The 144,179-nt window shown below is 42.3% G+C and overlaps 1 protein-coding gene across 2 annotated transcripts; it reads right to left on the bottom strand.

Moving 5' to 3' along the window:
• Positions 1 to 38,904: 38,904 nt before the first annotated feature.
• On the bottom strand, positions 38,905 to 137,222 carry cfap46 (cilia and flagella associated protein 46). Of its 2 annotated transcripts, none has more exons than XM_021580249.3 (60): positions 136,912 to 137,222; positions 136,717 to 136,820; positions 128,135 to 128,266; positions 118,908 to 118,972; positions 117,730 to 117,894; positions 117,418 to 117,541; positions 117,131 to 117,225; positions 115,970 to 116,131; positions 115,770 to 115,869; positions 115,139 to 115,240; positions 114,625 to 114,815; positions 114,299 to 114,527; positions 113,796 to 113,916; positions 112,460 to 112,589; positions 111,842 to 111,966; positions 104,970 to 105,109; positions 102,097 to 102,209; positions 101,055 to 101,267; positions 98,482 to 98,707; positions 95,389 to 95,538; positions 94,023 to 94,133; positions 93,506 to 93,687; positions 92,890 to 93,021; positions 92,520 to 92,685; positions 92,236 to 92,305; positions 91,560 to 91,707; positions 90,564 to 90,747; positions 89,790 to 89,943; positions 89,626 to 89,688; positions 87,918 to 88,141; positions 87,527 to 87,664; positions 87,107 to 87,271; positions 86,155 to 86,303; positions 85,396 to 85,494; positions 85,190 to 85,265; positions 84,453 to 84,605; positions 84,060 to 84,260; positions 83,843 to 83,949; positions 83,403 to 83,585; positions 83,138 to 83,270; positions 80,929 to 81,126; positions 78,122 to 78,310; positions 77,824 to 77,946; positions 76,336 to 76,518; positions 74,288 to 74,461; positions 73,867 to 73,964; positions 73,421 to 73,497; positions 71,123 to 71,292; positions 69,713 to 69,819; positions 66,326 to 66,411; positions 63,095 to 63,262; positions 50,867 to 50,946; positions 50,431 to 50,491; positions 49,994 to 50,026; positions 46,437 to 46,539; positions 46,163 to 46,275; positions 41,685 to 41,766; positions 41,237 to 41,373; positions 40,972 to 41,073; positions 38,905 to 39,266 (listed from the first exon to the last, which is right to left on the bottom strand). In XM_021580249.3, exons 1-60 carry the CDS (start codon positions 136,958 to 136,960, stop codon positions 39,139 to 39,141), a joined length of 7,986 nt encoding a protein of 2,661 aa, XP_021435924.2. In that variant the 5' UTR covers positions 136,961 to 137,222; the 3' UTR covers positions 38,905 to 39,138. The 2 variants fall into 2 exon arrangements, with proteins under 2 accessions (XP_021435924.2, XP_021435925.2); XM_021580250.3 differs by having other exon boundaries at positions 46,437 to 46,536.
• Positions 137,223 to 144,179: the final 6,957 nt, after the last annotated feature.

Genomic DNA, 144,179 nt, shown 5'->3' with positions numbered 1-144,179 from the left:
AAATACTACTTGAGTAAAAGTCTAAAATGATTTGGCTCTAAATATACTTAAGTATAAAAACGAAATGTAATTGCTAACATATACTTAGGTATCAATAGTACAAGTAAAAGTATAAATCCTTATATTATGCAAAGCAGAGAGCACCATTTTCTTGTTTTTTAAATTTACGGATAGCCAGAGGTACACTCCAACATTCAGACATAATTTACAAACGATGCATTAGCGAGTCTGCCAGATCAAATACTTTAAAGTATTTTCACTTAAGTACTTTGCACCACTGCATGGCATCATGTCCTTGGTTGTTCTGAACAGAACAAGCTTTTGTTTGTCTATTGTGAAGAAAATAGTACAGTAAATGTAAAATTCACATAAAATCAACAGTGTAATATTTGGATTCAGTCTTGTGTCAGGTAAACTGTTGTGTCCTCACCTTTGGTCTAATAATTTCTCATAATCTCAAATATTCTCTCTCTCTCTCTCTCTCTCTCTCTCTCTCTCTCTCTCACACATTGTCATACGAACACAATGAATTACATCTAAGCAATGTCTTTCATATAATATTAGGATATATGTATCTAATATTTGTCTGGTAAATATATGTTTATCAAAATAGATTTTACAATTTAAATTGTTCCTAACCATAATCTCCATTGCTATAGATTTTTTTTTAAGGAGGTATGTTTCATCTTGAAAATTATGAATTTGGAGACCATGGTGATTCATGTGCAGAAATTAATGAACATTTTCATTCGTTTTTTTTCTGTCCAGGTCCTGATGATTGGATGTGCATACAGTACATGTTTCCGTTTTCTACTGATTCATGTTGAGAACCCATCCTCGCGCTTCCTGCGGTGTGATATCACAGGAAGAGTCATCTACATCTTGGCCCCGCCCTCTTACCTCTGTATCTATAACAGACACCAAAGAAGAAGACATCTCATAGACAACCTGGTTTTGAAGTAACTAAGGTTCAATCATGGCCTGTGACTGTCAGGTTTCCAGGTGTTCAGCAGCACATCTTAAGCTAGCTTTTGTTCATTTGTTCTACTTCAGTGATAAAAACCATGTGAGTAATATTTAGAGAAAGTTGCAGATCAGCTTTGGAGTGAAAAGGATCAACAAACGAGAAGGGAAGTATGGGAAACCCCGACCGGGATGCAAATGACCTCATTTTGTTGAGTCAGAGATGGCCGCGACCCAAGTGAACATGTGAATGATTTGTCAGCCTGGGTACTCTTTACAGGTCCAATCTATTTGCACAGTGTATAAATATTCCACAACATCAGTCTTTTTTTTGCCGTATGAAAGAGGACATTACACGTTCTATTTCCCCTGCACTTTGAAGCACATCATTAATTGATAAGATGGCATCATTTTGTCAGGCCTTCAGGTTTAATATTTAATTTTGCTTCAATGGCTGTGGGAATTTGCTGGACATTGGCTGGAACTGGAACACGCTGTCATACATGTTGATCCAGAGCATCCCAAACATGCTCAACGGGTGACATGTCTGGTGAGTATGCAGGCCCTGGAAGAACTGGGACATTTTCAGCTTCCAGGAATTGTGTACAGATCCTTGCGACATGGGGATGTGCATTATTATGCTGAAACATGAGGTGATTTGCAGCAGATGAATGGCACGACAATGGGCCTCAGGATCTCGTCATGATGTCTTTGTGCATTCAAATTGTCGTTGATAAAATGCAATTGTGTTTGTTGTCCGTAGCTTATGCCTGCCCATACAATAACCCCACAGCCATGATGGGGCACTCTGTTCACAACGTTGAAATCAGCAAATTGGTTCGCCCACACAACGTCGTACTGCCTGGCACAGTTGAAACCATGATTCATCTTTGAAGTGCACACTTCTCCAGCATGCTAGTGGCCATTGAAGGTGAGCATTTGCACACTGAAGTTGGTTACGACGCCGAACAAGACCCTGGTGAGGACGAGGAGCACACAAATGAGCTTCCCTGAAACAATTTCTGATGGCTTGTGCAGAAATTCTTTGGTTATGCAAAACCACAGTTTCATCAGTTGTCTGGGTGGCTGGTCTCAGACGATCCCACGGTGAATAAGCTGGATGTTGAGATGGGCTGGCGTGATTACACATGGTCTGCGGTTGTGAGGCCGGTTGGACGCACTGCCAATTTCTCTAAAACGGCTTATGTTAGAGAAATAAACGCTCAATTCTCTGTTAACAGCTCTGGTGGACATCCCTGCAGTCAGCATGCCAATTGCACTCTCCCTCTAAACTTGAGACATCTGTGGCACTGTGTTGTGTGTCAAAGCTGCACATTTTAGAGTGGCCTTTAATTGTCCCCAGCACAAGGTGCACCTGTGTAATAATAATCATGCTGTTTAATCAGCTTCTTGGCATGCCACACCTGTCAGGTGGATGGATTATCTTGGCAAAGGAGAAATGCTCACTAACAGGGATGTAAATCAATTTGTGCAAAAATTTGAGAGAAAGAAGCTTCTTCTGTGTTAGGAAAATTTCTGGGATCTTTTATTTCAGCTCATGAAACATGGGACCAACACTTGACATGTTGCCTTTATATTTATGTTCAGTGTAAATAACGTTCTTCAGTTATTAATTATTAGTCTAGGGATTATGCTTGAATGGAATAATTGAACTGTAATAACAGGTACTGTCACGTTCTGACCCTAGTTCTTGTCTTATTTGTTTGTTTTAGTTGGTCAGGACGTGAGTTGGGTGGGCATTCTATGTTTTGTGTTTCTAGGTTGGTTTTCTGTGTTCGGCCTAGTATGGTTCTCAATCAGAGGCAGGTGTCGTTAGTTGTCTCTGATTGAGAATCATACTTAGGTAGCCTGGGTTTCACTGTTGTTTTGTGCGTGATTGTTTCCGTGTCTGTTCGCCACACGGTACTGTTTCGGTTTTGTTCACGTTTATTGTTTTGTATTCATTTAGTGTTCAGTTTATGTTTTTACTTACCACGCTGCGCATTGGTCCTCCGATCCTTCTCGCTTCTCCTCCTCAGATGAAGAGGAGGAGGAAAACCATTACAGGTACATTTCATAGGTAAAAAAAACTATGTTCCTTTGGGTTTTCAAGTTCCTCTCTCAACTACAGTGGATTTTTAGGGCGCCATGATGCCTTGGGCCAGTTAAGAAAAACATGCAGTGTCCTGGAAAAAGCTTTTATCTTGGGCAATGCAGACCCAGAGTAGACAAGGGAGGTGATAGGTGAGAATAAGGATGACTCATGGTTGTTGAAAAACAGTACTTGAATTTATGAAGGGGCTCAGAAAAGGGTTTGGTGCTATAGGTTCCAGCAGAAAGACAAGAATTATAAAAAGAAGTATGAACCATTTCTAAAGCTGTGTTTTCAGCAAGCATGCTTATTACATATTTAGCCATGTACACTTTTTTAAAGGAGCTATATGTAGAATTTGTTATTGTAATTTAGGAAATGTTGATATATCTGTAGTAAAAGTGGAATGATAGTGTTTCACAATTTTTCACAAATATTATTTCGGGCCTGTAAAATATTGCATTCTGATAATGCCGCCTTCCTACTTGACAGCAAAAGACGGTCTGTCCTCTGTCAAATTAGAAGCTGCACTCTCCCTCTTTTCCTTCAGCGTCACTCAGAGGCGTAGTTGAGCGCTTCAAGTTTCTTGGTGTCCACATCACCAACAAACTATCATGGTCCGAACACACCAAGACAGTCGTGAAGAGGGCACGACAATGCCTATTCCCCCTCAGGAGACTGATGGGTCCTCAGATCCTCAAAATGTTCTACAGCTGCACCAGAAAGCATGGTTGCATCACCGGCTGGTTGGGCAACTGCTTGGCCTCCGACCGCAAGGCACTACAGATTGTAGTGCGTATGGCCCAGTACATCACCCGGGCCAAGCTTCCTGCCATCCAGGACCTCATACCAGACGGTGTCAGTGGAAGGCCCCCAAAATTGCTAAAGACTCCAGCCACCCTAGTCATAGACTGTTCTCTCTGCTACCACACGGCAAGCGGTATCGGAGCGCCAAGTCTAGGTCCAAGAGGCTTCTAAACAGCTTTTTCCCCCAAGCCATAAGACTCCTGAACAGCTAATACAATGGCTTCCTGGACTATTTGCGCTGCCCTCCCTCATTTTTATGCTGCTGCTACTATCTGTTTATTATGGATGCATTGCAGTGGAGGCTCCTACGAGGAGTAAGGGGAGGAATAGTGAAAATAGTGAAACATTAAAGTTATCCCTTTTAGATAAAACTACAGCATACTCCATATATTCATATGTCACAGAATAATTTATTGAAGTAGATTATTTTGCAATGAAGGTCAAGTCTGAGCCTTGGTCGAAAGGTGGGTAAAGTGACCTGAAGAACATCGATTGTTAAGCAAAATGAAAAAACAAAAGCAGGGCATGCAAGAATTTGCTTTTAGAGGACACAATGAGAGGGAAAGTTCTGTTACCAAGGGAAACTACAAGGAGCTTGCAGAGGTAATTACACGTTACGATGCTTTACTTGCTGAACATATCAAACTTTCAACTGTCTTTTCTGGGATGTCGAAAACAATTCCGAATTTTGTGATAGCTTCCATTGCATCATCCATTAAAAGTTAGATAAAAGACGGCGCATTTTTTTCGTGCTCGCTCAGGTAGGCTTTCCACTTTCCTCTGGTATTTATTTAACAAAGATGAGAACACATAATCACTCCAGACAGACACAAGCAAAAACTCATGAAATAAATGTTGCAGTAGCCTATGCTACACCTAAACATTAGAAATCTGACATGCTGTATCGGATGAAAACAAAATGATTTTTCAGTCTGATCAAATGTTAATTGCGCCACCTCTCTGGGACCACCATAGGGTGCCTATGGTGCCACCGAGTCTGCTTGCAGTTGTCAGTTATCTTCAGCTATTCAGGAACGTTTCTTGGGATACTTTATTGTGTCAAGTGGGCGAGATGCGCAGTCTGTGTTTAACTTCATGAATTTTGAGATGTCTGAGTTAAAGTTCATAGAGAAACTCGTTGTCCAAACCTATGATCGCGCAGCTGTAATGGAATGTATCTGCTATTTGTATTTACAGTTAAGTCCCCTCCTGTTCCCTGATTAAGAAGTGATGACTACTCCACTCCATTACCATTGTCAACTTTCTCCTGACATGAACTGAAGCCACGTCTCATGTGCCCACTCATCCACTGGCTCATGGAATGTTTCCCCTCTAAGCACTGTCAGTACCTCTATCAATTTTCTCTCATTACTGTATGTAGAGTCAATCACATACACAATCACATTATTACACATCAATGATTTTACTCCTTGCTTGGACTAATTCATTCTTAGCTCGTTTGTCTATCTGTGTAGTGTGTTGCCTTATAGTTTATTGTCTTCCCAGTCAAATCCTGTCCTGCACTGGTCAAGCCTTTGAACACTTCAACTCAGGCCTTATGCTCTCATTCATTTACTGCTGTGATCCCTTCCAAACACTGTGTAAGTAGCCCTCTTTTTCCCATTCCCCATAATATTGTACAATAAATGTCTTTGTTAAATGCTTTAGGTTAAAATAGTTAGTCTTTGAAACACACTTTGTCACCTCTGTGCGTTCCGCGCCCATACTGGGTCTCCCATCCTCCTAATTTTCAAGTCACCAGTCTCCACTGATGCATAGTCACTTTACCTCAACCAACATGTACATATTTCCTCAATTACCACGACTAACCGGTGCCCCCGCAAATTGACTAGCCGGTACCCCCTGTATATAGACTCACTACTGTTATTTTATTGTTCCTCCTTAATTATTAGTGATTTTTCTATTATTCTAATTTCTTTATTGATTTTTTAATCATTTATAGTTCAGTTTATTTTAAATATATTTTCCAAAACATTGAGATGTGCACCCCACCTGCGCTGCCCCCCCCCAACTTGAACCCTCACCCTCAGAACAGCCTCAATTTCACCAGGGGATGGACTCTACAAGGTGTTGAAAGAGTTTCACAGGGATACTGGCCCATATTGACTCCAATAAAGCCAGGCGGGGTGTTTAAACATTGTTGCAATTGGCCTAGTTTCCAAGAGCATTTCACATGTAACCCCTTTATTAAAAGACATAGAGCTGCATCAAATAGTGCATGAGGTAACGATTTACTCTGACTATATATCTATAATACATTTATTACACATCTATAAGCATTTCATGAACGTATTATAACAAGTCCCAACCACATTATTAAAGGTTAAAGAAATACAGTTGAAGTTGGAAGTTTACATACACTTAGGTGTTAACCCTCGCTAGGATGCTGCCTAGACGGCATCCCAAGCCACGTCCTCAGAGCATGTGCAGACCAGCTTGGTGGAGTGTTTATGTACATGTTCAATCTCTTGTTATCCCAGTCTGTTGTCCCCCACTGACTTCAAGATGTCCACCGTTGTTCCTGTACCCAAGGTAGAGCTGTTAACTGAGATAAATGACTATTGTCCCATAGCACTCACTTCTGCCATCACGAAGTGCTTTGAGAGGCTAGTTAAGGATCATATTATCTTCAACTTACCCGACACCCTAGGCCCACTACAATTTGCATACCGCCCCATCACACTACACACTGCCCTATCCCATCTGGACAAGGGGAATACCTGCAGTTGAAGTCAGAAGTGTACATACACTTAGGTTGGAGTCATTAAAACTTGTTTTTCAACCACTCCACAAATTTCTTGTTAACACACTATAGCTTTGGCAAGTTGGTTAGGACATCTACTTTGTGCATGACACAAGTAATATTTCCAACAATTGTTTTGAGACAGACTATTTCACTTATAATTCACTGCATCACAATTCTAGTGGGTCAGAAGTTCACATACACTGAGTTGACTGTGACTTTAAAAAGTTTGGAAAATTCCAGAAAATAATGTCAGGGCTTTAGAAGCTTCTGATAGGCTAATTGACATCATTTGAGTCAATTGGAGGTGTACCTGTCGATGTATTTCAAGGCCTACCTTCAAACTCAGTGCCTCATTGCTTGACATCATGGGAAAATCAAAAGAAATCAGCCAAGACCGCAGAAAAATAATTGAAGACCTCCATAAGTCTGGTTCATTCTTGGGAGCAATTTCCAAACGCCTGAAGGTACCACGTTTCTTCTGTACGAACAATAGTACAAGTATAAACACCATGGGACCACGCAGCCGTCATACCACTCAGGAAGGAGACGCGTTCTGTCTCCTAGAAATGAACGTACTTTGGTGCAAAAAGTGCAAATTAATCCCAGAACAACAGCAAAGGCCCTTCTGACGATGCTAGAGGAAACAGGTACAAAAGTATCTACATCCACAGTAAAATGAGTCCTATATCAACATAATCTGAAAGACAACTTAGCAAGGAAAAAGCCACTGCTCCAAAACCGCCACAAAAAAGCCAGACTACGGTTTTCAACTGCACATGGGGACAAAGATCGTACTTTTTGGAGAAATCTGGTGAAATCATTTTGGCCATAATGACCATCGTTATGTTTGGAGGAAAAAGGGGGATGCAGGTGGGACTGGTGCACTTCACAAAATAGATAGAAAATTATGTGGCTATATCTAAGCAACATCTCAAGACATCAGTCAGGATGTTAAAGCTCGGTCGCAAATGGGTCTTTCAAATGGACAATGACCTCATGTATACTTCCAAAGTTGTGGAAAAATGGCTTAAGGACAACAAAGTCAAGGTATTGGAGAAGCCATCACAAAGCCCTGACCTAGAAAATGTGTGGGCATAACTGAGAAAGTGTGTGCGAGCAAGGAGGCCTACAAACCTGACTCAGTTACACCAGCTCTGTCAGGAGAAATGGGCCAAAATTCACCCAACTTATTGTGGGAAGCTTGTGGAAGGCTACCCGAAACATTTGACTAGTTAAACAATTTAAAGGCAATGCTACCAAATACTAATTGAGTGTATGTAAACTTCTGACCCACTGGGAATGTGATGAAAGAAATAAAAGCTCAAATGAATCATTCTCTCTACTATTATTCTGACATTTCACATTCTTAAAATAAAGTGGTGATCCTAACTGACCTAAGACAGGGAATTTTTACTAGGATTAAATGTCAGGAATTGTGAAAAACTGAGATTAAATGTATTTGGCTAAGGTGTATGTAAACTTCCGACTTCAACTGTACAGTATATCCATAGCATATCTATAGCGCATTAATATCATGCTATGCAACAGCTCATATTTAGATACATTACCTCAATAGATGCATCATTATAATGACAGCATAGTGTCATTATGGCTGTTCTCAAAAGTCTGCTTCTCCCATTAAAGTGTTAGGTTTTGCCTTTTGGCATTTTCTCTGTCACGACTTCCGCCGAAGTCGGCCCTTCTCCTTGTTCGGGTGGTGTTCGGCAGTCAACGTCACCGGCTTTCTAGTTACCATCGATCCATGTTTCAGTTTCGTTTTGCATTGTCTGTATTACACACACCTGGTTTCAATACCCATATCATGTTCCTTATTTAATCCTCTGGCATACATTTCTGTTCTGTCCGTGATTGTTGGTGTCTTAGTGGTTGTTGTAGGTGTTAGTTTATGTATTTTCCTATTTGGAATTTTGCTTGACTTTTGTGAGTAAACTCCGTTGTGTTGCTCAAACCTGTGTCCTGCGCCTGACTCCGCTACATCTCTGCACCCAATCGCTGACACTGACTGGACGGGAAGAAACTGAGAGTGACTCATTTTCTGTTTAGTGTGTGTTGCACCTGACGAAGCTGTTTCGGTTGTGCCTTTTGTTACTTTGTATTTAGTGTTCAGTTATATTTAATAAAATGCCGAACACGTACCATGCTGCACCTTGGTCCTCACCTTCTTCCACCAACGGCTGTTACAATACCAAATTTAGAAAAGGATGCTACCAGTCAAAAGTTTGGACACACCTACTCCTTCAAGGGTTTTCTTTATTTTTACTATTTTCCACATTGTAGAATAGTATTGAAGACTTCAACACTATGAAATAACTCGTATGGATACATTTTAACCAAAAAAGTGTTAAACAAATGAAAATATATTTTATTTTTGAGATTCTTCAAAGTAGCCACCCTTTGCCTGGATGACAGCTTTGCACAATCTTGGCATTCTCTCAACCAGCTTCATGAGGTGACCTGGATACCTCTATGTGGTAAAAGACCAAGTCCATATTCTGGCAAGAACAGCTCAAATAAGCAAAGAGAAACATCAGTCCATCATTACCTTAAGACATTAAGGTCAGTCAATGGGGAAAATGTCAAGAACTTTGCAGTCGCAAAAACCATCAAGCGCTATGATGAAACTGGCTCTCATGAGGACCGCCCCAGGAAAGGAAGACCCAGTGTTACCTCTGCTGCAGAAGATAAGTTCATTAGCATTACCAGCTTCAGAAATGGCAAATTCCAAATAAATGCTTCACAGAGTTCAAGTAACAGACACATCTTAATATCAACTGTTCAGAGGAGACTGCGTGAATCAGGCCTTCATGGTCGAAAATGTTGATTTTTATTTCCAACTGCCGTGTCTTTGTGAGACGCAGAGTAGGTGAATGGATGATCTCTGCATGTGTGGTTCGGTTCCAGTGAAGCATGGAGGAGTAGGTGTGCTGGTGTGGGAGTGCTTTGCTGGTGACACTTTGTGATTTTAGAATTCAAGGCACACTTAACCAGCATTCTGCAGCGATACGCCATCCCATCTGCTTTGCACTTAGTGGGACTTTCATTTGTTTTTCAACAGGACAATGACCCGACACACCTCCAGGCTGTGCAAGGGCTATTTGACCAAGAAGGAGAGTGGTGGAGTACTGCATCAGATGACCTGGCCTTCACAATCATCCAACCTCAACCCAATTGAGATGATTTGGGATTAGTTGGACCGCAGAGCAAAAGAAAAGTGCTCAGCATATTTGGGAACACCTCAAGACTGTTGGAAAAGCATTCCAGGTCAAGCTGGTTGAGAGAGTGCCAAGAGTGTGTAAAGCTGTCATCAAGTCAAATGGTGGCTACTTTGAAGAATCTAAAATCGAAAATATATTTTGATTTGTTTAACACACTTTACCACATGATTCCATAGTTTTGATGTCTTCACTATTATTCTACAATGTAGAAAATAGTAAAAATAGAAGAAAAAAAAACCCTTGAAAGAGTCGGTGTGTCCAAACTTTTAACTGGTAGTGTATATTTAATCAACTTTGAAATCAGGCTGTAACACAGCATCATTTGGAATAAGCTGAAGGGTATGAATGCTTTCTGAAGGCACTGTAGAGTGGCAGCTTTTCAGTTTGTCTGTTTAAGTGAACTGTGACATCAGTGATGCTTCTCACAGAGACAGATTCACCTGTGTAAGGCTTTGTTTAACAGGATTTCTGCTGGCTGAAGTGGAAGGTGTCTTTTTGTAGACTGTATCTGAGCCTGTGTCGATCTCTGTACGAACTGGCTGCCCCTCCGGCAAGGGAAACACCTAGTAGGGCTGTTAATGTACCTTGAGGATTCAACCCTGTGGGGAACTTCATGCACCTTTGACCTCAGTGAGAAGAAGATCGTAAGTCACGGACCTATACCGACCAGTGGAGGAAATGGTTTGATAAAGGGAAAGTAATCAGGGAGTGTTGAAGTCTAGGTGTGCCTAAAACATGGTTTGACCTCATGGCATTTTCAGTAACACTGGTATGGCAGAAGAACCCTTTTGAGAACAGCCATAATGATGGCACTATGCTGCCATTGTAATGATGCATCTAATAAGATACATAAATATGAGCTCTTGCATAGCATGACATTAATGCGCTATAGATATGCAATAGATTTAAGTAAATTACCACAGTGGTGTTACAGTAAAATTGCTATACTTTACACTGAGAATGGCACACGCTGGTCTGATAGAAGTAGAGCGTGATCTGACAGGCAGCTATTTGGCTGCATTTACACAGGCAGCAGAATTCTGATATGTTGCCCAATTAAAGGCAAAATAGCTGATCTGATTGGTCAGAAGACTAAAAACCCTTGTCAAACTGCAGCAAATTTGTACTTGTTCATGTGAATTACAGTGCCTTGCGAAAGTATTCGGCCCCCTTGAACTTTGCGACCTTTTGCCACATTTCAGGCTTCAAACTTAAAGATATAAAACTGTATTTTTTTGTGAAGAATCAACAACAAGTGGGACACAATCATGAAGTGGAACGACATTTATTGGATATTTCAAACTTTTTTAACAAATCAAAAATTGAAAAATTGGGCGTGCAAAATTATTCAGCCCCCTTAAGTTAATACTTTGTAGCGCCACCTTTTGCTGCGATTACAGCTGTAAGTTGCTTGGGGTATGTCTCTATCAGTTTTGCACATCGAGAGACTGAAATGTTTTCCCATTCCTCCTTGCAAAACAGCTCGAGCTCAGTGAGGTTGGATGGAGAGCATTTGTGAACAGCAGTTTTCAGTTCTTTCCACAGATTCTCGATTGGATTCAGGTCTGGACTTTGACTTGGCCATTCTAACACCTGGATATGTTTATTTTTGAACCATTCCATTGTAGATTTTGCTTTATGTTTTGGATCATTGTCTTGTTGGAAGACAAATCTCCGTCCCAGTCTCAGGTCTTTTGCAGACTCCGTCAGGTTTTCTTCCAGAATGGTCCTGTATTTGGCTCCATCCATCTTCCCATCAATTTTAACCATCTTCCCTGTCCCTGCTGAAGAAAAGCAGGCCCAAACCATGATGCTGCCACCACCATGTTTGACAGTGGGGATGGTGTGTTCAGCTGTGTTGCTTTTACGCCAAACATAACATTTTGCATTGTTGCCAAAAAGTTCAATTTTGGTTTCATCTGACCAGAGCACCTTCTTCCACATGGTTGGTGTGTCTCCCAGGTGGTTTGTGGCAAACTTTAAACAACACTTTTTATGGATATCTTTAAGAAATGGCTTTCTTCTTGCCACTCTTCCATAAAGGCCAGATTTGTGCAATATACGACTGATTGTTGTCCTATGGACAGAGTCTCCCACCTCAGCTGTAGATCTCTGCAGTTCATCCAGAGTGATCATGGGCCTCTTGGCTGCATCTCTGATCAGTCTTCTCCTTGTATGAGCTGAAAGTTTAGAGGGACGGCCAGGTCTTGGTAGATTTGCAGTGGTCTGATACTCCTTCCATTTCAATATTATCGCTTGCACAGTGCTCCTTGGGATGTTTAAAGCTTGGGAAATCTTTTTGTATCCAAATCCGGCTTTAAACTTCTTCACAACAGTATCTCGGACCTGCCTGGTGTGTTCCTTGTTCTTCATGATGCTCTCTGCGCTTTTAACGGACCTCTGAGACTATCACAGTGCAGGTGCATTTATACGGAGACTTGATTACACACAGGTGGATTGTATTTATCATCATTAGTCATTTAGGTCAACATTGGATCATTCAGAGATCCTCACTGAACTTCTGGAGAGAGTTTGCTGCACTGAAAGTAAAGGGGCTGAATAATTTTGCACGCCCAATTTTTCAGTTTTTGATTTGTTAAAAAAGTTTGAAATATCCAATAAATGTCGTTCCACTTCATGATTGTGTCCCACTTGTTGTTGATTCTTCACAAAAAAATACAGTTTTATATATTTATGTTTGAAGCCTGAAATGTGGCAAAAGGTCGCAAAGTTCAAGGGGGCCGAATACTTTCGCAAGGCACTGTATATTTTGAAGAAATGACTAGGGGGGTTCCTAAACACAGGCACAGAAAAAGCAATAAAATGGACAATAAAATTCACAGCGCTGAGCTTTCTTTATGCATGTTTGCATCGTGTAGTCTGTTGTTTATTGATTAATTCCAGTTAATACTTTGGCCTAATCAGCCCAAGTTTGAATATAAACCAAATCTATATCATTCACACATTGTCTCACAAACAAATGGGCTATAAATACACAACATTACTGCTTTTGTTAGTCGTCTACAGTTGATCAGACTGAAACATTTTCTAATTTCCATGTAATACAGTTTTTGCGTGTGCCTGTCAGGAGTGATGTGTTGTCATGCTTGCTGAATAAATACAGGATGAAAGTGGAAAGCGCCTTGAGCTTTGTGGTTGTTCCTGGCTAACCTAACATAGCAGGCATAAAAGAAACGCTTGAAACTAGGTCCACTACACGTTGGTCTTGACGAAAACTTGTCTGGGGAGGTTCTCTTCTACACTCTTCAACCAATCCAGTAGGTGTGGAAGAGGAGTTAAGATGGAATGTCGCCTTGTTAACATCCAAAAGCGTAAATCGTGTGAAAGGCTCTCTTTCCATTTCTCCTGAAAACTGGAACACCTGGTGGTTAAGAACTCGACAGAGGCTGCTATTTCTGTGAATCTGATTGGCCAAGACACACAACGAGCCTGCGGCAGCACTCCAATGTGAAGGACGAAGAAAGTGTGAGTGGTTTAAAAAACAGCACTTTGCCCCCTCTTTCTAATGTTTTGCGTCAATACACTGCCTGCCGTTCTGGACATCTATAGTGCCCGGTGTCACAGGAAGGCCAAGAAGATCATCAAGGACCTCAGCCACCCGAGCCATGGCCTGTTCACACCTGCTACCATCTACCCTGCACCTTAGAAACTGCTGCCCTGTGTACACAGTCATTGAACACTGGTCCCTTTGTTAGCAGGTCGATGGCACAGTCCTAATATGATGTGGGTAAAACAGTATGTAAAAATGTTCAGACTCTCCACCTCCTCACAGTCGCGTCTACCCCGTCGGTGGCTGTAACCAAGGCTATGGAGGAATATATCAAGGAGGCTCTCCAACAGGGTTTCATCCGCCCATCCACCTCCCTTGCATCGGAAGGTTTCTTCTTTCTACGTCCGTGCATCGACTTCAGTGGTCTCAATTCCATCACCACCAAGTACCATTACCCCCTACCGTTGATGCCGGCTGCCATTGAACAGCTCCGCGGGACACTTTTTTTTACTAAACTGGACCTGCGTAGTGCCTACAATTTGATCCGCATCCGGGAGGGGGGTGAACGGAAAACGGCCTTCAGCTCGATGTCTGGGCACCACGAGTACTTGGTAATGCCTTATGGTTTAGCCAATGCTCCCTCGGTGTTCCAGGCATTCGTGAACGAGGTGTTCAGGGTGGTTGTGTATATTGACGACATCCTGATATACTCGGCCACCTTGGAGGATCACATCGCTCACGTCCAGGTAGTCCTGGAACTCCTGCTGGAGAAGCATCTGTATGTCGAAGTGGAGAAGTGCCAGTTCCATCAGGCAGCTGTCTTCTTCTTGGGATACCAGGATAACATCCTCACCGACCATCGGAACTTGGACTACATTAGAAGAACAAGGTGACTGAACTCGCGCCAAGCAAGCTGGGCCCTTTTCTTCGCTAGATTTGCACACAGCCCTTGCCACTGGACACCCAGGTATCACCCGCACCACATCCTTTATGTACTGGTGGCCCACTTTGGCGCAGGACGTCGTCCGCTACGCCAACTCCTGCTTCGTATATAACCAAACCAAACCTCCCCGGCACGCTCCAGCAGGGAAACTCCTTCCCCTTCCCGTGCCTCATTGGCCTTGGTCCCATCTGTCCATACATTTTGTTACTGATCTCCCCCCTTCTGATGGTTTCACCACTGTTATGGTTGTTGTGGACAGATTCTCAAAATTCTGCTGTTGTATCCTTCTCTCTGGTCTCCCTACCACTCTCCAAGTCGCTGAGGCACTGTTCCAGCAAGTCTTTCAACACTATGGCCTTCCGGAGGTCATCGTCTCCGACCGTGGTCCCCAATTCACGTCGCGGGTATGGAGCGCCTTCATGGAGAAGCTGGGGGTCACGGTCAGCCTCACATCCGGGTACCGGCCTCAGTCCAACGGGCAGTTAGAGAAGACTAATCAGGAGCTGGGGAGGTTCCTTAGGAGTCACTGTCAGGACCGGCAGGTGAAGTCGGCCTGGTTCCTTCCATCGGCGGAGTATGCCCAGAACTCACTGCTTTACCACCTGACTGTTTCCCTTCCAGTGTGTCCTGGGGTACCAGTCAGCCCTGGCTACGCAGCCCTGGCTACGTCAAGCCAGACCGAAGCTCCTGCATTGGACAAGTGGTTCCGGCATGCAGAGGAAGTTTGAAATGCTAACGTTGTGGGGGTCGGCTCCAGTACCCGGTGGACTGGGAGAGGTACGGTCCAGAGGAGCGGTGTTTGGTTCCGGTGGACGACATTCTAGAGCCCAACATTATCTGAGATTTCCACCTTCGCCGTCTGGAGCGGCCCGCTCCTCGCCCTTGGGGCCGTCCCCCTGGCTGGCATCGCCCTGCGGCTGGAGCCACACATCAGGGGGGGTACTGTCATGTCTACTCCCACTCCCCTGCTCTGGTGCTCAACTTCGCCGGTCTACTAACCACTGGTCCTGGCAACCCGTCATTATGCACACCTGGCAACCATCATTACGCACAGCTGCGCCCCAGAATTAGGCACACCTAGACTTCATCATTCCCTGATTACTTTCCCTTTATCTAGCACTCTGTTGTATCGCCCATCAGGCAGTATTGTTTCCTGGTTTCATGTTCAGACGCTACTCCTGTTTTTGTTTTTGACTACCTGGGTCTTCGTCATACATGTTGTTTCCATGTGTTTGATGACATTCCATGCACTCCATTCCAGCCAATATTGTGAGCTGTCCTACCTTCAGCAGCCTCCACTACTGTATTCTAGTTAAGGTTCATCCTATATGACTGCTGCTGTACACACCTTTTCTATTCATGTACTGTCCATAATGTCTATACACACAGTGACTCACGGTATCTGTCTGTTTCTAGTAGTAGTGTGCAGCCAGCAGGTCTGCCACCTTGACGGTCTGTCCTAGTAGGCTGAGGAAAGCTCTGGTGAATGTGTCATCTGTCCAGTCTCTCTCTCTCTCTCTCTCTCTCTCTAATACACCTGTCTGTATGGGACATCATGTTTAATCTTCAAGGGTAGTTTCACTCAAAATATTTATCTGATCCTTTGGCCTCGAGTACACTTATTGTAAATCATTAATTTGTGCATGTTGTCACTGCATCAGATAAGGGGCCACTTGCTTGACTATTCAACAACTAGTAAGCCTCCACACTTCCTGCTGAACGAAATGGACATACAAAGCAGACAGCTCCCTGGTTGTACAATGTGCTGGGTAACACATCCATTCTCATAATAATTCTGAAATATTCTGACCGAGAGCGCATGATGATTCAAAATACCCTTGATTTCCAATTGAAATCCTGTTTTTGGGGTATGTAACTGTCATGTATCTCGCCATCTCTGAACGTAATGCCACTGGTATCTCATAAAAATGTAACAATGGCATGACTCTTCTGGAAGTGGACAACAATGTGAAGATACAGCATAAATCTTAATGCAGATGGAGAGAGTGTTTAGGTCTGCTCCTGCTTTCTCTCTCCGTCTCGCTCATACCTAGCCTCAGGGATGGCTAACTCTGGAAATCCCTTCGGCCTCCTCAGAGTTAGGTAAATCTGTGTTTAGTTTCTTTGCACCCCCATGTATGGATCTACAGATTTCCTTAAAACTGGATGTTCTGGTGCCTCTCGGGCAGTTCACATTGTTGATTAGGGACCTCTTTGCTGATGAATTTGATTGTATTACTTGAGTGTGTTTGTAATTTTGTATATTTGTATTATGTTGTATTTTGTAAATGGTGTATATGCAGGGGTTCCTTGCAAAAGAGACCTTGGTATCAATGGTCTCCCTGTTAATAAAATAAAGGTATAAATAAATAAATAAATACAAATAAATAAATAAGGAGGTAAGTCGGTTTTTCCTCTCTCTTGGGGTTTTCTCTCGGTTTGAAGGTAGACACACCACATTTCTTCAGCATGAGTGCTCTCTCTGTGGCACTTCTAAATGGCCAACCCCTGTCCTAGACTCCAGAAAACCTTGAGGTGTCTGAACATGTTTGGAATAACATTTCCTTGGAAATGTTAAAGTGCACACGCACAAACATGAAAGCATGAACACACACACAGATGAGTGAACATCCAAGTGTTCAGGCACACACACACACACACACACACACACACACACACACACACACACACACACACACACGTGCGCGCGCAAAGAGGCCATAAATTAATTGGGCTAGGCCATGAGTGTGAGGAGTAGCACATCCCCCTTCACAGATAATGGGAGATGCCACAGAAGAGCAAGGGGGCCATGATAAAATTGACTAATGACTGGCCTCAGAGCATACACAGGCTGCCTGTGCTTTCCCACACACAGCTGCATACTGATATATAGAAACCAGAGATAACTCTCATTAGGCAAAGTGGAGCATTGCAAAGAAGATCCTTGACAACAAAGATGTTGTCATTTATTCTTGTCTATTGTCTGAAGATCTGTTAGTCTACACACCACTTGCGTGGTCTTCACATTTTACTGTGAAGGGATTAAATTAGATCTACACAACCTACTCCACATTTTCAAAGTGAAAGACATTATAGAACCCCCCCCCCCAAAAAAAAAACATTTATTTTATTTTATTGATTGCGTATGTTTTCACACCCCAGAGTTATTACTTGGTGGAAGCACCCAAACTCTACCAGTGAAAAGCATACCCATAACATGATGCTGCCACAACAATACTTGAAAATACAATGGATCGACAACTTTGCAATCACTCCACATTTACTGGCCTGTATGACAAAGAGAAAAGACGAAAAGCCTGTGTTAAAAAATCCACTACAAATAATCCATTATGTTTGTAATCAGGCAGTTAAGTAATACTGCAAGACAACACAGCAAAGAAATTAACGTTTTGGCCTCAATTAAAAACTATAGGTTTGGATCAAATCCAACGCAACTCAACACACAGTGAAACCCTCTGCATTTACAAGTATTGTGGTGGCAGCATCATGTTACAGGTATGCTTTTCACCGGCAGGGACTGGGTAGTGAAAGGAGAAAAGGCCAGGTAAAAAGTCAGAGGAAAACCCGTCTCAGTCCTCTAAAAAAAAACTAACCTTGGGATAGTTTATTTTCAGTTGGACAACTTTACTTTTATATCATCAAGAAAGAAGAAAAAAAGGGGAAAAAAAGGGAAAATTACTACACATCTTTTTAACACAATTCCCACATAACCATATTTACATGTTAAGGCTTGTTTACGGAAGAGAGGCGACCACCTGTTCTTAATTAGCTATCTAGTGTCACCAAACACCTGTGTGTAATGGAAGAAGGACGACAGAAAAGGGTTGTAAATTAAAAACACCTCTGGCTGCAGCTGTGTTAAAACAGTAAGTGTATATTTTGCATTTGTAAAATTATTTTAATGTGATATGAAAGTGGATGGCTTTATGTTTCTAGAACCGGATCACAATTGATAGTTGATTCACTGTTAGATTTAGATTGGCTGTTTTGGCTACCAAAGCCAGTTTACCTCTGAACATAGCAAGTAAGATCCTTGGACGAGGAGTAGGCTATGTTAATACCAGATATAAAGTTGAAAATTCATGCTATACACCACACTCCCAAAAGAATGAAGCTATGGACCTCCCTTACACTACAGTTAACCCCTGAACAGCTGTGCTACTAGTGTGCATAAGTCACACAGCGACAGACCAAGGCTAACTCGGATGTGTTTTGGGGCTTCGTCGATGGCTTACTGGATGGATGGTCTCAGGGGACCAACAGAACTGTCTGGAGAGGAGATGTACACCAGCCTACAGTACAGGCTATGAACCATAGCACCATATACCGTATAATCAGGTATTGTCTGCAATACATTGTAAAGGAGATGTTCTCCTTTGGGGAAAAAGGACTTTCTTGATTAGACATTTACTGCAAGTATCCATTCATCTGATATATCCTGAAAACACGAGAACACTTACATTTGCAGATCACACAGATGATTTTCAAGGGAAGTGATATACAGAGGTGTTGCTAGTCCTGGCAGCCTAGGCCCAGCTCTTTATAAGTCATTATTTTTATTGGGGCTTGTTCTTTGACCTGGCCTATCATTCTTGAACCTATTATTTGTCCTACAATATAACAGTTCACAAAGTGGTGGTGATATATACAGTGGGGAGAACAAGTATTTGATACACTGCCAATTTTGCAGGTTTTCCTACTTACAAAGCATGTAGAGGTCTGTAATTTTTATCATAAGTACACTTCAACTGTGAGAGACGGAATGTAAAACAAAAATCCTGAAAATCACATTGTATGATTTTTAAGTAATTCATTTGCATTTTATTGCATGACATAAGCATTTGATACATCAGAAAAGCAGAACTTAATATTTGGTACAGAAACCTTTGTTTGCAATTACAGAGATCATACGTTTCCTGTAGTTCTTGACCAGGTTTGCACACACTGCAGCAGGGATTTTGGCCCACTCCTCCATACAGACCTTCTCCAGATCCTTCAGGTTTCGGGGCTGTCGCTGGGCAATACGGACTTTCAGCTCCCTCCAAAGATTTTCTATTGGGTTCAGGTCTGGAGACTGGCTAGGCCACTTCAGGACCTTGAGATGCTTCTTACGGAGCCACTCCTTAGTAGCCCTGGCTGTGTGTTTCGGGTCGTCGTCATGCTGGAAGACCCAGCCACGACCCATCTTCAATGCTCTTACTGAGGGAAGGAGGTTGTTGGCCAAGATCTCGCGATACATGGCCCCATCTATCCTCCCCTCAATACGGTGCAGTCGTCCTGTCCCCTTTGCAGAAAAGTATCCCCAAAGAATGATGTTTCCACCTCCATGCTTCACGGTTGGGATGGTGTTCTTGGGGTTGTACTAATCCTTCTTCTTCCTCCAAACACGGCGAGTGGAGTTTAGTCCAAAAAGCTCTATTTTTGTCTCAGACCACATGACCTTCTCCCATTCCTCCTCTGGATCATCCAGATGGTCATTGGCAAACTTCAGACAAGCCTGGACATGCGCTGGCTTGAGCAGGGGGACCTTGCATGCGCTGCAGGATTTTAATCCATGAGGGCTTAGTGTGTTACTAATGGTTTTCTTTGAGACTGTGGTCCCAGCTCTCTTCAGGTCATTGACCAGGTCCTGCCATGTAATTCTGGGCTGATCCCTCACCTTCCTCATGTTCATTGATGCCCCACGAGGTGAGATCTTGCATGGAGCCCCAGACCGAGGGTGATTGACCGTCATCTTGAACTTCTTCCATTTTCTAATAATTGCGCCAACAGTTGTTGCCTTCTTACCAAGCTGCTTGCCTATTGTCCTGTAGCCCATCCCAGCCTTATGCAAGTCTACAATTTTATCCCTGATGTCCTTGATTGAGTGTGTGGACAGGTGTCTTTTATACAGGTAACAAGTTCAAACAGGTGCAGTTAATACAGGTAATGAGTGGAGAACAGGAGGGATTCTTAAAGAAAAACTAACAGATCTGTGAGAGCTGGAATTCTTACTGGTTGGTAGGTGATCAAATACTTATGTCATGCAATAAAATGCAAATTAATTACTTAAAAATCATACAATGTGATTTTCTGGATTTTTGTTAAATTCCATCTCCATCTCTCACAGTTGAAGTGTACCTATGATAAATATTACAGACCTCTACATGCTTTGTAAGTAGGAAAACTGCAAAATCGGCAGTGTATCAAATACTTGTTCTCCCCACTGTATTACCTGTTTTGACAAGGCTCAGAATATTCTCGTACTTTTTAACATCTGTTTGGAATTTTCTGGCGACCTCCGTAGCCTGCTGACACTCTAGCTCCAGTTCTCTAGCCCTGTCTTGGTGTGAGCGTCGCCCAGCAAAGTCTGTCTCCTTCTGGAGCGCGACACTCCACATGAGCTGCAACAGAGGCCCCAGCAGTGCCACCACCCAGGCCCATGCTTTATAATCACTTATTTTCAGCAGAGAATCAGCTAGCAGTATCAGTGCAGTGGTGTGCCTTATCGACAGCCAACTCTGTTTCTAAAGGGGCGGGAAGGTCTATAAAATCATTAAGCAACAAGCTTCTGTCCAAGCTATCCAGCTCAGAGAAAGATACAGGTAATAGTCAAAATAATGGAAACACCAACATAAAGTGTCTTAATAGGGCTTGGGCAACCGCAGCTCCAATGCACCTCAGCCTCAGGCCTCATTTTGTTTTGAGTGGGGGGCCGGAATATAATTACAAATCATTTGTGGACAGCAAATTGACCGCAAGAAGCCCAAACAGATATAATACTTGACTAAAACAATCATTTCAAACCTTGCTTACATTTGTATATGATCATTTGTGTTTCTCTCTATTAAGCGTGGGATTACGTTGGAACAGATTTCCAACATTAAAATCACTCAGAACTTGCTGGTGTTTTTACAATATTTATTTATTTATTTGCTCAGAGAACTTGGGGGGCCAAATAGAATCCCCCAGGTGCCAAATTCGACCCGCGGGCCATCAGTAGGGGAACCCTGGCGTACACAGACGTTTCGGCTTTGCAGCCTTCTTCAGTGTGTAGATCACTTCAATCTGCCAATGTGAACAAGGCTTAAGTGTGAGATGTGAGGCATGAAACCTCAAGTGTATTTGCTTTAAATGGCATCCAGGGGATAGAGTGTGAGCAGCTCTGTGTATCCTTACATTTAGGTTCAATAGTCTATTGAAATGTCTGTTAAAATCTTTGAACCTGAGCACAATCCATTCATTTTAAGTTACTATGGTCGAGCACAGCTCCTCCTCAGTCTATCCACTAGAGGCTCATTAGAATAATGCCCTTAATTGACTGAAAGTGAAGTGTTTATTTGTCGACTGATCTAGCCCTCATTCTGTTAAAAGAAAGCTCAGGCAGAGAAAAAAAGCAATCTAGTGCGCGTCACTAGACATCCGGCATTACCGTGAATCGCTGACAATTCCAAGTAATTTGCTGAGGTGGAGGGTAAAGGGAAAGTGGGAGCATTGAGATACACTGATGCTATCTGCCTACATTTCAAAACACACTGCAGGCAGACAGACAGACAGACAGATGGACGGACATGCAGGTGCACACTCCTTTCTACAGCTGCATCACAGCTACCTCCCACTACTTAGCACAGGTCCCCGAGAGCAACTTGGGGGAAAAATGCCCAGGTTACATTCACTCAGTTAGTTATCAGAATGTACAGACGTCCATGGTAAAATTGAAGGGAAGCACTGGAGAATTGACCCTTTGTCCCTGAAATTGACTTTGGCTACATTTAGCTGCTCTGCACTTTGAGCTGCGACACTGAATTCTTCTTTGTAACATTTGTACAGTAACCCAGCTCAATTACTCATTTGTTGTCCTTCATACCAATATTCTGTCACTGGTATATTTCACAGAGGTTGTATGGTGCGAACAGTGAGACCATATCTCCATAATACCCACCATCTGGACACTAGCCCACTGGAATCCACCAGCCATGGTTCTGTCTCTGACCTAAATTCACAACTCTCCATAGACCTCCTCCTTTATCGAAATGCATGTACAGAACCTAGCTGTTTATCTCTCTGGAGTCAGCTATGTCCTTGCAGTGAGGTGATTGTTAGGAGGAAGGTGGAAGGCTGAGAGGCACCTGGGCCGAGGAACCGTCTGCCTGCATGCCTGCCTGCCAGCACCTGGAGTCTGAAGCCCCCGGGGACGCTGCAGGAACATTTATTTGCTTGAGGGACAGTCCACCATCCAAATCATCCTCATTCTGTCAACCACAATACGCCAGTGTCCTCCTCCACGGCTCCAAGACTGACATGCAGGCAGGCTGACCCTGTCAACGCCTGGGGTTGTCACGACAACACTGATGCAATGAGATCGAGATGACCCCTCTGAATGCTCTCAGTTGCAGCACACTTTATTTGCACCGTATAACTTCATATTGAATATGGTGTGTTTATTCTCTCCACTGTCTCTTGATGTAATCGATGGTGAAGATGATAATAGGCCTTTAAAATGCAGTTCGGGGAGGATCTCTTTGTAATTGGGTATAGAGTGAGAAGCATAATGGAGCCATGAGGTAGTGTAGACAAACAGAATGTTTGGCACTTATTTCCTTCTCCGTCTCTCCAATTACATTCCAGCTCAGTTTTTGAAACACTTGCCGGTGGATTTCTATCTGACGTAGGGCTTTTCTTTACATAGGAAAAACGATGTCACTTGTCAAGATTGGTCTAGTTATTGAATCCCAAGGATTTTACATGATAGTGGTTATCTTTCAATGTCCCCCCCCCCCCCCCCCCCCCCCCCCCCCCCCTGTGAATTAAAGTGGGTGCGTGTCCAATCTGTCATCTCACAGTTTCCCTACTTCTTCCTCTTGTTCATCAGAGAAAAAAGGCCAATTTTATATTCCCTGAGTGAGCCACAGGAAGCTGCTGAGGGGAGAACGGCTCATAATAATGGCTGGAACAGAGCAAATGGAATGGCATCAAACACATGGAAACCAATTAAGGTGCCACCAACCTCCTGTGCATTCTGGAGAGCTGTTCTGTCCGACTCATTATTTTTTAATAACAAATGATGACATGTGTATTCTGTGGATATGACTGTGGGCTTACACAAAAAATGGTACTGAATAGAATATTTCACTTGTGAGAGAACATTCTGATTAGCTATACTGTACTCACACACCATATTATTTTTATTTCATACTTTTTACATTTTGGTTCCAGAAACGGGTCATTGTTACTGTTAGAGCCATTTTGCCTATATAAAATGGAAGAAGCCATGTGGAGCTACAGTTTTCTACCGTTTCATTTGGATGTAACTTGCCTGCTTCTTATTTTTTTTTTTTAAACCTTTTGGATCCTACATTTTCGCTATCTTGTCTATTTAAATAGTTTTCTCACTGATTGAGACAGGTGGGTGTCCACCGCAAAGTGCAGCACGTCATAAGCGCGACTCAGAAATCAAGTGTTGCTTGATGTAAGGACTTCCGCCGAAGACGGCCCTTCTCCTTGTTCAGGTGGTGTTCGGCGGTTGACGTCATTGGCTTTCTAGTTACCATCGATTCATGTTTCAGTTTAGTTTTGTTTTGTCTGTATTACACACACACACCTGGTTTCTATTACATATCACGTTCCTTATTTAACCCTCTGGCATACATTCCTGTTCTGTCCGTGATTGTTTATGTCGTTAGTGGTTGTGTTTTGTGCTAGTGTTTTTTGTATGTTCCTATTTGGAATTTTGCTTGATATTTTGAGTAAACTCAGTTATGTTACTCAATACCTGTGTCCTGCGCCTGACTCCGCTATAACTCTGCACCCAATCGCTGACAGTTGGAGGACACTCACCTGCCTCAATCAATGAGAAGATTTGAAATATACAATATGTTGGATATTTCATGGAGCAAAACATGGATTTAATTGAATAACGGAGCATTTTCTAAATTCAAACGTGACCACCATTGGCATGTATTCATGGATGCCAACGGAACCCAGGCTTGCACAAATATTTGACCAATAAAAACATTTAAATTATAAAATAATTTATCTTTCATCTCTATGCTTTCATAATTTTCCTTCAATTTGCAAATGGCTGAATCTCACCGGAAAATCATCCAAGCGAGGGAAGCAGAACCCCTCTGTCTATGAATGTGTAGCACGTGTGTCTGATGCTGTCTGCGACTAGCCATGGACGTTTAGAAGGCGTTGTCTTCCAAGTTGGAAATTGAGGACGTATCGCCAAGTAAAGCGGTCGAAAATTCTCTGTGCTCTGCTTTACACTGCTTGAGTAATAATGCCTATCAGCCAGCTGGAACAGTACTGTATTAATGGTCTGACTAGGAAGTCTTTTTAATAGCTACCCTTACTGTATATTTGTGGACAGCAGAGAGATGCATTCATGCACATTTATGCAAGTCTTCTATTGACATCCGTAGATTATTTATATGAATGTCCAAACATATGTCAGGATATTGGCTGTCAGCACAGGATATTGGCTGGATGGTACCCTTTTTTATAATATCGTCCCCTCCTGAACATTACTGTGCTGACAATGATATTTTCTTTGCATGTTGTCCTTTTCAGCATGGGTCCAGCAACTAAGGTGGATGCTTAAGCAGGCCAGTACAGTACAGCTTGGCTCGGTTTGGCTTGGTTCAGCTCAGTAGTGTGAAAAGGATCTACCTGATTCCCAGAGCAGGGCCCATCTCCTTTCCTCCACTCCCAGATCCTCTGTGGGGACAGTCTGGCTTGTAGCTCCTCCCCTTGGCTGGCTCCTCCTCTTGGTGCTATGCTCCCACGGCAAACTCATACTATTTCAGCTACATCTGCTGCTACACTTTGCTCTCCTTCTTTTGCAGTCCTGTAAAAGGACAGTTCCTTTGGAGTCCGAGGCATAGAAATAGAACGACTAGAATGGGAGAGCCTCTGACCACATCACTGACTGCACCGTCATAGGTACACTCAGTAATGGCTGACAAGGCATTGTGAAGCATGTAGTTCTATTTCTATGGTCTGAGGACTACAACTGTAGCTACCAAAATGGAAGAACCATAGAGATCCTATTAATTATATGGGAAGCTGTAACGATTGTCCTGACGAAGAGGAGTAGTAGGAAGGATCGGAGGACCAATGCGCAGCGTGGTAAGTGTCCATTTTAATATATAAAACTGAACACTACAAAAATACAAAATAACTACGTGAATGAACAAACGAAAATCGAAACAGTCCCGTGTGGTACAGACACAGACACAGGAAACAATCACCCACAACTCAAAAGTGAAACCAGGCTACCTAAGTATGGTTCTCAATCAGGGACAACGAATGACAGCTGCCTCTGATTGAAAACCATACCAGGCCAAACACAGAAATCCCAAATCATAGAAAAAGGAACATTGACAACCCACCCAACTCACGCCCTGACCATACTAAAACAAAGACATAACAAAATAACTAAGGTCAGAACGTGACAGAAGCACACTGTGCCCTTGAAACTACTCTCCCTATTCCATTATAGAAATGTTTTGGGCTTGCCTGGTATGTCCAGGGGTTTGTGGTACAACTTAACAAGGCCCTGAGAAACCTTATCACAAGCCTCCGTGCTCTCTTTTGACTCACACTCGAGGAGGTGAGGAGCAGCAGCACAGTGTAATCTATATTCACACACCAGGCACAGTAACAAGTAACAGTCAGGGACTGTTGTTGAAGAGATACCCAAGCCCAACACCAATCAGATGCCAAGGCATAAGTAAGGCCAGGAGTTTTTCCCGACCACATGACCTGGCCAGAAATAGCTCTGAGCCTTAGTTATAGACTTGTCAGATCACATGGTAAATAAAAACTCCTGGGCCACATTCATTGGACACCAAATGGAAGAAAGGGAGACTAAAAGAGCAAGGGACTACCTGAACTTGTCCAATAAGAACCATCGTTTTCCTATTCTTTTGCAAAACAGTTTGTTACATTGTGCCCTGATGAACACAACCCTTACCCTGCTTATGCCATCAGTTTTGGTGCTAGGCCTGGGCATGTCTAGGTATGATGAATGAATCAACAGGTCACATGGACAAATAGATAAAGAACAGAAAAGGCAAACAAGTTTGTAGAAAAAAAATCTAATTCAAATGCTATTCTATGTTTTTAACGAGAGGTAGAGAAATATCACTTAGTTTTGCCCCTTCAATCAACAGGCTCGTCATTTTCAAATTCCATCGGTAATGACAAAACAGTAGAGAGCTGGAAGCATAGGGTGTCTGAGGGCCACACTGATAATGCTAATCGGGGAACTCTGATTTCAGCCTCTACTAATTTGACTGTGTCGGTCAGTGGCATTCAGACAAAGCATGAAAGACGCTGTTAAAGTAATATACGAGCACTCCATTTGCACTCTATTTACAATGTATGCATTGTTTTGTAATGTGGCCTAGGTGTATATACTGCCATATGGCATTGTATTGTATTAATGACCTTGTATTAAAGGAACAAAAGCCGGTTTTTGCATATGGTGTAAAAATGAAATATGAGCTATTTTGCTTTTGGGAGAGAGGGAGAGTGATGACAATGGTATTCCAATAAATTACAGATAATGCTTATGGTATCTTTCAAGTAAAACACATCATTTAAACTAAAGTATATGATGTGAATACAGAATTTGAAACAAGTTTCTGGGGATAGTAGAATTGAGTAAAAGTTAAAGGACTTAAAGGACAATCACCCCCAAGGATTGGGAACAACATGAATCAGCAGCACACCTCTGTTATCCTCAGCTTTGAGAAAACCCTTGTCATTTCGTCTGACTTTGGTCTTCTCCTGGTGGAACTGTTCTGTTTTCTGAGTGTGGCACAGCGTTCTGTGGAACTCCCTCTCCTCTCCGCCTCTCCCTGTCCTTTAGCCACTGATCCTGGGCTCTGAGGAGGCGGATCCGAACTTCCTCCCTGAATGAGGGGACAGAGATGTAAAAAAAAAAAAAAAAAGGATTCCCTTTCCACAGCAGTGCACCTCAACAACATCAAACATCCCTGTAAGAGGGACCAATATGAGTGATGCTACTTTGACATATTATCCTGATAGGGCCTGATCGGGGCTCTATAGCACAGTCTGACGGAGGGAGGAAATGCTGTCACACCATAAGATTACTGTACCTCATGTTAATGTGTTCAATGGCCTCGTCCAAAACATTTCCCTTTTGCCGACAGGTCTCCGATAGTTTCTGTTGTGTCAAACCCAAACCCAGTAAAATTGTCAAAGAAACTGCATTGCAGACAATACTTTGGAAATCAACTCATGATTTGTAGAACGTAGAACTCAGAACTACAGATTTAAACTCCTGGACCCCAGACTTGACAAAAAAACACATTTTCTAAATGTTGAAAATAGGTTTCTCCCCTTCCTACCCTTTGCAGCTATCTGTGTAGCTGTTGAAACGTCTCCTTCTCTCCTATCATGGTCTCAATGTCCTGACGCAGGGTGGAGTTGGTCGATGCCAAGGAGCTGAACCTGCCATTCACCTGGTGTATTCAGAGGGCAGAAATAAGGGCCTTGAGCAGATGAATGTACTGTACTCTCTTTGCTTTGGTCAAATCATTAAAATGCTTGTTTTAAATAATTATGTGGGTTTGTGTGTTTGTACACAGTTGCATGTCAGATTTTTGGGGATCTGCAAACTGATATGCACTGTGGATTATTGCATTGCTCCTTAATTGGAAAATGCTGTTATTTCAGTTATACATGCAAGAAGACAGACATGGCCATGCAAAGGAAGCAAACAACATTAACATTATCAAGAGATCTGTAATCCTTTCACTCAATTACTATGTGCACTGCTCTCCGGCACCAGAGTAAATGTACTATTCTGACTTCCTGCTTCTAAAGACTTGCAGACTGGAACCTGGTTTGAATATAAACTCTTTGGCTATGTTGACTACGCTAGTAAAAGAGTGTTAAAGCATGGCTGCATCTGAAAAGGCACCATATTCCCTATATAGTCCTGGTCAGAAGTAGTGCACTTTGTAGGGAATAGGGTGCCATTTCAGACAAAACCAATCTCTGCTATCCTTGGCTATTGTCTAATTTTAGTGGGTGAAAGATGTAAATAAGATTAAGAGTGCTTCTATTCAGAGTGTTGTTCTCTATTGCCAACCTGTGACACTCACATTGGACCGATTGTCAATGACACATGGAAGGTCGAGAGTGTTAAATGCAAAGGAGTACCAATTGCGTCATTGCAATGCCTCAAGTCAAGGAGTCAATGAGAATTGCTCTGCTTCCATACTGCCTTGAACAACACAAACACTGCTATTCAACAAAGCCTTTTAGGTGGGATGTTGTTGCAATAGTGTCACCAGGCAAGCTTTAGATACTATCCCAAACCAGCTCAGGAGATTCAAATCAAGATTAGTTTCAAAACACCTATGAAACGGCAGGAAAATGTGTTAATAATGGATCCTTTTAACAGCCATTCACAAGGCTGCAATCAATGAGCTTTGTATGTACAGAACGGTGTATTCGACAAAGCCTTTTAAGTGGAATATTGATTAAAGTGTCATCAGACAAGCTTTAGATACCAAACTAAATGGAGAATTCAGGGACATCAATTCAGGTAGAGAATGACTGTGGGGTGATTTAGCAAATTTACATTGACAGTTGTGATCCAAAGAGTTTTGAAGTGGCTAAAGTTCTTAAATGTTTTCTTTTTGAATTGATCCAATCAACAGTCACTGTAAGCCACGATCAATTTCCTGAATTCAATTTCCCTGTAAGAGGGACCAATATGAGTGATGCTACTTTGACATAGGGCCTGATCGGGGCTCTATAGCACAGCGAGTCTGCTTAGGACCATGATTCACATACTAGATACAATGTGTCAGCAATTAATAAACAGTGTCATAACATCCTCAGGTCTGTTATACTCACAGACAATATTTATTATTATTATTATTTTACCCCTTTTTTCTCCCCAATTTCATGGTATCCAATTGTTCTTAGTAGCTACTATCTTGTCTCATCGCTACAACTCCCGCATGAAAGTCATGCGTCCTCCGATACACAACCCAACCAAGCCGCACTGCTTCTTAACACAGCTCGCATCCAACCCGGAAGCCAGCCACACCAATGTGTCGGAGGAAACACCGCGCACCTGGCAACCTTGGTTGGCGTGCACTGCGCCCGGCCCGCCACAGGAGTGCGCGGGCCGGTGCGCGATGAAACAAGGATATCCCTACCGGCCAAGCCCTCCCTAACCCGGACAACGCTAGGCCAATTGTGCATCACCCCACGGACCACCCGGTCGCGGCCGATTACGACAGAGCCTGGGCGCGAACCCAGGGTCTCTGGTGGCACAACTGGCGCTGAGGTACAGCGCCCTTAACCACTGCGCCATCTGGGAGGCCCTCACAGACAATATTTTTACAGTTTTGGAAACTTTAGAGTGTTTTCTATCCTAAGCTGTCAATTATATGCATATTCTAGCATCTGGTCCTGAGAAATAGGCAGTTTACTTTGGGAAAGTTATTTATCCAAAAATAAAAATAGTGCCCCCTAGCTTCAAGAGGTTAATTAATAAACAGTGTCATAACATCCTCGTTAAAGAATTAGACAAATGTACATTTCTTATTCTATGAACATATTAGGAACAACACTGGAAGTTTGGGAGAAGGGCTGAAGTTTAGGAGAAAACGTTGAGAGTGAAAATAGTCAATAGAGGCCTGGGACAAAGCAAGCGGCATCACAGCACCGTCACGGCAAATGGAGTGTGATGGCTTGTTAAGAGGAATCTAATTAAACTATGCAAAATCAATTAACTTATATCTGAAAGTGACGAAATTACCCAAGCAGAAAACAGGTCACACCGTATAGTTACAGATATGTCACACGTATGAGTTTTGATATCACGGACTGGGAAATGTTACGGGTTGCCTCTGAGAATAGTATTGACGCGTAAACTGACTCAGTGACTGAGTTCAATCAGGAAGTGCATTTAGGATGTTGAGAACTCATCCAAAACAAAAACCTTGGATAGAGGGCAGAATTCACGCAAAACTGAAAGTGTGAACCATGGCATTTAACCACGACAAGGTGACTGGGAACATGGATGTGTAAAACAGACCAGCTATTCCCTCCGTTAGGCAATCAAATAGGCAAAGCAACAGTACAGGGACAAAGCGGAGGCCCAATTCAACGGCTCAGGCAAGGGAAAGCCAGCCACGTTGCGGACACTGACGCCTCGCTCAAAGAGAAGCTAAATACCTTCTTCGCCCGCTTCAAGGAAAACAGTGATCCACAGACACGGGCCACCGCCACTTACGAGGACTGTAAGCTCTCGTTCTCTGTGGCCGACTTGAGTAAGACATTTAAGCGTGTTAACCCTCGCTAGGCTGCAGGCCCTGATGGCATCCCAAGGCACGTCCCCAGAGCATGTGCAGACCAGCTTGGTGGAATGTTTATGTACATATTCAATCTCTTCTTATCCCAGTCTGTTGTCCCCCACTTACTTCAAGATTTCCACCATTGTTACTGTACCCAAGGAAGAGCAGTTAACTGAGCTAAATTACTATTGTCCCATAGCACTCACTTCTGCAATCATGAAGTGCTTTGAGAGGCTAATTAAGGATCATATTACCTTCAACTTACCCGACACCCTAGGCCCACTACAATTTGCATACCGCCACAACGCACTGCACACTGCCCTATCCCATCTGGACAAGGGGAATACCTACAGTTGAAGTCGGAAGTTTACATACAGTTAGGTTGGAGTCATTAAAACTAGTTTTACAACCACTCCACAAATTTCTTGTTAACAAACTATAGTTTTGGCAAGTTGGTTAGGACATCTACTTTGTGAATGACACAAGTAATTTTTCCAACAATTGTTTACAGGCAGATATTTTCACTGATAATTCACTGTATCACAATTACAGTGGGTCAGAAGTTCACATACACTAAGTTGACTGTGCCTTTAAACAACTTGGAAAATCCCAGAAAATGATGTCATGGCTTTAGAAGCTTCTGATAGGCTAATAGACATAATTTGAGTAAATTGGAGGTGTTCCTGTGGATGTATTTCAAGGCCTACCTTCAAACTCAGTGCCTCTTTGCTTGACATCATGGGAACATCAAAAGAAATCAGCCAAGACCTCAGAAAAACAATTGTAGATCTCCAGAAGTCTGGTTCATCATTGGGAGCAATTTCCAAATGCCTGAAGGTACCACATTAATCTGTACAAACAATAGTATGCACGTATAAACACCATGGGACCACGCAGCCATCATACTGCTCAGGAAAGAGACGCATTCTGTCTCCTAGAGGTGAACGTACTTTGGTGTGAAAAGTGCAAATCAATCCCAGAACAACAGCAAAGGACCTTGTGAAGATGCTGGAGCAAACAGGTACAAATATTTCTACATCCACAGTAAAATGAGTCCGATATCGACATCACCTTGAAAGGCTGCTTAGCAAGGAAGAAGCCACTGCTCCAAAACCACCATAAAAAAAGCCAGACTATGGTTTGCAACTGCATATGGGGACAAAGTCAGTACTTTTTGGAGAAATGTCCTCTGGTCTGATGAAACAAAAATAGAACTGTTTGGCCATAATGACCATCGTTATGTTTGGAGGAAAAAGGGGGAGGCTTGCAAGCCGAAGAACACCTTCCTAACCGTGAAGCACGGGGGTGTCAGCATCATGTTGTGGGGGTGCTTTGCTGCAGGAGCGACTGGTGCACTTCACAAAATAGATGGCATCATGAGGTAGGTAAATTATGTGGAGATATTGAAGCAACATCTCAATACATCAGTCGGGAAGTTAAAGCTTGGTCGCAAATGGGTCTGTCTTCTAAATGGACAATGACCCAAAGCATTCTTCCAAAGTTGTGGCAAAATGTCTTAAGGACCACAAAGTCAAGGTATTGGAGTGGCCATCACAAAGCCCTGACCTCAATCCTATAGAAAATGTGTGGGCAGAACTGAAAAAGCGTATGTGAAACGTTTGACCTAAGTTAAACAATTGAAAGGCAATGCTAACAAATACTTATTGAGTGTATGTACACTTCTGACCCACTGGGAAAGTGATGAAAGAAATAAAAGCTGAAATAAATCATTCTCTCTACTATTAATCTGACATTTCACATTCTTAAAATAAGTGGTGATCCTAACTGACCTAAAACAGGGAATTTTTACTTGGATTAAATGTCAGGAATTGTGAAAAAAGGAGTTTAAATGTATTTGGTTAAGGTAAATGTAAACTTCCAACTTCAACTGTATATCCACTGCTATATTCCTTAAACAATGTAAACTATGCTTTGGTCCTATTATTGCTTACACAATTTCTATTTGGCACAAAATTGAAAAACAATGTAACTGGGAATCAAAATAGTATGCCCAAACTTCAATATTTCCCAATAATGCCTAGCGATCTGGAGGGCAGCCTTTTGCATCCCCCCCAATTGTCCAAATGTGGAATCTGTACCCTTACCGATATCATGGACAGTAATGGTTTTAGAACATTCCAAGATTTGAAAGAAGCATACATATTACCAGGCAACTCCTTTTTACTATATCTACAACTTAGGCCAGCTATGCTATGGAGTCCCTTGGGAAACCCAACTACCGAACCATCCAATGATTGAATTTAAAAATAAATGATCTGGGCTCCCGAAAGGACTGATTGCTATAATATATAAACAGCTTTTGGAAAGCTCGAATTCTGAGCTAGCCATTAAAAAAATATGATCAACAGATCTGAACAACACTTTAACTGGAACAGAATATTGAAAAATATGACCGTAATCCACACCATCAATTTATACATTTTCAATTTGTTCACAGACTGTATTTAACACCAAGGAAATGTTTAACGATGAAATTGGCCCCGACTCCAAACTGTTCCCTGTGTTCCCTAAATAAAGGTAGTCACATTCTTTCATATGATGTGGAGGTGCCCTGCAGTTAATGCTTCTGGGACAAAGTTACTAAATTCATTTTGAAGCGCAAGAATCTTTAATATTCAATGCATTGCATCTACATACCATGTTACTTAATGATGATAGGTCCTTGAATCTCTCAATCAATCAGAGATAATTGATGCTGGTAGGCAGCACTGCCGCAAAAAAAAGATGTAGGCTCTTAGATGGCAATCACCCCACTCTCTCTCCCATTTCGCCAGTGGATACAGTTACTATTAGAAGTTATGACATTAGAATTATTGAGAAAGAATGGTGCTACTCAAGGAACAATTGAGGCCTGGGTAAATATACTTGACTCTGTAAAGAATAATCTCAGCTAAAGCCCAACACATACAAATGAACAAAGACCAACACACACACACAGTGCATTCGGAAAGTATTCAGACCCCTTGACTTTTTCCACTTTGTCACGTTACAGCCTTATTCTAAAATTGATTAAATAGTTTTTTCCCCCCTAATCAATTTACACACAATACCCCATAATGACAAAGCAAAATTAGGTTTTCAGAATTTTAACATTTTTTTAAATAAAAATGTAATACCATATTAACGTATATATTCTGACCTTTTACTCAGTACTTTGTTGAAGCACCTTTGGCAGCGATTACAGCTTCGAGTCTTCTTGGGTATGACGCTGCAAGCTTGGTACACCTGGATTTGGGGAGTTTCACCCATTCTACTTTGCAGATCCTCTCAAGCTCTGTCAGGTTGGATGGGGAGCGTCGCTGCACAGCAATTTTCCGGTCTCTCCAGAGATGTTCGATCGTGTTCAAGTCTGGGCAACTCAAGGACATTCAGAGACTTGTCCTGAAGCCACTCCTGCGTTGTCTTGGCTGTGTGCTTAGGGTCATTGTCCTGTTGGAAGGTGAACTGTCGCCACGGTCTGAGGTCCTGAGTGCTCTTGAGCAGGTTTTCATCAAGGATCTCTCTGTACTTTGCTCTGTTCATCTTTTCCTCAATCCCAACTAGTCTCCCAGTCTCAGCCGCTGAAAAACATCCCCATAGCATGATGCCACCACCATGCTTCACCATAGGGATGGTGCCAGGTTTCTGGCCAAAGAGTTCAATCTTGGTTTCATCAGACCAAATAATCTTGTTTCTCATGGTCTGAGTCCTTTTGGTGCCTTTTGGCAAAGTCCAAGTGGGCTGGCATGTGCCTTTTACTGAAGAGTGACCATCGGGTTCTCGGTCACCTCCCTGACCAAGGCCCTTCTCCCCCGATTGCTCAGTTTGGCCGGGCAGCCAGCTCTAGGTGGTCCCAAACTTCTTCCACTTAATAATTATGGAAGTCAATGTGTTCTTGGGAACCTTCAGTGCTGCAGAAATGTTTTGGTACCCTTCCCCAGATCTGTGCCTCGATATAATCCTGTCTCGGAGCTCTATGGACAATTCCTTTGACCTCAGCTTGGTTTTTGCTCTGATATGCACTATCAACTGTGGAACCTTGTATAGACAGGTGTGTGCCTTTCCAAATCAAGTCCAATCAAATGAATTTACCACAGTTGGATAGATATAAAAGTATGTGGACACCCCTTCAAATTAGTGGATTTGGCTATTTCAGCCACAGTGGTTTATGACAGGTGTATAAAATCGAGCACACAGCCACGCAATCTCAATTGACAAACATTGGCAGTAGAATGAACATTCAATTCTCTGGCAACAGCTCTGGTGGATATTCCTGCAGTCAACATGCCAATTGCACAATCCTTAAAAACTTGAGACATCTGTGGCATTGTGTTGTGTTACAAAACTGCACATTTTAGAGTGGCCTTTTATTGTCTCCAGCACAAGGTGCACCTGTGTAATGATCATGCTGTTTAATCAGCTTATTCATATTCCACACTTGTCAGGTGACTGGATTATGTTTGCAAAGGAGAAATTTTGTGCACAACATTTTTGATAAATAAGCTTTTTGTGCATATGGAAGATTTCTGGGATCTTTTATTTCAGCTCATGAAACATGGTACCAACACTTCATATGTTGCATTTATTTTTGTTCAATGTATATTAAATGTAGAGTAGTGTAATACTTGCCTGACAACTTTGCATTACACATTAAATATATCAAATATAGAATAATTACAGTATTGTCCCCATTCTTCAAACCAAGAAATGCCCTTGATTTGGCATGTACGCACATACTGTACTTGCAAAATACTGGACATTCAGTGATATGTTGAAAATAGTCTATAGATTGAATGCAGTGCAATCACAAGCATCGTGTGTATACTGGAAACTGGGAAGAGGAAGTAAAGATTGGACCCCTGGTACACAGTGTTTGCCTACAGTAACAGACTTGGAGCCACTCAGGGCCTTATCTTAAACAAGGCCTTTGTATGGCTCTAAATGTTGGTATGGAATGGGCATGTTTGTATGACCACAGTTACATCAATTGAGAGTTGTCTGATAAGCTAATGAGACAGCTCTTCATTTCACTCTTACCGAACATAGTATCAAAATATATTACTCCAAACAGAGCTGTTCAGGGGTAATAATCTACAGATACCAGTTTGGGCCTGAGGCCATACAAACCATATACACATACAGTACGCTATATAGGAAGAAAATATGTTGCCTGCCCATTGAACTGATATTATCTGAACAAGGGAAAACAGGGAGAAATGAGAATGCCCAGTCATCTCTCTATTGGAACCCAGCCTTTAAAACAAATCAAATGTATTTATATAGCCCTTCTTACATCAGCTGATATCTCAAAGTGCTGTACAGAAACCCAGCCTAAAACCCCAAACAGCAAGCAATGCAGGTGTAGGCTAGGGAAAACTCCCTAGAAAGGCCAAAACCTAGGAAGAAACCTAGAGAGGAACCAGGCTATGAGGGGTGGCCAGTCCTCTTCTGGTTGTGTCGGGTGGAGATTATAACAGAACAAGGCCAAGATGTTCAAATGTTTCATAAATGACCAGCAGGGTCAAATAATAATAATCACAGTAGTTGTCGAGGGTGCAACAAGTCAGCACCTCAGGAGTAAATGTCAGTTGGCTTTTCATAGCCGATCATTAAGAGTATCTCTACCGCTCCTGCTGTCTCTAGAGAGTCGAAAACAGCAGGTCTGGGACAGGTAGCACGTCCGGCGAACAGGTCAGGGTTCCATAGCCGCAGGCAGATCAGTTGAAACTGGAGCAGCAGCATGGCCAGGTGGGACTGGGGACAGCAAGGAGTCATCATGCCAGGTAGTCCTGAGGCATGGTCCTAGGGCTCAGGTCCCCCGAGAGAGAGAGAGAAAGAGAGAATTAGAGAGCATACTTAAATTCACACAGGACACCGGATAAGACAGGAGAAGTACTCCAGATATAACAGACTGACCCTAGCCCCACGACACATAAACTACTGCAGCATAAATACTGGAGGCTGAGACAGGAGGGGTCAGGAGACACTGTGGCCCCATCCGATGATACCCCCGGACAGGGCCAAACAGGCAGGATATAACCCCACCCACTTTGCCAAAGCACAGCCCCCACACCACTAGAGGGATTTCTTCAACCACCAACTTACCATCCTGAGACAAGGCCGAGTATAGCCCACAAAGATCTCCGTCACGGCACAACCCAAGGCGGGGCGCCAATCTTTACTGTACCTTCATTATCACTGTCATTATCACCTCCTTCTCTCCCACTTGTCTCCTGGATTCCCAGAACGCTCCTTGGAGGAACCTTCAACCACAATGACACACACACACATACACACTCAGTGCTACGACCTAGTAGGGCCTTCTATTTTGATATAAAGTAATTGAGGACAGCTTCACATTCAGAGTTCATGGATCTCTTAAAGTATAAGACCATTATCCACCCACCACAAGACAAAGATGTTTGAGAGTGTCACGACTTCCACCGAAGTCGGCTCCTCTCCTTGTTTGGGCGGCGTTCGACGTCACTGGCCTTCTAGCCATCGCCGCTCCATTTTTCCATTTGTTTTGTCTTGTTCCCCGCAAACCTGGTTATATACATATTCCTCTGTTCCCCCCATGTCCTTGTGTGGAATTGTTTTTGTTACATGTTCAGTGTGCCGCGCCAGGCTGGTTATTTCCCCCTGGGTATTCTTGTGTAACCCATAGGAGGTTGGATTATTCCGTTTGTTTCGTAACGCTATTTTGCGCATTTCTCTTTCGTTTTTTTGTCTGGAGGTTTGACGCTGTTGCGTCCGTTTGTTGTGCTTCTGCCCAAATAAAGAGTGCGCCTGATCACAACTCTGCTCTCCTGCACCTGACTTCAACACCAGTAGCGCATACGCTGACAGAAAGAGCAAACATTTTTACCAATTAACAACCATTTTTCAGCAGGATAGAAGTCAGCAGGATATAACAACACATACTGGGAAACTGAGGATTACAAGCTTATGGTTAATATTCTGGTTGCACTGCATAACCACATGTCCCTGAATTAGAATCAATAAACCCCACACAAAAAGCCCCATTTAATTGAAACAGTGAATCATGTTCTCTCAGCCACCATGTGAACTGACAAAGACTCTGCTTTGTTCATGTTGACAGAATGTTGATTTCCCGGTAAGTACAAAATCCAATTTTTATTCAAAGATACTTGTGTGACATGCATGTTACAGAAATCAGAGAACATCGAAAAGAAAACAATTATCTTAGTTCAAACATCTCTACCAAGGGTGCTTACAGCTAAGACTAACCTTAATGTTCATTCAAAGATGGCTCGCATTCACTTTGCCTTGAGATTCAGGTGGTCATACTTAAAAATCTGCCTCAAGGCAAACATTCACTCAATAAGCATGGAAGCCTCTACAATAACACACAACATACCTGCTTTACGAGAAGTGGATTTTCTAGAGTTTTTGGACTTACCCATGGCTCCTCGAAATTATTTTTGGTCAGATCAGTTTTTAACTCATTGATGATTCAGTCCTTTATGTTAATCTGTGAGAGATGATAGAAAGAGACATAGAAATATGGATAGAAAGGGCTGTCAAGAGTTTTACAGTGACTCTTGGATACCAGATAACAGCCAACATCCCACTTATCATCTAGAGTAGACTGTTGAGGTATATCTTGAGTTAAACACACAGCCAAAAGACAACACGGAAGCGAGCACTATAAACAAAATGGTTGCTAACAAAGGTGTGATGTATCGACAGGGTGAAACATCTCAAGAGAAACACACACAACTACTTCAGTTGCATCTGCTGGAACGTCAAGTGGCACACATGTTATTTGTGACCAGGGGCCGTATATATCAAGCGTGTCAAGAGTGCTAATTTAGGATAAGATTAGACTTTTAGATTACAATGAATAAGGTCACAGACCGCATGTGGGGGGGCCTGATCCTAGATCAACCCTCCTACTCTGAGACGCTTTATACATACAGCCCCAGGTGCTGTCCTGTGGCCTACTGTAGATCCAGTACTCTCACAACCTACCCATGTGGTCCAAATATTATGTACTATACATCCCTATGTTTTCATAGCTTTATTACATTATTGGTTTTGATAACAGTGTAATTCCAAAGCATGGCAGAGCTCCATAGGGGAGAAAGCTTGGGGAGTGGACGATAATGCTTTAGACATTTACCTCTTACCCGACCCTGTCTATCCCACCACTGGCACCAGGTGCATTAGATGGCTTATTTCTGCTGAGGCGCAATAAAACAGATGAAACAAGTGGAGGCAAACAATATATTTATTTATTCACTGAAGCCAAGCAACGAATGGTGAACTGTCTCTTAGAGAAACTGAGGATTACTCTTGGCTAATGCATTTTTGGGATCTGTTTGTAATTGTACAGCCTTGGGAATAACTGTGTTATTAGATGGCATTGTGTTGATGTTTTCTTTTAATAAAACAATTTTACGAATATCCTTAAATTTGAAGGAATGTTACGAGGGACTGAAGTGGATCACGTAATAACTAAGTTAGGCAGTCCATAGATGACACAATTGAAGGCTGATGATGAAGTGGTCAATCTTGGTTGAGCATCATGTGCATTCCCATCTCTATTTACCGAATCCTCGTGGCCTATGGTATCTGTAGAGAAAAGAGAAAGAGAGGGAGTAAGAGAGAGAGAGAGATGACTCACACAAGCAATGTGCTCCGTCTTTTAAATCCTAATAATTGACACAGTATTCAGTTTTAGGAACATTTTAATTCTAGGAATTGTGTCATGAATGGGATAAGCAAAAAAACAACACATTTTGCTTGGTGGCAAGACTAATTGACATCTGAATACATGCACTTAACCCTTTACACTCGTACCCGTATACGGGTTGAAAATTGCAGATTTTGGGCACTAATAAGCACCTACATTGGAACGCAGTGGCAGTACAGTAGCATGCTATACATGATGTAGAGTGCAGGTTCTCCGGTTCACAGTGCTGTATGAGTTTTAACTGAAAGCTATACTGAACTTGAGCATCATGAACTTGAGCATCATGTGACAAAAAGTTGCCAAAATCTATCCTGGTTAATAGGGCAACTTTTGTAAATGTTTTGTTATCTGACTTAGGGAAATGCTGTAAGTGAAGATGACTCTGTGTATTCTGAAAGATGAGACGTTGAGGATTATAATAAATACTGCTTTGATGCCATAAAAGCAAGCCAAACACCCGTGACTCCAAATGTGCACTTCACATTTCCAAACTCATGTCATATACAGTGTCAATAATCATGCTCACTATGTTTGATGTACAGTTCCAAGATTGCATGGCATCATACCCTGGGTTGTTCTGAACATAATGAGCCTGTTTGTTTATTGTGAAGAAAATTCACAGCGGCACACGCACCTGAATATACTCCGGACTCATTTCTATGCGCACCAAAACTACAAACAATTTATTTTAATTGCCTTGTGAAAGCCTAACACTGTCAAATTATATTTTAGAACTTACCTAGTCATATTAGCAATAGAACAAGCTTTCAAGTCATGCTGACCTGACCCAGATCGTGAGTTATGATTGACTGTTTTTGGATTGTGTTAACAACAGTAATTGTCTGATGGCCGGGAAGCAGGGTTGTGTTCCAAATGAAACTACTACAAGTATGCTTGCTCTAGTTCCTCAACGGCAGTTACGAAAGCTTTCAAAAAGTACCTTATAGTTGAAATTGCTTAGGAACTGTGCACACTTTGGAGGTGTATGGCCACTTGGGGACACCAGTTAGTCGTCTCACTCAAACCCCTGTAATTTGTATTGCACCTACCCCACATTTTCCAGGAATATTCTTATTTTGCTACTGAATGTATTCAGAACATTTTCAGATTTCGTTATCAACAAATATGTCAAAAAGGCACAGTAAAAGTAAAATGCACTTAAAATCAGGGTTTGGATTCAGTCTTGTGTCAGGTGAACTGTTGTGCACTCACCTTTGGTCTAATCATTTTCCCATTATCTCCAAAAGGTTCCCTTTCAATTGCTACCATGGTTATGCATATGCCATTCATATTTATTCTATAAGAAACATTTCCCTATCCATATAGGCCAATTCCCACTAGTGTAAAGGATTAAAGGCTCACTTGATGAATGGCATTATTCCCGCATAGTGCCACCAACAAAAATGTAAACAACGGAGCAAATGCATACCATGGCATTTTTGTAATGCAAAAAGCACTTAACATTCTTCCAAATGGGTATATTTAACTACATATCAATTTCAACATATTTTCTCACTGCCTTAACAGAATACTACCAGATATGATTGAATATGGCCCAGCCCCAGAGTTGTAGTGATGGCCTACCATCTGATCCTGCAGTGTTTGTGTCTTTCTCTTTGCTCTGGACTTCTCCCTTCCTCAGTGCATGGACAGCCTGGCCAGAGGTCAGGCCTACCCTCAGGAGATCTACAACACATGAAAACACACAGTACACAACATATATTACAGCTATTCTTAGACTTCATATCACACCTTAAATTAAAGCTTTCATGTCCCAGTTTAGGTTGATTTGAAACTGTTTTTCATTTACATACAGTAATGTGCATCAGTAACAGTGTATTGAACTCACTCTCCATGACGAAGTCCATGTTATTTATGTTCCTCTGGGGGCTGCTGTGCCACTGGTTGAGCAGAACACAACGGACGCCACTCAGAGTGAGTAGCAGGGCTGTCTCCAGGGGCCTCTCCAGGGCCAGGTGCCCATCACTAAAGGAGAGGGAGAAAGCGAGAGAGATAGAGAGCGAGAAAGAGAGAGAAAAAGAGATGGATAGAAAGAGAGAAACATAGATAAAGGGGAGTGAAAGAGGGGGAGAGAGAGAATATATAGATAGAGGTAGAAAGAAGGATAGAAAGAGAGACGGAGACACATGAGGTCTAAAAAGGAACTGTCCAGCGTCTTCTCATAACCATCCTGAGACGAAGCATCAAACAGCTGTGGTGTATCAGCTGTGAAGGAGGGGATGCAACTTAATGCACTTCATTGGATAAAGTCATAAGAAGCACATGCAATGCATTACCTCTTTTGCACATCTAGCTTGGATTGCCGTAGCATGCTGGCGCTGTTCTGGACGAGGTCGAAAAGGACAGCCATCTGGCACTCTTGAGGACAAATAACAACACATTATCATCATCTGGTCATGGGTCGTTCCACAAATAGTGACTTTTGTGTCCCTTTGATATTTTATGTAAAAATGGTACACCAATAAAAGCCTGTTATATTAAATGTAGTGCCCCTTACATAAACCACATGGACAATTCAATAAACCCAAGATTTTTTATATGAATAAAGACTTGCTAAAGTGCATGTTTTTCTGACTTTTAGGGAAAGATTTCAACCCACTTAACCCCAAAATTATTTATTTCACATTAGTGATTCCTTTACGTTTGTCCCTCATTTGAAGTTAAACCCTGTTTCTACTGAACCCTCATTTTAATATTGTGAAACTATTCCTTTAAATGATATTTTCAAACGATAGTGTAAATCATAGTGTAAAAGCATGTCAGCTGGTTTTACTCTTTTTGACCATTTTCTGGTGTTTGGTGGTGGAAAACTGAACGGATCGAGCATAACACATCAACCCTGTTACCCATCGATAGATAGGCTAGAAATGTTTAACTTTATATATATATATTTTTTTTAACTTACATTCAATTGCCACTCCCTGTTGAACACAAGCTTCCATTCCCCGTCACAAGGGGAGTTATGGCTGATTTAAGATGAAATCATCAGCCTTTTTACGTCAATCCTGTTACTTTAAATGGCACCACATTCATAATTTAACTCTTTTGAGATGTGAAAACATGCTTTTTATCAAATAACATTTTATTGGCCACATATTTAGCAGATTGCGGGTGGAGCGAAATTGTTGACTATGTGCTCTTAATGACAACATTTTGAAATGAGGTGAAATAAATTGTTATTTGGGACCAAATTACACTACCCAAAACGTACTCTATGGGTGGAATGATACACTACTGGGGTCACTTAGAAATGTCCTTGTTTTTGAAAGAAAAGCATTTTTTTTGTCCATTAAAATAACATCAAACATCAGTCTCAACGTTAACAGTGAAGAGGCAACTCCGGGATGCTGGACTTCTAGTCAGAGTTGCAAAAAAAAAGCCATATCACAGACTGGCCAATTAAAAGAAAAGATTAAGATGGGCAAAAGAACACAGACACTGGACAGAGGAACTCGACGTTGAGACTGGTGTTTGTCGGGTACTATTTAATGAAGCTGCCAGTTGAGGACTTGTGAGGCGTCTGTTTCTCAAATTAGACACTCTAATGTACTTGTCCTCTTGCTCAGTTGTGCACCGGGGCCTCCCAGTCCTCTATATATTCTGGTTAAAGCCAGTTTGTGTTGTTCTGTGAAGGGAGTAGCACACAGCGTTGTACGAGATCTTCAGTTTCTTTGCAATTTCTCGCATGGAATAGCCTTCATTTCTCAGAATAAGAATAGACTGACGAGTTTCAGAAGGAAGTTCTTTGTTTCTGGCCATTTTGAGCCTGTAATCGAACCCATAAATGCTGATGCTCCAAATACTCAACTAGTCTAAAGGCCAGTTTTATTGCTTCTTTAATCAGAACAACCGTTTTCAGCTGTGCTAACATAATTGCCAAAGGGTTTTCTAATGATCAATTAGCCTTTTAAAATGATAAACTTGGATTAGCTAACGCAACGTGCCATTGGAACACAGGAGTGAAGGTTGCTGATAATGGGCCTCTGTACGCCTATGTAGATATTCCATTAAAAATAATCTACAGTTTCCAGATACAATAGTCATTTACAACATCAACAATGTCTACACTGTATTTCTGATCAATTTTATGTTATTTTAAATGGACAAAAAAATGAGCTTTTCTTAAAAAAAAAAGGACATTTCTAAGTGACCAGAAACCTTTGAACGGTGGTGTATGTATTCTTGGATTTATTTATTTATGGGATTTACTTGACAGGGACCGTGCACATTAATGAACATTTCCTTGTTTACATCAATCTAAATGCACCAGAGTTAGTAAAAGGGCTAATTCTCATCTGTAGCCCCTAGATCGGTTATGAAGGAAGGTCAATGAATTTAGGCCAGTGTGTGTAAACAAAAGGAAAAAGAGAAGAGAGCTGTTGATTGATGTTCATGACTCCAACAAGCACAGTTTGTCATGCTCAAAACTCTCTTCAGGCATTAGATTGAGTGCAGGAAGTAGAATATAACTCATTCTCCCTCCCTCTGCTCTAGATCAGTTCTGAACATCTCGGTCTGTCGCAAGAAAGACATTTCCCTGTGCTTGTACTTGTGCATGACATTAAAACTTGAAACTATCTGGAACATCTGCAAACACCTTGTACCTGCTGGCTTGTTAACTGGGTGGGGTTGGCTTGTTATCGAGTTACAGCTGTTATTCAGACGAGGCAACATAGTCTGAACATTCCTCACCACTTTGATGGTTAGAAGTGCCAAAGCCCAGCCTGTCTTTGATAGTGGATGGTATTGTGAGGCCCAGGTTGATGTGTAAGGTCATCCTGACTTCCACTGTCAATCAGATCAAATACACCCAGTGTCATCCACACCCAAAACGTCCTTTGTTTTGGAGGAGGTAAAAAAAAAAAATCAAGCAAGGCCAAGAGCCATGCCTGTGAAAAGGGTTTGATTGTTGTTGAAAAGGGTTTGAAAGGTGTGAAAAGTCAGAAGGCTTTTTGGGGTGTGTGATCAGTTATTTAAGGAAGATTAGTGAAAAAGTATCGTAATAAAGAAATCAAGACAGCAGCCACTGAGGAAAGAGTGAAGTCTCTGTCTCCCAAATACCAAAGGTCTATGAAATTAACATGATGAGAATCAATACCCCCCCCCAAAAAACATGAAGAGTGCCTTGTTCCGCCTTTCTTTTTGATGACCAATTTACCCCTTTTACCAAAGAGCACCTTCTGTCTACCAAAATCTACTATTGTGTACCTTAGCAGCGCTTCCCTTCCTCCTTGTTTTATACAGGCTGCTTTATGCTCTATTTAGAGAGCGGTATTTTATTTCACATAATGCCAATGAGAAGAAAAAACATGGCTATTCTTTTCACAACATACTGTAAGTTCAACAAAAACATGTTATTCTTTTTTGTCAATGAATGTGTTAGTCAAGTGTCTATTTCCATTTACTCTTAAATGTACTACAGCACTACGACCTTGTACAGATTTCTGAGTGGCAATTGGTGTAATAAATGTTTATAGACAAGGCCCCTAGTCAATATCAATTGCGGAGGTGTTTGTCAATGGATCTGCCAAAATGTGACACACCCGGGTTAGGCCACAGGTGGGGCACTGTCAGCTCCAGACTCTGATCTGCTGGATTGGGAACGCCAGAGTTCCTGTCCAGGGAACAGTTCAATGTGAGATTAACGTTAATTGACAGCTTGCTCTCTAGTGCGACAGATTCAGAACACTACATCTGATTAACATCTCCAATGCACACATTAAACCTACATCAAACCATTACTAGGCCTATATCATGTTAATAAATCATATAAGCCTAGTGATTATCCCTAATCCATTCATTCTGAATCTCTGTATAATTTCTACAAGTGCTTGGTGAAACTTGGAAAATGTAACAGCAACCGGCCTATAATGAAATCTAATTGATGTTATATTGCTGTCTTTCTAAATATAACCACTCGGGGAATTAAAGATTGATGTGTTTAAAGAGATTAAGTCTACTGCTCCATTTACGTACATAAGCTACACCCAGTACAATTTAAAATGTATATCTGGGTTTTTGTTTCTCCGTCACTGACTTTGGAAAATCCTTCATTTGATTAAATAAATCATATTATCATCACATAATATCCAAAGCCACTCAGATCTTTGACATAATGTGACATTTTTATATAAGTCTTTACAAATATTCCTTTATAACGGAAGAGTTATGTTCTGTGTTCTGAACTTATAGCCTTATGCCTTTGAACACCAGTCTTTGGAGTTGAATGAGTTGGATTTGGAGTTGAATGATGTTTTCTACTTAGTTTCCTTAATTTTAGATGGCAAACAACAAATCTCTGACACACAGGATGCATCCTAAATGGCACCGTATTCCCTAAATGTAGTGCTTTATTTTTTACAAGAGGCCCTGGTCAAAAGTAGGGCACTACATAGGGAATAGGGTGCCATTTGGGACGCCCTTCCAGACGAATGGGTCACTTCAAAAGGTATGTTGTGCTAATTCTGCAGTGGTGGCATATATACAACAGCAGCTTACTGGGAGGGAGGCATAGTTGGAATGTGGCAGGTTCTTGTTATTTATTTGTGTTCTGGTATTTGAGCTTTGGCTTTGGTTAAGGGCATGGTTGTTTTCTGATCAAACAATTGAAATAGTCTGTATTTGATGGAAAAAGCTGATACTATAAAATAAAATCTACCTCAAATCGTCCAACATCTTCACAAGAAGGTTCTTGAAACTCAGACCAAACAAACTCAAACCACAAAAGAAAATAGGTAGGTATTGGATACAGTACCAGAAAGGTTGAGGGCAGCCAGCTTGGATGGTGGGATGTTAGCGAGAAAGCGCTCCATTCCATGGAAGATGAAAGCACTGCAGTTTGTCAGCAGCTGCTCCAGCTCTGCGAGACTGACACACACACAACAGTGTTAGTGGCTTAGAGTGCAGCATGCCATGAAAAAACATCAGCCATCAGATTGGTATGCCAGCGGACAGGAATACATGACATACATATGTGACTCTTGTGTCATTACTGCTAATGAGTGTGTTGAGTGAAAGTGACTTCTGACCTGGGAGTGCGTTCACTCCCCAAAAAGCCCTCCCACAGTGGGGTGAACTGCTGGCTGTATGCCTCCAAAGTCCTCTTCATCCTCTCTGTCAGGCTGCTGCCTTCTGAAACACCCCCCCCCCCCCCCCCACACACACACACACACACACACACACACACACACAACGTACACACACGACACACACACAGAGAATAAACAACAGTTCCAGCATCATTTACTATCATTGGATGAGGTATATTACTGTAGGACCCAATCTATAGTAGAAGCTGGACTGCATAATTTAAATCTAAGCTGTACCTAAAAATTGCACTGACAAAATGTACAGTATGAAGGGAGTTTGGTGACCCGGTGGCGGAGAGGGAGGAGGACACGTCAAGGCCAGTCAATAGTCCATTGGATTTTGGCAAAGAGCACATTAATCACTGCAAAATTCTCTTTGCTGAGTAGGAGTCATAGCTCTAAACACAGAGGCTGTGTCCGAATACCCATACTAGCGTACTACATACTGTACTTAAACCGCATACTATGTACGCATCGTTGCATAGTATTTAGCACGTGATGTACTGTTTATTAAAAAGTATGCAGTATGCCATGGCCGCAACGCAGGCCGTGTGTGGGTGGATTTTTCCAAATTTAACAGGCATGCACCACATTAACCAGCCTGATAATAGCTCATTTTAATTTGATTAATTTCTCTGAATAGAATCTGAACTCTGAATAGAATAGGAATGTAGTAATAGCACTATCACATTCAACTTATACCATAGTAGACCACATAGCCCATCTATTCTATTTAAAAAGGACTGAAGACAGAAATGCATAATTTGGTTCCATTTCAACATATTTATTAGTGAAACCTAAGTGCTGTAACATACATACATTAAATCAAATAGCCTAGTACACACACCAAAACTTTTCAAATGCTCAAATCAAAAGGCTATTGCACAGAACAATTTGGACAGTTGGGTGCATCGCAAATTCAGAACCGTTCGACAGCAACGTAATAAACTAAAGCACTGATCATTGGGAACGAGATGAAAATGACTGCTAAGGCTTGATCCATACATGTAATAATTCAATAGATAGCCTAGCCTACAAAACTATAACAATCCATATGTTCAAATCAAAAGGCCTGACTAACATGACATCAATAACGTAGCCACATCCCGAGTCCCCTGTGTCGACACGTTCAGAAATCAAAAGATGGTTTAATATTTAGTTTAAAAGCTCTGACGAAGGCCAAGAGAACAAGAAACACTTTTCAATGAGAAAGCAGAAATCCATCTTCCTAATTAACCTCTACGGGATCGGTGCCCCCCCCCCCCCAGGACATATCCATATATGATATGGGCAGAAAGATTCAATTATTTTTAATCTAACTGCACTGTCCAATTTACAGTAGTTATTACAGTGAAATAATACCATGCTATTGTTCGAGGAGAGTGCACAAATATGAACTTGAAAATGTATTAATAAATCAATTAGGCATATTTGGGCAGCCTTGATACAACATTTTGAACAGAACAATGGTTCATTGGATCAGTCTAAAACTTGCACATACACTGAAGCCAGCTAGTGGCCAAAATCTAAATTGCGCCTGGGCTAGAATAGTACATTATGGCCTTTCTCTTGCATTTCAAAGATGATGGTACAAAAAAAAAAGAATGCATGTTTTTTCTTCGTCTTATCTTTTACCAGATCTAATGTGTTATATTCTCCTACATTCATTTCATATTTCCACAAACTTCAAAGTGTTTGCTTTCAAATGGTATCAAGAATATGCATATCCTTGCTTCAGGTCCCGAGCTACAGGCAGTTCGATGTCATTTTAGGCGAAAATTGAAAAAAGGGTAGGATCCTTTTAAGTATAGTTTTGTTGTTTGGCTACATGAAGAGAAGTAGGGCCTATCAATCGCAGCCCACCTCTTCCAATGCATTGTGGAAAAGTGTGCAGCGAATTCTACTAGATGAAAATCAGAAATGAATATAACATCCTGGCATTTAAACCATACTCGATTTAAAAAAAATGTACATACTACAAAACATTATATTTTTGCATACTGAGAATGCGTCATGCACGATTGCGTTGTTTTGTGTTATTGGTTAATTTTGGTAGCACATCCCCATATCTGATTATCAGCTGTAAAAGCCGAAATGAGAATGACATCCAGGCATTTAAAGCATACTCGATTTTCATTTCACATACTGTACACAGCCAGTCCAAATACCCATACTTGCATCGTAAATAGTAGGCCGTTTGAGTTTGCGAAAAAATTACCTTTTATAGTTTGTGAAATGTTGAAAATCGAGAATACTTTAAGTGCCCGGATGTCATACTCATTTCGGCTTTTCATCTAGTAGAATTTGCTTCACAGAACTGAATAGTTTTTTCACACTCAAGTGTGTTCGACACCAGCTGATAATCAGAATAGAGGACGTGTTCTACAAAATTGTATGAACGTCGGGGAAAAAGCGCGATTGCGCATTCAATGAGGCCATCTCAATATGGATGAGTAGTATATTGATATTTGTTGCTTACTGCATATGATTTTACTAAACAGTACGTTCTACATAGTATTTGGTATGATTAGTACACAGTATGCAGTTTAAGTAAGTAGCAGGCAAGACAGATTTCGTAAAACGGCCACTCGCATACATAGGGATATCAACATAAAAGTCAGCTAAAGGTTAAAAAGTCTGACCATTACAACCACGTCTATTTGGCGCTGGCAACATTTTCATGCTTATTAAAACAAAATATCAAATCAATAAATGGGATTGGAAAACAGTGCTATCTTGAATCAATTACTTTTTGGGGGCATATTCTACACTAGATTGGAGGCACCTCTTTACGGTATTCTTGGATGTTTCGTTCAGGAGAGCCATGTCCCTAGGTGTCTACTGCAACAAAACCCACCATTGCACAGCTCACAAAGATATCAGTAGAGATCAGGGTCTATATTCATAAAGTGTCTCAGAGTAGAAGTGCTGATAGCCTAGCCTACAAAACTATAACAATCCATATGTTCAAATCAAAAGGCCTGACTAACATGACATCAATAACGTAGCCACATCCCGAGTCCCCTGTGTCGACACGTTCAGAAATCAAAAGATGGTTTAATATTTAGTTTAAAAGCTCTGACGAAGGCCAAGAGAACAAGAAACACTTTTCAATGAGAAAGCAGAAATCCATCTTCCTAATTAACCTCTACGGGATCGGTGCCCCCCCCCCCCCCTCTTCCTTTTCAGTAAATGTACCCTATAATTAAATCCAGAAACAACAGACAGACACCTCGGGCCCATATTCAAAAGTGTCTAGGATCAGATTTGACTTTGATATCATAATGTATAAGATTATATGGACAGGGGGTCCATATAATCTTATACATTATGATATCAAAGTCAAATCTGATCCTAGACACTTTTGAATATGGGCCCGAGCTGTCAGAACAACATAGCTTATCGTCTGGGGCCGTATCGTGATCAACGATTCTCTTGTGGAAATTATTAGCAAAATCAGAAACATAATAATGACAACTAAGATCATGCTTACTTACCATATGCCTCTTCGTTGTAAGGGTCTATGACATCTTAGATGAGGTGTATTAAGGACAATTTTCTCCACAGTATGTCACTGGTCTGGCATTAGAAACAATCTTATTTCCCAAATCAAATTTCATGAAGCCATTTCTACATAAGCAGTTGTCACAAAGTGCTTTACAGATGTCGAGGGTTAAACCCCAAAGAGCAAGCAATGCATAGGTAGAAGCACTGTGGCGAGGAAAAGCTCTAGAAAGCAGGAACATAGGAAACAACCTAGAGAGGAACCAGGCACACTGAGGGGTGGCCAGTCCTCTTCTGGCTGTACTGATATTTAAGAAATACCCATCTAGGAAATTCCTAGAAATATAGATTATCTCACCACTGAAAATCAGTGAAATACTTATTGGAGGTGTTAAAAGGTCATTATTAAAGTCAAACAAGTAAAATATACATTTGAAGTTGTGTGTGTCTACTGGGAGGGTGTTGGGGGGCAAGACACGATTGACCGGAACCTGGGTAACAAGAAACACAGATTAAATCCAGGTAGATTAATATTGGATAGAGACATCCAAACAAACATCTGTGACAGCAAGAGCGGAAGAGACACATTTGAGTGAGAGAGTGGAGTAGTGAGAGGGAGATAGAGAGGGCGGGGTTGAGAGAGCGAGAGAGAGGGGGAGAAAGAGAGGCAGAGGAAGAGAGAGAGAGAAAGAGCGCAAGAGTGAAAGGGTGACAGGGAATAAATATGATATAGAAGCAAGACACAGGATCATTACAGAAACATTATGTCATTGATTGGGAAGTCACAAGCGGGCAAGGGGACTTAAATAATTTCCTGTGCTGAAGGCAGGTAAAAAGGTAGGCCTAGATTTATTTACTGAACTCACCATTTTGATGGCTTTGCTTTGATCTACCTTCCCCTTGGCTCCCTTTCCACCTTTGGTCTCCTTTTTGTTGTCACTTTCAACTGCAGCAAACAGGATGCAGAAATAATAAAGGAAGCGGTTGTCTGGCGGTTTAAATTACACAGCATTTTGACAAATCCTAATGACTTTACTTTACTTTCAGGTTTACTGCCAAAGCCAATGACATCATTAAAGACGCTGAAAGAATACAGAAACTCTGAAAGTTTTCCTACGACCCATAAATACTTCCTTCTGCAGTGACCACTAGCAAACTAGTAATCTCTCGAGGACAGACTACGTCTGACCAAATTAAGCAAGATTATAGTTCCATGTTAACCGAGATAGCAAACTAGTGAACTGCAAAGCATTGAACCCTTAAACGTCAGGCCTTGTAGAATTCCTTTTCAGTAAATGTACCCTATAATTAAATCCAGAAACAACAGACAGACACCTAAACAAAATAACCACTGCTTTCCCAAAGGAAGTATGCTCAAATTCATCCTGTGCATGTTTCATGCAAACTACTGCGTAGAATAACAAATAGCGCTTTCCAAAAGGTGCTTCAGGCACTACATCTTCTTGACACAGTGGTAAACTATAGATGTCAAAATTATGGTAATGTTTGTCCTAGGTGTGGAAAGTAAATGTCACTTTTTTATATATACTCCAGCCACCCTCAGCCGCATACAATCTCTGCTCAGTACGACATGTGTGTGCACGAGTCACACGCACACACGCACGCACACACACGCCAGATTCCAAATGCCCTATGTACATCTCTGCTCATTTAAGTCTAACCTTTGAGCACCCACTGGTGTTATGCAAATTATTTAACCTTTTTAAAGTTAATTAAGCTTGCCCAAACATAACATGAACTACTTTTTCTTTTGGAAATTCCAAATGTGCATATTTTCGGAAAGGTTAAAGAAAACGTCATCCTTCAAAAGAACTACAATAAAACATTTAAAGACAATTTACCTACTGTAATTTTACATGTGAAGACCATTTCAGAGGTTCAAAATGTTGAATGCATGTTGGGTGTTTGTTACACTTGTTTTACATCCAGACAGGCTGCGAGATACACTGCGAATGTCCATGTATAAATAAAACACAAAAATAAAACTTATCATGAAAAATGACGAGGCTTAAAAATCCTTCTTTAACCTGTCTCCCCATTATCTATACTGATTGAAGTGGATTTAACAGTTGACATCAATAAGGGATCATAGCTTTCAACTAGATTCCCCTGGTCAATCTATGTCATGGAAAGAGTAGGTGTTCTTAATGTTTTTTATACTCAGTGTATGCCAAATATTCAGTCAGACAATAATATAGTTTTGTATATGGCTAATTTATGTGCTAACAGGAACTTTGCAGCTCGCTGGTGCTTCAATACCACTCTCTTACAAAATAAGAGCTTCAAATATTAATTTGCAATAGATCTCGCAGAATTCATTAGCATTAATGAAGGATCGGTTGATGATCCAAGCATACTTTGGGATGCAATTCAAGGCTTTATTAGAAGCAACGCAACTTTATTCTCTTTTAATTTATACAAGGCAAATATTAATGAAGCAAAACGATTGGAGGCAAAGTTAAATGTTTTACAACAGAGTGCAATCTGACACCTCTTCAAAATATTTACACGACATAGAATTGGTTAAGAAAGAACTGAATGTTTTATACAGACGTGCGGAATTTACAGTGCCTTGCGAAAGTATTCGGCCCCCTTGAACTTTGCAACCTTTTGCCACATTTCAGGCTTCAAACATAAATATATAAAACTGTATTTTTTTGTGAAGAATCAACAACAAGTGGGACACAATCATGAAGTGGAACGACATTTATTGGATATTTCAAACTTTTTTAACAAATCAAAAACTGAAAAATTGGGCGTGCAAAATTATTCAGCCCCCTTAAGTTAATACTTTGTAGCGCCACCTTTTGCTGCGATTACAGCTGTAAGTTACTTGGGGTATGTCTATCAGTTTTGCACATCGAGAGACTGAAATGTTTTCCCATTCCTCCTTGCAAAACAGCTCGAGCTCAGTGAGGTTGGATGGAGAGCATTTGTGAACAGCAGTTTTCAGTTCTTTCCACAGATTCTCGATTGGATTCAGGTCTGGACTTTGACTTGGCCATTCTAACACCTGGATATGTTTATTTTTGAACCATTCCATTGTAGATTTTGCTTTATGTTTTGGATCATTGTCTTGTTGGAAGACAAATCTCCGTCCCAGTCTCAGGTCTTTTGCAGACTCCATGAGGTTTTCTTCCAGAATGGTCCTGTATTTGGCTCCATCCATCTTCCCATCAATTTTAACCATCTTCCCTGTCCCTGCTGAAGAAAAGCAGGCCCAAACCATGATGCTGCCACCACCATGTTTGACAGTGGGGATGGTGTGTTCAGCTGTGTTGCTTTTACGCCAAACATAACATTTTGCATTGTTGCCAAAAAGTTCAATTTTGGTTTCATCTGACCAGAGCACCTTCTTCCACATGTTTGGTGTGTCTCCCAGGTGGTTTGTGGCAAACTTTAAACAACACTTTTTATGGATATCTTTAAGAAATGGCTTTCTTCTTGCCACTCTTCCATAAAGGCCAGATTTGTGCAATATACGACTGATTGTTGTCCTATGGACAGAGTCTCCCACCTCAGCTGTAGATCTCTGCAGTTCATCCAGAGTGATCATGGGCCTCTTGGCTGCATCTCTGATCAGTCTTCTCTTTGTATGAGCTGAAAGTTTAGAGGGACGGCCAGGTCTTGGTAGATTTGCAGTGGTCTGATACTCCTTCCATTTCAATATTATCGCTTGCACAGTGCTCCTTGGGATGTTTAAAGCTTGGGAAATCTTTTTGTATCCAAATCCGGCTTTAAACTTCTTCACAACAGTATCTCGGACCTGCCTGGTGTGTTCCTTGATCTTCATGATACTCTCTGCGCTTTTAACGGACCTCTGAGACTATCACAGTGCAGGTGCATTTATACAGAGACTTGATTACACACAGGTGGATTGTATTTATCATCATTAGTCATTTAGGTCAACATTGGATCATTCAGAGATCCTCACTGAACTTCTGGAGAGAGTTTGCTGCACTGAATGTAAAGGGGCTGAATAATTTTGCACGCCCAATTTTTCAGTTTTTGATTTGTTAAAAAAGTTTGAAATATCCAATAAATGTCGTTCCACTTCATGATTGTGTCCCACTTGTTGTTGATTCTTCACAAAAAAATACAGTTTTATATCTTTATGTTTGAAGCCTGAAATGTGGCAAAAGGTCGCAAAGTTCAAGGGGGCCGAATACTTTCGCAAGGCACTGTATTATGTACAAAGCTCGTCAGAATTATTACTTCAACAGTGCACGGCCCAGCCGGTTATTGGCTATGAAACTAAGGACCAATAAGGGCTTTGCAAATAATATTAGAGTCAAATCAACAGAGGGGATAGTCCATACAGACCAAAAGCTAATTAACAATACTTTTCACTCTTTTTATTCTAAATTGTAGGTTAAACATGACGATAATGATGGCACCAGTATTCTATTGCCTCATATCATTGTTAAATTTAGATGTTAAATGATATGCAAAAATTATTGGCTCGCAGACTTGAACCTTGCATGACAAATTTAGTTCAGCATGATAAAAAAAAAAACTAGTTAGGCCTCTGACAACATCTGCCGTCTGCTACACATCATTGCTGCAGCTGCAGATGTGGAACTACCTGATGCTGTTCATTTCACTTCATGCCGAAAAGGCCTTTGATCACTTTGAATGGCAGTACCTCTGGACAGTACTCAAACGTATGGGCTTTGCAAATGATTTTCTAAACAATTCCTCATTGCCAGAAGGACAAGGCAAGGATGTGCTCTCAGCAGCTTGCTCTTTGCTTTATCACTAGAACCCCTGGCTCAAGCAGTCTGTCAGTCCACACATGTTCCTATCACTACTCACATCTCTGACCACCATATGCAGATGAAATATTACTATAGGTTGGAGATGTCCCTCGTTCTCTACCTGTCCTTCTCAATATCTTTAAAAACTTTAGTTCAATCTGTTACGGTGCGTGAATGAGGACCCAAAAGCGACTTAACGTAAACAGAGCTTCTTTAATAACAAAACAAACGTAGGCTCAGATGGACCGGCAGATTCCGACAGGACAGGACAAGGTTGCAGCAAACATGACGATAGTCTGGTTCAGGCATGAACAACACAAACAAGAATCCGACAAAGACAGAAACAAAAACAGAGAGAGATATAGAGGACTAATCAGAGGGAAAAAGGGAACAGGTGGGAAAAGGGGTGACGAGGTAGTTAGGAGGAGACAAGGAACAGCTGGGGGAAAGAGGGGGAGAAAAGGTAACCTAATAACGACCAGCAGAGGGAGACAGGGTGAAGGGAAAGGACAGAAACAAGACACAACATGACAGTACCCCCCCACTCACCGAGCGCCTCCTGGCGCACTCGAGGAGGAAACCTGGCGGCAACGGAGGAAATCCTCGATCAGCGCACGGTCCAGCACGTCCCGAGAGGGAACCCAACTCCTCTCCTCAGGACCGTACCCCTCCCAATCTACTAGGTACTGATGACCACGGCCCCGAGGACGCATGTCCAAAATCCTACGGACCCTGTAGATGGGTGCGCCCTCGACAAGGATGGGGGGGGGGGGGGGGAAGACGAGCGGGGGCGCGAAGAACGCGAGCTCCTTTCCACGAGCTCGGTGACGAAGATCAACCCGTCGCTCAATGCGAATAGCGAGTTCAATCAAGGAATCCACGCTGGAAGGAACCTCCCGGGAGAGAATCTCATCCTTTACCTCTGCGCGGAGACCCTCCAGAAAACGAGCGAGCAAAGCCGGCTCGTTCCAGCCACTGGAGGCAGCAAGAGTGCGAAACTCAATAGAGTAGTCTGTTATGGATCGATTACCTTGACATAGGGAGGACAGGACCCTGGAAGCCTCCTCCCCAAAAACAGATCGATCAAAAACCCGTATCATCTCCTCCTTAAAGTCCTGATACTGGTTAGTACACTCAGCCCTTGCCTCCCAGATTGCCGTGCCCCACTCACGAGCCCGTCCAATAAGGAGAGATATGACGTAGGCGACACGAGCAGTGCTCCTGGAGTAAGTGTTGGGCTGGAGAGAAAACACAATATCACACTGGGTGAGGAACGAGCGGCATTCAGTGGGCTCCCCAGAGTAACACGGCGGGTTATTGATTCTGGGCTCCGGAGATTCGAAAGCCCTGGAAGTGGCCGGTGGATCGAGGCGGAGATGGTGAACCTGTTCTGTGAGGTTGGAGACTTGGGTGGCCAGGGTCTCAACGGCATGTCGAGCAGCAGACAATTCCTGCTCGTGTCTGCCTAGCATCGCTCCCTGGATCTCGACGGCTGAGTGGAGAGGATCCGAAGTCGCTGGGTCCATTCTTGGTCGGATTCTTCTGTTACGGTGCGTGAATGAGGACCCAAAAGCGACTTAACGTAAACAGAGCTTCTTTAATAACAAAACAAACGTAGGCTCAGATGGACCGGCAGATTCCGACAGGACAGGCCAAGGTTGCAGCAAACATGACGATAGTCTGGTTCAGGCATGAACAACACAAACAAGAATCCGACAAAGACAGAAACAAAAACAGAGAGAGATATAGAGGACTAATCAGAGGGAAAAAGGGAACAGGTGGGAAAAGGGGTGACGAGGTAGTTAGGAGGAGACAAGGAACAGCTGGGGGAAAGAGGGGGAGAAAAGGTAACCTAATAACGACCAGCAGAGGGAGACAGGGTGAAGGGAAAGGACAGAAACAAGACACAACATGACACAATCTCAGGTTACACAATTAATTGGACCAAATCCACACTATTACCGCTTAATGAAGAGATACCTACATGTCCCCTGACATCCCAATAGTAAGCCATTTCAAATACCTAGGCATTGACATCTATCCGTCCTTACAGATCACTACCAATTTTAATAGTGTTCATAAACCAGTAGAGTCAGATCTACAAAGATGGTCTCAATGCACAAATTCAAACTCTTTTCAGACATGCACGTACATCATTAAGCTGAACATACTTCCTCTGATAAACTTTTACAGCTCTATGATTCTCCTTTCACAGCCACTGGGATATTGGAAGAAACTGCACCCTTTGATTTCCAAATTTATATGGAAGGGAAAGTGCCCTTGGATCAAAATGTCCACTTTATAAAGACGGAAGTGTTCTGGAGGCCAAAATCTCCCCAATCTTAAATTATGTTTCTGGGCCTTTATTCTGTGCCCACAATATGTGTGGTTTAACGCCAAAGTACAGGGGTTCCTCCGTTAAAAATTGCGAGCTTACACCACGGGACTTAGAGGTAATTTGTGGTTTAGTACGGTACCCTGCGTCACCACTTCATTGCTCCAGACCAGAGCAAAGGGGAGTTAGAGCACTGATTATGCTTTTGGGTCCAAATGGGTCTCTGACAATGAATGGGTGACATAAACCTAAATAGAAACTGATAATTGTGCAAGACTTTGTATTACTTACTAAAACTGTTGTTACACTAAGGTTTTTATTATTTTATTTTGGTCTTACTGTAGTAGTGTAGCCCACTCCTGACCGGTCAAGTTATACAGCGCCTGAGTGGCGCAACAGTCCAAGACACTGCATAGCAGTGCAAGCTGTGTTGCTACAGATGCTGGTTCAATACCTCCTTGACTGGGAGACCCATGAGATGATTGTAGGTTTTTGGTTTCTCTCCCTCTAAAAACAGAACTAAATCATTCTAAATAACAAATTGGCAAATTGGCAATGTACTACTGTTTAACGATGAGTCTTCACTGAACTTAACATACAGGCAGAGAAGGATCTGGCTTGCCGGCCTAACAACAGCCAAGAGAATGGTTGCCTTACAATGCCAAGCCCCACACACTCTGCCACATTAGCAATGGATTTATTTATTCATGGACATAGCTCAATTTGAACTGTCAATCTCTCAACTGCATGGTGCAAAACTACAACACTTGGCAGTATAAAATCATTACTTTATATACATGTACTTAAGTAAGCAGGTCCTGTGAGTGAGATGGGAAGGAGGGTGGGGGGGATAGATACATGTGTAATGTCTGCTGGTGTGTGTGTGCTTCTGTTTTATAGTTTGTCTTGTCAACCAATAAATTATAAAACCTCATGAAAAAAATAAATATTAAAAAAGTGTAATGACATTCAACAATTGTCATTAGGCCTACACTATTGTAGTCTGAAATAATTATTGAGTCTTGCTGACAAATGGATCTTTAAAAAAACAAAAAACAAGTAATAAAGTTATTTATACTTAAATAAGTATTTTCTTGTCCATTATTACATTTTCGTGGTGAGTTGTGTACCCTTCAGGCTACAGTAAACATTGTCCTTCACTCAACAATGGCTGTCATTCAGGATCTATTTGTTCAAAATGCCTCTAATACATTTCTTATTCCATTGAATTGGATTATACTCAAATCAATGACGTTAGAACGAAGCAGCCCTATTGATAAATTTCCTCTGCAACGACAATGGTGTTATTGCCAGAGATGCCAGAGACTTTGAGCCCAGGAGCTACAAAGAGATGAGTGACTCAAGATCTTGACGATCAGAATCTGCTTGCTGTCTAACAAACTGCTTGTCTGAAAATGTGTCCTGGACTGACAACACATGAAATTAAATTCAATATTTCACATCCAAAACTGTAAACATACAGTATGCAGTATTACGAATTTGTGACTAACCTTGAACATCCTAATCTCCCTACTGTCACATCTAAGGCAATCTAAAACAAATTTCAATGTAATTTCATGGATGGAATAACATGTATTATTTTGGGAGAAATAAATGTAAAAACAACATTTCATGCCCTTCCATAACCCTATAGCCCTATTTGGTAAAAGTCCAAGTCCATATTATGGTAAAAACAGCTCAAATAAGCTAAGAGAAATGACAGTCAGTCAATCTGGAAAACACATGAAGGTCAGTCAATCTGGAAAATTGTGCAGTCGCAAAAACCATCAAGCACTACGGTGAAACTGGCTCTCATGAGGGCTGCCACAGGAAACGAAGACCTAGAGTTACCTCTGCTGCAGAGGATAAGTTCATTAGAGTTACCAGGCTCAGAAATTGCAGCCCAAATAAGTGCTACACAGAGTTCAAGTAACAGACACATTTCAACATCAACTGTTCAGAGGAGACTACGTGAATCAGGCCTTCATGGTTGAATTCCTGAAAAGAAACCACTACTAAAGGACACCAATAAGAAGAAGAAGAAGAAATGTGAGATTTTTGGTTCCAACCGCCGTGTCTTTGTGAGACGCAGAGTAGCTGAACGGATGATCTCCACATGTTCCCACTGTGAAGCATGGAGGAGGAGGTGTGATGGTGTTTTGCTGGTGACACTGTCTGTGATTTATTTAGAATTTAAAAGCACACTTAACCAGCATGGCTACCACAGCATTCTGCAGCGATACGCCAACCCATCTGGTTTAAAGGCTATTTGACCAAGAAGGAAAGTGATGGAGTGCTGCATCAGATGACCTGGCTTCCACAATCACCTAACCTCAACCCAATTGATATGGTTTGGGATGAGTCATGAAGCTGGTTGAGAGAATCTGAAGAGTGTGCAAAGCTGTCATCAAGGAAAAGGGTGGCTACTTTGAAGAATCTCAAATATATAATATATTTGGATTTGTTTAATTCTTCTTTCGTTACAACATAGTTTTGATGTCTTCACTATTATTCTACAATGTAGAAAATAGTAAAAATAAAGAAAACCCTTGAATGTCTGTCCAATCTTTAGACTGGTACTCTATGTAAGAGCATCATGATCTATGTGCAGTACATACCTTATTGGATAGACACTGCAGCTTTCTAATAAAATATATTGATTGAACACTATCTGACACTTATTTCATTGCATCCTCAAGAATGTGAGGCTCACATTTCTCTGCGTCATTATCAGAATTACCTTCCCAGATATAAATGTAAGTTCACTTGTCATGTGAATTTTACAACCAAATTACAAATTAATTTGGATACGCAGACCATGTTGGGAAAGAATAGAGCAGAGGTACTCAAATACTTTTTGAGAAGGTCCGGTCACACAAATTTCCTAGGCGACAAAGGTCCGGATGGATATTGTAATTTATCCGCATCGTAACAATGACTACCGCCCTGTAGCACTCACATCTGTAATGTAGTGCTTTGAAAGGCTGGTCATGGCATTCATAATCCTGGACACCCTGGACCCACTCCAACTTGCATACCACCCCAACAGATCCACAGACGATGCAATCTCAATGGCACTCCACTCTGCCGTCTCCCACCAACAAAAGTGAGAGTGAGAAAGTTACAGACGCAGACCTATATCATACCCCTCCCCCCAAAATGCTAACCTCCCCTGTTATTGTAATGTTGAGAGGTTGGCATATCTTGGGGTATGATATTTGGTGCTTCTAACTCATCATTACTCACGATTCAGTCAGAACTAAACGTAACCATGGTAGGTAGTATCCACATTAATGTAGAAGTGTTTAAAAATATATAATATTCTTATTTACAATAACAGTGACTTCAGTGACGTTTGTAGAGTCACAAGCTTGATGTAATTATTGCGCGCTAGGAATATTAATACACATACAGTGCATTCGGAAAGTATACAGACCCCTTTACTTTTTCCATGTTTTGTTACGTTACAGCCTTATTCTAATATATATATTTTTTTAAATACATATGATTTTTTTGAAATAACGTATTTACATAATATACAGACCCTTTGCGATGAGAATTGAAATTAAGCTCAGGTGTATCTTGTTTCCATTGATTATCCTTGAGATGTTACTACAACTTCATTGGAGTCCACCTGCTGTAAATTAATTTTATTGGACATGATTTGGAAAGGCACACAGCTATCTAAATAAGGTCCCACAGTTGACAGTGCATGTCAGATCAAAAACCAAGCCGTGAGGTCGAAGGAATTGTCCTTGGAGCTCCGAGACAGGATTGTGTCGAGGCACAGATCTGGGGAAGGGTACCAAAACATAAAGGTCCCCAAGAACACTGTGGCCTCCATCATTCTTATATGGAAGAAGTTTGGAACCACCAAGACTCTTCCAAGAGCAGGCCACCCAGCCAAACTGAGTAATCGGGGGAGAAGGACCTTGAGCGGTGACAAAGAACCCGAAAGTCACTCTGACAGAGCTCCAGAGTACCTCTGTGGAGATGGGACAACTATCTCTGCAGCACTCCACCGTTCAGGCCTTTATGCTAAGAGTGGCCAGACAGAAGCCACTCCTCAGTAAAAGGCACATGACAGCCCGTTTAGAGTTAGCAAAAAGCACCTAAAGGACTCTCAGACCATGAGAAACAAGATTCTCGGGTCTGATAAAACCAAGTTTGAACTCTTTGGCCTCAATGCCAAGCGTCACGACTAGCGGAAACCTGGCACGATCCCTACGGTGAAGCATGGAGGTGCAGCATCATGCTGTGGGGATGTTTTTCAGAGGCAGGGACTGGGAGACTAATCAGGATTGAGGCAAAGGTGAATAGAGCAAAGTACAGAGAGATCCTAGATGAAAACCTGCTGCAGAGCGCTCAGGACCTCAGACTGGGGCGAAGGTTCACCTTCTAACAGGACAACGATCCTACGCACACAGCCACGACAATGCAGGAGTGGCTTCGGGGACAAGTCTCTGAATGGCCTTCTGTGGCCCAGCCAGAGCCCAGACTTAAACCCGATCAAACATCTCTAGAGAGACCTGAAAATAGCTGTGCAGCGATGCTCCACATCCAACCTGACAGCACTTGAACGGATCTGCAGAAAATAATGAAAAAAACTCCCCAAATACAGGTGTGCCAAGCTTGTAGCGTTATATCCAAGAAGACTCAAGGCAGCCAAAGATGATTCAACAAAGTACTGAGTAAAGGGTCTGAATACTTATGTAAATGTAATATTTTATTTACTAAAATGTCCCACCCTTAAGTTGCTGCCATACTGTTGATTATTATTGATCCTGCCCGCCACTTTCGCCTAATATTTATTTTTATTTGTATTAGTTATACTATTTTGACATTGATTGCTGCACTTTGGGTAAAGCTTGCAAGGCATTTCACTGTACTTGTGCATGCGATAAAACTTCCACTTGACACTGTTCACAACCCTCTTTTTGGCGGAGAGAACATTTTGCCGCTTTAAAGATTATTTCCTGCAATTCTACACATTTTGCCATGTCTTATGTGTGTTCATATGATATCTGAGTGACTCCAACATTACAACCAAATCAAATAGGGGCCTCAGCAGAGAATCTGGCTATGATAACTACAAGGTTTAGATAGCTGGTTAGCTTAACTTACCTAGCTAAAAAAAATGGGCTTGTTGATTTCAATAATTGCTTCGATTGCATTCTTTTATTACAGTAAGTTTCACTCAACAGTAAGTTTAAAGCCCAACTGTGTTTATTAACACATTGTAGGTCTGGATCAGGACTATTATAGTCTGCCTATTGAGTATGGCTGGAATGAAGGGTTGTAGCCATGCAAACACTGTCAAAGTAATTCCAACTGAGGTTTAAAGAGATTATAGTGTGGGAGAGGGTGTTAATCCTGCCCAAACAAATTATGTCATGAAAACATCATTAGTATTCCAGAAAGTTTAACGAAGCTTTGCCAATTGGATAGAGGGGTAAGAATAGATGAAATGCTTGTAGAGTACAAAACCCTCTGGGCGGACTTAGATGCTAATTTGCACTTGCAAAGTCTGCAAGTTGTCTAATTTATGCATGTGTGATGAACTACCTTAAATAATGTTTTTGTTAAAGTTAGACTCAACTAAATGACGTTGCCACGAGCAGCACCGGAGATATTGAAATGAGCAAGAGGCAACACTTCGCTCGCACACCGTCACACACAGTTTCTCTGCGCATGTTCACAGATTTGTGTCACTCTGTTAACAGTGTGGAAGCCAGGGCACCAAAACTGCGGACAAGTTGACCCTCGCGCTTCAATGCTCTCAGTTGTTGCAGAAACTGACTGACTATGCTGTTTACTTTCTGCATCTACGTCATATTGCTGAGTCTTCCTTTAATACTACTAGTGTGGGCATGCTAATGAAAATTTGCTGTGTTTTGAAATGAAATAGAATGAAAACTGTACTTGCAACTAAGCACTCCATTTGTGTGTGTGTGTGTGTGTATGTGTGTGTAACCCCTCACCTGGTTCCTCTCTCTGCAGGCGAGTGTGGAGGAGTTGCAGTGAGAAGTCACGAGATACAGAGCTCAGCCCCTCTTCTTGCAGGATTGCCAACGCTTCCAGAGGTAGTTCCATGAGCATCCAGTCAGCCAGGAGCACGACATACTCCCCAAGCTCTGCAGGAGACCCCACTGTTCACACAAACAGACACAGATAAAGGTGAGCACACACACCTGCACACACAGTGTACAAACGTCAATACAATATGCTCAGCTTGCTGTGAAAATGTTTATAATTGTGTATATATAGTAATTTTGTTGCTTTTGATCACAAAAGCCATACAACATACTTTATTACAGAGTACAAAACATTAGAAACACCTACTCTTTCCATGACATAGACTGACCAGGTGAAACTATGTGAAAGCCATGATCCCTTATTGATGTCATTTGTTAAGTCCACTTCAAATCAGTGTAGATGAAGGGGAGGAGACAGGTTAAAGAAGGATTTTTAAGCCCTGAGACATTTGATGGTGTATGTGTGCTATTCAGCGGGTGAATGGGCAAGACAAAAAATGCAAGTGCCTTTGGACAGGTTATGGTAGTAGGTGCCAGGAGCATGGGTTTGAGTGTGTCAAGAACTGTAACGCTGCTGGGCTTTTCACACTCAACAGTTTCCCGTGTGTATCAAGAATGGTCAACACCCAAAAGACATGTGGGAAGCACTGGCGTCAACATGGGCCAGCATCCCTGTGGAACGCTTTCAACACCTTGTAGATGAATTGAGGCTGTTCTGAGGGCATAAGGGGGTGCCCTCAGAACAGCGGCAGTCACGAGCCATGAAGTCAAATTCCATGTGACCGTTCGGTCACTGTAATTAGGCTTCTCCAAGCACTGATGCTGCTGATGGTCATTAGTAGCATACCAAACTTGCTAACTCACTTGTGAATGATATAACTTATCACTTGTGTATCATGCCCAGGTTGTGTGCAGTAAGTCAAGAAACAGAGCATTCCTTTTTTTGCGAATTTTTCCAATTATAGTCACACACCTCATGTAGCCTAGCCCAAGGTTTATATCACAACAAAAGTGGCCAAATAACTTCTTAAATTTAAGCACATTAATGCACTTTACAACAGGTGTGGAGCCTAACTGGCATATATAAGCAGCGCATGAGTTTCAAATTTTGGGAAGATAATTTTCACCATAAAAATGCACCTTTTTATGCATAATTACATTTGCGGTCACTTTTGAGAATGGTGTTTTTCCCGCTAATTGATTGCATTTTGGAACATTTGTGCTTATAGCCTACTGCCGTGTGCACATTCCTGCGCTTATAATGTGAAGAAAAAGCCTAAGAGTTTATCAACATTTTAAGCTAATCGTTCTGATCTGTTGCATTAGCCTCATTGCTTAATTATTTTTTTGGGATGCTAGTGGTTATACTGTATTCATTTGGGATCTATCGCATCCCACAACTGTCCCAGACTATGTTTGGAATATTTCTTTCTCGAACAGAATAGGTCAACTTTTGTACTATGAGGCATTGTAGATTGACATAGCAGTCCGTTAGACCTACTCATCATGCTGGTCGCCGAAAAGCCTGCGAGAAAGACCTGATCACCACGGACAGACATTGGCTAATAAGAATTGAGCTGAGAGACCCATGTGAGTGAGAGGTGCTTCTTCGGAGCACGTAGCCGGGAGAAGGGAACTATAATTATTATATTCAGCCCAAGGGCATAACGGCCCGTTGGCCGCAAAAGGCATGGATTTTTTTTAGGGGCATTACGGCCACACAAAGGGGATGCAGTCGGGAAAATCGAGGCAATATCAAGTGTTGCGAATAAGAGACTGATGAAATGTGTGCAACTTGCGCAAATAACAACAGAGCTCATGCCTTTCATGCAACTTTTTTCAAATCATCATTAGAGTCATATCATGCAGCCTTAGAATGTATTAAAAATACAAACGTTGGGCTATATGTTTTGATCACAACTAAAGTTACATACATTTTTATTTATTTTACCTTTATTTAACTAGGCAAGTCAGTTAAGAACAAATTCTTATTTTCAATGATGGCCTAGGAACAGTGGGTTAACTGTCTGTTCAGGGGCAGAACGACAGATTTGTACCTTGTCAGCTCGTGTGTTTGAACTTGCAACCTTCCGGTGCAACGATCTAACCACTAGGCTACCCTGTCACCCCATGAAGCATATAGGAGGACCTGTTTCTTTGTTAACAGCTCAACACAGAATAGCCACGTGCGCGCACTCCCTCAGAAATCACTGAGAAAATATCCTATCTATTTCATCCAGCTATGTTAAATTGCATTCTTCATACTATAAAATAATGCCATGGAATTCTAAGCAAATCTTGTCTGCTAAATAAACTAGTGAAGCCCACAGCCATATGACATAGCCAGATCAGGATCAAACATAAGGGCAAGGAGTATGCTATTCTGTTCTTCTGAAATATACATTTTCTTCAAATCAGGTTTCTTTAGACCCGTCTAAAATACATAATGGATTCATTGTGATTGTGTAGGGTATGGATTTATTAGACTTTTTAAAATGTAGCTGTTCCAAAAGGTCTGCATCAGTGGCTTGTAGTCTATACGTGGAAGCCAGGAGATGCTAAAATGTGTTTATGTTAATTACCAGTCAATTACCGTGAGACCGGCAGTTATCTGCTTGACAATCACCGGCTGACAAAATGTCATGACCGCCACAGCCCTAGGTGCAACTCAATATTAGAAAGGCGATCCCAATGTTTTGTACACTCAGCGCATACTTATACATGTAATGGTGCGAGGGAAAATCCAAAGTACAAATCACCATCTGAAATGGGTCTCTTAAGCCCTGGTCCAGTTAGCTATTTGGTAAGTTATATTTTCCATTACACTATGGCTGTACTGTATCTCGCACTAGAGTAAATATTTGAACATATATATTTCAGGTAGTATTGTGTTTAGGGAATTAAATACCATTTGCCTTTTGTGTAAAAACATGCTGATGTGGCTCCACTGTACATCATTTGGTCAATAAACAAACTGGTATAACAAAAATCAAAAGAAATGGGAGATGGAGGGGGAATTACTAAACTTAAACTAATCTAAGTAAATCCAGCTGTGGGGCTAATCACAAGCAATGAGCAGGTACAGTACAGTACACATCAAGCACTCTCCGGATTCTGAACATCAGTTCCCTGATCCTTACACTGTATATATCCGTTTCTGGGACAAGCAATACACACCCGCTAGACCTTTATCTAGGCCTGCTTTCTCCTCCTTGTCTTTGGGCCGGATGCACTCCGGGATGGATATTGATGGCGTCTGGTGCCTGAGTGAAATAGATAAGGACAGGGAGGATCAGTAGGGATACAGTGGAGACCTGGTCCAGACATGAGAAAATTAATGTACAAGGCCCAGAGAAGCACAAGGAGGCGGAGAACACAGAGGAAAGTCACAGCTGACACCTAACTCGACAAATAGACAGACTGATGCATGCGGACACATACAGTTGAAGTCGGAAGTTTACATACACTTAGGTTGGAGTCCTAAAAACTTGTTTTCAACCACTCCACAAATGTCTTGTTAACAAACTATAGTTTTGGCAAGTCGGCTAGGACATCTACTTTGTGCATGACACAAGTCATTTTTCCAACTAATGTTTACAGACAGATTATTTCACTTATAATTCACTGTATCACAATTCCAGTGGGTCAGACGTTTACATACACTAAGTTGACTGTGCCTTTAAACAGCTTGGAAAATTCCATAAAATTATGTCATGGCTTTTGAAGCTTCTGATAGGCTAATTGACATAATTAGAATTTGAGTCATTTTTTTTTTTTTTTTTTACCTTTATTTAACTAGGCAAGTCAGTTAAGAACAAATTCTTATTTTCAATGACAGCCTAGGAACAGTGGGTTAACTGCCTGTTCAGGGGCAGAACGACAGATTTGTAGCTTGTCAGCTCGGGGGTTTGAACTTGCAACCTCCCGGTTACTAGTCCAACACTCAAACCACTAGGCTACCCTGTATGTATTTCAAGGTCTACCTTCAAACTCAGTGCCTCTTTCCTTGAATTCATGGGAAAATCAAAATAAATCAGCCAAGACCTCAGGAAAAAAATTGTAGATCCCCACAACTCTGGTTCATCCTTGGGAGCAATTTCCAAACACCTGAAGGTACCACGTTCATCTGTACAAACAATAGTACGCAAGTATAAACACCATAGGACCACGCAGCCGTCATACCGCTCAGGAGGGACAAAATAGATGGCATCACGAGGCAGGAAAATTATGTGGATATATTGAAGTAACATCTCAAGACATCAGTCGGGAAGTTAAAGCTTGGTTGCAAATGGGTCTTCCAAATGGACAATGACCCCAAGCATACTTCCAAAGTTGTGGCAAAATGGCTAAAGGACAACAAAGTCAAGGTATTGGAGTGCCATCACAAAGCCCTGACCTCAATCCCATAGAAAATTTGTGGGCAGAACTGAAAAAGCGTGTGCGAGCAAGGAGGCCTACAAACCTGACTCAGTTACACCATCTCTGTCAGGAGGAATGGGCCAAAATTTACCCAACTTTATTGTGGGAAGCTTGTGGAAGGCTACTCGAAGTTCAACAAGTTCAACAATTTAAAGGCAATGCTACCAAATATTAATTGAGTGTATGTAAACTTCTGACCCAATGGGAATGTGATGAAAGAAATCAAATCTGAAATAAATCATTCTCTCTACTATTATTTTGACATTTCACATTCTTAAAATAAAGTGGAGATCCTAACTGACCTAAAACGTGATTTTTAATGTCAGGAATTGTGAAAAACTGAGTTTAAATATATTTGGCTAAGGTGTATGTAAACTTCCGACTTCAACTGTACATGCACAAAGAAACCATACTCCCACACAAACATACACACCAGTGGAGGCTGGTAGGAGGAGCTCCCCCGGGTTAGGGTTTGGCAGGGGAAGGTCGTCATTGTAAATAAGAATTTGTTCTTAACTGACTTGCCTAGTTAAATCAAATTAAAATAAATACTTTGCACAAGTTGACTCCAGGTATTAACTTAAAGTAGCTATAAATATAAAAATGTATTGAAAAACTTAAAATAAATTGTTATGATGGTATTGAAAAACCATCCCGTGGCTTTTTCCAAATACCCCGGTATACGGTATACAGTTAAGAAATAAGACCCTGGGGGGGTGGGGGGTGTGGTATATGGACAATATAGTTTGACTTATTAGAGCAGTAAACCCCTAAACCTAACAACGTAATTAGAGCAGTAAAAATAAATGCTTTGTCATACCCGTGGCATACGGTCTGATATACCATGGCTGTCAGCCTATCAGCATTCAGGGCTCGAACCACCCAGTTTATAATATACGATATACCGCCCCAGTATATGGACAATATACCACGGCTAAGGGCTGTTCTTACGCATGACGCAACGCAGAGTGCCTGGATACAGCCCTTAGCTGTGGTATATTGGCCATATACCACAAACGCTGAGGTGCCTTTTTACTATTATAAACTGGTTACCAACGTAATTAGAGCAGTAAAAATAAATGCTGTGTCATACCCGTGGCATACGGTCTGATATACCATGGCTGTCAGCCTATCAGCATTCAGGGATCGAACCACCCAGTTTATAATATACGATATACCGCCCCAGTCTAACCATTAACCTAACCCTATCCTTAACCCTAAACCCCTAAACCTAACCCAAATGTTTTTAAATTACATTTTTTCACTTTTTCTCCACAATTTCGTGATAACGATCTTGTCTCATCGCTGCAACTCCCCAACGGGCTCGGGAGATGCGAAGGTCGAGTCAAGCGTCCTCCGAAACATTACCCGCCAAGAAGCGCTTCTTAACACTCGCTCGCTTAAACCGGAAGCCAGCTGCACCAATGTGTCGGATGAAACACAGAATGTCCCTTGTTTTACTATCCGTGTGAGGATTTCTGGTCCCCGCAAGGATAGTAAAACCAAACAAACACACAGAGAGAGAGAGAAAAAGATCACAGGCCACACTGACACAAAGTCTCGCAATGTGAATGTCTAGCTGATACAACACATGAATAAGTCAGACATGATGAACTAGACCTGGGAAGGTAAACAGAAAATAATCAACACTGACCATACCGATCATAGCATATACTAGAGAAGTTTGAAATGAAATAAGTTTGCTAATATGGGTGATGTTAATGGGAGAATTGATGGCTACAACCATCAAATTGCTAGTAGTAGTTTAAAGGATACAAAACAACTTTAAAAAGTGTTGCACTTTAATGTTGTAGTCTTATCGTTAATGCATTAATTCAGGCAATTTATTGCAATATTGCCCATATCGCCCAGCTCTATGATGAACTGTAGACCAAATCAACTGCATTGGAGTTTTCTTATTCAATCTTTCCTTATTCAAGCTCTGCCTCAAGGGCAAAAACAATGTGATTAGTTGAGTGGTTCAGCCAAGAAAAGAGGCTGGTCATGTTTAGGTACAGTAAGTTCCCAATCGGTTAAGGTTAGGGTAAAGGGTTGGGTTTAGTTTAAATTCTGCAATAAATAGAACTCAGCAGCAAAATGACCATTGTACAATACAGGACAATATCCGGACCTGTATTGACTTACCCGAAGCATGAGAAGTCAAACTGAGAGAGGATTGGACACAAATAGTCCTCCATTTCTTGTACAATGGCTTTGAAATGAGATTCCAATTTCTCTTCAGAGTTCGATTTCTATACAGGGACAAAAAGAAAAAGCCTAGCTGACATGTAAAATCAACACTTGTCTCGAGCACTGACAACGATTACACAGACCTACATAACTTGAACAATGTTTGGTCATTCAAATCCGATATCGGCAGAAAGAAAGGGAAGAGAGAAATTCAGCTCCGGGATATTGTTGTAGACTGGTTTATTTATGAGGCCAGTCGATCATTTTAATAGAGAAAAAGGGGTTGTAGAGGGTTTGTGGAGGGGTAATAGAGCAGGGCCACTGACATTTTCAGTTGATGGCTCCAGGTCATGATTTGGTCGCACCATAATGTTGTTGAGGTGTCATGCAATTAATATTTTTTTGCAATCATCTCATAAAGTAATTCAGTGCTACCTAGATGGTATGTTTCAAGAAATAAGTTGAATTTAACATGTACAAGCAGGAATGCATGATCAAGATATTTTTGTGTGCAATCTGAAAAAGTGATTGTCATGAATTTTGGGTTGACAATTAGGCTATTGTTGCTATATTTTAATCTCAAAATAGGGCTCCAGAATCGCAGATTCCTTTTGTTCAATAGAGATTCATTTGGTTAATCATTTTTGTGTACCAATATCATAATTCATTTGGGGCTAATTCACCATTGTGTAAAACTAACAGTACATGTAATGTATTTAAGTAAGCAACAAAAAAAGCTCAAGTTTTCCAAGAAAAGAGAAACACGGAAACTTCTCTTGCTCGTGTCACTGATTAAAGCTCAAAGCTCTGAAGAAGGCCAAGAGGCCGACACAAAAGCTTTAATAAATTGTATGATGCGGGTTTCTCTTTTCATTGAAGTAATCACACTATTCCCACACACCTGTTTCTAGATACAGTAACTCAGCTTTTTTGCATTAAGCATACTAGTCAATGAAATCACTGAAAATGGCAGATGCACACTTCCCGCGCTCCATATTTCTCAAACACATATAGACGGTTAAAAAAGAGAGATGAGAAATAAACGTAATACCTCCAGGAAGCTGAGACCCTCCTCTCTCTTACAGTCACAACAGTATGTGTGTTCAAACCATTCATTCCCTGCGATTGCATTTTGAATGTTGTTACGAAATCCAAAAGCACATCTGAGTTATCTTGTTTGAGCTACTGTTCGACCCAATCATGCTTTTAGCAGCCCCCCAAATATGTTTTGACTGAAGTGACCAGCAAGAATTTGCAGGTCGCATTGATGCGACCAATTAAAAATGTTACTTGCACAGCCAAGTCAAAGGGTCGCAAAGGATTGTAGTGGGTTCATAAAGGGGTTGTAGAGGGTTCGTGACCTACTAGGTGAACGTGACGCTCGCTCCCCGCCCTGCCCTCATTGCCAAGCCAATGCGCCTCTTTCAAGAAGTTGTGTTTGGTCTCGCGTTTGAAGGCTTGTGTTCTGTCCCGGAGATCAAGCAGAGCCCTGGGCTGGACAGCAACCGTGGCGACCCTGGTACAGATCAGCATTCCTGCAACAAAAGAACAGCACAGCCGCTGTAACTGGTTCCCCCGAGCCCACATCCTCCTTCTCTACTCAGTACCTCCCATCTCTCTTTCCTTCTCCCTTCCATGCCTCTCTTTCCCTCTCTCTCTCTCTCTCCACACACATTTTGAAAGATAGAACTCCATGACTTTTCAATGAGACTTTTAACCAAATTTCCATGACCAACAATTGGCAGCGTCTCAATGTACGTATAAAAAAGTAGGCATAATGTGGTATCGACACAATGGGTGGTACCATCTTCTGTCATTGAGCAAGGCACTTAACCCCCCATAAAGTAGAATACCTGTTAGGCAACTGTATAAAACATGTGTTCAACCCTCAGTCTGGAGAGCTACTGGTTGTGCAAGCTTTTGATCAAGCCCTGCTCAAACACATCAGAGCTAGTTTATCAAGGTCCGGTTGACCAGTTCATTTTTAAAATGTAGTTTGTTAGAAGGGGACTGGAATGAAAGCCTGCACACCCATTAGCTCTCCTGGAGGATGGTTTACCACCCTTGATGTAAAACATTGCAACAATACAATCAAATATGTTTAATGCCTTTTTAAATAATGTGCTCATTCAATATATCAAAGATCAAATGGCTATGGTAAGCTACAAATCTTTTTATTCTGATAAAGCAGGCACACACATTATCATCAGGAAATAAACCTTTTATAGTTTAGTCATATTTATCTTAGCCTATAGCCTGATGAAGACATATTGGCTTTCAAAACATTGTTATTACATTTTTGCATCTGAGCTCCTCGCCTTTTTTCTTTTTCAAATATTTATCTTAGCTACTTTAGAAGTACTTACTTTGCAGGCTGACTAGCATCTATTGAGTTGCAATGTCCAATACATTGGATGCCCAATAAACCAGATAATCCAAAAGAAAGGCTAGAATATAATATTTTTACATAAAATTAATGTTCAAGATTCCCATTTTATTATTTTGATTCACATGTTTCGATTCGCCACAATTGAACTGAATCCCAACTAATACAATGGTGAAGTGAATCATTTGTTTCATCAAAAATAATAATTTAAAATAATCATATGATTCTTTAAAAAAAATGTAATACATTTTGTATGGGCTTATTCGCAAATGTCGGTGGAAAGTTTTTTGGGACATGATGAAAACATTAATACATGCTATCAATCGCTAAACAGTTAACTAGAGGGTACAAGTTTTGTTTTGAATTGCTGCCTAGCTAGTCTGTTCTCTATCATATTTTATAGGCTAGGCCTACCTGCTGCTGCATGTCCGACTGTCTCTCTCTCTCTCCTTGAGCAATGACCCACTCGTCTCACACACACGCAGGTGATGCTCGAAAAACAGTGTCGTTCCGATCCTGGATGATATGTTGATTTTTATTTGATCGATAAAATATTTAAAAACTGTGCCTAAATAAATTGAATTAAATGAAATTATGAAATTAATGTCCATCACTTTTCCATGCTTGGAAAACACCATTTTAAAATTCCATGACTTTTCCAGGATGTTCATGACCGTACCAACCCTGTCTCTCCATCCCTTCCCCTCTCTTCTTTGTGATGAACGTATTTGATCTCATTCTCCCGAAACAAGCCCAGATGCTAGCCTGTGCCTTTTTCCAACAGTCTACAGAAAGGTCATTTGAGGAGGTAATATGCAAACGTTACTTAGTTTTTTGGAATTAGAACATCAACTATTCCCATGCTTGGCTAGCAGCTGCAGACGAAAGGTGAAAGGGTCCGTGTCCAGGTATCTTACTATTCAGTGTTCATCTTTGCTTGTGTAAATTAGCTCTCAACTTTTCATTGGCACTGTTGTTAGGGAGAGACCCGGCGTACTAAATGTGACGCTGGAATGATTTCTTTCTTTATAGTTTAATTCTGAATGCTGATAACACTTAAGTGCATTGCTGCAGTATATCAATGGAATACTTGCCTAGTCTTAAAAAAACAAATTGCATATCATAGCAATGAAAATCCCATCCACACACAAAAATAAATAATTAACCTTTAAAAGGTTGGCATCCATCTTCTTATTCCATAAATGCAAGCGTGCTACTGGATACCACCTACTGAACATGTACTACATGAAAATATCCCAAAGGTTGAGAAGCCTCACCAGAAACCTGCATGGCCTTCCCTCTCTGACTCTCTGTAAGTTTGCTCCTCTCATAGAAAGCTCCATAGAGAGTTGACCTAAAAAAGAACACACATTTCACCTATTTGCCATACAAACTGTGTCACGACAGAACTTTATATGTATGTTTGGCATTTACAGTAAAGTATGTTTGGCATTTACAGTAAAGTATGTTAAATGGTATAGCAGGAGCCCGACTGTGCTGATTCTACAGAGGACATAGGATGAGACTCTCCCTCGTGTGGTGTCATCAAATATTGCACCCAGCTCCAGAAAATGTGTGTTAACTAACCCAATGTGAAATGTGACCACGCGGTCATAAAATGGCAGACTGTGAGCCAGTGTAACAGATGGGGCCAGAGGAGACTCGTGGGCTTGTGTGTGTCTGACATACGGTAGACAGACTAAATGCCCGCGTTGACATGTACCTGTCTTGTGTGTGCTGAAGCAGCAGGATCTTCAGGTTAGAGGGCAGCTCTCCCAGAAGACTCAGGTGACTTGGGTTGATGGTCAGGTGGCTGTAGGTCTGGGCACAGATTTGCGACATGTTGATCAATTTTTTACCCATTTATACTGAGCAAATTATTTATGTTGATACATAATTTAAATGGCAACTGCAAATAAATACTCTTTATCCAAAGCTTGTAATGAACACTCTCTAAAGGGCAATTAGCTAGCTAAGAAAGATAGATGCACCACAGACCACATGGCGTTCAATGTGTGAAACAAAACAAGGCATATTTAATCTATTTCAATACATTCATGGGGAACCAGTAATGGGAGCTCAAGTGAATCTCTATGATGCCTAGAAAACATTTGTTGTATTGAGGGTGTTTTGTGGGACATTACCTTGGAGAAGCCATTGAGTGAGTCCTCCACTCCCTTCAGCAGACTAGTGGGGGTCTCCACCTGTGAAGGGAGCAGGTTGCTGTGTAGGTTGAGTAGCGCAGAGAGCTGGGACACACGAGTGTCAGTGCAAGCAGATCTTAGAATGTCAGCCATCATAGCTGTGCAGGAGCAGCTCTGGGAATAGAGATTAACAGAGATTAGCAAAAGCACACAATATCTAATTTAAGGAGAGTAGGGACACTAACACACAAACATTTAGACTGTGACACAAAATCTTAGTGACCAAGACAGCCTCTAACTACGCACACTTGCACAGCAGACATGCAGACATACACATGCATGTACACATATACACAAACACCCCTCCCTACACACATACAGTTAAGGTCGGAAGTTTACATACCCCTTAGCCAAATACATTTCAACTCAGTTTTTCACAATTCCTGACATTTAATCCGAGTAAACATTCCCTGTTTTAGGTCAGTTAGGATCACCACTTTATTTTAAGAATGTGAAATGTCAGAATAATAGTAGAGAGAATGAATTATTTCAGATTGTATTGCTTTCATCACATTCCCAGTGGGTCAGAAGTTTACATACACTCAATTAGAATTTGGTAGCATTGCCTTTAAATTGTTTAACTTGGGTCAAACGTTTCAGGGTAGCCTTCCACAAGCTTCCCACAATAAAGTTGGGTGAATTTTGGCCCATTCCTCCTGACAGAGCTGGTGTAACTGAGTCAGGTTTGTAGGCCTCCTTGTTTGCACACGCTTTTTCAGTTCTGCCCACAAATTTTCTATATGATTGAGGTCAGGGCTTTGTGATGGCCACTCCAATACCTTGACTTTGTTGTCCTTAAGCCATTTTGCCACAACTTTGGAAGTATGCTTGGGGTTATTGTCCATTTGGAAGATCCATTTGCGACCAAAATTTAACAAGACTGATGTCTTGAGATGTTGCTTTAATATATCCACATAATTTTCCTGCCTCGTGATGCCATCTATTTTGTAAAGTGCACCAGTCCCTCCTGCAGCAAAGCACACCCACAATATGATGCTGCCACTCCCGTGCTTCATGGTTGGGATGGTGTTCTTCGGCTTGCAAGCATCCCCCTTTTTCCTCCAAACATAACGATGGTCATTATGGCCAAACAGTTCTATTTTTGGTTCATCAGACCAGAGGACATTTCTCCAAAAAGTACGGTCTTTGTCCCCATGTGCAGTTGCAAACCATAGTCTGGCTTTTTTTATGGCGGTTTTAGATCAGTGGCTTCTTCCATGCTGAGCGGCCTTTCAGGTTATGTCGATATAGGACTCGATTTACTGTGGAAAAAAATACTTTTGTACCTGTTTCCTCCAGCATCTTCACAAGGTCCTTTGCTGTTGTTCTGGATTGATTTGCACTTTTCGCACCAAAGTTCATTCATCTCTAGGAGACAGAACACGTCTCCTTCCTGAGCGGTATGGTGGCTGCGTGGTCCCATGGTGTTTTTACTTGCGTACTATTGTTTGTACAGATGAACGTGGTACCTTTGGCGTTTGGTACCTTTGGCGTTTGGAAATTGCTCCCAAGGATGAACCAGACTTGTGGAGGTCTACAATTGTTTTTCTGAGGTGTTGGCTGATTTCTTTTGATTTTCCCATGATGTCAAGCAAAGAGGCACTGAGTTTGAAGGTAGGCATTGAAATACATCCACAGGTACACACACCTCCAATTGACTCAAATTATGTTTAATTCGCCTATCAGAAACTTCTAAAGCCATGACATAATTTTCTGGAATTTTCCAAGATGTTTAAAGGCACAGTCAACTTAGTGTATGTAAACTTCTGACCCACTGGAATTGTGATACAGTGAATTATAAGTGAATAATAATGTCTGTAAACAATAGTTGGAAAAATTAATTGTGTCATGCACAAAATAGATGTATTAACCGACTTGCCAAAACTATAGTTTGTTAACAAGAAATTTGTGGAGTGGTTGAAAAACAAGTTTTAATGACTCCAACCTAAGTGTATGTAAACTTCCGACTTCAACTGTACATATTATACCTGGAGCAAGGCCAGGTATTGACCAGTGGAACAGGGGTCAAACTGGCCGTGACACTCCAGCATGTTGAGACAGGCTTCTGAGAGGATGGAGCTTGGGAGTTTGTGTTGGAGAGAAAGGCTGATGGCCTGTGCTAAAGTCTCACTGGCCTGAGCCAGAAGCTGCCGGGCAGAACGTCTTCTTCTCTGGAATACACAGGCACACGTACACACATGCGCTCACGCGCACACAGAGAGAGAAAACAAGTAGCTTCAAGTTACTTGTTCATAATGCCACCTGCTGCTATTAATCTATTGCACCAACTTCAGAGTAACATTTCTGGATGGACATGACCTTCTTAGGTTACTTTTAATATAATCTCTCGTGGACAGATGAAACGGCGAGAATCTGTCAAAGCGCACATAGAAGTTTGTGATTACGAGCAACAGTAGTTCTTGGTTTGGGGTTTTTGTCATTGATTATTTGGATGAATCAGGATTGGACGCAGGCGGTGATTAAACTGGTGCAGTGATGATAAACGGTTTCCACTAGATTCCACAGTCACAAGTCAAAATTGGCTGTATCGTAAAAATTCATTAAACAAAAACATTTCCTTTTTGGCCATGATAAACACGGGTGAAATTAGTGGAAGGGAGGGGTTTGGCCAAGAGTTTCCGTTTGCGAGGGAGGAGACATCACTTCCTTACTTTGCACCAGTGGTGTAAAGTACTTAAGTAAAAATACTTTAACGTACTACTTAAGTAGTTTTTTTGGGGTATCTGTACTTTACTTTACTATTCATATTACTTTTACTCCACTACATTCCGAAAGAAAATAACATACTTTAAATCCTTACATTTTCCCTGAAACCCAAAAGTACTCTTTACACTTTGAATGCCTAGCAGGACAGGACAATTGTCTAATTCACACACTTATCAATAAAACATCCCTGGTCATTCCTACTGCCTCTCATCTGGAAGACTCACTAAACACAAATGCTCCCTTTGTAAATTATGTCTGAGTGTTGAAGTGTGCCCCTGGCTATCGTAAATAAAATAAAACATTTAAAAAATCGTGCCGTTTGCTTAATATAAGGAATTTGAAATTATTTATACTTTTTCTTTTGATACATAAGTATATTTTAGCGATTACATTTACTTTTCATACTTAAGTACATTTAGACTTTTACTCAAGTAGTATTTTACTGGGTGACTTTTACTCTAGTCATTTTCTTTGAAGGTTTCTTTACTTTGGGTACCTTTTCCATCACTTGAACAAAGATAATCATAATTGTTAATGGCATTCCCCCAAAAGTAAAACAGAAAACGACAAACTTTTACAAGAGAATATTACTTCTGGCTAACCAAGACTACTTTTAAAATAAAGACTGTCTTTTACAGTATATCAAGACTAGCCAAGAAAGTGACTTCTGTTGAAGATAAGAAAGACTAGATTTGTCTAAAAACACCAGATTAATGTGGAGGAAAGATTCCAGGTAGACTATACAGTACCTGCAACTCAGCACATTTGGCTGCGTACTGTCTGGGCTCCGTTCTGCTTGACTCTAGGCCATTCTCTCCGGTTAACTCCTCCTCCTCCTCAGGGCTGGCTTTAGACTCTGACCGGTCCTCCTCCTGTTCATAGAATCAAGATTAGTTTACAATCTGGTCATGAATGCTGACAATTTTTTTTGAGCTCTTAGATTTTTGTGAAGTGGAATGACATCTCTAAAAGTCACTTTAAGCCCCCCCTAAAAGTTACTTTTAGTCCATTTTTACTGTTTTTGGTATTGTCTGTCAGTGTCTGTACCAGGTTGTGTCCATCCCAGAGGGTGAAGGGGTAGAGCGGGTCTCTCTGCATGGCTAGCAGCCTCAGGCACTTCCCCATCAGGCTCAGAGAGCTGGCTCTGGTCTCCACACAGTCAAGGGACAGGAAGTTGACCGTGGCCAGCTGGCTCAAAGCCACCTGCCCCAGGGTCCTGCCTGTAGCTATCCACTCCTACAAAGGGAACAAAGGGGATGGGGTGGTTACTGGGGGACACAGAGGAAATGGAGGGATGTATAAAGGAAGAAGGGAGGGATATGGAATACAAAATTCTGCAGCACACCTAAAATGTCCCTATTAATTTATTTAGTGGTAATGACCATCTCATCTGATCCAACACTGCAAATCATATATTTTCTGTGACTAAAGTTTAGACATTAAATAGGGTATATTTGAAATATTTTCATCGTTTTGATAGTTCCTTACTCATGTTAATTTGTGTGTACCCCTGTAAGAGCGTTCCGGGAATGTGCACTAAGAAGAAAATGTAGCTCTGGTAAAAATAGGTCTTAGTTTTGAACAGTTTGAGCTACAGATGAGCGGTTTTAGGCTTTATAAAGGCGCAATCACGGACACAATGTCATGCTCCGTTTGTTCCTATGGCAAAGGCTGTGGTAGAGCTAAGCCCAGAGCCATGTATTAACAAATAAATGACTGACTAAACCTAAATCAGATTTGCCTTTGCTAATGGTTTTCAGATTAAGAAAAATGACCCATCAAACGGTACAAATGTAATAACAGCCTGAGCACACTGGACTTGAAACAACGATACAGTTGTAACCATGTGCCATTTAATGTATTATCTGACCGGCACTAGTGCCCCAAGTCAAAATTCCATAGGTCACTTTTATAAGTGAGTGTACACTGGTTGGGAACTACTGCACTATGTCACGCCTGCTCCAGCTCTTCCCCCCTGGCACTTGAGGGCGCTAGACTCCCCAGCATTGCACACTCCTGCCATCATTATAACGCACACCTGCCTTCCTGTCACGCGCATCAGCGATTATTGGACTGACCTGGACTCAATCACCTCTGTCCTTACCTTCCCTATATCTATCTGGTTCCCAGCTCTGTTCCCGGCTTCTACATTAATGTTCGTATGTCTTTGTGTACCCCTGTGCTGACGCTGTTCCTGTTACCTGTCTGTTCCGCATTAAGTGTTCAACTCCCTGTACCTGCTTCTCAACCCCGGCGTCGGTCATTACACAATAGGTAGGCCTATTCCTTATTCCAAAACCAACTTGGACTTCCTCTAAGGGAGGAGGTTCTCCCTCCCGTGTACCAACTTTGGGAATTTCAAGACAAACACAAACTCCTCCAAATCGAAAGCACATTGGTTTAATGAATCGTCTTGGTTGCAGAAGACGAGCCATTTCTCAACAACAACAAAAAAAAACTTAAAGGTTGTAGCTACAGACCAGATCTTACTCATAGTGAGATCTCGCTTAGTTTTTTTCATGGGGGAGCTGATATGACGGGGAGCAGCAACAGAGAGAAACAACATGAAGCGAGTCATCAAGCAATAAGCTTAATCACTGCCAATATTGATCAGATCAGTCCCATTTTAGTGGTGGAGATTTCACTTTGGGAGAAAAGCCCTTTACTATCAGACAGACATGATTGCGGTCCTCCCACAGAACTACTGAAGATCGACCAGAGGAGTGTGTGTGCTCTGCAGTCGGCATGCCCATATCCTACGAGCCCATCCCTGTCTGAGCCAAATCATTAGCTTCACACATAAATATTAGATAGAACATTTACAATTCAAAGTGCTGGTTGATGAAATTGGCAATCTCCTCTCCAACTCTCACAAGTCGGGCATTGACTTGTAATAAGCCTCCCAGAATTTAGGAAATAGTTTTGTTTGTAACTTGTCCAATAACTGTGTAGGCCAGTAGTTTTCTTTCGTTATGTCTATCCACCAGTCTCAAATTTCTCCCCATCCCTCCCCCTTGGCATTAATCCCTTGATGTTAGCATGTCTGAAGTGTATGTATAGGTGTAAGAGGTGTAGTGGTAAAGCTTCCACCATATTGCTTTCACCTTACAGATCTGCAAACATTGAAGGGGTAATTAGGGCCAAGGGGAGGGGTACCGATCACACTGGAACTGGCTTAATCCCCGTTACCATTGGGACTTTGAAGTCAACCCAGGTTGGGCTGGCCTTGGTGGACTAACACAAATTGTGTTAACACTGCCTCCAGAAATTATATCATGTTGCTAGGCAGCCAATATATAACTGCAGCTAGCTTTGCTAATGTTGCTAGCTAGCAAGATGTTGAAGAATTTAATTCACCCACACCATGCTGTAACTAACGTTACCCCATACCCCTGCCAGTGCCAGCCAGACTCAGAGCTATATATTTAGCTTGACGTTAGTTAGCTAAACAGTAAGCATCGTCGCTAGCATAACAGGCTAGCCAGCTTAGATCCTACCTTGCTTGCCATGGCATTGACTATTAGCTAGCTGGCTAACCAGGCAAACCAAATTGGTTTGAAAATCGAGCGTGTTCGCTGCTATTCGCTAATTTTTTTAGAGGACATCCCATATTCTGATTATCAACTGTTGTCAAACACAAGTGAGTATGAAAATATGATTCTCTTCCTCAACAATGTGCAGCGAATTCTACTTGATGAAAAGCGAAATGAGTATGACATACTGGTATTTAAAGCATAAAACATTTCAGAAATGTCATATACTATAAAACGTTCAATATGTTCGCATACCCCAAAAGCCTACTATTTAGAACGCAAGTATGTATATTTGGACACAACCTCTGTCTATGCCCTTACCTGCTCTACAGAGCCGGGGTCTGGTGTAATGCGTACAAACTCCTCCACGGTCCTCTCCACAGAGGCTTTCCTGTCCTGGGCCATGGCTAGTCTGTTCTCCTCAGCACACACCTGTTCCAGCATGGTTAAGGACAGCTCAGCCAGAGCCAGTCTGACCCGCAACAGCCTCCTCGTGGCTGGGAGAGACAAGGGCTGACACTGTGGAAGGCACAGAGAGCAGAATGAGAGAGCGAGAAAAAGACAAAGATTATGACAGACACATTACAACAACACGAACACACGCACAGACACCACTGTAAATGCAAATGCAAGAAGTTAAAATGTCTTATTGTGCCCAGCTCATTTTTCAACCCAGTGCAAGATAGCTTTAAAAGCCTTAGATCTGAATTTGATTTCCTTTGAAATGGAAAAGTTCATGAAGAAGATAAACGTATATCGATGTACATCTTCAGACTGAACAAAAGTGACACCTTCATTTACAAAGTAACGACAGGGAAGTAACCAAGAAACAAATGGAGATTGGGTCAAATAAACTCAAATCTTGCGTGACAGACTTTATATGCAATTTTCAGACACTCGTCTGGTTCCACGAGAGTAAGTGAATTCAAATACACTCCTGTTTTCATATTTGGTATGCCATTTCAATGTAACTTATTGGGGCAGCAGTACCATCTGCTGAAAGCACAGGGTTATAGACTGTTAATCCTAAATGCAGAATTGGACCGTCAAAGTAGATTGTATCTAGCTAACTGGATTCTTCCGGATTTCAGCAGGTGGTTTAATAATGAAGCAAGATGCAATTTCAATGTCCTTTCATGATTAGATCAAGATGCACTTCAAAATGGCAGTGTGCAAGTCATGTCTGCTCCATCTTTGACATTGACTTTCGGAATGCTTTTTCTACATAAGGCAGTTTGGATGTTGGCCTGTTTGAAAGTTGGCTCTTAACCATCAGGTGTTACTGAAAAAAACAACTCAAACGTGTGTGTGTCTGTCTGTTTACTCTGTAGGCTATATCGCATATGAATTGAGGTCTGGAGCAAATAGGTGGATCACCAGAGTCCACACACATTCAGTAATGATTTGGCTGAGATACCATGTTCTGCAAAAAAAAAAACTGATTATGCCATTTTTATTGAGCGAGTATTAACAGGCAAATCAGGTTTATCTTGTTTATAGGTATATTTATCTGCTTTATAATGAATGGTTCTGTCCTTTTCAGGAATTCCTTGTTCTATAATTAAATAATCCATTTGGAAAATGTAACAATGTAGATCCCTAGCGAAACAAAGGGCAAAATGAATTCAATAAATAATTTAGCAGCACTGGCTTGGACTTGGCAGCCCTGGGTCGACAGGAGTCCAAGCAGCGAATCAGGCTTTCTGACAAGCCATATATGGACTTTTCACAAGCAAATCTAATATCTCAACCCTGTCAACATGTTCAGTTACTCTCTAAATAGAGTGTAATATGTTTGCAAATGCTTTCAGTTCCAGGACAGATAGCCAGAACTCTGTTTTGAGGAACTGTAACAGCTGAGCAAAATAGGATTTGCACACTTATTAAGACAAATTCCTTCACAATGAAGAACACTGCTGAGATATGGCTCCAATAAATGCGTTCTGGCCTCCCGAATGGCGCAGCGGTCTACGGCACTGCATCGCAGTGTTGCGGCCTGGGGTTCGACCCCAGGCTGTGTCATTAGCGGCCGTGACCGGGAGTCCCATAGGGCATCGCACAATTGGTCCAGTGTCGTCTGGGTTTGGCCGGGATGGCTTTACTTGGCTCATCACGCTCTAGCGACTCTTTGTGGCAGGCCAGGCGCCGTTGAACAGTGTTTCCTCCGACACATTGGTGCAGCTGGCTTCCATGTTAAGTGAGCGGGTAATAAAAAGCGCAGTTTGGCAGGTCATGTTTCAGAGGACGCTTGACTCGACCTTCGCCTCTCCCAAGCCCGTTGGGGAGCAATGAGACAAGATCTTAATCACGAAAAAGGGGGTAAAAATGATAAAATAAATAAATGTGTTCTGTTTAGATCAGAATCTATCCGAATAACTTGACTCAACCTGGTGGTGATGATTAGTAAAATTACAACGTGTTTTAAAATAGGTCCAAATTATTACCTAAGAGTTTGAACTGTATGGTATGTTCTGACTTGAAGGCTGACTTGAAGGCTGATATTGGGAAGGTATACAGGTATGTGCTTTACCTCTTGTGATGGGAACAGGCTTTGGGCGTTCAGAACCACATGTTCCTGTACAGAGACGGCCTGCTGCATGAAGGAGTAGGCATCCAGCAGGTGGCGCAGTTTTCCCTCATCGCCAGTGTGTTTAGCCAGTATCCTACAAAGTAGAACATGCTGTGAATGATTTGAAGCGGACCAATAGAGGAATTGTCGACAAAAATGAATGAATGAACGTTATTGATCCCAAATTGGATAGATCATACTATGATGTGTTGTGTTGATGTCTGACCTCAATGCCTGTGCGTGCTCCAGGAGAGCTTCAGCAGCTTGCTCTCTGTGGCCCAGTCGGAGGAACTCACGGGTGCTCTCTCTCAGGGTGTCACAGGCAGCCATGAGATTCTGTACTGACTGGGTGGACAGAGCCTCACCTGGCTCGACAGGGCTGGCTGCATGCAGACGTTCCACCGCCCCTCTGAAAGACAGACATCACAGCGAGTCAATGACATCTAGGGGTCTGTTTTGGTCACAGCACAGGGGAGAACACTGTACACCAGGGCTTTTGATCCAACCCTGCAGTACCACACCTGATTCAAATATCAAACTAATCAAGGTGATGAGTCTTCACTCTGGACCATAAGGTTATTTACAGCGGGGCTTGATCGACAGCCTGCACAACCCAGAAGCTTTCCAGGACTGAATGTGGAGAACACAGACATCAAAGAGCCTTACCTGCTCTCCAGAGACGTGATCAGGAACCTGAGCGCGGGAGCTCGGTTATGCCTCTTTTCCAGCATCGATTTCAAGGCTCCACAGCCTTGCTTTACTATTTGATCTGTCTGTAACGGGAGAGAGTGGTCACTTTGAAAAGGACAATATTTGCTTCAGAGGAGACAATTGAGCAGAGGCTTGTAGGAGCTTCAATAGAATAAAATAGAATAGTTTTCACCTTGGTGTCTATATCCTGGCCCCTCTGGGTCACCGTAGCTGTCAGCAGGGCCAGGGTGAGCTTGTACCAGAAGTCCTCATCACCTCCCATGTCTTGGGCCTTCTCCAGCAGTGCCAGGGCCTGAGAGTGGTTCTGTTCCTTATTGGCCAGGATGGCAAGAGAGAGCAGACTCCTCCCTGCTGCAGCCTGATCTCCCAGCTCCTGAGCACACAATACAAGAGACCACAAAAATAGAATAAAAGTGAATTGCTAAACTGTTATGACTTCACATACACATAAATACGAGTCACATTTCAACCAAAAGAGAGAAACACTTCACAAATATGCAGTGGACTACTTAAGATAAATATTGAAAACCAAACTATTGACAAAATTACTCAAAATGAAATGAACCTTAGCCACCAGATGGGCCTCTGCCAGTAGCTGTCTGGCGGGTTGGTACAGTCCCATACCAAGGCATATCTCAGCCTTATCAAGCCAGATATCCTGACTGCACAGATCCCCACACTGCTTCCCAGACAGACAGATGTGGTCAACCTTAGACTTCTGTAAACAGAGAAATGGATAAAGGCAGCAATGTCAGAATTCTGATCCCTGAATTCTATTCAATCCCCTGGCCCTGCACCTCATGGAAAATATGGAATTATGGAATGAACTCAATAGGTTAAGTCTTTACATACTGTAAATCTAAAGGATTGTTCATGGGCTGCAAAACTCTGGGTAAGGCAATGAAAAAATACAACCATTAATAATGCGCATAAAAAAAGAAATGAGGGTCATGGTCATGCCAGATTGACATGAGCGACGGCCATTTGAAATTTAACAAGCAACTAATTAAACTCTCATGAACCTGTGATGATGATGTGTTATGGGTTTCACATTATGAAAAGTGCAGTTTGGACTTATATCCCTGTCTGCGTTTGACTGTAATCAACCTGTGCTGCTTGCCAATCAGGCTTTAAACTAGAATAAAAGTAGAATAAAAACTAAGAACTACAGTAGTGCAGTTATTCATTTCAGGGGTCATTTCGCTTTCTTTCTTCTCAACTCTAGGTCTATAAACCCGTACGGTGATAATACACCTTGCGTGGTATGCTTGTTCATTTCAGCTGTGATGCTTTGAAACTAACCTCATTGTCCGTTTTGCCATTATAACCCATATACAGGCGCTTTCTCTCTCTTTGTAAAGCTATAGCTTTGCGACACCTGCAGTGAAATAATGCATGTACAGGAGATCAAAACACTAGTAACAGAATCAGAGCAAACACTATAGATTTAATACAAATGAGTACTCAGTATGTACAGGAGCTGGTGGAAAAGAGTGGGGCACACATACTCCATTTGTTCCTGCTCATGGATACCAGTCAGGCTCAGGAGCTTCTCGTGGTACACTGTAGACGTCTCCATATCCAGCTGAGAACAGCTCCTCACAATTCTAAAACGTTAGAATAAGGAAATACGATGGGAAAACTATTAGGTAATATTTCACAAGAAATCAATGATTCAGAAATGGGCAAGGGTTTGGACCACACGTGGGAAACCTTTCATATTGGAATGTTTAGCTCTACACTGTAGTAAAAAGTAAAAGCAGTAGCCTTAACTAACATGCACTAAGTATACCAAACATTAGGACCACCTTCCTAATATTGAGTTGAACATTTTTTTGTCTTGCCCATTCACCCTCTGAATGGCACACATACTGTACACAATCCATGTCTCAATTGTCTCAAGGCTTAGAAATCCTTCTTTAACCACCTGTCTCCTCCCCTTCATCTACACTGATTGAAGTGGATTTAACAAATAACATCAATAAGGGATCATAGCTTTCGCCTGGATTCACCTGGTCAGTCTGTCAAGGAAAGTGCATGACATACTGTGTTCTTCATGTTTTGTATACTCAGTGTATATGCACAATTACCTGGACACATTAAGTCTAGTCCTGGACTAAAAAGCAAGATAAATGGAGAATCTCCATTGAAAATACTTTTTAGTCCAGAAATTAGCCTGGTGTCTGGTAAAACAGTGAAAGTAGCAGTATTGCACCTGTGCACGAACAGAAAGAGTAAACTCTTGAAGCGAAATTGGCATTATTCACCTGAGACGGTAGAGGTCAGAGAGGCTCCTTCTGTCTAGCAGGTCATGGGCAATGACCTCAGCCAGGTGCAGTATGGGAAGAGTCAGGTGGGTGAGAGAAAGAGACTGCAGCTCTTTCACCAGCAGGTCCAGGAAGAACAAGCTCTGAGTCTGCAGCCACCCAGACACAGGGAGAAAAGGAAGTAAACACATGACTTAATCATTACTATTTTGTTTCATTAACATCCTGCGTTTGTAATTAGTAATTTAGTAAGTAGTTAAAGTGCAGGACAGTGATTACATTTGATGTGTAGAACGTGTAGGACAAACTTTGAGCCATGGACAATAAGACTTTAGCCTCTTGTATCATGTGGTGATACAGCTTGTGGAACAGGACAGAGAAGAAAAAAACACTACAGTACAGCCTGATATCACATGAAGTGTTGGACTGGTCATCGTTTAACATATTTTTCACACTGTGTAGGACTGCACCATCTGAGCATCTTCTCATTTAATTTGTATGATTACCAAGCATAACTGTGTCACCTAATACAGTCACACTGGAGTGGCATAAGATAAATGAATCACTACACGTCTTTAATTTAAAATAAGCTTCTTCTTTTCTGTCTCTGACAACATTCTGATTTGCTTCCAAAATCAATCAGTAGACATCCTCTTCCAGCCAACAAATGATGACTTGTCAAGACGAGGATCAATATCGAGTCAATGTTTCTGGCTTTCAAGCCCTCGACCCTAACCCGCCACGGCCAATCGAAACAGTCCCTGTTCCGATAATGACTCAATAATTTATATTCATTAGGGACCAAAAGGACAAAAACAGACTGAAATAGGGAGAGACTACATGAACTTGTAAATTTTTGTTGCAAAACATTTTGCCATGGTGTGCCCTTAATGAACATGACCCCATTGGGCTCTATAACAGAGGCAGTCAGAGAGAGCTTAGTGGTGCCTGCCTGTTTGCTGAGGCTGTGTCTGTTGATGCAGTGGGGGCTGGTGTCATATCTGAAGGCCTGGCGGACATCCCCGGGACAGTCGTACTGTGCCCACTCCTCTGGGCTGGAGGGCAACACGTCATCCTGTGGCCTCCGGGCTTTGGGCTTCTCCTCAGCAGGGGGTGGCTGTTTAAACACAGAGGAGCTCTGGTATTCCTTGGCCAAATATGAATTCCTAATTGCTTTCAGCTGGCAAAAGTGAACTGAAAGCAATTGAACTGTACAAATACTCTAAACTGCACTTTGGCAAGAATGTACAATGGTAAAATAACATGTCGTATCATTCATTACTTGTCATTTGCAATGCTCTACAATGAGAAAACAACAAAAAATAGCCATGGACTTCTCTGAAGGTGGTCAGGCCTGGGTGGTCAGGTCTACCTCTTTAGATTTTTTGCCTTTGTCCTTCTCCTTATCTTTGTCTTTTTTGGCTGTTGCAGAGGGACATGGCCGGGACGTTGGGACTAGAGGATTCTTCATCATCTCCTTGATTACCTGACATGCAGTTGCCATGGACACCTGCAATGGGAATGCACTGCTATCACTCGTCTTTTTGTTACCCGTAAATCACATTTTTTAAAACGGAGAAACCGTTTTGTGGCTTATACTGTATGCATCTGATGGTATAAAACATAGTGAAATTACTGGGTCGTGTTCAGTAGACATGAAACATTAAGGTACTATCTGAACCTGTTGTCCATTACAAAATGTTTTGCTACGGTGTGCCCTCATGAACACAACTTAGGTGTGGTAGTTTTAAAGGAGTCCCTACCTGCCAGATCTGCAGCACTAGGCTATAGGCCGTAAGTAGGTTATGTTGGTGCTGGGGGGATGCCCTGTCCCCCATGACAGCCAGCAGAGTGTGTGCTCTGACCAGGCTGTCCAGACGCCTCACCTCCCTGAGGTCAGAGATACAGGGCCCAGACACCACCCCCTGCACCCCGACGTGGGATTGAACCTTCACTGGTATCAGCCCTGTCCCTTCTCCAGACTCATCTGTAAGGGAGGAGGATACACACATAGGACCCGATTCAGAGTTAAGAAATGTATATATTCTGATCTTGTATATTACTTAGGGTTAGAAGGTATTCATGAATGATTCAAAATATATATTTGGAGAGCTTCTACACACTAAATATATTGGCGAATCAAAAATACATTGGTTTGATTCATCCTGAAGTTGCCATGTTCAATTGTTCAATAGTGGAAATATTGGAAGGTGAGTGTACAATAGGTGAGTATATGAATCTACCCTAATTATACTCACTCATCATGTGCTATGCTCCAGGTTTAAACTGCTACGTATGGTATGCGTTCCATAATGACACAGATAGACTACACGACCCCTATTGTTGCACAACTTGAAATAAGTTAGCCTAATATGATCCACTATTGCTAGCAATCCTAAGGAACAACCCCACGAACGTGACAGAGGAAATAAAGGTTAACAAACAATATAATGGAATCCAGAAAAAAATAACAATAATAAAATAACAAAAGTGACAGTAATACATGAATGTAGGGATAATTGACGGTGGCTACCGATAGTGGCTAATATTTAACACCATACCATTTTTGTTGTTGTTAGAGACAGTGAACAGTCTGGGCATAACTAAAACATTTTTAGAAATCATAAATCAACTTGGTAGGTTTGACGCTATAGGCCTGTCATTTGCGCATGGCTACAGAAGCCTAAAGCTTTGATCTCCAAATGTCATCCTTACATGTTATAAGGCCAGCATTTCATAAACTTCACTGTGGTGATAAAAGGTGACATGTTGATATGCTTCAGTTTGCTGCCATATGACCGGTTTCACAATTTGTCTACAGCGATCCTAAGATCTAAAACAATTGTAATTTATATTTACAATCCCCTTACCCAAACGGCTTACTCCATTTACCTAGCTCTTATCAATTTGTAAATTACAGTGCATGGAGAATGGTGTTACTTCAGAAAAATTAAGTAGATGTTGTTCCACTTGGGACCAACAGGCTGCTCGACCTTAATCGTCATTTCATTGTGAGTAAAGGTGGTGGAATTATGAGGGAATTAAGTCAGAATGCGGCTTATCTGTAGACACACCTCTTAGATCTCAAATGGTGAATAGGATGCTATTCTCATGCTTAAGTTCAAGGTCGGAATACGCATAGAGAGAAAACTGCATAAAAAGGGAAATTGAGTTCCAGTTACGCGTGCTTAAACTCGGGTCGGATTTCCCCGCATACTGTCCACCTGGGTTCAAACACATTTTAAATCCTTAAAATACTTTCCCATTCGCTCTGGCCTGTCTGTAATGCTAGTGGCAGGGTTGCAGTTTTGAAAATATTCTCCTGGGTCCAGGCAAGCTCAATCAACCCCTTGCTAAAATATTTGAAAACATCTGAAATAGTATTCGAACCCAAGTCTGGTATACATGTACAAGCACACACGCACCGCATTCAACATAAATGAGTAGACTCATCCCAAGAGAAATCAGTACCTCCTTGGGAATTTTCTCTCCTCTCCAGTTCTTTCAGTTTGCTTCCCTTGGAACCGGTCTTCTCTATAAATTAAAATGAAAAGAACAAAAAAGGAAATTGTTTACGATTCTTCAGTAACTAAACAGACCTTCACACAAACACATAGCAATGACAAGAAACATACCATTGCTCTCTTCCTGGTCAGGGATCATGTGCAGGAGGATGTCGATAGCCCACTGTATCTGGTGCTGGGCATCAGAAAGGGGAAAGTTCTGACAGTACAGCCACTCCCCAAACTCCAACAGGAAATCCGCCTTCTGCCACTGACTCTTCACACTCTACACAAACACAACAAACCCATAAGGTTCACCCATACAAAGCTACAGCGTAAGCGATGCACAGAGCCTGGCTGCAATAGCACTAAGCTTCCACTAGATGCTGCTAGTGTCCCTTAGCTCAATAGGGCCACTTGGATTCAGACCTGCAAGGAACTGCGGCAATATTTCACATTTCGAAGAGCACACTGAAGAACTGTATGTTTGTAAAGTAATCAAAAGTGAAAATGTACGTGTGTGGTGTAGGTGGGTGTGTGTGTTTGCTCAAGAATGTGTCTTCGTGTGTATATGTTTGTGCATGTGCAGTATAAAGTACTTAAGTAAAAATACTTAAGTCGTTTTTTTTTTGGTATCTGGTACTTAGTTTATTAATTTATATTTTTGACAACTTTTACTCCATTACATTCTTAAAGAAAATAATGTACTTTTTACTCCATTCAGTTTCCCTGACACCCAAAAGTACTCATTAGATTTTGAATACTTAGCAGGTGCCGATGACGTGGACGTAGATTAAGGCAGCCCTCCATACCTCTCTGATTCAGAGGGGTTGGGTTAAATGCGGAAGACACATTTCGGTTGAATGTATTCAGTTGTGCAACTGACTAGGTATCCCCTTTCCTTACCAGTAAAGAAGTAATGGCATTCTGGTAGCAGGCCAACTGCTGTAGCATCTCCCCAGAACACAGCGCCACTCGGTGCCACATGTGGGAGCAGTAGAGCTCCCCTTCACCTCGGAACTTCTGCATGTCTATTACCACACTCTCCCCCAGCCGAGCCTTCACCAGCACCCGGTGCTTGAACAGGAGCCTTGGGCACAGTCATGGGGGAAGACAAGCACAGTTTCACATTCTCATGCCCTTTTCCCACCATCGTGCCAACCCAAACCATACTGTGCTGGCTCAAGACATTTTCTTTTCACATTGTCATTTCCAGCAACTATGTGGATGTGTAACCAGGCCAGCACAGTACAGCTTAACTTGGCTAAGTAGTGTGAAAAGGGTATCACATTCTCACACATGGGTAACCCCACAGAAATATGATTGTGATAATGACCATGAAAAAGTTACGTTTCATATTTCCTTTTTAAGGGCATCATTTCCTCCAGTTAAACTATCAAGACCTAATGTTTTCATTACTAAGGATTTGATGCTCTGAAAAGCCCTCGCAAAAGCTGAACCCCCCCCACAAAGAAAATGAATTGTTTAAGCAAAAGATTTTACAAATCAAACATATTTTATGCTTATTCACCCAATAAGGGTCAGGCTTTTTTTGCTGAGGCCTCCATAATGATGGAATTGCCCATATCCAAAATATGACATTTCATAAAACACACATACTTATTTATAGCGTCATAATCATATTGAGGCATATTAACATGCGTACAAATAAGCACATAGAAATGTGATGACGCCAGTGATAGGAGTCCAAAGTCCTGTATAACCTCTCTCTCTCTCTCTCTCTCTCTCTCGCTCTCTCTCTCTCTTCACCCATTCTATCCCCGTTTTCTCCTAGTGTCAGTGTAGTACTCATGGCCTTTAACCTCTTCCATCTCTCTCCTCTCTCCCTTTCCTCCCCCATTATTTTCCCTTATTCCCGCATCAGTTCTCTCCAGCTCTCACAGCCTGTGTCTGGTGCGGGGCATGTCTCTGATAGCCTGCTCCAGCAACGTCAGAGCTCCTGTCCAATCTGAGCTGTCTGCGTGGATGTGGAACAGCAGGCCGTACATGGCTGCTCTCAGGGTCAGGTCATCCTCAGGGCTCCCCATGCCTACACACGCACACACAAAAATGTACAGATAAACACACACAAGCACACATGCAAACACAAATGCACAGACACAAACAGACACAGAAAGAAAGGAATAGAGAATGAGAATAAAAAATCAATTGGATTCGCACACCAGTAGGCCATTAGATCTGTGGCATTTATATACAAGCAGTCACATAGAGTAGCGTTTTTTTCCCTGAAGTTCTCTGTAGAGAGTGAATAGGTTGGGTGACATAACTTAATAGAACGTCAGGAAAAAGCACTACTCTATGTGACTGCTTGGATGTAAATGCCACGGATCTAATGGCCTACTGGTGTGCGTGGGAATGTGACTTCATCTATCATGTCTACTAGTGGTGTTTGAGAGTGTTACAGCACAAGACAGGCCGTTTTGGAAATAAATAAGCAAGCAGGCTTATGGAATTAAAGTCACGAACAAGATTATAGAATAAAAAGTAGTAGTTAGCTGAGAAGCAGCAGTCAAATGTTTGTGCGGTATGAACATTTGAAGTTTGTGTGGGGACTCACTTGAGGCTTCCAGCGATGAGGTCACAGAGGGCATCCCAGTCAGGGTAGCCCCTCCCTTCTCTTTCCCCTGCTTAAACCACCAGAGAAAATGAATAACACACATGAACACATCAAACTCCACTTGATTGAATAGGAGTATTTTTACAGTGACAGCACCAATGATACACATACTGTACAGAAGCCAATGTGGAGAGGGTCTCGTACCAGAGAAACATGACAAATACGACAGGAGTTCGCTATAAAACTAGATCTGGGACCAGGCTAGTTCGAGATGGGGTTCTTACAGTTGGGTCTTTCTTGCTGGTGTGGACCAGGGCTTTCAGGATCTTCTCTAGAGGCTGTCGGAGCTGCTGTCTCTCCAGTGAGGTCTCAGTCAAGGGCAGGCAGTTGTTCCAGTAGTGGCGCGCTGTAGCCATACACAGGACAGAGTTACCTGCCTGCTCCGCATAGCTGAAGAAGAGAGAAAGCATTGGTTGCTATGGCACGAATGGATATGAAGATGGTTGAAATGGAGAGTAAAATAAAGACAGATCGAGAACGAGAGAGAGAAAGAGACAGAGAGAGAGATAAATAAAGGTAGACGTAGGGGAGACAAAAAGAGAACAAAGTAATGAGCAGTCTATTGTTTAGGAATGACAGAAAACAGTAACTAACCTGACACTGGACTGGAGCATCTGCAAGGCTTCTCTGTAACTGTGAGGATGTCCATTTGACTTGTGGACCATGCTCAATCCTCTTAGACATGCAGCATTGCTCAACATCTCCTGCACGGCCGACTGGCTGTAACTTGAAAAGGTCAAACATTTTTTAATTAAATAAGCTGACAAATTTGCCCTTCAGAGAATCAAGTCAGCCAGTCAGGAATTTGACAAAATGTCACTGCTACAGTAACGTAGATACTGACAGTCATCATTTTTTAGAATGACGGACTGTCAGAATCCTACAAACAGTGGGACCTTAAAGCCTTGAAGATAACAATTAACTGAAGTCATTTGATGATAGTATATTGCACATTGTTGTAACATAAAATGATTACTGAATATATGGTCCTGAGTTTATTGTAATGTTCTCTTCTGGACACTACTGTAGGTGTCATTTGCACTTCAACTTGCTATGTAAAAAAAAAACACTTGATCACATCCCATATTTTGATTTAAAGGCAAATTGACCGAAATGGGTAGATATCAGGTAAAACATACAGGGAAGATCTGACCATTTCAGCCTTGGTAAAACAGATGGAATCAAAGTCACCATAGTGACCAACACCTACAGAGCATAGGCCATGACCGTCAACCTCTGAGCTGCAGCGGCCTCCAGCTGCAGTGCATTGTGGCTGCAGGTCATGACCAGGTTGTGGTCCTGGGCCTGGTGAGAGAAGCAAGCCAGGTGTGTCCACACCTGCAGCTCGACAACAGGGTCACTCCACTTGCAGTCTGATGCCATGCGGACCAGCTAGAGGAGAGGATGGAGAGAGGAGAGGGGAGGGGAGCGGAGAGGAAAATAGTAGGGAAGGAGGAGAAGATGAGGGAGATGAGGGAGACAGAGGCAATGAGTGCTCTGTCCTCTGGATCCATAGAACTGGGGTTTAATGATGCAAGAATACAGGACGGAAACGCATACAGTCCTACAGGGCTAGGAAATGAAAACAAACAAATCAAATAAGATGTTCATTTGAGGAAGCATTTTTTGGGGGACCAAATTCACAAACATAGGCATGAACAAACGCTCTGATTACCAGTACGGTCTCAAGGCATCTGTTGCCGCCTGGCCAAGAAAGCAGGACCTACCGTAGAGAGACTAGGGACAGAGAACTCTATCTGCCTGGGGTGACTGTTGCATAACAGCATTTCCACTCCTACCAGCACACGTGTCATGGCTGACACTGCCTCATTCTTACACTGGAAAGACAAAAAGAGATAAAGACACAACTGAATATTTCATCACAATTTCACAATTTCACATCACAATGAATAATATTTCTTCTCACATTAACACTGCACTGACTCAGAGTCTGGGGGAATAACCACATTTTGTAATTTAGTCATTTAGCAGACGCTCTTATCCAGAGTGACTTAAGAGTTATTGCATCCATCTTAAGATAGCTAGGTGAGACAACTACAACTCAGTTATAGTTCCCTCAAAGTAGCTATTAACAAAGCCAGTGCTAGTAGAGAAAAGTCAAGTGCAAGTTTTAGTTCACAAAAGGCAAGGGTGTTAGTTAGTTGTGTTTTGGGGGGGGGGTTCAGACGTTTTCAAAAGATGGGCAGGTACTCTGTCCTTCAGATTCAGATCAACTTTATTATCCCACCAGGGAATATTCATTTGGTCATGTGCTTTAAAAGACAGTACATAAAACATGAAACACAGAAAGTACACAACAGAATTCATTCAAAGTGCTATAGCTCCACATTTAAAGTGAAAACGCAATATGCTGTATACTCGATGGACCAACAAACTATCTATTATACAGCCTAATGGCTGTTGGAATAAAAGAGTCCCCATACTTGAAGAAGTCTCTTTCCCCTTGTTCGGCAGCTGCTGTGACTGACTTTTGAGTGAAGGGGATGAGAGTCAGGGGGAAGCTAGTTCCTCCATTGGGGTACCAGGGCAGAGAAAAGCTTTGACTGGGCTGAGCGGGAGCTCAGGGGTGGGAGGGCCAAGAGGCCAGACGTGGCAGAACGGGGTGCTTGGCTTGGGGTGTAGGGTTTGAGCATAGCCTGAAGGTAGGGAGGGGCAGTTGCCCTTGCCGCTCCGTAGGCAAGCACCATCCTCTTGTAGTGTATGCAAGCTTCAACTGGAAGCCAGTGGAGTGTGCAGAGAACTGGGGTGAGATGGGAGAACTTGGGAAGGTTGAACACCAGGCGGGCTGAGGCGTTGTAGGGGCTCCACTGTGGAGTTGTCAACCGTGATGGAGAGGTCTTGGAACGGGCAGGCCTTCCACAGGAGGAAGAGCAGCTCCGTCTTGTCGAGGTTGAGCTTGAGGTGCTGGGCTGACAGCCAGGCAGATTCATAAACAGCTCATCATACTGACTAACTTGACTGAGTGAGTGTGTTTTTATTTGATTTTTATCTAACCTTTATTTAACCAGGAAGTCCCATTGAGGTCAGAAAACATATTTCCCAAGGGAGACTTGGACTGTTATGTTACTGTACCTCATCATCAATGTCCAGCTTCTGTCCAATCTGCTGCTGGAGGAGCCTCTTGGTCCACACCCACGTAGAAATGACCTGTTTCCTCGCTGCGATAGGGACGCTCTCTACCGGCACATTGCCATTAGAAAGGTGCAGTGCATAGTCACACAGCTAAAAGTCCATAAAGTGGGGGAAATAAAAGTTAGCATAGTAACCATAGCAGCATAAGGGTTACATTTACATTTTAGTCATTTAGCAGACACTCTTATCCCGAGCGACTTTGAGCAGCAATTAGGATTACGTGCCTTGCTGAAGGACACAGACAGATTTTTTCACTTAGTCGGCTCAGGGATTCGAACTAGCAACCTTTCGGTTACTGGCCCAACACTCTTAACTGCTAGGCTGTCCGCTTTGCAAAAGGTTTAAAACTGTTTGCATAACCATAGCAGTTTGTAACTAGCCTAACCGTGTGAATCTGCACAATACTCTTTTCAAATCCACATACACTTATAACCTTGGGACTCCATAGCCGGGGCTTTGCAGCTCTGAGTTCCACATATGACAGTATCTAGAGAAAATCCATTGCGTAATCTGAGTTTGTTTAAGTCAGCTATCTAAGATTTATCTGATATATAGGCCTATATGTTGAAAATGGAGAACCATTTTTATCTTCAGTTCTGAAAGAGAACACTTAGTTAATAATTCACTAATAAAGTTACTTCAATCCAGAGTATGTGCTGACGATACAGCAGACCCTTTGGAGAAAAGCAGAATAGATGGAGGAAATGGGATTCAATTGGGAACAAATGCACTTCATTCACATGAAATAGTTCAAACCAAGCACATCTATCTCTGTAAAAGATGAATGAATGTCAGAATGAGTCACTTGGGTTTCACACACTAGGGGCTCTAATTCCAAATCAAATTCAAGTTTATTTGTCACGTGCGCTGAATACAACAGGTGTAGGTAGACCTTACAGTGAAATGCTTACTTACAGGCTCTAACCAATAGTGCAAAAAAGGTATTAGGTGAACAATAGGTAGGTAAAGAAATAAAACAACAGTAAAAAGACAGGCTATATACAGTAGCGAGGCTATAAAAGTAGCAAGGCTACATACAGACACCGGCTGATTGAGGTAGTATGTACATGTAGATATAGTTAAAGTAACTATGCATATATGATGAACAGAGAGTAGCAGTAGTGTAAAAGAGGGGTTGGCGGGTGGTGGGTGGGACACAATGCAGATAGCCCGGTTAGCCAATGTGCAGGAGCACTGGTTGGTCGGCCCAATTGAGGTAGTATGTACATGAATGTATAGTTAAAGTGGCTATGCATATATGATAAACAGAAAGTAGCAGCAGCGTAAAAAGAGGGGTTGGGGGGGGCACACACAATGCAAATAGTCCGGGTAGCCATTTGATTACCTGTTCAGGAGTCTTATGGCTTGGAGGTAAAAACTGTTGAGAAGCCGTTTTGTCCTAGACTTGGCACTCCGGTACCGCTTGCCATGCGGTAGTAGAGAGAACTGTCTACGACTGGGGTGGCTGGGGTCTTTGACAATGTTTAGGGCCTTCCTCTGACACCGCCTGGTGTAGAGGTCCTGGATGGCAGGTAGCTAATTTTGGATGCCCCTAAGGCGGCGCTATTGTCAAATGCACGGTATTTGTCAATTATTTGTAAAAACTGTCGCTCTGGCATTTGCCACCCCTTGCAACCAGGTTTGGCAATTTACCTGTCTAACATCAGCTTTTTTGCTTAATTAAAAAATATGTATATGTCCATATGCCCATCATGGAACGAGAGACTCGATGATGTCGGTGACCCTCATATTTAGAAATATTTAAGATATTTTCCTGTCCAATTCCTTGCTTTCGATTTTTGATTAAAAACCAAGCCCACGGTAGGCTAGCCTACTATAAGTCTGGTTCAACAGCAATGTGTCTTCGCATCTTTTTTGTTTATTCTGGCCATACATTAGCCAAGTAGCCTACCAATGAAAGGTTATAAAATATTCTACTCGTGAGAGTGCCTTGAAATATTTGAGGTTTTTGCCCTCGTGCTTTTGCTTAATTCACAATTTTTTTGAGCTAATATTTATTTATTTCTGGAGTGAAAATGTGATGCGTAAAGACATGTTGAAGCCAAATAGAACAATGTAGACCGCAAATATGCCAAACATTAAACAAAGCAATGTATTTTACTGTTACTGCTATTACTTGTTGCTGTACACTATTTAATAAACAGTATCAATCCACAAAGGACTAGGAGCTGATGATATCGCAAAGACTGTCAATAGCCTAAACAACTTGAAACAACCGCATACAGTACTAAGCCATAGAGAACATTTATTAGCCAGCGAGTGGTCAAACCCTCGCCACACTTACAACTTATTCATCAAAACCCAGCCTTTCCTTGCCACCGCCAGGTATTACGCCCATGATTCCCACTGTGAAAATATAATAAATATTTCAAAACAACCACAACTCAACAGCGGCTGGGATAAGATTTACCATAGCGCTAGGTTAGAAATATTGATTTGTTAAAATAGAGCCCTAGTTGTAGAAATATTGATTTGTTCAAATAGAGCCCTAGTTGTATTTAGAGTATTTCTGAAAAGCATAATGTATCAAAGTGCCTTGATTCTTTCATTCTTTGTGCTCCCCCCTTTCAACAAAAAAATATATAGGAGAAAGACACTGGAGATACTAAGATGTAAGACAGAAAGAGTTTCAACAGCCCTCCAGGAACTTATTTAGAGATCACTTATTCAGAGAAACTTGGGAAACCTGAAGACCAGAGGCTGCCCTTCAGGAATACACAAGCACAGCTCTCTGATCCCTCAAACTGCCCAGCAGTAATATAGTCCAGGTCTCTATGCAGGTCCACCTCTGCCCTCTGCCTATCCCAATAAGCTCAAAGTGGGAGAGAGGGTGTTTGTTTTTGCAGTGCCCAAATTAAGACCTCTTCAGGGGAGGGAGTACCCTTGACAGCACATTGAAGGATAATAGAACCTGACTCTCTGCCAAACCTAATTAGCAAGTCACCTTTCAAATCTCCCATGGCCCCATCTCCTGGCTACCTCTCTACTTGACCCACACACACACACACACACCTCCAGAGCCTTCCGCATGTCCTGGAGGGCCGCATGGTCGAGGGGGAGGCTGTGGATACTGCCTGTCCTCTCGGCTCCTTTCCCGGCTACTTTCTTCCTCAGCTCCCCCCTGCTTCCGCTGTCCTCCCTTCCCTGGCCAGTTCCCGGCCCAGCAGCCGACACAAACCAGGGCTGGATCAGCCCCTGGGCCACCGCATCACACAGCATAACCAACAGCACCGGCTCCCTGGAAGCACAGAAGAGCATCATACACTGTACATACAATCTGATGTGTGGAGACATTTCACTGCAGCTAATGTAGAAGGAAAAGCTGTGTACATTTACAAATACTGTGCCAAATCATATGTGAAGAATGCAACAAAGATGCAGAATCATCTGGCCAAGTGCATAAAGTTCCCTCAGTGCTCACAACAAGCAACCTCTGACAAAACTTCCTCTACTTCTATTCAAGGTGAAAATGATGAATCAGACACCCTATCGATAGCAACAGCTTCTTTTGACCCAAATGGAGGAACATACTGAGAGAAATGCGGATGAATGTCTTGCCCGAGCAGTGTATGCAACTAGTTCACCTCTGATGTTCACAGGCAATGTGTATTGGAAGAGATTTCTAAATGTTCTTCACCCAGCATACACCCCTCCAACCAGACATGCTTTATCTATTCATTTGCTGGATGCAGAGTTCAACAGAGTGCAAGTGAAGGTCAAGCAAATCATAGAGAAAGCAGACAGTATTGCAGTCATCTCTGATGGGTGGTCGAATGTTCGTAGGCAAGGAATAATTAACGACATCATCTCCACCCCTCAACCACTATTCTATAAGAGCAAGGGACAACAGACACACCGGTCTCTACATTGCAGATGAGCTGAAGGCAGGCATCAATGACCTTGTACCACAGAATGTATTTGCACTGGTGACAGACAATGCTGCAAACATGAAGGCTGCTTGGTCTAAAATGGAGGAGTCCTACCCTCACATCACACCTATTAGCTGCACTGCTCATGCATTGAATCTGCTCCTCAAGGACATCATGGCACTGAAAACAATGGATACACTCTACAAGAGAGCCAAGGAAATGGTTAGGTATGTGAAGGGTCATCAAGCTATAGCAGCAATCTACCTCACCAAGCAGTGAGAAGAATAAGAGCACTACATTGAAGCTGCCCAGCAACACCCGTTGGGGTGGTGTTGTCATCATGTTTGACAGTCTCCTGGAGGGGAAGGAGCCTCTCCAAGAAATGGCCATATCACAGTCTGCCAATATGGACAGCCCCATCAAGAGGATCCTCCTGGATGATGTATTTTGGGAGAGAGTGGTAAGCAGACTGAAACTCCTGAAACCTATAGCAGTAGCCATTGCACGGATTGAGGGAGACAATATCACCCTGTCTGATGTTCAGACTCTGCTTGTAGATGTAAGAGAAGAAATACATACTGCCCTGCCCACTTCACTGTTGCTCCAAGCAGAGGAAACCTCAGTTCTGAAATAAATGAAAAAGCGTAAAGACTTCTCCTGAAGCCCATACACGCCGCAGTGTACATGTTGGACCACAAGTATGCTGGCAAGAGCATCCTGTTAGGTGCAGAGTTCAACAAGGCCTATGGTGCCAACATATCTCATCAGCCACCTGGTGGAAGGGACTTTGTGGATCTGAGGCTCTTTCCCCTATTGCTTCCATCATCCTCCAAATCCCCCCAACATCAGCCGCCTCAGAGCGCAACTGGTCCTTGTTTGGGAAAACACACAACAGGCTGACCAATACAAGGGTTGAAAAATTGGTGGCCATCCGGGAAAATTTCAGTTTTTTTGAGCCTGACAATGAGCCATCCTCAACAAGGTTGGAAAGTGACAGTGAAGATGAGGCCTCAGAGTCTGATGTTCAAGAGGTGGACATTGAGGAGGTCCAGGGAGAAGACATGGAAGCTTGAGAAGAAGACAACCAAAGCTTTAGTTTCTAGACTATACTTTTACAGATGTATGTTGAAAACATTTTTGGGAGATGTGATGGATCATTGGGGATCATTCAATATTCAACTCATTTAATTAAAGTTCAATTCATAACTAAATTGTTTTTTTGTATTTCTATTGAAAGGATTTAATCATTTGCAATTATGTCTACTGTACTTATGATAAGGTAAAAGGTTTATGTTTCTGTCTCCAAATGATATGGTAAATATATCCAATGCAAAAAAACATCTACATTTAAATGGTATTAATATTAATTTTCATATATTTCCATTAATTCCCATATATTCCCGTTAATTCCCACGGAAAGTTTCCACCTCTGAATATTACCCAAATTGTGCAACCCTACATACAAGTTTGATATTAAGGCAGAAGAAAGTTCACGTTCGAGAAGGCATTTCGACAACAAACAAAAAAAATTACGTTCAAACAGCTCTCCTGTGAAGTTGTGACTTGCAACATACACCTAGTTTCCTGAATCGGGTCACATATGTACTATGTCACAAAAAAGCTGATGAGCATTAAGTGTGTGACAGCAACAAGCAAATGTTACAATTTGTAGTGTTTAAGTATTTCCGTCCAGTGAGATGTTCCTCTTAGACTTACCCAGCGTGTCCGGTCTGTCTCAGCAGCTCCACGGCTCTCTGGAAGGTGGGCAGGAGGCGTCGCTGCTCCCCAACTGCCACCAGGTGGCTGTTGTAGTTCCATAAGTACACGGCTGCGTTGACCACCACCCAGGCCTCACGAATCTCTGCTCCCAGCTCGGCTCCCCGCAGGAAGTTGGAGGTGGCGTAGGCAGATAAGTCCTGGATCCAATCTCTGGGAGTGGGAAGGAGGGGAACGATAGTTATGTTGTCTGCAGTGCATAATATATGAGAAAACAAAGGAAGTCACACTATATTTTTAATATACTGTATAACACACTACATATTACATATAACAAACTGGTGAACCAAGCTCCGTAACTACATTTACACACTTGACTGGTTATATTGAGAACCACAAATAAGTTATAATAGTGTTTACATTTAATATAAAATGATATGCTGTGCTTTGTCCGTTTATCTGCATGTTTTGTTTGTGTTTGTGTGTGTGTGTGTGCGTGCGTGCGCGTGTTGATTCTTCCAGCCTTGTGGGGACCTAAAATACCCAAAAGTCCCCACAAGGATAGGAAAACAAGGAAAATGTTCCACATACCCATGGGGACAAAAAGCAATTTTAAGCTTAGGGGTTAGGTTCAGAGTTACAATTAGGGTTATGGTTAGAATTAGGATTAGGGTTAGAATTGGGGTTACGGTAAGGGTTTAGTGGTTAGGTTTAGGTTTAGGTTTTGGGTTAAAGGTTAAGCTTAGGGTAAGAAAAATAGGATTTTGAATGGAAATCCATTTTAGGACAGAAGAAAAAAAACATGAGCGTGTGCAAATCTCCACCCGGCACAGCCAGAAGAGGACTGGCCATAGCCTGGTTCCTCTCTAAGTTTCTTCCTAGGTTCTGGCCTTTCTAGGGAGTTTTCCCTAGCCACAGTGCTTCTACACCTGCATTGCTTGCTGTTTGGGGTTTTAGGCTGGGTTTCTGTACAGCACTTTATGACATCAGCTGATGTAAGAAGGGCTTTATAAATACATTTGATTTGATGATGTGTCCTCACCTGTAGACAGCCCACTGTGGATTGTCCTCAGGGAGACGGAGTCCTCTCTCCTCAGGAGGGGCGGCTGGGGTGTTGAGCTGTACCCCCTCAGAGCGGAGCTTGTGTATGGTGGCCTGTAAGGGACAAACACGAATGATATTGATGATGACTTGCCCTCCCCATAACTCTGCCTCAAAGGAGCAAATAACACCACTCAGCAAATAGCAAAGAGACAAATGGGCTGCCACACAGCCATAGTCATCGAAGGCAGCAAATATAACTGGTGAACTCAGAGAACAATGATTTTAACACCTGTGGCTGTCTGACAACTAAGGCGAAACTCTTAGAACGTTTTGTGTACCGTCACATGGGGCATTTTTTTTTTTTTTGAAGAGTCAACCTCTCTAAGAACAAAGGGAAATAAGACTGATCTTGCTTCTGTTGTCTGTTTGAGTGTTTGGGTGATAGCCTACTGATTCTGTGAGCACCAAGCCTCACGCAACAATTTCACAAATGTGGCTGTTTTTAAATCTTTGCTATGCTGTCATTTTTTTCCACAACTAGTCAAATTTATTCCACACACCCGACTTCCCCTTTACCTCATTTGCAACCAAATAAACCTTCCCCCCGTTTCAAGTTTATTTGTCACGTCCTCTGCATCCATTTTGCTGTCACATGTGTTACAGTGTTCATAGTTTGATATAACCAGTTTATTGATGTGATCATGCTATAGGTCAGGCCCTATTGGTCACGTGCATGCGAAGAATACATGTCACGTAAAGAGAGCAAGGGTTGAAGGGAATATGTAATCTATTTCCTAAACAAATTAGGGATTTTGGTAACATAACTTTTCAGTCAGAAATGGATGTAATTGTGTTGCCGCTTCAGCAACACAGACAGCGCTATACACACACTGATGTTCTGTGGTGGTCGCTGCAGCAGGGAGGAGAGAGAGGCAACAGGTGCTAGTCCCAGTCACTCGCTGTATTTTTTTTAAAACAGCGCATCAAGTCTGAGCCAAGCGGCACAATCAAATCAACTGCGGTCGGACTCCCTCTAGTCATGTGTGTCTTAATTATTTCATCAAACAGGTCGCTTAAAGCATCAGAAAAGCTCAGTGCATATAGTTGATTTGATTAAAATGTGTCTATGTATGGAAATATACAAGTAAAAAAATGTTGACCAATAGATTTTTGGGGGTCGGGGACAGCCCTAATCATTACACAGGTCCACCTTGTGCTGGAGATAATACAAGTTTTGTCACACAACACAACGCCACAGATGTCTCAAGTTTTGAGGGAGAGTGCAATTGGCATGCTGACTGCAGGAATGTCCACCAGAACTGTTGCCAGAGAATTTAATGTTCCGGCATAAGCTACGGACAGTGAACACAATTGCATTTTATCGATGGCAATTTGTATGCACAGAAATACCGTGACGAGATCCTGAGGCCCATTGTGAGGTCTTTTTTTTTAAAGGTATCTGCGACTAAAATATGCATATTTGTAAATTTGTATTTAACCTTTATTTAATTAGGCAAGTCAGTTAAGAACAAATTGTTATTTACAATGACGGCCTACCCCAGCCGAACACTAACCCGGGTGATGCTGGGCCAATTGTGCACCGTTCTACGGTACTCCCAATCACAGACGGTTGTGATACAGCCAGGAATATCTATATTCCTAGTCATGTGAAATCCATCGATTAGGGCCTAATTTATCTATTTCAATTGACTGATTTCCTTATATGAAATGTAACTCAATAAAATCTTTTAACTTGTTGCATGTTGCGTTTATATTTCTGTTAAATACACATCATATCGCTGACTCTACCTTTACTCAGTTGTTTTCCTCAAATGAAGGGTTGATGACGCCATCTTTGCGAGAAGGGGAGAATCTGATTTCATTCAGGATAAGTGGAGTTGGCCCTGAGTTAGTCTGTACCCGGAGCAGGTAAGTTCTGAAGGATTCATTGCCATAAAAGGTGAGCCACTTTCGTGTGCCCGGTTATCCCGAGTTGAACTCAGAGTTAACCAAAGTTAGCTCTCTAACTGTTCTATCTCGCACCATAGTACACCCCCTCTGTACCTCCGGGCTCAATCTGATTAAATCTCACAGTGCCACTCTACTGCTAATATTGGTATTTCGCCTTTACTTTGCATTAATTGCATCAATATAATCAATCAATGTCTATGAAGAAAAGTCACAGTGACTATAGTGTGTGGTCAGGAGAACTGAGGATTGGGGGGGTTCTACTAAGCTAACATATGGAATTGTTTTAAGATGGTCATACCAAGGATAAATTAGCAATTTGATTTTGGATTTTAGAATTAACATTATTTGATGAAACACTGAATTTGGCCTTACTACTATTAGCCAATAGAAAGGCATTAACTAACAGATTCATACATAGAAAAACAGACAGTCAAAAAATAAATCAAAACTAAGTTTGTTTAAAAGTGTCTGTCCAATATCAGAGATATAAGAAAGATCATGAAATTATTTATATTTTTTGGGATCCATATATACCCCGCAACAATTGGGCACTAAACTACTTCCGAATACACTTCCATTCATTTTTTAAAAGTGGTACCGGGCAACCTCCAGATGAGTCTTAAGGCTTGTAGGTGTCCTAGAGCAAAACAACCGACATGTATGTGTTCGTGTGTAGCCAAAACTGTTTGGACGCTACGGACAAAACTTGGCAGATCGGTCAGTCCCGTGATGCTTGTCGAGAAAAACGGAGAACAACATCGTGTTCGTTAGTCTTACCATGGAGTGGTCATAGTAGTTTGTAGGCCAAACCGTTCGAATGCTACAGAAGTTTTCGTGAGAAGACCGATTTTCTGAGCATATTAAGGGACATGGGTCAAGGGTCAAAGGTGGTCATCTGACCTCAGCATTGATGAAGCAGACTTCAGCCAGCAGACGGAGCAGGTCCTTCTCCGCACTCTGAGACAGTCGCCCTGCCGATGGACGCCGGTCACCATGGAGTCCACCCTCCACTGGGCTCTCGTCCCCCGCCTTGCGCTCACCTGGGGACCAGAGGGTATCGAGTGAGCCAGAGTGAGCATGTGCAGTTATGCGTCAGTAGTTCTGTTAACAACCCAGTCTCTCCTCCCTCCTACACTAATCTCCATTACCACTGACACTAACCAGTGAGCCACATGCTAGTTATCAATATCATTGGTTGATAACTAACTCATTTGCACCCAAATAAATATGTAAGATGATTTAATGATTTCAATGAAGCAGTTGAGCACTGTCGATAGACTGACTTAGTGAAATCAATTAGGTGGTGAAAACATTTTTCACCTGTAAATGTAAACTCAAAGAGTATTGGACACTACAATCCTCCAGAGATACCCACTACTTAGGTTTCAATCAGTTACTAGTCTAGGATTCATAATCAATTCCTCTTGATACAATTAGTTTATATATATATAAAATATGTATATATAAAATATGTAGACACACACATATATATACATAAACACACACACACACACACACACACACACACACTCTGCTGTTCAAACGTTTGTCCTTGTTTTTTAAAGAAAAACAATTTTTTTGTTCATTAAAATAACATCAAATTGAACAGAAATACAGTGTAGACTTTGTTAATGTTGAAAATGACCATTGTAGCTGGAAATGGCAGATTTTGTATGGAAAATCTACATAGGCGTACAGAGGCCCATTATCAGCAACCTTCACTCCTGTGTTCCAATGGCACGTTGCGTTAGCTAATCCAAGTTGATCATTTTAAAAGGCTAATTGATCATTAGAAAACCCTATTGCAATTATGTTAGCACAGCTGAAAACTGTCGTCCTGTTTAAAGAAGCAATAAAACTGGCCTTCTTTAGACTAGTTGAGTATCTGGAGCATCAGCATTTGTGGGTTCGATTACAAGCTCAAAATGGCTAGAAACAAAGAACTTCCTTCTGAAACTCGTCAGTCTATTCTTGTTCTGAGAAATGAAGGCTATTCCATGCGAGAAATTGCCAAGAAACTGAAGATCTCGTACAACGCTGTGTACTACTCCCGTCACAGAACAGCGCAAACTTTCTAACCAGAATAGAAAGAGGAGTGGGAGGCCCTGGTGCACAACTGAGCAAGAGGACAAGTACATTAGAGAGTCTAGTTTGAGAAACAGATGCCTCACAAGTCCTCAACTGGCAACTTCAGTAAATAGTACCTGCAAAACGCCAGTCTCAACATCAACAGTGAAGATGTGACTAGGGGATGCTGGCCTTCTAGGCAGAGTTGCAAAAAAAAGTAATATCTCATATCCCATTTCTAAGTGAGGCCAAACATTTGAACAGTGGTGTTTATAAACTCAGCAACAAAATAAAACGTCCATTTTTCATGACCCTGTCTTTCAAAGACAATTCGTAAAAATCCAAATAACTTCACAAATCTTTAAACACTGTTTCCCATGCCTGATCAATGAACCATAAACAATTCATGAACATGCACCTGTGGAAATGTCGTTAAGACACTAAAAGCTTACAGATGGTAGGCAATTAAGGTCACAGTTATGAAAACGTAGGACACTAAAGAGGCCTTTCTCTTGTAAAACACCAAAAGAAAAACACCAAAAGAAAGAAGCCCAGGGTCCCTGCTCATCTGTGTGAAAGTGCCTTAGGCATGCTCCAAGGAGGCATGAGGACTGCAGATGTGGCCAGGGCAATATATTGCAATGTCCATACTGTGAGATGCCTAAGGCAGCGCTAAAGGGAGACAGGGCGGACAGCTGATTGTCTTCGCAGTGGTAGACCACGTGTAACAACACCTGCACAGGATCGGTGCATTCGAACATCACACCTGCGGGACAGGTACAGGATGGCAACAACAACAGCCCGAGTTACACCAGGAACGCAAAATCCCTCCATCAGTGCTCAGACTGTCCGCAATAGGCTGAGAGAGGCTGGACTGAGGGCTTGTAGGCCTGTTGTAAGGCAGGTCCTCACCAGACATCACTGGCAACAACGTCGCCTATGGGCACAAACCCACCGTCGCTGGACCAGACAGGACTGGCAAAAAGTGATCTTCACTGACGAGTCGCGGTTGTGTCTCACCAGGCGTGATGGTCGGATTTGCGTTTGTCGTCGAAGGAATGAATGTTACACTGAGGCCAGTACTCTGGAGCAGGATCAATTTGGAAGAGGGTCCGTCATGGTCTGGGGGGGTGTGTCACAGCATCATCGAACTGAGCTTGTTGTCATTGCAGGCAATCTCAACGCTGTGCGTTACAGGGAAGACATCCTCCTCCCTCATGTGGTACCCTTCCTGCAGGCTCATCCTGACATGACCCTCCAGCATGACAATGCCACCAGCCATACTGTTCGTTCTGTGTGTGATTTCCTGCAAGACAGGAATGTCAGTGTTCTGCCATGCCAGCGAAGAGCCAGGATCTTAAATCCCATTGAGTACGTCTGGGACCTTTAAATGTTTTATTTATTTATTTCACCTTTATTTAACCAGGTAGGCTAGTTGAGAACAAGTTCTCATTTGCAACTGCGACCTGGCCAAGATAAAGCATAGCAATTTGACCCATACAACAACACAGAGTTACACATGGAGTAAAACAAAATATACAGTCAATAATACAGTAGAACAAAATAAAATAAAAATTATATATACAGTGAGTGCAAATGAGGTAAGTTAAGGCAATAAATAGGCCATGGTGGCGAAGTAATTACAATATAGCAATTAAACACTGGAATGGTAGATGTGCAGAAGATGACTGTGCAAGTAGAGATACTGGGGTGCAAAGGAGCAAGATAAATAAATAAATACAGTATGGGGATGAGGTAGGTAGATAGATGGGCTGTTTACAGATGGGCTATGTACAGGTGCAGTGATCTGTGAGCTGCTCTGACAGCTGGTGCTTAAAGCTAGTGAGGGAGTCTCTAGCTTCAGAGATTTTTGCAGTTCGTTCCAGTCATTGGCAGCAGAGAACTGGAAGGAAAGACGACCAAAGGAGGAATTGGCTTTAGGGGTGACCAGTGAGATATACCTGCTGGAGCTCGTGCTACGGGTGGGTGCTGCTATGGTGACCAGCGATCTGAAATAACGGATGGCACTGTGATAGACTGCATCCAGTTTGTTGAGTAGAGTGTTGGAGGCTATTTTAGAGATGACATCACCGAAGTCGAGGATCGGTAGGATGGTCAGTTTTACGAGGGTATGTTTGGCAGCATGAGTGAAGGATGCTTTGTTGCGATATAGGAAACCAAATCTAGATTTAATTTTGGATTGGAGATGCTTAATGTGAGTCTGGAAGGAGAGTTTACAGTCTAACCAGACACTCAGGTATTTGTAGTTATCCAAGTATTCTAAGTCAGAGCCGTCCAGAGTAGTGAAGCTGGACGGGCGAGCAGGTCCGGGCAGTGATCGATTGAATAGCATGCATTTAGTTTTACTTGCGTTTAAGAGCAGTTGGAGGCCACGGAAGGAGAGTTGTATGGCATTGAAGCTCATCTGGAGGTTAGTTAACACAGTGTCCAAAGAGGGGCCAGAAGTATACAGAATGGTGTCGTCTGCGTAGAGGTGGATCAGAGAATCACCAGCAGCAAGAGCAACATCATTGATGAATACAGAGAAAAGAGTCGGCCCGAGAATTGAACCCTGTGGCACACCCATAGAGACTGCCAGAGGTCCGGACAACAGGCCCTCCGATTTGACACACTGAACTCTGAGAAGTAGTTGGTGAACCAGGCGAGGCAGTCATTTGAGAAACCAAGGCTGTCGAGACTACCAATAAGTATGTGGTGATTGACAGTCGAAAACCTTGGCCGGGTCGATGAATACGGCTGCACAGTAATGTCTCTTATCGATGGCGGTCATGATGTCGTTTAGGACCTTGAGCGTGGCTGAGGTGCACCCATGACCAGCTCGGAAACCAGATTGCATAGCGGAGAAGGTACGGTGGGATTCAAAATGGTTGGTAATCTGTTTGTTAACTTGGCTTTTGAACACCTTAGAAAGACAGGGTAGGATATATATAGGTCTGTAGCAGTTTGGGTCTAGAGTGTCACCCCCCTTAGAAGAGGGGGATGACCGAGGCAGCTTTCCAATCTTTGGGAATCTCAGACGATACGAAAGAAAGGTTGAACAGGCTAGTAATAGTGGTTGCAACAATTTCGGCAGATAATTTTAGATAGAGAGGGTCCAGATTGTCTAGCCCGGCTGATTTGTATGGGTCCAGATGTTGCAGCTCTTTCAGAACATCAGCTATCTGGATTTGTGTGAAGGAGAAATGGTGGGGGCTTTGGCGGGTTGCTTTGGAGGGTGCCGGGCAGTTGACCGGGGGAGGGGTAGCCAGGTGGAAAGCATGGCCAGCCGTAGAGAAATGCTTATTGAAATTCTCAATTATAGTGGATTTATCAGTGGTAACAGTGCTTCCTAGCCTCAGAGCAGTGGCAGCTGGGAGGAGGTGCTCTTATTCTCCATGGACTTTACAGTGTCCTGGAACTTTTTTGAGTTAGTACTACAGGATGCAAATGTCTGTTTGAAAAAGCTAGCCTTTGCTTTTCTAACTGCCTGTGTATATTTGTTCCTAACTTCCCTGAAAAGTTGCATATCACAGGGGCTATTCGATGCTAATGCAGAACGCCAGAGGATGTTTTTGTGCTGGTCAAGGGCAGACAGGTCTGAGGTGAACCAAGGACTATATCTATTCCTAGTTCTAAATTTTTTGAGTGGGGCATGCTTATTTAAGATGGTGAGGAAGGCACCTTTGAAGAATAGCCAGGCATCATCAACTGACGGGATGAGGTCAATGTCATTCCAGGATACCCCGGCCAGGTCGATTAGAAAGGCCTGCTAGCATAAGTGTTTTAAGGAGCGTTTGACAGTGATGAGGGATGGTCGTTTGGTAGCAGACCCATTACGGATGCAGGCAATGAGGCAGTGATCACTAAGATCTTGATTGAAAACAGCAGAGGTGTATTTGGAGGGCGAGTTAGTTAGGATGACATCTATGAGGGTGCCCGTGTTTACGGATTTGGGGTTGTACCTTGTAGGTTCATTGATCATTTGTGTGAGATTGAGGGCATCAAGCTTTGATTGTAGGATGGCCGGGGTGTTAAGCATGTCCCAGTTTAGGTCACCTAGTAGCACAAGCTCAGAAGATAGAAGGGGGGCAATCAATTCACATATGGTATCGATGGCACAGCTGGGGGCAGAGGAGACCTGTTGGATCGGAGGGTGAGGACTAGGGCCATTCCCCCCAGAAATGTCCGGGAACTTGCAGGTGCCTTGGTGGAAGAGTGGGGTAACATCTCACATCAAGAACTGGCAAATCTGGTGCAGTCCACGAGGAGGAGATGCACTGCAGTACTTAATGCAGCTGGTGGCCAAAATGGCCTAAGGACAACAAAGTCAAGGTATTGGAGTGACCATTACAAAGCCCTAACCTCAATCCCATAGTAAATGTGTGGGCAGAACTGAAAAAGTGTGTGCGAGCAAGGAGGCCTACAAACCTGACTCAGTTACACCAGCTCTGCCAGGAGGAATGGGCCAAAATTCACCCAACTTATTGTGGGAAGCTTGTGGAAGGCTACCTGAAACGTTTCACCCAAGTTAAACAATTTAAAGGCAATGCTACCAAATACTAATTGAGTGTATGTACACTTCTGACCCATTGGGAAAGCTGAAATAAATCATTATCTCTACTATCATTCTGACATTTCACATTCTTAAAATAAAGTGGTGATCCTAACTGACCTAAGACAGGGAATTTTTACTAGGATTAAATGTCAGGAATTGTGAAAAACTGATTTTAAATGTATTGTGACTAAGGTGTATGTAAACTTCCGACTTCAACTGTAATGGTAAGAACAGCCCAAATAAGCAAAGAGAAACGACAGTTCATCATCAAGTTTCTTCAATTGCAGTCGCAAAAACCATCAAGCGCAATGATGAAACTGCCTCTCATGAGGACCGCCACAGGAAAGGAAGAGCCAGAGTTACATCGGCTGCAGAGGATAAATTCACAAGAGTTACCAGCTACAGAAATTGTGGCCCAAGTAAATGCTTCAGAGTTCAAGTAACACACATCTCAACATCAACTGTTCAGAGGAGACTGCATGAATCAGGCCTTCATGGTCGAATTGCTGCAAAGAAACCACTACTAAAAGACACCAATAAGAAGAAGTGACTTGCTTGGGCCAAGAAACACAAGCAATGGACATTATAGTAGACTGGTGGAAATCTGTCCTTTCGTCTGATGAGTCCCAATTTGAGATTTTTGGTTCCAACCGCAGTGTCTTTGTGAGATGCAGAGTAGGTGAACGGATGATCTGTGCAAGTGTGGTTCCTACCGTGGAGCATGGAGGAGGTGATGTGATGGTGATTTGCTGGTGACACTGTCAGTGATTTATTTTGAATTCAAGGCACACTTAACTAACATGGCTACCACAGTATTCTGCAGTGATACGCCATCCCATCTGGTTTGCGCTTAATTGGGACTACAATTTGTTTTTGAACAGGACAATGATCCAACACACCTCCAGGCTGTGTAAGGGATATTTGATCCAAGAAGGAGAGTGATGGTGTGCTGCATTAGATGATTTGGCCTCCACAATCACCCGACCTCAACCCAATTGAGATGGTTTGGGATGAGTTAGACTGCAGATTGAAGGAAAAGCAGCCAACAAAAACCCTTGAATGAGTAGGTGTGTCCAAACTTTTGACTGGCACTGTGTGTGTATATATTTATATATATATCCCTTCTGTTGTCAAATGGAAAGTTCCTCACAGTCTGATTTAGTAGCTTTCCATCGTCCATCGTCGTAGAGCAAACAGAAACGACAGGCAGCTCGACACACATCCCAAACCTCCTGCTTCCTAGCTGTCTTCGCCAAGGCTGCCCACAATTTTACCCTGAAAAAAAAATGTATTTGATTATCCATACTTTGTTTGGAGATGGTTAAATAATAATAGTTTCCTTTGGCTAGTTCGACCGCCCTTGCTGTATGTTCTTCCCCCACTGTGATTCCAGATCTTTTTGATGTGTTTATTCATCAGGGTGTTACTGAAGCCTGGTGGAAGGCTGGTTGTGCTGCTACACATCATCCCATATCCTCACCCTGAAAAACCTCCTACTAATGATATTCAGTACCAGTAGTAGGCACAAAAAATGAATAAGCTACATAGTTCAGCTTGACTTCACAGTGTCCTAGCACATAGAAACCTATTTAAAGTTGATAGCTACCAAATGGTTAATGTTCATAAAATGTTGATTCCGCAGCATGTGCACTCATTTGTGTTAATGCCTGTAAGATATCAAGACAAGAGCACATGTTTCTAGAAAACCTTGATATATTCTCTCTCACCCACCCACACACATATTCACTCATATTTACATGATACACACCTCTCCCTGTCATTCTTGCCATCTCCCTGTCTGCTCAGGTGTCCCTGTACCTTCTCAACACATGCAGAGTGGTGCTGAGCCTTAGCAGAGAGATGAGCCACACCGCCAGGTCCACTGGTGCCTGAGGGGACTAAACACATTTGAATATACATTTACATGAAGAAAGCAACTGCATTGGAATAGTGATAAATAGGCCATCATATTGGCACCGTACACACAAACAAATACAAAAATACGTCATATGACAATGATGGACAATCACTTTGAAATTGGAACGAATCCAAGGAGCCTGCAATTTGCCACAGACTCTTCCCAGCCCTGACAAACAGTGTTGTGATTGGCATGAAATCCAAAAATGTAAAGCTATAGGCTTCTAAAGAGAAAATGAACTCCGAAAATCCAGGAATCAGTGATTAATCAGAAATCAAGAAATTACATCCCTGAAAAATGGATCCACACAACTGTGCAACAGCGAGAGGCACATAGTGTTCCTGCTTGAATAATGTAAAAGAGGTCTGTGCCTCCATCTGATTACAGCGTTTTAAGAGGCAGAGTGCTCCAAGGTTAGACCCTTGCTTCGCAGACAGCCAGACACGTCTCACTACAGCACATTGCTGATGACAGTCTGGGGACCAATGACAGCATGGTACAAACACTACATCCTATTATTAATTTGTTAATCTTCAGCACATGCTCAGCATATTTCTCCAATCTCCGGGGTCACCCGGGTTGCTTGGATGTTCAAACGGCTTCATCATCGGGTTTCTTTGTCTTATGCCTCGAAAGCCAGTTTGTGCTTGAGGTGTTAGTGTTGTAACACAGGAGGTATCGTTAGGTAAAAGTAGTCATGACCTGCACACTTGACCCGTGTCTGTATAAGCAGCTAGTCTGCTCCAGTCTCATGGCCTGGCTGTCAGATGTAGGACTCTGGCTGGGTCGTTAGGCAACGGAGTGTTCATTTGATCCTGGGCACAAGGGGGCCAGGATCAGAGGGGAGAGATCAAAGAGTGCCAGCCCCTTAGCCCCAGGGCTCCATAGGCTCTATGATCCAGTGCATAAGAGCTATAGGGTTTTTGTCATGCAGACATATCGAACCAAGGAGTCAGTCAAATCCTCCAAGAAATGGTTCTAGTACTTGGATGCTGGGCTATGAAGTAAGTAAGCCTCTCTTTCCAACTAAGCCCCCCTCCGAACTCGGTCTTAGTTTTGAGGGTACCTTAATCACCAATAGTGAGCTTTACATAGCAGGATTAGGCAATCCTATACATGACGGGTGAAAGACACTACACCAAAGTCATACTAAAATGAAATGGTTATTCAAAAGGATAGTTTGTACTTTTTGCAGTGCTATCTGCGTCGAGCACCACCTGGAAAGCGTCGGGGGCCAGAGTGAGGCCTGCGTTGACCAGCATGGGACGTCTTTTTCTCACCTCCTCCTGTGGCTGACCATTCTTAGCCTTCACCAAAGAGAGAGAGAGAGAGTGCGAAAGAGAGTGATGAAGAGAGAGAGAGACAGGCAGAAAAATACAGAGAGAAAGACAGAGACTGACACCCATGCTGTTTTCACCTACTACGATCTCTCTTCTCTGCAGGCAGACTCTGATGTAGCATTTTACCAACTGACTGAAAATCTCACAGTTTGACATATCATCATAGTTGTACTTTTCATCACAGTCGGGCAACAACAAACATGCCTATCAGGAACATCACAATTTATATTTCACAGAAATTATATTTAATGCCTGCTTCACCCTACTGCCAGGTTTCATCTTACAGTAAGTCAAGTAAGGTCAAGTCTCCCCAGTCCTGCTTTGTATTTAGTGTAAGGGGTCCGCAGACCTGTTGGATGAGCATGGCAGCCTGGTCCTCTGTGCTGCTGGGGGTCTGATATAGGGTGCCGCGAAGCTGAAGGAGGTTAAGGGCTGAGGTGAGCCGCTCGTGGTGCACCCCTCTCTCGTCCAGCAGCAGGGCCCTCTGGAGGTGAAGCAGAGCGGGCTCCAGCCTCCCCTCTTCCTCCTCGATCACTGCCAGCTCACTGTGGACCTGACAGCGCATCTCCAGCTGCACACTGAGAGAGAACAAAGTTAACACTTTAGATTGGACACACATGCAGGCATGAAAGTGCACAAACACACACAATGGCCTCTGTGTGTGTGTGTAGTCACCTGTATGTGTCCTCCAGGACTTGGGCCACTTTGAGGAGCGCCCCCTTGACATTTCTCCTGAGGTTGTGCTGAAGGAGGGGCAGACAGGTGTTCCACTGTGAGGCACACACCGCCTGCATCACCTTGGCATCCCCCTCTCTTACTGCACTCTGCAGCACCTTGTCCAGTCTGCCTATCACCTTCAGCTGAGCCTAAGGGACCAGGCAACAACTACAGCAAGGACTGCCTAATGCATCTACAGAATCTACTAAATATGGCGCAACACTGTTGCGCAGAACAATCAAATATATTGAATCGCGCCAACAGTATAATAATTAGATAATACTGTAACATCATGATACTACAACACACATTCCCAATGACATCCACAGCTTGGTTTGCAGTAAAAAGAATGAATGCGTAAAAGGCGCTGGGCTCTTCTGAGCTCAGTCAACACTGTATTGATGTAATGTAATATGTTCTGGGTAGCAAACAGGCACATTAACGCTGCTAACTCATGCACAGGAGAGGGCACCTCCACATTGGCTTTGGAGTAGTCCTTCATCCCCCCCTCCTGCTTCTTCTGGAGGTCCAGGTCACACTGGACACACTCCATCATGATGCACTGGCCAACACTCTACAAATAGAGAATTTCAAAAAGTGAAATCCAAAACAGGTAAGGAGCATGGCATTTCTACTGCAAAATTATAGTGAGACCAGCCATGTGTATTCACAGTGTCTTAGAGTAGAGCGCTGATTTAGGATCAGCCCCATGTACATAATCGTACTTATTATGATAACATTTTCATAATAATGATCCTTGATCAGCATTATTTCTTTGAGATGCTCTGTGAAAAGGGGCCCTGATGGCTCCAGTTGAATCACAGTATTGAAGTGAGAGTGTAGAAGACGTTGTACGTCTAACTCTTATCGTTACCCAATACCCATTTCCACCCACACATGTAATGTAGAATTACTGAGTGTATTAGAAATACAACTGATGGTAAAAGGGAATATGTGGGCCTCTTCTAGCTAATCAAGTCTTATGTCGAGACCTCGACTGAGAAATTGGGTCAATTTACGTGCATGTGTTCGCAAAATCGCATTACTCTATATGGAATATAGAGACATGATAATAGAGTTATCTGTGATTGGCCGCCACTCACAGTGACTCCCGTTGTCTTCAGCTCACTCAGACAGTCCGCTGCCATCTGGTGATGTTTCAACTGCAAGGCCAGAAAGGCTAGCTCCAGGAGGAAGGCAACTCTTTAGAAACAATGTATAAGATTAACATGGTTAGTGAGACATTCATAAGACATTCACAATTACTTTGATCATCTGTAAGAGTAAAAACTATGTTTTAGACCTGTCAGCTGGAGGGATGGGTGAGGTGCTCTCTGCAAGACAAGGGCTGGAGCCACGCGCTATAACAGGGGATTGGGCTGCAGCAGAATGCATAAGGAGCAGGAAAATCTCCTTAATCCTGGCAGCGTCCTCTTTTCTGGCCTCGCAAACGTCATCAACCTTACTGTGGAACACAGAATGAACACACACATGCACATTAGTGCACACAAGCACGAGCACAAATGCGCACACACACACACACACACACACACACACGTTAACCTACTGTTTATAATTCTCATGATGATGGTAGGGTCTGGGTGATGGTATGAGTCATGCTGCCCATGTCTATAGCTCAGCTTGTTAACCGTGAGATAATCTGACATGTAGAGTACACGCCTGCGGAGAGGGCGCTGGTCTTCCTCTCAGTAGTACCAAAAGTCATACTAACGTGCAATAAATATCAGTGGTCTAATAACCTTGTCCCCTCTGAGATGCTCAGGGTCTAGCTGAGAGACAGCATATCACTAACCCAATGACCTAGGTCCAGTGGGTACAAATAACCCTGTCCCCTCTGAGATGCTCCGGGTCTACCTGAGAGACAGCATGTCACTAACCCAATGACCTAGGTCCAGTGGGTACAGAGGGTCCAAATCAACTTATGCAATGTAATCTTTAGGACCACTAATAAAGAACTGCCCACTCTCAACTCATTAAACCATGGCAAACAAATAAACAGACATACCACAGCAAACAATAACCTTTTAGTCTTTAAAAAGCACAATGTGTATGGCTGCAAAAAATGATATCAAAGCTTTTTGCTTCTTGCAAACAACTTTGGAAAAAAATAACAGTGGCGGCAGTATGATTGTTCAAATGCATTTTCAAATGAAAAGATTATCAATATGCACATCACAATCTAATCCCAAAAGCACTTTCAAAATATTTAGCTTCAACTTGTTAACGGTTATTGTGGTTATTGCTTTTCAGTCTCATAAATGAAGATACAGAATACATCCATAGTTGGAAAAGAAACACACTAATCTCCTGGGATGTGTTGCTGCAAAAAAACATTGAGCCTACGAAGACGCTCAACGGGGCATGGAAAAGTTAAGTGACAAAGAACTCTTAAGTTGATTAAACAAAATAATATCATTTTAGATAAAGGGGGGGAAACACTTACTGTTTGAGCTTCTGCATTTTGTAGATGACTGATAAAACAGGACTTGCTTCTGTTTTTTGGGGGGTTTTAGTGAAGTCAAACAGCTTGTGTCGTACCTAGGAGTAACGTAATTGTATTAGTAGATAAATAGAACGACCCAGTTTAACCCCACATATAACCATGCTCTACCCAAAGACAGTCAAAACAAGGGAGACCCTAGTTGTGTCTTTCCAGACCCTGACACCACATCCGAGAAGGAGTTCATGACTTTAGTCAGCACATAACAACAACAAAAAAAGAGGCTTTACCTGTAGGGAAAATATCTTTGGATACAGGTCAGGGATATGCGACTCTATGAAGTCTGAGGTGGCCTTGGCAAAACTAGAAGCTTCTTTCCCTTTCCCAGCATCCACAAGGCATTCGACAAGGTGCCTGCTTGTAGAGACAATGGATACAACAATCACTATACTCTGCACCTCAATACAAATCGTTGTACTGAAATCTTTTTTTTATTATTTTTATCTTGATTCGTAAATGTTCAGTGTCATAATTGAGGGACATTTGGCATTACTGATTGTTACTGTATGATGAGACAAAGTATGACAGTTAGAGCCACCTACATCATGAGCTGAGCTCTCCAACTGTAGTCTTGTTCCCCAACCTCCTCCAGTGCCTTGACCACCTGAGTGAGGGTGGGCACCAGGTGCTGGCGTGGCCCGGACCGCAGGAGCGGCCGGACCATCTGGAAGTAGAGCACTGAAGCATTGAACACCAAAAAGTGGTATCTACACGAACGTAAAGAGTATGAGAGAAAGAAGAAAACCTGTTGTTGAGATCAATAATTTACACAGCAGAAAAACACTATCTGATTTTTTGGAAAGTTATACAGTACATTTTAATTTAGGCCAAGTGTTGACTTGGGGATGAAAATTCCTATAAATTGACAATGTATGTACACAGTACAGTATAACAGTCTTTCAACGAGTGAAAGCCCTATGGTAAATCTTCATTTGGAGTACAGCCATTACTGGCTTACAGGCCACGGGGGTGGAATTTATCAACTAAAAAGGGTGCAGAGATTACTGTAGTTTTTCTAACATAATTGGAACTAATTTATCCTCCTGGGATGAAGGAGTACTTTAGTCTGGGCTGTGTTAGTCATTCCCTTTGGTCTTAATTGGGATTGTTCCGGCAGCCCTTCATTGACACATATAATTACATATTAGATCTGTAATTTAATAAGATCTCTGTGGGCCCTATATGATATTATGACTTAATAATGCACCTCTTACTGTCTGTAGAGCCTTTTTGCATAAATCTCATAACATATCTGTGTACAGTCACAAGGCATATAAGCCAGTAGATAATTACATTTGATATTCTTATTGCTTTGCTATTTGCTTATGGCTAGCCATTTCACCCTTAGGGTGAAACAAATATGAATCTTAAGAGCAACTTCATATTTGTATCGTATGTTTACACACCAAGAGATGAACTATATCGAAAAAAGGCCTACATTTTAACTAAGTCTCCCACTCCTGGATATTTCTGTGCCGCAGAAACAGAGTAAACCTTCATCCACCATACTCCCCACCTAAGCCTGTCGTCCTCCTGTGAATATTTCCCCTCTATGATCTATTTGAACATAGACTGACATGATGCCACTTTGTGCTAGACAATATGAAAGACGGACCACATATCAAATAAATAATTCAACTTTTCTGTCACAAAGACTGTGGGTACGGCTCACTTTGGTCAACGATGAAGACAGGAAAATGACTCATGTTAGATGGCATACCTTGGTTTGACCTTTGAAATCTCAATAGCCTTCAGAAAATAAATCACAGCCTTTTCAATCTCCTCCTAAGAGTGAAATAATGAGTATGAAAGGGGGGGGGGGGGGGTGGGGGGGGTCACAATAACAGACAGGCAGAGGAGGAATAACATTATGAACACTATAGATGTATGTTATACGAGTCATTCATCGTATTTATATCATAGCTTGGGATCTGGGCCTGGTTGCATAACATATTTTAAGTAAATTTCCCCCTTATCTTTTCCCTTAAAGTTGCACAAAACATTTCAAGGTGCATTTCCCCCTTAAATGAAGTGAAAAAGTTGAGGTCCCGTACGTGCTTCATTCATTACGGAGCTCAATGTAAACAGAATTTGTGGAGGGGAATGTTTCTTCCCTTTGCCCTGGTTTCAAAAGGAAAACATCCACCTGCTAAATAGATATCTAGCTAGCTACATAGCTAAACAATGGAAGGTGCACAATCCATGGCTACAAAGCTAGCTGGCTAGCTAGCTACTTACTCTGTAAATTAGCTTTGCTTCCTAGAAAGTCATAGAAACAAGTTGAGGAAACACGTTATTATTATCATCTTCTGAATCAATTCGTTTCTCCTGTCTTGGACGTACAACTTCTATTTTGCAATCATCAAAAATAAATGTGATCTCTTTGAAGAGACTTTCAGTCAGTGAATTATGTCGTCTCTATGGTAACCAGATACTCTTTTATTTATTTTATTTATTTTACCTTTATTTAACCAGGTAGGCAAGTTGAGAACAAGTTCTCATTTACAATTGCGACCTGGCCAAGATAAAGCAAAGCAGTTCGACAGATACAACAACACAGAGTTACACATGGAGTAAAACAAACATACAGTCAATAATAAAGTATAAACAAGTCTATATACAATGTGAGCAAATGAGGTGAGAAGGGAGGTAAAGGCAAAAAAAGGCCTTGGTGGCAAGGTAAATACAATATAGCAAGTAAAACACTGGAATGGTAGTTTTGCAATGGAAGAATGTGCAAAGTAGAAATAAAAATAATGGGGTGCAAAGGAGCAAAATAAATAAATACATTAAATACAGTTGGGAAAGAGGTAGTTGATAGGGCTAAATTATATGTGGGCTATGTACAGGTGCAGTAATCTGTGAGCTGCTCTGACAGTTGGTGCTTAAAGCTAGTGAGGGAGATAAGTGTTTCCAGTTTCAGAGATTTTTGTAGTTCGTTCCAGTCATTGGCAGCAGAGAACTGGAAAGAGAGGCGGCCAAAGAAAGAATTGGTTTTGGGGGTGACTAGAGAGATATACCTGCTGGAGCGTGTGCTACAGGTGGGAGATGCTATGGTGACCAGCGAGCTGAGATAAGGGGGGACTTTACCTAGCAGGGTCTTGTAGATGACATGGAGCCAGTGGGTTTGGCGACGAGTATGAAGCGAGGGCCAGCCAACGAGAGCGTACAGGTCGCAATGGTGGGTAGTGTATGGGGCTTTGGTGACAAAACGGATTGCACTGTGATAGACTGCATCCAGTTTGTTGAGTAGGGTATTGGAGGCTATTTTGTAAATTACATCGCCAAAGTCGAGGATTGGTAGGATGGTCAGTTTTACAAGGGTATGTTTGGCAGCATGAGTGAAGGATGCTTTGTTGCGAAATAGGAAGCCAATTCTAGATTTAACTTTGGATTGGAGATGTTTGATATGGGTCTGGAAGGAGAGTTTACAGTCTAACCAGACACCTAAGTATTTGTAGTTGTCCACGTATTCTAAGTCAGAGCCGTCCAGAGTAGTGATGTTGGACAGGCGGGTAGGTGCAGGTAGTGATCGGTTGAAGAGCATGCATTTAGTTTTACTTGTATTTAAGAGCAGTTGGAGGCCACGGAAGGAGAGTTGTATGGCATTGAAGCTTGCCTGGAGGGTTGTTAACACAGTGTCCAAAGAAGGGCCGGAAGTATACAGAATGGTGTCGTCTGCGTAGAGGTGGATCAGAGACTCACCAGCAGCAAGAGCGACCTCATTGATGTATACAGAGAAGAGAGTCGGTCCAAGAATTGAACCCTGTGGCACCCCCATAGAGACTGCCAGAGGTCCGGACAACAGACCCTCAGATTTGACACACTGAACTCTATCAGAGAAGTAGTTGGTGAACCAGGCGAGGCAATCATTTGAGAAACCAAGGCTGTTGAGTCTGCCGATGAGGATGTGGTGATTGACAGAGTCGAAAGCCTTGGCCAGATCAATGAATACGGCTGCACAGTAATGTTTCTTATCGATGGCGGTTAAGATATCGTTTAGGACCTTGAGCGTGGCTGAGGTGCACCCATGACCAGCTCTGAAACCAGATTGCATAGCAGAGAAGGTATGGTGAGATTCAAAATGGTCGGTAATCTGTTTGTTGACTTGGCTTTCGAAGACCTTAGAAAGGCATGGTAGGATAGATATAGGTCTGTAGCAGTTTGGGTCAAGAGTGTCCCCCCCTTTGAAGAGGGGGATGACCGCAGCTGCTTTCCAATCTTTGGGAATCTCAGACGACACGAAAGAGAGGTTGAACAGGCTAGTAATAGGGGTGGCAACAATTTCGGCAGATAATTTTAGAAAGAAAGGGTCCAGATTGTCTAGCCCGGCTGATTTGTAGGGGTCCAGATTTTGCAGCTCTTTCAGAACATCAGCTGAATGGATTTGGGAGAAGGAGAAATGGGGAAGGCTTGGGCGAGTTGCTGTTGGGGGTGCAGTGCTGTTGACAGGGGTAGGAGTAGCCAGGTGGAAAGCATGGCCAGCAGTAGAAAAATGCTTATTGAAATTTTCAATTATGGTGGATTTATCAGTGGTGACAGTGTTTCCTATCTTCAGTGCAGTGGGCAGCTGGGAGGAGGTGTTCTTATTCTCCATGGACTTTACAGTGTCCCAGAACTTTTTTGAGTTAGTGTTGCAAGAAGCAAATTTCTGCTTGAAAAAGCTAGCCTTGGCTTTTCTAACTGCCTGTGTATAATGGTTTCTAGCTTCCCTGAACAGCTGCATATCACGGGGGCTGTTCGATGCTAATGCAGAACGCCATAGGACGTTTTTGTGTTGATTAAGGGCAGTCAGGTCTGGGGAGAACCAAGGGCTATATCTGTTCCTGGTTCTAAATTTCTTGAATGGGGCATGTTTATTTAAGATGGTTAGGAAGGCATTTTTAAAAAATATCCAGGCATCCTCTACTGACGGGATGAGGTCAATATCCTTCCAGGATACCCCGGCCAGGTCGATTAGAAAGGCCTGCTCGCTGAAGTGTTTCAGGGAGCGTTTTACAGTGATGAGAGGAGGTCGTTTGACCGCTGACCCATTACGGATGCAGGCAATGAGGCAGTGATCGCTGAGATCTTGGTTGAAGACAGCAGAGGTGTATTTAGAGGGGAAGTTGGTTAGGATGATATCTATGAGGGTGCCCGTGTTTAAGGCTTTGGGGAGGTACCTGGTAGGTTCATTGATAATTTGTGTGAGATTGAGGGCATCAAGTTTAGATTGTAGGATGGCTGGGGTGTTAAGCATGTTCCAGTTTAGGTCGCCTAGCAGCACGAGCTCTGAAGATAGATGGGGGGCAATCAGTTCACATATGGTGTCCAGAGCACAGCTGGGGGCAGAGGGTGGTCTATAGCAGGCGGCAACGGTGAGAGACTTGTTTTTAGAAAGGTGGATTTTTAAAAGTAGAAGTTCAAATTGTTTGGGTACAGACCTGGATAGTAGGACAGAACTCTGCAGGCTATCTATGCAGTAAATTGCAACACCGCCCCCTTTGGCAGTTCTATCTTGTCTGAAAATGTTGTAGTTTGGAATTAAAATGTCTGAATTTTTGGTGGTCTTCCTAAGCCAGGATTCAGACACAGCTAGAACATCTGGGTTGGCAGAGTGTGCTAAAGCAGTGAATAGAACAAACTTAGGGAGGAGGCTTCTAATGTTAACATGCATGAAACCAAGGCTATTACGGTTACAGAAGTCGTCAAAAGAGAGCGCCTGGGGAATAGGAGTGGAGCTAGGCACTGCAGGGCCTGGATTCACCTCTACATCGCCAGAGGAACATAGGAGGAGTAGAATAAGGGTGCGACTAAAAGCAATAAGAATTGGTCGTCTAGAACGTCTGGAACAGAGAGTAAAAGGAGGTTTCTGGGGGCGATAAAATAGCATCAAGGTATAATGTACAGACAAAGGTAAGGTAGGATGTGAATACAGTGGAGGTAAACCTAGGTATTGAGTGATGAAGAGAGAGATATTGTCTCTAGAAACATCATTGAAACCAGGAGATGTCATTGCATGTGTGGGTGGTGGAACTAATAGGTTGGATAAGGTATAGTGAGCAGGACTAGAGGCTCTACAGTGAAATAAGCCAATAAACACTAACCAGAACAGCAATGGACAAGACATATTGACATTAAGGAGAGGCATGCTTAGTCGAGTGATCAAAAGGGTCCAGTGAGTGGAGAGGTTGGTTTAGGGTCACGGCGATTTAGACAGCTAGCCAAGCCAACCGGTAGCAAGCTAGCATAGGATGGAGTCTGTTGTTAGCCACCTCTTGCGTTCGGTCAGTAGATTAGTGGGGTTCCGTGTGGTAGAGGGGATTAATCAAAATCACACAACAACAAAAATAAGAACAATAGATATAGTTATAGAGGCCCGAGAAGAAAACATAATAATTCAAATAAATAAATTGTCCGATTGTCTATTCAGAATAGCAGCCGGAAAGACAGCTAACGGTTAGCGGGCCGCAGATGGGCGTTCCGGTAACGTCGCGACAGAGGAGCCAGCCGGATCTCCTTCAGGTAGATAACGTCGGCAGTCCGGTTGTGAAGGCCCGGTGGGGCTCCGCGTAGGCAGTGAAACGGGTCCGGATAGGTGACTGCAGCCCAGGAGTGAATGATGGAACTCAGGCGTGATTGACGGAGCTGGCTAGCACCGGAACAATCGATGTTTGCTCCGGAATCGACGAAAGCCGACTGTCACACGGATAGCAGCTAGCTAGCTGTGAGATCCGGGTATGAATGTCCAGAGAGCAGTTGAAATCCAGGGACATGGAGAGAAAAATTGGTCCGGTATGTTCCGTTCCGAGCCGCGCTGCGCCGTACAAAACTGGCGATAGATTTTCGAACTAAAGGACAGCCGATGACCACAAACCGTGGTTAGCTTCTGATTAGCTTCTGGGCTAGCTCCTGGCTAGCTTCTGGCTAGTTTCTGGCCAGCCTCCTGGAGTTTCTGGCTAGCTTCCTGAAGGATTGCAGATCTGAGGTAAATAATACTTTTTTATAAATATAAATTGGTGAGGCTGGTTGCAGGAGAGTGTTTAGAAGATGAGTTGATGGAAAATAAAAATAAAATGTATGTGAAAAAAGTTGTAAATATATATATATATACAGGACACGACAAGACGAGGACAAAAGACGTCTGAACTGCTATGCGATCTTGGATCTTTCTGCTTACATGCCTTCAAATTACCATAAAACTACCGTAAAACCTTTAAAATAATGCCCTTGCTTAATGCTCAAGTAGACAATGGACCTGATCGGACAGCTCAGAGCCTCTGCTCTTTTCTGTCCATAAGAAACAATTGGATTAGTGGAAGAGGCAGGGCAGGCCAGGAACAAGGAAGAAGGGTGTGGTCAGCAGGGCATCACCCGAGGCTGAATGCCCTAAGGTTTTTATCAGAACGGTTAGTTTCGCCTTTTTGCTTTTCCCGACATGAATTTGTTGTGTTTTGTTTTAAAAATAGAGGTAAAATATAAGAGGAGAAAAAAAAGAGGAATAAAAGGACTTTGTAGCTCACAGCTGTGCATGGGGCCCTTGCTTAAGGAAATGTTTGAGGGGCTTTATGCAAAACCCTTACACAGTTGCATTAGGGTATAGGAAAATTATTTATTAAAGGTAAACCCTTAAGAGAAACACTTTTGTGTAAGGGTGTTACATAGAGGCCCTCAAACATTTCCTTAAGTAAGGTCATAATTTAAGGGTTTTAAAGCCATGTTGTATGAAACCGGGCCCTTAATTTAAGGGAGAAATTTGCCTTAAAATGTTTTGTGCAACTGACTTAAAGTTAATGAAACTTTTTAGAGAAAGATGTTTTATGATGTTGCACAATGTTCCCTTACCTAAGGCAATTGCTTAAGGGCGTTGCATAGAGCCCCTCAAATATTTCCTTAGTCAAGGGCATACTTAAGGGCATACTTATGGTAGTTTGAAGGCATGTATGTTAGAAAGAGTATCTGGTTTCCATGGAGACGGCCTGATTTCACGGACTAAACTTCTCTCAAGTAGATTGCTTTCATTTTGTTAGATAGCAAAATAGAACTTCTACCATCAAGACAGGATAACCAAATTGATTCAGACAATAATAAACCATGTTTCTTGTAGTTACTTTTTTCTCAACTTGTTTATATTACTTTCTAGTACCTCGAGCTAGCTTACAGAGTAGCTATAGCGAACTAGCCAGCTACAGTAGCTTTGTAGCAATGCACCTTCCATTTTTTTTAGCTACAGTGCCTTGCGAAAGTATTCGGCCCCCTTGAACTTTGCGACCTTTTGCCACATTTCAGGCTTCAAACATAAAGATATAAAACTGTATTTTTTTGTGAAGAATCAACAACAAGTGGGACACAATCATGAAGTGGAACGACATTTATTGGATATTTCAAACTTTTTTAACAAATCAAAAACTGAAAAATTGGGCGTGCAAAATTATTCAGCCCCTTTACTTTCAGTGCAGCAAACTCTCTCCAGAAGTTCAGTGAGGATCTCTGAATGATCCAATGTTGACCTAAATTACTAATGATGATAAATACAATCCACCTGTGTGTAATCAAGTCTCCGTATAAATGCACCTGCACTGTGATAGTCTCAGAGGTCCGTTAAAAGCGCAGAGAGCATCACGAAGAACAAGGAACACACCAGGCAGGTCCGAGATACTGTTGTGAAGAAGTTTAAAGCCGGATTTGGATACAAAAAGATTTCCCAAGCTTTAAACATCCCAAGGAGCACTGTGCAAGCGATAATATTGAAATGGAAGGAGTATCAGACCACTGCAAATCTACCAAGACTTGGCCGTCCCTCTAAACTTTCAGCTCATACAAGGAGAAGACTGATCAGAGATGCAGCCAAGAGGTCCATGATCACTCTGGATGAACTGCAGAGTTCTACAGCGGAGGTGGGAGACTCTGTCCATAGGACAACAATCAGTCGTATATTGCACAAATCTGGCCTTTATGGAAGAGTGGCAAGAAGAAAGCCATTTTTTAAAGATATCCATAAAAAGTGTCGTTTAAAGTTTGCCACAAGCCACCTGGGAAACACACCAAACATGTGGAAGAAGGTGCTCTGGTCAGATGAAACCAAAATTGAACTTTTTGGCAACAATGCAAAACGTTATGTTTGGCGTAAAAGCAACACAGCTGAACACACCATCCCCACTGTCAAACATGGTGGTGGCAGCATCATGATTTGGGCCTGCTTTTCTTCAGCAGGGACAGGGAAGATGGTTAAAATTGATGGGAAGATGGATGGAGCCAAATACAGGACCATTCTGGAAGAAACCCTGATGGAGTCTGCAAAAGACTTGAGACTGGGACGGAGATTTGTCCTCCAACAAGACAATGATCCAAAACATAAAGCAAAATCTACAATGGAATGGTTCAAAAATAAACATATCCAGGTTTTAGAATGGCCAAGTCAAAGTCCAGACCTGAATCCAATGAAGAATCTGTGGAAAGAACTGAAAACTGCTGTTCACAAATGCTCTCCATCCAACCTCACTGAGCTTGAGCTGTTTTGCAAGGAGGAATGGGAAAAAAATGTCAGTCTCTCGATGTGCAAAACTGATAGAGACATACCCCAAGCGACTTACAGCTGTAATCGCAGCAAAAGGTGGCGCTACAAAGTATTAACTTAAGGGGGCTGAATAATTTTGCACGCCCAATTTTTCAGTTTTTGATTTGTTAAAAAAGTTTGAAATATCCAAAAAATGTCATTCCACTTCATGATTGTGCCCCACTTGTTGTTGATTCTTCACAAAAAAATACAGTTTTATATCTTTATGTTTGAAGCCTGAAATGTAGCAAAAGGTCGCAAAGTTCAAGGGGGCCGAATACTTTCGCAAGGCACTGTAAGTAGGTAGCTGGTTGATGTTTTCCTTTTGTAACCAGGGCAGATGAAAGCAACATTCACCTCAACAAATGCTGTTAACTAGTGGTGGAAAAATTACCTAATTACCATACTTGAGTAAAAGTAAAGAAACCTTAATAGAAAATTACCTTCAAGTAAAAGTGAAATTCACCCAGTAAAATTCTATTTGAGTAAAAGTCAAAAAGTATTTGTTTTTAAATATACTTAAGTATCAAAAGTAAATGTAATATTCAAATATACTTAAGTATCAAAAGTAAATGTAATATTCAAATATACTTAAGTATCAAAAGTAAAAAATAATTTTAAATTTCTTATATTAAGCAAACCAGATGGCACAATTGTTCTTTTTTTTTTACATTTGCGGATAGGCAGGGGCACACTCCAACACACATCATTTACAAAAAAAGCATTTGTGTTTAGTGAGTCCGGCCAGATCAGAAGCAGTAGGGATGACCAGGCATGTTCTCTTGATAAGTGTGTGAATTGGACTATTTTCCTGTCCTGCTAAGCATTCAAAATGTAAGGGGTACTTTTGGTGTCAGGGAAACATGTATGGAGTAAAAATTACATTATTTTATTTAGGAATGTAGTGAAGTAAAAGTTGTCAAAAAAATATATAAAGTAAAGTACAGATAGACTAAAAATCTACTTAAGTATTACTTTAAAGTATTTTTTTCTGAAGTACTTTACACCACTGCTGTTTACATTGATATCCATACTGAATTAAGCAGTTAAGGGACCTCATGGGTACCCTTAACTTCTTCACTTATTTTAAGAGGGAAATTCACCTTAAAATGTTTTGTGCAATGGACTTAAAGTTAGGGAAACTTTCAGGAAAAGATAAGGGGGATATTAACTTAAGGTGTTTTATGCAACCGGGCCCAGAGCCTCATATGCAGAGGTCAGAGCAGAGGAACCAGTGCTAAGCTGCTGGTTCTATGGGAAAATACAGACAGTGCTGCTAGAGTCACAAAGGTTGTCTCTGTTCATCCATTATAAAATGTCAAACCAATGGTTAGCAGAAAAGATACACTTAGACGATCAAACATTGCTGAACAACCACAAACTAGTAGACTTTTAGTCGTGTTTGTCCTCACCACACTCCCAAAGCTCTGTGGAGACTCCAGCTGGCCCTGACAGAGGTACGCTCGACACAGGAATTGATTGGCTGGGGGTTTCCCTTCAAAGTACATCATTAGGCAGTCTCGGCTGATATCTGCACATCCCAGCTAAAAACACAAAACATACACTGAAATATGCTGTTTTCAAACAGTATTCTACTTTTAATCTGTAATTCAACAAGTTGACTGAAATCGGAGTTCAATGTTGATTTATTTATAGTGCATTCAGAAAGTATTCAGACCCCTTTCCACATTTTGTTACGTTACAGCCAGATTCAAAAATTAATAATTACAAATAATTACAAATAATTACAAAGTGGAGATTGGAAAACCTTCCAGAAGAACAACCATCTCTGCAGCACTCCATCAATAAGGCCTTTATGGTAGAGTGGCCAGAGAGAAGCCAATCGCCAGTAAAAGGCACATGACAGCCCGCTTGGACTCTCGGACTCTCAGACGATGGTAAACAAGATTCTCTGGTCTGATGAAGCCAAGATTGAACTCTCGCATCACGTCTGGAGGAAACCTAGTCAGGATCGAGGGAAAGATGAACGGAGCAAAGTACAGAGATCCTTGATGAAAACCTGTTCCAGAGAGCTCAGGACCTCAGACTGGGGGCGAAGGTTTACCTTCGAACAGGACAACAACCCTAAGCACACAGCCAAGACAATGCAGGGGTGGTTTCAGGACAAGTCTCTGAATGTCCTTGAGTGGCCCAACCAGAGACCGGACCAGAACCCGATCAAACATCTCTGGAGAGACCTGAAAATGGCTGTGCAGCAACGCTCCCCATCCAACCTGTCAGAGCTTAAGCGGATCTACAGAGAATAATGGGAGAAACTCCCCAAATACAGGTGTGCCAAGCTCATACCAAATAAGACTTGATGCTATAATAGCTGTCAAATGTGCTTCTATAAAGTACTGAGTAAAGGGTCTGAATACTTATGTAAAAGTCATTGTTTATTTTTTATTTTATAAATTAGCACAAAAAAACTTTTTTTAAAAACAAACAAAAAAAAACATTTTGTTTTGTCATTATGGGGTATTGTTTGTAGATTGATGAGGACAAAAAACGATGTAATCCATTTTAGAATAAGGCTGTAATGTAACAAAATGTGGAAAAAGTCAAGGGGTCTGAATACTTTCCGAAGGCACTGTAAATATTCAGTTTGGTGTATTCAATCATTCTTATGGCACGTGTTTCTCTGGGGTAAAGCATATAATCATGATGAGTCTTTGTTGGGATTTCCCGTAAGTCTTCTGAAAGGGTTCATATGAATAATGCTTAATCTTGTGAAGCATGTAGGCTACATGCCTGAGAATTAAGCATTATTCAACCATTCTTTATGGCCCATGGATCTCTGAGCAAAAGACAAATGTGATTCTTATTCACACCGACCTCTTCTGTGCTATCCACCCTGACCCATATATAAACAACATACATCTCAGCTCATCTTAACCACAACATATTTGTCATTAGCCTGAGTCTCTAATTGCTGTAAACAAGGATGGCTCATTAGGAATTAAACAGTATTTTGATGTGTTAACTTTTTATTTACTAAACAATATAGGCTATTCCCTTCTGCATCATATAACACTCTAATGGCTGTTGAGATTACGTAAGAGAGGAATGGGGCTTGGTAGAAGCTAAAGGCACATTAAGATCTGCCAGGCAGGATTAGTTTACAGGCTAGGATGAAAATATACAGATTAAGACAAGAGGATTGTAATATCCCATAAACATTTGCATAAATGTGGAAGAATTAGAAACAATAGGACTAGCAATATGAGCAAAAATGATTGGAAGTGAATGTTAGCAGTACAGAAAGTTCGCCATCGAAGTGGAAAATAAACACAATTGTAGTGGATTTCAGTCAATTACTCAGCAAACTGTGAATCTATTCATTTAAACGTTTTTCAAATTATGTACAGCCACTTCATTACTCAGTCACTCGGGAGATTCATGAAATGGGTTTCCATGGCCGAGCAGCCGCACAAAAGCCTAAAATCACCATGTGCAATGCCAAGCTGGGGTGTAAAGATCGCCTCCATTGGACTCTGGAGCAGTGGAAACAGGTTCTCTGGAGTGATGACTCAAGCTTCACCATCTGCGTTTGGCGGATGCCAGGAAAACGCCAACTGCCTCAATGCATAGTACCAACTATAACTTTTTGGTGGAGGAATAATGGTCTGGGGCAGTTTATGGTTCGAGCTAGGCCCCTTAGTTACAGTGAAGGCGGAAACTTAAAACCTCAGCATACAATGAAATTCTAGACGATTCTGTGCTTCCAACTTTGTGGCAACAGTTTGGGGAAGGCCATTTTCTGTTTCAGAATGACAATGCCCTCGTGCACAAAGCGAGGTCCATACAGAAATGGTTTGTTGAGATTGGTGTGGAAGAACTTGACTGGCCTGCACAGAGCCCTGACCTCAATCCCATCGAACACCTTGGGGTGAATTGGAACTCCGACTGCGAGCCAGGCCTAAATCGCCCAACATCAGTGCCCGACCTCACTAATGCTTGTGGCTGAATAGAAGCAAGCCCCTGCAGCAATGTTCCAACTCACCTGAGTTACCTACGCGGTCAGTGCTAAAACACAGTGAGATCATATCAAATCTGATGTTTTGAACACTTCAATGTCCTATTTCGGGTATACCAGGACTGTACACAGTAAGTGCGGTATTCAGAGACTTGACATCTGCGAGTCTCCCTTTGACATCAATGAATGATTCACTTGAAAGTCTGAGTTACGCTCAAAGTCAAGTATGAATACTGCCCTAAATAATGTGGACATGGTTATATCTGGACCAACAATACACTCCTGTGAACCAAAGGAAATGGCTAGTAGAGTAGCCTAAATGTAGGGTAGAGAGTAGAGGGATATTGTTATCCACGTTGGCACCAACGATGTTAGAATGAAACAGTCAGAGGTCACCAAGCGCAACATAGCTTCAATGAGTAAATCAGCTAGAAAGATGTGTCGGCATCGAGTAATTGTCTCTGGCACCCTCCCAGTTAGGGGGAGTGATGAGCTCTAAAGCAGAGTCTCAAAACTCAATCGCTGGTTGAAAACTGTTTTCTGCCTGGCCTGCAGCCTACAAGCTGTTGCGCAGCAACTCACTGCCTTCCTGAAGACAAACAATGTATACGAAATGCTTCAGTCTGTTTTAGACCCCATCATAGCACTGAGACTGCACGTGTGAGGGTGGTAAATGACCTCTTAATGGCATCAGACCGAGGCTCTGCATCTGTACTTGTGCTCCTAGACCTAAGTGCTGCTTTTGATACCATCGATCACCACATTCTTTTGGAGAGATTGGAAACCCAAATTGGTCTACACGGACAAGTTCTGGCCTGGTTTAGATCTTATCTGATGGAAAGATATCAGTTTGTCTCTGTGAATGGTTTGTCCTCTGACAAATCAACTGTAAATTTTGGTGTTCCTCAAGGTTCCGTTTTAGGACCACTATTGTTTTCACTACATATTTTACCTCTTGGGGATGTCATTCGAAAACATAATGTTAACTTTCACTGCTATGCGGATGACACACAGCTGTGTCAATAAAACTGTGAAGGACCTCGGTGTTACTCTGGACCCTGATCTCTCTTTTGACGAACACATCAAGACTGTTTCAAGGACAGCTTTTTTCCATCTACGTAACATTGCAAAAATCAGAAACTTTCTGTCCAAGAATGATGCAGAAAAATTCATCCATGCTTTCGTTACTTCTAGGTTAGACTACTGCAATGCTCTACTTTCCGGCTACCTGGATAAAGCACTAAATAAACTTCAGTTAGTGCTAAATACTGCTAGAATCCTGACTAGAACCAAAAAATGTGATCATATTACTCCAGTGCTAGCCTCCATACACTGGCTTCCTGTCAAAACAAGGGCTGATTTCAAGGTTTTACTGCTAACCTACAAAGCATTACATGGGCTTTTCTCCTATAGAGCTCCATTTTTATGGAATAGTCTGCCTACCCATGTGAGAGACGCAAACTCGGTCTCAACCTTTAAGTCTTTACTGAAGACTCATCTCTTCAGTGGGTCATATGATTGAGTGTAGTATGGCCCAGGAGTGTGAAGGTGAACGGAAAGGCACTGGAGCAACTAACCGCCCTTGCTGTCTCTGCCTGGCCGGTTCCCCTCTCTCCACTGGGATTCTCTGCCTCAAAACCTATTACAGGGGCTGAGTCACTGGCTTACTGATGCTCTTCCATGCAGTCCCTAGAAGGGGTGCATGACTTGAGTGGGTTGAGTCACTGACGTGATCTTCCTGTCCGGGTGGGCGCACCCCCTTGGGTTCGTGCCGTGGGGGAGATCTTTGTGGGCTATACTCAGCCTTATCTCAGGATAGTAAGTTGGTGGATGAAGATATCCCTCTAGTGGTGTGGGGTCTGTGCTTTGGCAAAGTGGGTGGGGTTATATCCTGCCTGTTTGGCCCTGCCCGGGGGTATCGTCGGACAAGGCCACAATGTCTCCCTACCCCTCCTATCTCAGTCTCCAGTATCTATGCTGCAATAGTTTATGTGTCGGGGGGCTAGGGTCCGTCTGTTATATCTGGAGTATTTCTCCTGTTTTATCCGGTGTTCTGTGTGTGAATTTAAGTATTCTCTCTCTCTCTCTCCGAGGACCTGAGCCCTAGGACCATGCCTCAGGACTACCTGGCCTGATGACACTTTGCTGTCCCCAGTCCACCTGGTTGTGCTGCTGCTCCAATTTAAACTGATCTGCCTGCGGCTATGGAACCCTGACCTGTTCACTGGACATGCTACCTTATCCCAGACCTGCTGTTTTCAACTCTCTGGTGACACCAGGAGCGGTATAGATACTCTGAATGATCGGCTACGAAAAGCCAACTGACATTTTGCCAACTGACATATTATTTGACCCTGCTGGTCATCTATGAACATTTGAATATCTTGGCCATGTACTGTTATAATCTCCACCCGGCACAGCCAGAAGAGGACTGGCCACCCCTTATAGCCTGGTTCCTCTCTAGGTTTCTTCTTAGGTTCTGGCCTTTCTAGGGAGTTTTTCCTAGCCACCGTGCTTATACACCTGCATTGCTTGCTGTTTGGGGGTTTAGGCAGGGTTTCTGTACAGCACTTTGTGACATCAGCTGATGTAAAAAGTGCTTTATAAATACATTTGATTGATTGGTTGATGTACAGCAATTCAACACAAAACGGCTGCCAACATCTTTCTCAATGCTATCAGTCTCAAGCACAGACTAAATCCTCAATCAAGAGAGCATATGACAGTTCCATCATCATTATACTGAAAGAGAGCCCTTACAACATGCACTCTATTGAATTTAGATGTTGCATTTAATGTAACAGGGGTGCGGATCAATTCCATATTCTGCACAGCCAGATACGGCTTATCCCCCTTTCCAGTGGTTGACAAACTTTTTTCTTTTTTTTAAGGAACTCAGTCCGTACTCTTGAAAGTTGTAATAGTTTAATGGACAAGGTGCAATTTCGAAATTGGGTAGTGCATCATCAGTTTTTGAATCATTGGGTAGTGCATCATCAGCCATTGTTTGCGTATATGTCATTGTTGAATATTCAATCTTGTTCAAAGTAAATAGCCTACTTCCTGACCTTAAATAGAAACGTTTTATAGAGAAGCCTAAACTTAACTATATCCTTTTAATACCAACAACCATGACATGACTGCGCTAAGCACAGAAAGAAAAGTTAGACACATATGGAATGTGGGATTAGGGAGATGATTGTATTGGCGACCCATCATTCAGGGCGGCTGGGGCTAAACCCCACCTCTTCTGAGACAACTGTTTAGCTAAAAAAAATATATACAGTACCAGTCAAAAGTTTGGACACACCTACTCACTCAAGGGTTTTTCTTTATTTTTTTACTATTTTCTACAATGTAGAATAATAGTGAAGACATCTAAACTATGAAATAACACATATGGGATCATGTAGTAACCCAAAAAGTGTTAAACAAATCAATATATATTTATATTTTAGATTCTTCAAAGTAGCAACCCTTTGCCTTGATGACAGCTTTGCACACTCTTGGCATTCTCTCAAACAGCTTCACAAGGTAGTCACCTGGAATGCATTTCAATTAACAGGTGGGCCTTACAGTTTATTTGTGGACTTTCTTTCCTTCTTAATGCGTTTGAGCCAATCAGTTGTGTTGTGACAAGGTAGGGGTGGTATACAGAAGATAGCACTATTTGGTAAAGACCAAGTCCATATTATGGAAAGAACAGCTCCAATAAGCAAAGAGAAATGACAGTCCATCATTACTTTAAGACATGAAGGTCAGTCAATGTGGAACATTTCAAGAACTTTGAAAGTTTCTTCTAGTGCAGTCGCAAAAACCATCAAGCACTGTGATGAAACTGGCTCTCATGAGGACCATCACAAGAAAGGAAGATCCAGAGTTAACGCTAATGAACTTATCCACTGCAGCAGAGGTACCAGCCTCAGAAATTGCAGTCCAAATAAATGCTTCACTGAGTTCAAGTAACATACACATCTCAACATCAACTGTCCAGAGGAGACTGCATGAATCAGGCATTCATGGTCAAATTGCTGCAAAGATACCACTACTAAAGGACACCAATAAGAAGAAGTGACTTGCTTGGACCAAGAAACACAAGCAATGGATATTAAACTGGTGGAAATATGTCCTTGGGTCTGGTGAGTCCAAATTGGAGATATTTGGTTCCAACTGCCGTGTCTTTGTGAGAAGCAGAGTAGGTGAAGGGATGATCTCCGCATTTGTGGTTCCCACCGGGGAGCATGGAGGAGGAGGTGTGATGGTTATTTGCTGGTGACACTCAGTGATTTATTTGGAATTCAAGGCACACTTAACCAGCATGGCTACCACAGCATTCTTCAGCGATATGCCATCCCATCTGGTTTGCACTTAGTGGGACTATCACTTGTTTTTCAACAGTACAATGACCCAAAACACACCTCCAGGCTGTTTAAGGGTTATTTAACCCTAATGGAGAGTGATGGAGTGCTGCATCAGATGACCTGGCCTCCACAATAACCTGAAATCAACCCAATTGAGATGGTTTGGGACGAGTTGGACAGCAGAGTGAAGGAAAAGTAGACATCAAGTGCTCAGCATATGTGGAAACTCCTTCAAGACTGTTGAAAAAGCATTCCTCATGAAGCTGGTTGAGAGAATGCCAAGCGTGTGCAAAGCTGTCATCAAGGCAAAGGGTGGCTACTTTGAAGAATCTAAAATGTAAATATATATTGATTTGTTTAACACTTTTTGGGTTACTACATGATTCCATATGTGTTATTTCATAGTTTTGATGTCTTCACTATTATTCTACAATGTAGAAAATAGTACAAATAAAGAAAAATCCTTAAATGAGTAGGTGTGTCCAAACTTTTGACTGGTACTGTATACATACACATTATATTTAGGGATATTACATTTTTGGCTGATATCGATATCCAATATTTTTCTTGCCAAAAACCCGTTACCGATACCCGATATTTAAAAATGTTAGCGGCTTTTAAGCATTCTAGTCCAGTTAAATAGTTAACACACTGTGGCAGTCGACAGGGAGAGGTGTAGAGTGATAATTGAGGGATATCTTGCAGGTAGCTGGCTCCACCCCCAAGCCTCATATGGACTTCCTGCCCCAACGAGGAAAGGCTGTGAGTCGTTAAGCCAGGGAGTGCTTGGGGATAAAGGAGGAAGCAGCCTGCACAAAGGGGGCAGAGGAGGTGAGAGAAATGAACGCAAAATCTTTGTGATTGCCTGTTGTGACCGGGACTGTCAGACTACTTGTTTCCATCTTGTCCAGCTGTGTCTAACATTTCACGTAAACCCTGTTTCTTGTCTGCATCGAAGTAGTCCTTGTACCTAGCGTTGAGCATGGTGGCGACACAGTAAAGAGACTCAGGGAATGCCACCGAATCGCTTGTACATGTAGCCAATAGCCTGTTTTGGAGAAATGTCATAATTGAATATTGTAAGAGCTTTCATTGTCTGCTTAAATGCCCCTTTATTTATCCTACGGTTTTGACTTGGTGTGCAGGGAGAATACTGTAAGAATGGCCCATTGAAATTACACATTTCCACTTATCCGCTCATCATTCCCTTATGCCATAGTTTGTACATCCTAATTGTTTAAGCAAGTCAGCCATATCAACTGAACTGTTTCCGAACTGTTTCGCTGCCAGACAAGGCACCGCTGATAGCTAGATGTAGCGGTGGTATGGATTCACTCCATGGTGCTGAAAAGAAAGCTCTGAGGTTGGGACAGCTTTATGTAGGCCCTATTACTTTGTGGGCAACGTTTGTCACCATTATAGTACAATTCATGTATTGTTTAGTGTTGTGTGGTGGCTTTGCTGGCATGCATCTAAAAAAAAATTGGGGGGGTTGCCCCAACAAGATTAAAATCACCACTTGCATGATTGTAGCGAACACTAGCTAACTACCTGGCTTACAATGGTAACAATGCAACAATGTAACAACAATGTAACAACAATGTAACACTGTAGCTAATAGAATTGTTTGCAACATTATAGCACATCATAGGCCTACCTGTAGGGCTTGTTCTGCGCACAGAACGTACAACTCCGGGCAGAAGCATCGCGTATCTGACCCCTCTCTGATCATGTCATAGGCTGCATTCAGCGCATCAGTGTCTAAAGACAAAACCACACGATATGAAACGTGTTCAACAACACTATCAGTCAACTATTTAGATAGCTAAGAAACTAGCTAGTAGTGTGTTACCTTTTTGTTGACGTGCCTTGGTCAAATACTGGCGAATGTGAAGATCCATGATGCTCAGTCTTGACAGGTGGTTGCTGTGCTAGAATTAGGCGGGCCCGGCAAGCTTTAACAAATAACTAGCTTGCTAGTTAACATAACGTTAATTAACCTGGTAAGTTTTTTATATCTCACTCGTACTACTTTAATAGATACTACTAGCTAAATACTTAGCTACTGACAAGTTTTTGCGTCTCCTGTCGCACCACTACTAACCTTGTTGCTTGTTGTGGTTAGGAAATTGGGAGTGTATCTTAGCAACAAGTAACGGCGGAAGCGACTCTAAGTGAGACGGTTCATTTGGCTCCATTCGTTTAAAAAAGATGATCATTTGGCTCACAAATCGCTCTTCGTTCAGTAGCGCTTAAAAATGTAGGCTACCTAAAACCATGTAAAAATGGCAAATATCTTATGTAAGCCAACAAATTTTGCTGCCATCATGTCAGATTGTGACATGTGAGTTCAAATAGTTTTACCTCAACAAATAATTAGATGGGCTGCAAAAAAACAAAACAAAATATGAACGCACTACATAATTACGTGGGCCAGAAAAAGTCTCTCCCCGAGTCGCTAGTGCCTTCAGAAAGTAATCAGACCCTTTGACTTTTTCCACATTTTCTTAGGTTACAGCCTTATTGTAAAATGAATTACATAGATGTAAAAAAAAAAATAACTCAGCAACCTACACACAATACCCCATAATGACAAAGCAAAAAAAAAGGGGGGGGGGGTTGAAAGTCTTTGCAAAATTACAAAGAATTCAAACACAAATTCCTTATTGACATAAGTATTCAGACCCTTTGCTATGAGACTCGAAATTGAGCTCAGATGCATCCTGTTTCCATTGATTATCCTTGAAATGTTTCCACAACTTGATTGGAGTCCACCTGTTGTTAAATCAATTGTTTTGGACATGATTTGGAAAGGCACATACCTGTCTATATAAGGTCCCACAGTTGATAGTGAATGTCAGAGCAAAAACTAAGCCATGAGGTCGAAGGAATTGTTCGTAGATCTCTGAGACAGGATTGTATCGAGGCACAGATCTGGTGAAGGGTACCAAAACATTTCTGCAGCATTGAAGGTCACAAAGAACACAGTGGCTTCCATCATTCTTAAATGGAAGAAGTTTTGAATCACCAAGGCTTCTCGTAGAGCTGGCCGCCCGGCCATACTGAGCAATTGGGGGAGAAGGGCCTTGGTCAGGGAGGTGACTAAAAACCTGAAGGTGCTTCAAAGTACTGAGTAAAGGGTCTGAATACTTATGTATGTTGCTAAATCTGTTTTTGCCTTGTCATTATGGGGTATTGTGTGTAGATTGCGGGGGAAAAAAACAATTTAATACATTTTAGAATAGGGCTGTAACATAACAAAATCTGGAAAAAGTCAAGGGGTCTGAATACTTTCCAAAGGCATTGTATAGTTCCTGCAGTGAGGAATCACAATCTTCAGAGAATGTTATTAACATCTGCAGTAGGCCTAGTGATGTGTAGATTGACTTAAAAAGAAAACAATACCTTACAGTCCAAAAATGTTTAATTATTGTGCAATTTATATCTATAGGCTACATTGAGGTTTTTCTTTCATTTTAGGCTATTTGGCATTAGTGTGTAGACTCGTAGGGGTGCTGGGCGTGCTGAGCTCGGGACGATTCTGGTGTCAGTTATCTGGCTCGGGCCGATTGGGGCTACTCTCTGGCAGATGATTACACGGGCTGCTTTATATAATTAACATTTCATTATTTATTTTAACATATTTTCTCATTGTTTCTGAAATCAAAAAAATACAATTACCATTCAAATGAAATTCTTTAAGAGTCCTGTGTAGTTTTTTAGTATTTTGATACTTTGTGCAAGGCAATTGATAAGCATAAAAAACTTTGGATGGAGCCTCCTGAGTGGTGCAGCAGTCTAAGACACTGCATCGCAGTGCAAACTGCGTTGCTACAGATGCTGGTTCGAGACCCATGCTGGCCGCGACAGGGAGACCCATGAGGTGACGCACAATTGGCCCAGTGTCCTCCGAGTTAAGGGATCTGTAACTTCTTCTTTAAGAGGCTCCTCTGTCCTCCACTCGTTACCTGTATTAATGGCACCTGTTTGAACTTGTTATCAGTATAAGAGACACCTGTCCACAACCTCAAACAGTCACACTCCAAACTCCACTATGGCCAAGACAAAAGAGCTGTCAAAGGACACCAGAAACAAAATTGTAGACCTGCACCAGGCTGGGAAGACTTATTTTCCACCATAATTTGCAAATAAATTCATTAAAAATCCTACAATGTAATTTTCTGGATTACCTATGATGAAAATGACAGGCATCACTCATCTTTTTAAGTGGGAGAACTTGCACAATTGGTGGCTGACTAAATACCTTTTTGCCCCACTGTACATATGAGATGTGTAATGCAAGATATACAAACATTATTAAAGTGGCATTCTTAAAGTGACTAGTGATCAATTTATTAAAGTGGCCAATGATTTCAAGTATGTATGTAGGCAGCAGCCTCTCTGTGTTAGTGATGGCTGTTTAACAGCCTTATGGCCTTGATCAAAGCTGTTTTTCAGTCTCTCGGTCCCAGCTTTGATGCACCTGTGCTGACCTCGCCTTCTGGATGGTAACGGGGTGAACAGGCAGTGGCTCGGGTGGTTGTTGTCCTTGATCTTTTTGACCTTCCTGTGACATCGGCTGCTGTAGGTGTCCTGGAGGGGAGGTAGTTGTTGTGCAGACGTTGTGATACGTTGTGCAGACCGCACCATTCTCTGGAGAGCCTTGCGGTTGAGGGCGGTGCAGTTGCCGTACCAGGCGGTGATACAGCCCGACAGGATGCTCTCAATTGGGCATCTGTAAAAGTTTGAGAGAGTTTTAGGTGACAAGCCAAATTTCTTCAGACTCCTGAGGTAACATTCCGGCGCCGACAGAGATGGCCGCCTCGCTTCGCGTTCCTAGGAAACTATGCAGTTTTTTGTTTTTTTACGTGTTATTTCTTACATTAGTACCCCAGCTCATCTTAGGTTTCATTACATACAGTCGAGAAGAACTACTGAATATAAGATCAGCATCAACTCACCATCAGTACTACCAAGAATATGTTTTTCGCGACGCGGATCCTGTGTTCTGCCTTACAAACAGGACAACTGAGTGGATTCCATGCAGCGACCCAAAAAAAAAACAACTCCGAAAAAGAGGGAAACGAGGCGGTCTTCTGGTCAGACTCCGGAGACGGGCACATCGTGCACCACTCCCTAGCATTCTTCTTGCCAATGTCCAGTCTCTTGACAACAAGGTTGATGAAATCCGAGCAAGGGTAGCATTCCAGAGGGACATTCACGGAAACGTGGCTCACTGGAGAGACTCTATCCGAAGCGGTGCAGCCAACGGGTTTCTCCACACATCGCGCAGACAGAAACAAACAACTTTCTGGTAAGAAGAGGGGCGGCGGCGTATGCCTTATGACTAACGTGACATGGTGTGATGAAAGAAACATACAGGAACTCAAATCCTTCTGTTCACCTGATTTAGAATTCCTCACAATCAAATGTAGACCGCATTATCTACCAAGAGAATTCTCTTCGATTATAATCACAGCCGTATACATCCCCCCCCAAGCAGACACATCGATGGCTCCGAACGAACTTTATTTAACTCTTTGCAAACTGGAAAACATTCATCCGGAGGCTGCATTCATTGTAGCTGGGGATTTTAACAAGGCTAATCTGAAAACAAGACTCCCTAAATTTTATCAGCATATCGATTGCGCAACCAGGGGTGGAAAGACCTTGGATCATTGTTACTCTAACTTCCGCAACGCATATAAGGCCCTGCCCCGCCCCCCTTTCGGAAAAGCTGACCACGACTCCATTTTGTTGATCCCTGCCTACAGACAGAAACTAAAACAAGAGGCTCCCACGCTGAGGTCTGTCCAACGCTGGTCCGACCAAGCTGACTCCACACTCCAAGACTGCTTCCACCACGTGGACTGGGACATGTTTCGTATTGCGTCAGACAACAACATTGACGAATACGCTGATTCGGTGTGTGAGTTCATTAGAACGTGCGTTGAAGATGTCGTTCCCATAGCAACTATTAAAACATTCCCTAACCAGAAACCGTGGATTGATGGCAGCATTCGCGTGAAACTGAAAGCGCGAACCACTGCTTTTAATCAGGGGAAGGTGTCTGGTAACATGACCGAATACAAACAGTGCAGCTATTCCCTCCGCAAGGCTATCAAACAAGCTAAGCGTCAGTACAGAGACAAAGTAGAATCTCAATTCAACGGCTCAGACACAAGAGGCATGTGGCAGGGTCTACAGTCAATCACGGACTACAGGAAGAAATCCAGCCCAGTCACGGACCAGGATGTCCTGCTCCCAGGCAGACTAAACAACTTTTTTGCCCGCTTTGAGGACAATACAGTGCCACTGACACGGCCGGCAACGAAAACATGCGGTCTCTCCTTCACTGCAGCCGAGGTGAGTAAGACATTTAAACGTGCTAACCCTCGCAAGGCTGCAGGCCCAGACGGCATCCCCAGCCGCGCCCTCAGAGCATGCGCAGACCAGCTGGCCGGTGTGTTTACGGACATATTCAATCAATCCCTATACCAGTATGCTGTTCCCACATGCTTCAAGAGGGCCACCATTGTTCCTGTTCCCAAGAAAGCTAAGGTAACTGAGCTAAACGACTACCGCCCCGTAGCACTCACTTCCGTCATCATGAAGTGCTTTGAGAGACTAGTCAAGGACCATATCACCTCCACCCTACCTGACACCCTAGACCCACTCCAATTTGCTTACCGCCCAAATAGGTCCACAGACGATGCAATCTCAACCACACTGCACACTGCCCTAACCCATCTGGACAAGAGGAATACCTATGTGAGAATGCTGTTCATTGACTACAGCTCGGCATTCAACACCATAGTACCCTCCAAGCTCGTCATCAAGCTCGAGACCCTGGGTCTCGACCCCGCCCTGTGCAACTGGGTACTGGACTTCCTGACGGGCCGCCCCCAGGTGGTGAGGGTAGGCAACAACATCTCCTCCCCGCTGATCCTCAAAACTGGGGCCCCACAAGGGTGCGTTCTGAGCCCTCTCCTGTACTCCCTGTTCACCCACGACTGCGTGGCCACGCACGCCTCCAACTCAATCATCAAGTTTGCGGACGACACAACAGTGGTAGGCTTGATTACCAACAACGACGAGACGGCCTACAGGGAGGAGGTGAGGGCCCTCGGAGTGTGGTGTCAGGAAAATAACCTCACACTCAACGTCAACAAAACTAAGGAGATGATTGTGGACTTCAGGAAACAGCAGAGGGAACACCCCCCTATCCACATCGATGGAACAGTAGTGGAGAGGGTAGCAAGTTTTAAGTTCCTCGGCATACACATCACAGACAAACTGAATTGGTCCACTCACACAGACAGCATTGTGAAGAAGGCGCAGCAGCGCCTCTTCAACCTCAGGAGGCTGAAGAAATTTGGCTTGTCACCAAAAGCACTCACAAACTTCTACAGATGCACAATAGAGAGCATCCTGGCGGGCTGTATCACCGCCTGGTACGGCAACTGCTCCGCCCTCAACCGTAAGGCTCTCCAGAGGGTGGTGAGGTCTGCACAACGCATCACCGGGGTCAAACTACCTGCCCTCCAGGACACCTACACCACCCGATGTCACAGGAAGGCCATAAAGATCATCAAGGACATCAACCACCCGAGCCACTGCCTGTTCACCCCGCTATCATCCAGAAGGCGAGGTCAGTACAGGTGCATCAAAGCTGGGACCGAGAGACTGAAAAACAGCTTCTATCTCAAGGCCATCAGACTGTTAAACAGCCACCACTAACATTGAGTGGCTGCTGCCAACACACTGACACTGACTCAACTCCAGCCACTTTAATAATGGGAATTGATGGGAAATGATGTAAATATATCACTAGCCACTTTAAACAATGCTACCTTATATAATGTTACTTACCCTACATTATTCATCTCATATGCATACGTATATACTGTACTCTATATCATCGACTGTATCCTTATGTAATACATGTATCACTAGCCACTTTAAACTATGCCACTTTGTTTACATACTCATCTCATTTGTACATACTGTACTCGATACCATCTACTGTATCTTGCCTATGCTGCTCTGTACCATCACTCATCATATATCCTTATGTACATATTCTTTATCCCCTTACACTGTGTACAAGACAGTAGTTTTGGAATTGTTAGTTAGATTACTTGTTGGTTATTACTGCATTGTCGGAACTAGAAGCACAAGCATTTCGCTACACTCGCATTAACATCTGCTAACCATGTGTATGTGACAAATAAAATTTGATTTGATTTGATTTGATTTGACAAAATCGAACAAGGAGAGGCACCAACTTCGGCGGAAGTCGTGACATCCACGATCATCTCCTTTGTTTTGTTGATGTTGAGTGAGTGGTTGTTTTCCTGACACCACACTCAGAGTTCCCTCACCTCCTCCTTGTAGGCTGTCTTGTCGTTGTTGGTAATCAAGCCTACTACTGTTATGTTGTCTGCAAACTTGATGATTGAGTTGGAGACATGCATGGCCACGTAGTCATGGGTGAACAGGGAGTACAGGAGGGGGCTGTGCACGCACCCTTGTGGGGCCCCAGTGTTGAGGTTCAGCGAAGTGGAGATGTTGCTTCCTTCACCACCTGGGGGCGGCCTGTCAGGAAATCCAGGACCCAATTGCACAGGGCGGAGTTGAGACCCAGGGCCTCAAGCTTAATGATGAGCTTGGAGGGTACTATGGTGTTGAATGCTGAGCTATAGTCAATGAACAGCATTCATACATAGGTATTTTTCTTATCCAGATCGGATTTGTTGGCATGAACTCGTTTATAGAACATTATTTACAGTTTTAATACGAAATGTAAAAAAATTGAATTGACATTATAAAGTTAAAACAAGATTTAGAGTAGAATGCATTTATTTTTCACCCCAGATGTCATAGGAAATGTAGTACTGCTTAAATCGACTTTATGGCAGTAGAATGCACATCGCCCTTACAAAAAAAGATTGCCGTTTTGAAACTGCAGTAAAAAAGTGCCGAAACTGCAGACGACTGTTGTATTTTAGAGCGAGTAATTGCAGAATAACTGCAGTAACACTGCAAAATTAAAGAAAAATTTGTAACTCTCACTGCAGTTAAACCATTACGCCTCGATCACACCGATAGCGTCATTGC

This window comes from Oncorhynchus mykiss, chromosome 23 (assembly GCF_057628025.1).
Source record: "Oncorhynchus mykiss isolate SJ-2025 chromosome 23, ASM5762802v1, whole genome shotgun sequence".
NCBI lineage: Eukaryota > Metazoa > Chordata > Actinopteri > Salmoniformes > Salmonidae > Oncorhynchus > Oncorhynchus mykiss.
This window is presented reverse-complemented; position numbering and strand designations above follow the sequence as displayed.

What these genes read in the sequence shown, in the direction of transcription:
- cfap46 (XM_021580249.3), bottom strand. Translation starts at nt 136,960, where the DNA reads ATGGATCTTCACATTCGCCAGTATTTGACCAAGGCACGTCAACAAAAA. An exon ending in TAGTGCTGCAGATCTGGCAG is followed by an intron (nt 87,665 to 87,917) that starts GTAGGGACTCCT and finishes TTCCCATTGCAG; the next exon opens with GTGTCCATGGCAACTGCATG. An exon ending in AGACACACACAACTTCAAAT is followed by an intron (nt 50,027 to 50,430) that starts GTATATTTTACT and finishes ACCTCATCTAAG; the next exon opens with ATGTCATAGACCCTTACAAC.